We start from the raw sequence: 128,519 nt of genomic DNA on the forward strand, positions 1-128,519 counted from the left end.
GAACATCAGTGTAGCAAACACTTAGAAGCCAAAAAGTAACACCCACACCAGACTGTCCCAGCTGGGTATATCATTGTGGGCTGGAAATCTGGGTGCAACTGGATTTGAAGTGAGATACCAAGAGAATTTTCTGCATTGGATGTGCTTCTCTTGTCCTTTCATGTGATATTCAAGCATCTCACAGTATATTTTCACATATCTTAGCATATTTCCACACTGTATTTTCATACAAGGAATGAATATCAGTGTTATCAATGTTAAAGTGTTAGGAAGAAGAGGCACAAGGCTAAAAAAAATCTCTGGGATCAGTGGTGTGACTAAGGAAGGATTCCTTTCCAGAAGGAAAAACTGCAAGACATCACTTTCAAGTAGCAGTTTACTACCTCAAGGTGTAATATACCTTCAAGGACTTGGATATTTGACCAGGTTTCCCACATTCCAAGGCAATTTTGCCTCCACAAGGAAGCACCCACAGAGAGATCCTGTGCAGAAGTTTGCACCAATGGAGCACTCCCCTGGCACTAACATCTGAAGAGACATCTGACCCTCACTGACATCTGACCCTCCTTGCAGCAAGGAGTAACCTAGAGAGTGACCTTGATGGAGATGGTATATTAAAAAAAAGAAAGAAATATTAACTGAAAAGAATGAGGAACTCTCATTTAATCACTATGTAGGAACATGCATTTAGAGAAAGGAAATCAATATGTGAGAGAGCCAGGGAAAGTTATGGCATTATCTGAAGATTTCTAGTGTTGTAATCCGATACCAGAGGTATAAGGAAGGTCTTTCCTCTTCCCTCCTGTCCCTATCCTATTGGCAGAGAACCAAACATGCCCTCCCTGACCCTTTCCTAGAAAAAGCCAAGATCTGAGATCCTCTTCCACTTTGCCCTGGGACCACCATGAAATAAAGACAGGCAAGGAGCCTCTTTTGAACCTTGTGTTTATCTCCATGCTAAGCCTAGCTCCTTCTTATGGATACATAGGAAGAAGTTACAGTTTATAGCATTCTAGCATAAACATAATCACTGGTATATTATCCTTGACTGGCTTCAGCAATTTATATCTGCCCACATTGGAGTAAACTGGAAGTTAAATGATCTGTAATTCATCTTGAAACACAGGGTTTTGAAAAAGAGCCATCATGGCTAAAGGAAAGGGAACATCTGTCTTCCCCTCTTACCAGAGACCATCTTTGCTATGGATAATCCTTCCAATAAAATGAAAACAGAGATGCTTGCTTTTTGATACCTACCAGGCTGAGGAATCCTGCTCCAACTGTCCCTGCAGTGCCCAGGACCACCTGGCCCTTTATCCTAATTCTTCTTATAGGAGGCTGAGGTGGGGAGGTTTAAAATGTAAAGAGGAACAGGAAATTCCCTTGATTGTTTGGACATACTGGGTTAGAGAGGAGGAATAGAGAAGAAAAAGAAGCCCCAAGAATACTCTTTTCATTTCTTAAAATGGCGATATTTATTTTTAAGATAATTTCAAATAACGAGTAACATAATAGTTTACTTTGAAAAACTTCATCAAAATTAAATGAAACAATGAGCCTGTCCCTTCTGATCATGCTCATTAAGACTCTGCAGCTATGAAAAAAGGAATGAGCTACTATAAAATCATTATTTGTTTCCATCCACTTGCACAAACATTATAAATATGACTTTCCTTATAAAAATCACATAAGATGCTTGTGGCACATTTTGTAAAATGCAACTAGAAAAAGACAAGATACTGATAATAAATAATACATTCAATAACAAAGCAATTTTTGCTATTGAGAGACATCTAGACATTTTGGGGTACAGTCACCATGAAACCACCAGAAAAAGGGACATTCTTCAAAGAAGCACTGCACAGTACTTGAAAAATGAACAAATTCTACTGACATAATCATAGAAAATACATTATTGCAAGGCAAAGAAGGAGATTCCCTTAGTCCTTGTAATGTTGTTGGCTGACAGCAAACATTTGCTACATTGGAGAGTGAATTAGATTGAAGCCCTAATCACAAGACTCAGAACAACACCACGCTTTGGGATGCTTAACACACTCCACACAAGTACCTTTGCCCCTGAGTGTGCCAAAAAAAAAGTGATTTGAGATGTTCACCCAAGTGCTCCTGTCATTTGGACACGACATCCAGCCTGTAAAACTTACACACATCAGAAATGAGACAATAAATATTACACACTGGGCACTGGAGGTAAAACAAATTCATGGAATTATACAATCTCAGAGGCATAGTGGTTTGCTTATCTACTTCAAAATCACCTCATGACATCGAACTACCACATTACCATCACATTTTTTCAGTAAACAGGACAAGAGAATAAGAAATGCAAATAAAAGTACCAGCATTTAACAGCTAACAGCCCACATCACATGGCTCCTTTGGGAATATTGTGTGAGAGAGCAAAAATGGCAAATGTGTCCAGTCCCTAAAAAATCAGGAGAAACCTTGTGTCTATCCTGCCAGGGTTTGCATACCAGAATTCCTGTAAACCAGACTGATCCCAGTGTGTTTTATCCAAACACTGAGCTCCTTCCCAATACCTGTTTAATTTTGGTAGCACCACTCACCCAAGCACCACTTCCTTGAGCACCTTGAACCCCTTCTCACAGCCAGAGTCAGCTACAAAGCAGGAGGTCTGAGATGTGCAGAAGGTAGGTCAGGGAAGATGGCAGCTAGGACCTTGAAACTACAGGGAGAAGCAAACAGAAGCTTTCAAGCAGACACTGCTGGGCTGCTTGCCTTCGGTCAACATAGTTTGTTCCCAAAATAAAACACCAAGGAGTTGGGATAACCCCAGTAATATTCCCTGTCTGGACAGATATTCAGGATGGCTGCAACTCCCACAATTACTGGTGCCCTGTGAAATCACTGACTTCTTGTAAATACTCAGTGAGATAATTTACAAATTAACAATTTTGAAAAACCTTTGCCTGGGCCATTTCTGCTCTGGTCAAGCACACAACTTCTCCAAGTTGTAGCTGTGCCTACAAGAAATGGGTCAAGAAATGGAGGCACAGAATTTTAGTTTTAGTTTGCACTTCAGCTTATATCCATAAGCAGTAAAATGTAACAAACCACAGTCACCTGTCTCCTGGCACAGGCACAGATTACTGGACGCAGAGTGTGGGATGTGGGCAGGAAACACATGGCATGGCATCACCAGTGAGCCTGACTGATCTCCCAGCTAGTGCAGCCCTGTGAGCCCATGCCTGGGAATAAATCAGATATGCTACAAATACAAACAGATTGTCCCTTACAGTGCTGGAAAGAAGCAGATTTGACTTTAGGAACAGAGTAGTTTGTTTATTACTAGCCTAACGGTAAGGGCCATGTTATCAAATCTGAGTCTGAGTAGGAGAAATAGTCAAAAGGGGATGTGGTTCACTGCAAAACCTGCTAGAAGAATCTTCTTTCCATTTCTCTTCCCTTCTCTTTTCAGTATTTTTACACTACAGAGCTCATACTAATAATCCATCTCAGGGACACAACATTCAAATAAAAACACATGCATGTTTTTACATTCATCGTTATCCACATGCTACATTTCACAGTTCATTACCAGAGCAATGTACCACTCTAGAAAAACATCACAGGAAGGCACCTTTCATTTCCTTGGTGTATTTGCTTGCTTTTCTCTGGAGCTTTGACAAATAGCCAGATAGAAACAGCATTAACACAGGTAAAAGCAAAGTGTCTGGTATGCGTTAAGAAATAAAAAAGTTTAGAAGTCCTTATAACTTCCATGAGACATCAAATTAAAATAAAAATACTTGTATTGATGCTGAATTTTTTTATTATTTGGGGTTATGGTTAGGGGTTAGGATTAGCTTTGAGTTCCATTTTGCAGAAGTCCAGAGATCCATCATGTTACCCAGACCAACAGGACTGGACACATCTGCCATCTGTTCCAGTCTGGAGACTGGGTCTATGTTAAATGGTGGGACAGTTACCCTTGCAAACTAAGTGGAGTGGACCATTCAAAGTCCTGACTACTCTCACTCAAGCCATGGTTGCTGGCAGGGAACCCTGAATTCACTGCTCCAAAGTTAAGAGACCTCTCTCCTGAAACAACTGGAAAACATAGACTGATAGAAATCAGGATTATGTGATTTAAATGGTTCTTTCGTGCCTGTTATACGCACAGTTGGTAACTATGGTGCAGATTTGGTCCCAAAATTTGCACATGGTTTTAGTCCAAAATGTATCCAAAAGCTCTTCATAAGAACAACTTATCAGGGTGGTATTGAATATGTGAAAAAAAGGTGTGGTAAGCTTTGCCCATAGATAAAGATCGGGCCTATGCCCATGGGGCTGTAATTCCAAACTTAGTATTTGATCATGGTAAGGATTATTGAACATATTGAAAAGCAAATTTCAGATGCAATTTTGGCCTTAGAAGAAGCAGCCCATGATTTGTCTGGTATAGTTTTACAAAACAGAATGACTCTCAATTCCTACTAGCTGCAAAATCATTAACACTAGTTGTTGCTCTCATGTAGATGAGAGTGAAAGAATTATTAAGGATTTGGCTGAAAACAAACTCAAATTCTACATCAGGTAGCTTTCAAAAGTCCTATTGAACTTTGAATATATCTTTGACACTCTCACCTCATGGTTACGGAACTGGGCGTGGACAAAAGGAACTGTTCATACTACTTGCATCTGTAGCTGTTCTTTAGATAATAGCTGGCTGTATGATACAGTGGTTGTGGTTAAATATGGAGTGGAGACTAGATAAGGTAGAGTTTTGTTAGTTTCTAAAAATGGAGGGAAATGATGCCAAATTGATTTTTGCCTTTTTCCTTTCATATATATACTCTGTATTCTTTACACATCTGTTTGTAGTTCTACAGTCTATTATTGTATTCCAGCTAGCTTCCCCAGTACTCTTCCTTGCCCTGATAGGCAGAAAGACAAAACACATTCTAAGGTCTCTATCCTATCCTATCTCAATTCTCTCTAGGAACCAAGATTGAGATGTATTTTTATAAACAAAGTTTAGTTTCCATCAAAGGGAGGGAGGGCAGGATTCAAAGAAGGTTGAACTAGGGGAAATTGCCTCACCACTTATGTCTCTAATTAGTGATTTTTGTCAATTATGTTAATTTGCCAAAATTATAAATCTGTATTCACCCCATATGGGGGTAAGCATTTTGTGGATATTTTCCATGTCGGCCCCTGGAGGCCTCCAATAAAGCCCAGCCTTTATATTATCTCCTATACTAACATTATCTCAAAAGATAATTTCTTCTTTCTAGGTTCTTTAGGTCTTAGTATCACCATGGCAGTTACAGGCCCCTATTAAGGAGAAAACTCAAATTCTTGGGATTTCATCAATGAAAACATAAGTACTGCTATGATAAGAAAATACAACACAGAAAAAAAAAAGCATAAGACCAACTTTTTAAAGAAAACCATCATTTGAGTTTAGAATAATGCCTTAGATATAAATTGTCATTTAAAAAAACAAGAGATAAGAAAGAAGAATTTCTTTCTTGCAAACACTATCAGAAAAGAATTGCAGTCAAAAATCAGGGGGAAAAGATCACCCCATTCCATCAATAAATTTTATTTATTAAATTTTCATAGGATGAATTCCCTCAGGTTTGAGAACAGAACAGTGAAAGAGAGCAGAGAATATGGTTTATAAATTGAAGGATGTGACAGAGAGGAGAAAACCTTATTTACTCATTAAAAACGCACATCTTTTCCCTTTCCTGCAATCCAGGTGTCCCCTGAATGTAATGTTCCTAACAATAGGGGAGGATTTTAATACAAAAGCATAAATTCACTCAGATAAAAAAGGTAATTCATTTACTTGTTTTCACTGTTCAAAACAGATAACCTTAATAAAATTTCTGTTTGGTTTTTTTCACTTTAATTCCCAAGCATGAGTTAATTAATTCTCACAACATCTGAGCTAAAAGTAATCTTCATTCACCTAACAGAGAAATCAACACAGGAAGAAAGACTTCAAAACTCTGGGATAAGTAGCAGTTTCCACTTTTTCATTTAATCATGATTTTATAGAGTAAGTACTAATAGGAAGATGCAAAATGCTGCACACAAATATTGATAAACTTAAAGTAGTTTTTGTCCCTCTGTTACTTTTCTAGGTTTAGAGCCAGACAGAAGTTCAGTGTAGTACAGAGAAAATTTTAAACAACTTGTGAATACAGCAAGTTTCACCCCAGTACAACAAGCACCAAGGGAAAGAGAAGAATAAAGACCTAACATCTATTAACAACTTTGGGTTCCAAGCATTTAAGCCTATACTTCCATCCCTTTATCTTTACCAGAAATACTGTGTCCCTTTATCTCCTTTCTGATCTTTTTCCACTTCATTGGCCACCACTACTATATGGCAGCACATAAACAGTCACATATTTCAGAAGAGCAGAACCTCTGTCCTGATCCTTGTTTGTTTGTTTGTTTGTTTTTTTGTTTGGGTTTTTTTGGGGGGGGGTTGTTTTTGGTTTTTTTACTACATTTGGAGTATAATTTTTTTAGTCTACGGACACCACACAGGACAATCTAGAATTGGAAGCTTGAAAGAAGTATGGAACTTGAATACAAAGCTAGAAGTGCAGACTAAGTTGGAAAACAGGGGAAATCCACATATCTTTTAACATGTTTTTTTTAAACATGGTTTCTTTAGTTATTAGTGCATTTTATGAGAAAAAAAAATAGATATTTTTCACATGTAAAATTTTTGCAATTTTTTTTTCCTCTAAACGATTTGAATGTAATTCTTCAAGATACTAACCAGCATCTGAGCAATAAACATCAGCCTATTTTGTTTGTATTTACATACCTGTGTGCCTATCTATTATTTAGGGAGTCTCCAGAAACCTCTGAAAAGTGTAAGAGCTCTGATTGACTTTTTGTTCCATTTTCAATGTAAAGTGACACACATGAACAAGAAAAAAAAAATCTGTTTCTGCCTTTACATGGAGCAATTATTGGAAGTGCTTATGGAGTTTCAAGAGCACTGAAAGCCTACCTAATCTAATATTACCTCAATGGGGATTTCATTATTGATAGAAATAAAACCAGAGTGGTTTTTGCACTCTGCAGGACCAGGGAGTCATCTTCCTGCGACCTCCTCCTATATGCAAGTCTCACACTCAGATAAGATGACTTTTGGATACTCAGATAAAATGATTTTCATGTATTTGTTCTGTGAAAGGCCAAACCATGCAGTGACAAATTATAATACACTAAAGGACATAATTTCCAGGCATTTCTATGCTCCTTGTAGTTTTCAGTACAAAGTCCAGGCCTTTAAAACCAGTCAACACATGACTGATCTGTAGGATCAGTCCTCGAAGAGTCCTCACAGAATGAAGACACATCACTCAGTGGGAGACATCAAGCAGGCAGAACTGTGGCTAAAATTATTTTTTTTTTCTGTCACTGCAGCACACTCTATATCATCTGCCCAAACTCTACAGCTCAAGAGGCAGCAGTCAACTTATATGCTCAAAACTCATATACCAGACTACTCCAAACCAGCATTTTCCTGAAAACTGTACATCTTCTGGCAGTTTTACTCTGCATATGATGGATACCCAAAAAGAAACTTGTGTTCCTCAAAAAGCAGTGTTTATTTTCAGCACATGGAAGGCTTATAAAAAAAAAAAATCAAGCATTTCCTATAAAATCACATGCACAAAAGAAAAAAAAAGCAATGGCAATTTTGTAGAACATCAAAATCTTCATTGGAAATACCTGAGTGGAAACTCGAATTGGTGTCTCAGCACTTCAGACTATGCATTTATTTTCAGTGAAGCATTTTCATTTACTATCAAGATAATCACGCAATAGCAAAGCCTCCTGCAGAAGAATGATACCTTAAGTTGTTGATACAATACAATTCTGTAATACAATTCAGTAATTGTTTCCTTTCAATGAACAGAAAATAATGCAACTCATCTCTGCTATGGATCCCATCTGACTGAAACAATTAATTGAATATACAATTAGAAATCAGAAGGTACTGTCCAAATGTACATCAGTGTTATGTTGAGCACCATCTTATTCATAAACCCAGAGAACAATTATTAGTGGCACTGCTTTCAAACTCACTCTGGATTCACTCACAGGAGTTAAACCCAGAATAAAGGGGGGAAAAACAAAGATTTAACCTGGAAGGTGAAGACATCAAATAACACAGTAAATTTCACATGGTTGGAGTGCTAAAGGTTCCCTTGCTTTAGAGGGTTCTAGACAGGATAAATATTCTGCTCAGCAGAAAACCGACCTCCTCCACAGCAGAGGGAGCACACAGTCAATAATTTAAGATGCAGCTTTAATAGACCTTTCTGAGACTTGCTAGGGATTTCAAGTGCTGATAGAAGCAGGCTGGTCTCCAAAGGGATGAGCTACTTACCATCATTTCCAGTAAGCCCAGCACTCCTGACTGTGAAGTAGGACATCATTACCATGCTTTTGGTAACTACTTGGGATCATGAGCTGGTCATGGAGCTGCATCCCCTGGTGCTGAGCCCAATCAGGGTGGCATTGGTGGGCACTGGGCAAAGCCACAGCAATGGCCACAAGAACAATCAGCCTTTTCCACCAGGGAAAAAGCTCCAGCTCCTGTTCTGTCCTTCACAGCTGGATCTCACAGCCACAGCTGGAGTATTTTCACAGTCCTGCAGAGAACTCAGAATGGCCAGAAGTAACTTGGATCTGGCAGTGCCTCTCTCCTGGTTGTACCGAAACCAGCATTTTCAATTAGCAACACTTTTTTTCCCCACAGCATAACAACTGAAAAGCAGAGTGAAATTCATTCTGAATCATGTACATTAAGCTGAAGAGACTGAATACACCAGGGCTCAGCCTGCTGCAATAAAAACTGATGAAAATGAATAATCAAGAAGGAATGAATAGCTGTTTAAGTTCTCACTGCTGCCAAAAAAATATCAGCCAGGGAGGAGAGATTAAGCCTCCTGTTGGCTCTTTGCATTCCACTTACAGAAACAAATAAATCTAAGTCTTTTAGTAATTGCTCTCTTCAGAAACTACAAAAACTTCAAACATAAGATAGATTCCAAGAGATGAAATATGGGAATTCAAAGAAACGGATATTATTTTACAACAATTGCCCTGAAAAACACATCCTCCTTCTATCTTCCTTCTCTTCTCCAGTAAGGGAATTACCAACACCTGGCTGAAGCAGTATTTTTTATTTGGAGCTATTTGAACTCCTGCTGGACATGTCAACAGTTTAAAAGAAAAGCTTGTTCAAACAACAAACACATTAGCTGCCTTATGGCTGGACTTTTAAAAATCACACTTCTATTCACAAAGGGAATGGTCATCTGTAAGAACAGGGAAGAGAGATCCTTTAAGATGATGGTTTGGGGCAGAAATAAAAGTCCACATTAAGAGGAGGCACATTAGAACAGCTACAGTACCCAGAATACCCCTCCAACAATCACAGAGATGGGGAATAGGCCTTTCTGGACAAAGCCTGATGAATTTTGCTTACTTGGAAGAATCAGCTAATGGAAACTCCACCATTTTGAAGGAAGCAATGATTCAAGATAGCAGCTGGTTAGTCTATTTTATATCAGTGTTTTGATGGGAGTGGCAGGAAAGAACAGCTTGTCCTTCCTGTAATCTGGACTTCTTCCAATACTTTGTAATCTATTAAATTGAAGAAGAGTCAAAGAGGCAGCAAATGGTGAGATTGCTGTCACTTCCTTCATTTTCCTCACTTTTAGATCAAAAGTTCCCTTATGCTTTAATTACAGGCAAGGATGAGCCAGATATTAAGCTGGCATTCATGAAGCTGTTTCCAGGAATTTTCCTTAACTACCACATTTCAGGACAGTCTGAGTTTCAAAAAGCAGAAGTTTTGCTTAGTTTCAGCTCTCACAGAGGTGCTAACTTAGCTGCCTAGACAACAACATGAATTTTGAGGAAAATAACAAAAAGGTGAAAGTAGTCAAGTGAAAAAAAACAGCTGATATTTCCATATTCTGTAAAGCATCAGCTGTAACAGAGTCTTAGACCTTTGACTTTCGTAGCTGCCTCACACCAAACTTGCTATCTTCATTCCAGCAAAAATATAAAAATACAACATTCATGAGCGAGAGTTCTTAGCAATGTAACAAAGTCTGTGCCAAAATTAGAGATGTTTTTATTCTCATGAGCACACCTCCCACTCTCTTCTCTAGGACTTTTCTCTGCTGGTTTCAGTTTTGCTTGTGTGATCTAGAAAGAACTCCAAGAGGCTTCCTAATCAACAAGGAGGAAAAGTTTTACATAGTTTTGTCACAAGTTCAAAAATTGGTCTTGATTTCCTCAAGAACACATACAGCCCCGAAAAGATTGTATCAAGAGGGATTTATGTGCATACCTTTCTTGTAAAGGTATTTAATTTATTCTCCTTACAAACATGGGACAATGATTCCTACGCAGGCAGAGCAACATTTCAGCACATCTGTCCCTTGTCAGCTCTATGATAAAATTAAGAACTGTGAATATTAACAAATCATTTGGCCATCCTGACCCAGTTTTTATTGAGGATGAACTGCAGTAGCTTTCAACCTGGCAGATTTGTGCAGCTTTAGCTACACTATCAGGGAATTCATGGACTGGCAGTGGAAACAGAGGTGCTGCAGGAGGGAATTTCACTAACAAATATTGAGATTTCAAGACTTCACTAAAAATACAGCAACATAAGCAATGACGTCCCTCCTGAAGGTGGATGAATTCTTAGGCCCTTCCATGTAATTCCGTTTTTCATATCAGTGATCCTACACATGGACTGCCCTCCTCTGGAGACATCCACAAGGCAAGCTCCACACTCCACATGTATGGAGAGCCTTCACTCCAACATTTCTGTCAGGTAACAGCCACTCTTGCAGCTGCTTAATTTTGTCTTTTTGACTTCTCTTGCCACAAAAGACCTGAAGGGCTCTCCTGCACCCCTTTGTACCTGCTGGCAAAAGGCTGATTGATGGCCAGTGTTTCCACAGACAAGTCAGATAAAACAGATTTTGCCTCTCAAAAGCAGCATGTATTTTTGTTTCTCTCCTTTTGCCAACTGCCAGTTTTCTGGAAGTTATGGAAAACTGTTTGCCCTTGAAGCCATTACTTCCTCACCAGAAGTGGTTGCCTTTGTATTGTGTGTTCCAGCTATACTCACTAAATATAAATGTGAACAGAGCCAGAATTACAGATATCTCCAATATCAGCCACACATCACACACAGCCTGGGTCTCTCCTGCACCTATAATTCCTTGGAAGCTATCTCCTAGCAAACATCAGGACTGCAGACACCAGAAGGGACTCACAAAGGCCTCAGGTTCAATCTTACAGAGGTGTGGAATACAACTCCAGATATCCAGGGCACTGGTTGAACATGAACAAGCCAGACCTTATGAAACACTGGACAGAGTTTTCCTACAAGACCACTTGTACTTCTAATCCAGTTATTTTCCCAACATGTGGCACAAATAATTACCAAGGTGTTGGAGAGCTGTAAGAGAGGTTCAGAAGTGAATTCCTAAGTACTGCTAAAAATACCAAAAGACTGCTGACAAAGAGGGAGTTCCCTCATACTCTCCTTATTCCCCCTTGCTCTCAAGGAAATGCTGGCATCCTGCTGAAGTGCCATTTTTAGCAGATCATATTCCATATGCTGTTTTCACACATCTATAAAGCCTAAAAAACGCAGACTTGATGCACCCAATAAAAATCATACAGACACCTCTTCATCTCTAGGAAAGACAGCTCAGTCAAATTCTGCTATAACAAGCAACAAGGGAAACATTTGACTTTCAAATCCTTCCTCACCAAGTCCCCACATCATAGACAATGCACTAATGAAACTGAGTGAATTATCAAGTGATGTTCCATCAGTGTGCTCTCTTTACTTTTAATGAAAACATGGAAAAGATAACATGGGCTATGAGGTACATTCCGATTCTATCAGAACAAAACTAGAACACTCCAAAATCTCCACATTACCCTTTAGCATTGCCCTGTAATCCTATGAAACAGTGCTCACTTTATGTTTGGAATATCCATATTCCAAAAGAAAATTTTTATTATGAAACATAGGTTTAAAAAGAAAAACACAACTATTTTTTCCCCAGTTTCCTACACAAAGAGTTGAACTATTCATATTTAAAGAAGAGCCATGGATTTAGCTTTTTTAAAAATTATTTTTACCTACAGAACTTGCTGCTGGTAGTCTACAAGGAGAGGCTTTATCAACATTTAAGACACATCCTCCAAAATGCTAGAACTTTGGAACTAGAACAGCACAGTAGGTTGTTGTGGAAAGTTGATGACATTTTTGTTGCTCCAACACCTTGACTAAATTTTCAGCAAAAAGATAATAAGAAAATAAGAAAGAGAACACTGATCTGGATTTTTTAAGTTAATGGTGGGAACATCTTGCAGCTTAAATTGCACTGCAGACTGAGGTGGGATTCTCCTCTTGTCCTCCAGTGCTAAACTAAAGCAAACAAATAAAACAATTTCTCATTTCCATTTCTCATTTCATCTGCTGCCCAAGTAATAACTCAAAATAAAACAGTCCTTCAGGCACTGTACGCACTGATAGAATTCACAACTGCGAGCAGGGCAGACTTACATCAGGCATGCCCTTATCTTTTTTTCCTTTTTCATGCTGCCTGTGCAGCTTTTTGGTGCTCCTAAAGGCTTTTTTATTTCCCAGACTCTCTTTAAGCGGAGACAATCTCGTGTGAGAAGTCAAAGTCTTTAAGGCTAATGTTACAATCCAAGCAGAAGAGCAAGACACACGCAGAGAAACAATTTTTGAAGCTTTGACTAATTTTAAATTACACTTACATTCATTTCTGAAGTTTTCCTGCTATAAACACATGAAAAACCTCATTCTGCATTCCACTGAACCCCTCAAATACCCTCAACAGTCCATGAACATCTGGAGTCCACATGAATACAGAATAAATCCCTAAGGCTGGACAGCAAAACAGGACAGGAACCACCCCTGCTATGAAGGTCACTGTGGAGATCTTGCAGCGGGTCACTGAAATCAGGCTGCGTGTAGCATTTTTTTATTTTCAGACCACTTTGCCTTAACCAGCTCTTGCCCACAATACAGCACCGGCATAGCTCTAAGTACAGTGACCTGAACTATCCTGCTAAAACCTACAACACATAGGTCTGTCCAGCCCCAGTAGCAAGGCATTCCTATGACATTCTAACCAGATTCTCAGCACCTTCACGCTCCCAAGAGTCTTCAGAGGAGCTGATGGTACTCAGCTCCTTGAGCTTTTAAGCCCTTCCTTTTCCTCCTGGGGGAGGGGCTGTCAAAATAAAAAAGAATAAAAGAAACAAAGAGTCAATGACACACATGTGCGGTCCTACATACACACACATACACAAACAGAGGAAAAAAGCAAGGAAAAAGGAAAGTTCTACAGGGTGTTGATCTGGAATGAAATGGAATTTGGAACAGATAGTCATATTTGGCACTGTCAGCAAAAGCTTATGACTGGCCCGGTAACTCTCTGAGCCTTAATGCCCTTTTTACGCTTGTCACTTAAAAACGTCCTTGGAAAGTTCAGCAGTGCTGCTTCTGACATTGTTTTCCCACTGCTGCTGAATAGACTTGATGGAGAGGTACATTTCATCCCCTCCCAGTTCCATAAAGCACTAAACAATAAGGACATTTTCCATTTGGCCTTCAAGCAGCATTTTTATGGTCCATGCAGATCCCTTTAAGAAAAATCAACATAAAACAGAAGTCTCTGTTGGAGAGCATGGAAATTAAAAACTATTGGATCGCCCAAACTGACTCCTATGATCCTCAAGCTAAAGGTTGGATTAGAGGGTCCTCACATGGTTCTAGCTGCATTCTCAGTACACCACTTTTATGAAGAAACCAAAGTTGTAGAAATTCCTCTGGCATGGCATGGAATCCAGAGTCAGGCAGGACATTGTCATAGTAGTGATGGCTGATAAACTTCCCGTGCAGGTCCACCGAGAACGGCCAGAAGCCGTAAATCGTTACTTCCTCACACAGACCAAGGGCAGCGCTGACCAGGAAAAGACCCGTGGAAAGGCGTTTGGCATGAATACCTTTGCTCTTCCAGAACTTGCCAATGTCCCGCAGGAAGTTAGGGTTGGCAAAAAGGACTGTTTGCTTGGCCCCGAAATCCTCCAGGGTGTAGTAGACGCGGAGGGAGGGTCCTGTCCCTGTTTTCATGGAGAAGGCTGGCATGTAAATGTAGCTGTGGTTATAGACCTTCACGCTGTCCACAAAGGCTTTTCGGGACCACAGCAGATTCTGGAACCTGAAAAATCACAAGGGAAGAAGAGTTGGTCACACATAGGTTTTCCCGGATGTTTCATAATCCACCTAAGGGCTGTTCTTCATACCCATATTTACAATTCCCTGTACACCTTTTCCAAGCCCAGAGATAGGCCAGACAAACTTCTGGCTGTCTGACACTGCCTCTAGTTTGAAAACAGACACCTTAATAGACAGGTGAAAACTATCTGTTATCCTGCTAACTCCAAAACCTTTCTGTTTTCACCTTTTTAAAAAAACCCAAACAAACACTGACAACATTCTGTAAGACTCAATCCTTTTCAGCAATATTTTTCATCTCTCTGAAAACCAGGTATGGGAATCTATAAAAGAAATTCTCAAATATGTGTTGCTCTTGTTTCTTAAAGGCAGACTAAAAATAACAACCCAAGTTAGATTAAGAGGGCAAGGTATTTGTACAGAATATTTCTTTAATGTGAAAACAGCACATGAGAATTTGTTTAATTGTCAACAGCTATTTGCTGATGGCTGTTCTATTCCTGATGGTTGACTGACAAACTACTCCACAATCAGTATCACGAACTATAAACTTTCCTTGCCATACATTTCCTCCCTACCTTTATCACTTGACAATATCCAAAACCTTGAGAGTGTGAATCTTACTACACTAAAAACCACTTTTGCACAAGCCTCATTTCATTGTAGCACGCTCATTTCATTGCAGCTAGGCTGCTCCTCTGTGTGTGATCCCATTTTTTTTCCTCAGCTCCATAGGACAAATGCCCATGGTTTCTCTCTCCTCTCCCTGTTTCCTGTATCCAAGGCCCATGTATCATGACTAATTCCCTAACACCAGAAGAGTCAAACTTCCTTCCACAGTAAAGGGGTGTTGAGCAAACAGCTTGATGTTGCACCTGGGCTGAGGAAAGGCCAGAGGCACATTCACCATCACTCCTGAAGCACCATGTCCTTTCCCATTTAGAACTAGTCCACAAATTTTACTTCAGAGGGCAAATAGTTGTGGTTTCTAAACCTACATTTTCCAGCAAATTTATCATTCATAGAAAAGCCCCGTGCAGCTCAGGATGAACACACTGAAATTCCTCTGTGTCAGAGGGCCAGAGCCTGTGTCTGAATATTAATTTGCTATCAATGCCACAACATTTCTTCTGAATAAATCTCCCCAAATGCCTTAAAGTAACAAGAAGTGAACAGCAGTGAGACTGGTGCATGGGAGGGACTCCATGCAGAAGGGACAGCAGCATTTGTCACCCTGCTGCAAACTGTCCCTAAGGAACACCATCACTTCCTGGAAACCTATGCCTCCCTCATTCCAATGACCAGGAATGTACTGGTAGGTATCCTGCCCAGTTCAACAGATGGACATTATACAGGTGGCCAGGAGACCATGGAGAAATTTAAAATATGCTTATGGCTGGGCTGATGGTCTAAGAGCCAAAAAGCTGCAGCCCACCTTGAGTACCTCATGAGGGGACATATTAAAACAAATGAAAATTTCCCTATTTCTAAAAATGGGAGCGCTCTCCAGCATTGTGACACTTCACAGGCTGGATAGAAGCTGAGAAACCTGGAGACAAATGCTGTGCATAAGCAAGTTTCTAGAGATGGTGCTGGAAATTCAAGTGTGTTTTCCTTTAACTTCCAATTCAGACAGGGAGTCCTGCAGGCTTTGAAGGTACCATACCACACCTATCTCAGTAGGCAGCAAGAAGAGCACCCCATGCTTGACAGAGACCAGGAAGGTTTTCCCTTGAAGCTCTGTAGTGGCCACAGGAGCACAACCGTGTTTGTCTCCTGCATGTCCTGGCATTGGCACTGCCAGCCTGGTGCAGCCCTTGCATCCACACAGGCACAAATGTCTTCCCTTGTGCCAATCCTCACCCAGAATGAGGAGCTGCTGGTTCCTGGCTAGTGCTGGCCTCTACTGAGCATTCAGTCCTCTCAGTGGCACAGCCCAGAAGCTGTGCAGCTCCACCACACCCACACAGCTTCCAAAAAAATGCATCAAATGATCTAGTGCTTTGCACAGGAGTGCATCTCAGGCAATGTTATATCCCCAGGGTAGCCTGGAGCAAGAAACGCTGAATTGCTTTCAGGGTCCTCCCCTGACCTTCTGCAGTCAAGCTCACATAAACCTGTGGTGAGTTGCTAGAATTTGGATAAAACTGGAGCTGGAACCTTCCAAGCCCTGAGCAGCACCTGGAGACTCCACAAGCACTTGGGAATTTGCAATTATGTGTTCCAGCAGCTCTGCAGTCCAGGGAGGCACGAGTGACTGTGAATCCTGGTGAAAACAGATCCACACAGCAGGTCCAGCCCAGACACTCCTATTTCCACTTAACTCATCAGTGGACAGTGAGAAACTCAAATCAGCACCACATTTTTCTGTCAGGTTCCTATGAAAGATCAACTTAAAACCAGCAGCTTTCAGCAGCATGTGGAGGCAGAGCAGCAAAGATATCAGAGAAATAACTTCCCTGCTTCCAGCTGGAGAATTCCCTCAAATGTCCTGGTCTACTTTTCAGAGAGAAATATTCATCCAAGAGAAAACTGCCATGGCACATTGTCATCACAGAACAATCAAAGACTTAAGAGCATTAAGTGTTTTGAGTTCTGTTTTTAATCTGTTTTTAATGTTCTTATTGATGTTCTTTAGCAAATATTCAGGGACAGGGCTGCTCACTGGTACTAAGAAAGAGTTTTCAGTAACAATAAGGAATTTGCTGCAGTGACATTGAGCTAACCCTCTTGCAGATAATTATGGCAGCATTCTCTTGCATCTTGGTTTCTTTTTGATCTGCCCAGAGAGTTGCTATCTCATGCCTGTGACAATATCCCAGGCACTGACTCTGTTGGCATCTGCAAAGTCACAAATTCAGCCTTCCAGATTAACTGGGAGTTGACTTATCAGAGGGGAAAAATAAAATTATGTAATGAGAGGAACAGCTCAGATGCCAAATAAATAGTGCATTATTTTAAAAGTGTGACATAGAGCTCAAGGGAATAAAGCAGAAGGTGTAAAGACTTATGTTTGTCATGTCCCTATGACAATCAAGAACCTCACAAAAACTATTTAGATCATTTGATGTCAGCATTAGCCAAGAATGATTTAGCAATTTGCTGCAGCTGTTGGACTCTGCTTGCCTCTGGGATCACAAGAAATCAGCTTGCAAACACACATCTGAGCCTCCTCTGCTGTGACAGAGGGGTTGTACTGCACTCATTTTTTGGAGTGCTTTTCAAACAGCAGTACCCTCCTTAATACTATCCCTGTGCTCTTACACACATCTGACTCTTCTTGATGATGTGCCCCTCTGGGGCTTGTGCAGAAAATCTTACTGACACACAGACTGTGTCTTGATTAACAAATTATTTCCATGTGCTCATTCCACATGTGGGCACTTCTAGCATGCTTTAGGTGCAAGGTAGACTTTCTACTTGTCCACACAGGGAGAGAATATTGAGCACTTAAAACACTATAAATGGACTCCCTTTCTTATTTTATCCCAGCTTTCCCAACTACACAAGCTGCTGTTTACTCACCTTTATTGACCTACCTGACCTACCTATAATAAATTATAATCCCATTAAAGTCAATGGCAAAACCAACTCTGATCCCCAGTGCTCTGTCTAACCTAATTTCAAACACCTTCAGCAGGAGGTATTCTCTCCTGTTCTCACTGTGGGTCCCTCCACAGACACCATGGTCACCCAGCTGAGAGCTCGTGGCATGAATGGAGTGATGCTATTCTGACATTGTCCTTCCCCTTTGACCTTCTTCCCTGCTGGCTCTTTATGGATCAGATGTTCGCTCCTCTCAGGGGGTGACTGACTCCCAAACTCACCACAGCTCATCCCTTCCATGCATCCTGCAGCCTGCTGAGACCTCACACTGCTTCTTCTTTCTTATGGACAGCAGCTTCAAACACCAAAAACCTTGTTCTTCTTCTGTCCTCCCTGACACCAATGATCAAAGACAAATTTGCCTCATTTTCCTTTTCATAAACCTTTTGAATGGTGTTTTCCAATGCAGGGATTTGGGTACTTCCACCATTCATCTTTAAATACCCAAAAGCAGGGAAAAAGCACTCCTGGAAGTGACTTTCTGGGCCAATCTGTTTCTTACTGATACACTGTCCTTCACACATGACCTTCAGAATACTTTGACATATTCAGAAAGTCCAGTGAGACATGGCAGAGGTATGTTTTAATCCCCATGAAGAAGTAGGCTCATTTTCTGCCTGAATTAAGCATTAATTACAGCTTTTTTAAAACCTCCACCCATACTGCTCTGTGGCCCGGAAATACTATATATAGTGCCAAGGGAAAGCCAACTTTTTCAATGGAACACAGAGCTGTCCTGTACAACAAAACAATGAAACATTAAAATCAGTGTTCACTGGTATTTTGGGACTGTGTGTGGTCCTTATTCCGCCAACTCAAAATAAAACGTGCTTTTAATAGCTACTCTTTCCAAAACCAGCAGAGGTAAACATAAATCCTTTCTGTTATCTGAGAGCTTGGACCTTAGCTTTCAGAAGATGAGCTGCTCATTTTAGTCTGACTCCTTGAAAATCGTGGCTACTGTAGTCACACACAAGTGACTACAATAAATAATAAAGAAGGACAGGCAGAACAGCATGGATGGAAATTACCTGCATTGTTAAAATTGCTGCCTGGTATTTCTATGTCTTTTGAATACTTTGAAATTCTTACAGCTGGAAGTCAGGAGGATGGGGAAGTAAGTGAAGCAATGAAATCAGCTAGGAAAAATCCCAAACAACACAGAACTAACTCTGGTATCTTTGGCATGGAGTTTCACGGGACGGTTTGGTAGAGAGAGCTAAGAAGAAACATAGCCAGATCACATATTTCCTCGGGTTTTAATGGAAAAAAATCACAGCAAAACCCAGACAGAGATTTTACATTAAGTTTGGATTAAGACAGTGTCCATAAGACTGTCTGGTGTGTCTTAGTGAGAAAAAATTTCCTAGCAACAAAACAGGAACAGAATTGAGAATCATCTCCTGGATATTTCCCTCAAATACATTCCAGACACAGGCCCCTGTGGATCACTGCCCACAAGATCACTGAAGAAACATAAGGTTTATAACATTACACCATCCTGATTGTGCTGGCCTCCTGTGCTTTGTAACCCAACCAAAATCTACCAAATTATGGCAGTCATGAAAGACCTATTCATAGATAAGAACACTTTAGCTGAGTCTTTGAGTTCTCTCTATAATGTCAGACATCCTTCACACATTAATAATTTGCAAATATCAGTGAAGGTGACATTAAACTACATCCTTCAGATTCTTGGAGCTCGCTCAAAAAAAAAAAACTGGAAAGAGAGAAAAACAGTGATGTTTGAATGTGTATTCTTTCAGAAGGTGCTCTCTGCTACAGAAATTATAGACTGAAGGAAATTATTTAAAACAGTAAATGCTCCATTTACACATTATTATTAGGGATTATGGCAAGAACTGCAACCAGGATGGGCTCTCTTTTGAGTATATAAGCCCCTTTTTAAACTTTAGTACATGAATCACTGGTGTTCTCCCAGATCATACCACAGCTGCAGGATAAACCCCTCCTAAACACTGTCAACTAGAAGCTTGGTAAGAAAATCAGAAGTTTAGAACCCACAGGAATATGTGGTGAATCTAAAATACTTTACATGAGGTAAAATAAATTCACACAACTCTAAAATACATAAAAGAATATCTCTGTATTTTTTCGGTTAGCAGCTCCCACTGGCCAACCTCACCTGCAGTCCTAAGGGGACAAGAATTGCAATTGAGCAATGAACTAGTGGCCACCTGAATATAAACAGAGAAGGTGACAAATTGCTCTGGAGTCAAACATGAGGCTGAAATTACAGAAAAAAGGAGAGAAACAAACAGCCGTTCCAGAGACAAGGAAGTCCCCTCCAGTCCTTGAACGCAAAATCTCAGGCCATTAGCAAAATTCCTGGAAATAAACAAGGAGGATTTAAAACAGCCCATGGACTTTCTTTCGATCTAATATCAATTTACAGCAATCTTGGTGCTGTTCAGTGATGCCTGGAAGGATTAGAGGCTCCTCAAGGCTTCCAGCAGGGTCCAAGGTGTATTGATTGCTGCACATTGGGTCTTGGAAAGAGCCTTCCTTCCCTTCTGCAACTCACACACAGACTCTTAAGGAAGACTAAAACCAAAACCAGTATATTTTCAACTGTACATCCAAGTATTTTCAGCTCAGATTTCCTGATAATTGCGTAGTTTGTCAATGCAGTAACCCCAGTGAATCTTACTTCCAAATATTTGCCTAATCTGTTATGCTCTGCATCCTCCTAACCAATTATTTTACCAGTACTTTCCCTCTTACTTCATGATTGCCTCAATCCCTTCATCCAAAACCTTTTAAAAAAACAAATATACTCTTTCTACTGGGTATCCACATGAACCTATTCAAAGAACCCCCAAAGTTTTACAAAAGCACATACATTTATCCAGGTGTTCACTTATATTATCTTCTACTATAGTCTCCACCAAATCAGCTGGAAGAGATGTCTGCCTTACAAATACATTGAGCTGTTTTTAATTTGGACTGTTTTAAACACTGATCCCATTTCTAACACCTTCCAGTCTTTAAGTACTAAGATAGTTTTCAGTGAGGAAGTACATACACTACTCTTTTTTCATGGGTGAGCCCAGTTCTGCCTAAAAATTCACATCCATCCTGTATCTATACTATAAATTCACTTAAAATTATCTCAGTCTCAGCCTGGTGAGCATCCCCATGGGCACAGGGGATATCTCAGTGTCTTCCACATTGAAGAAAGATGCAAATCTTTCATACAGCCTCATTTTTATACCTGTTTTTTACAGCTGGCCATCAACTAACCATACACACACAGAATATGGAGGTGGGTGTTTTCTGCTTCTTTTTGGCTTCTGTGGTTGCTGGAAAGAGGTTGTAGCACTAGGGTATAATCCCTCTGATTAGTTGTTCTTGAAAACTTTTTCTACTTGCCACAAAGATAAAATATTTAATCAGCCAGAGTTTATTATAAATTCAATTTCCTTTGGTAACAGCTCTATCTTTTGATAGGATGTTTCTCTGTTTCCATTAATCTCCTTTTTCTCTGGCCTTTAGTGATGTCAACTTCCTGTTACCTTTTCTTAAGGCTTGACAGATGCTCCTGGAACTTTGTCCAGTATGATACCGTTAGGAGAGTCCATTATTATGGGTAGATGATCCAGATGAATTTTCTAAGATGCTTCTGGGTGTTTAAGGCTGAGAACGCCACTTAAACTTCTTTTCAACACAATCAAACTGCCAAGGTTTCCCCTCCACTCTTACTACAGCCTGTACTCCATTTAAATTGCCATAGCTACAACAATTTTGACCAAAACAATAGAATAGAATGAAAGTACAGACAGTTGAAATATGCTGGAGCTTTTTTTAATATCTTCAAATACTTTGACATCTGTGCAAGTTCTAGTTCCTACACCTTTTTACCCTTCACTAACTTCATTTAAAGGAGACAGAGTGTAAAAGAAGTAAAAAGCAAACTTTTTTTCTAATGTAGAAAGAAAGGAGTGCTATTTGCTAGGACAAAATGATACTTTTGAAAGCCATTGAGTACTTTAGAGCCCTCTATGTATTGCCTGAAGAAAGTGGAGCAGAACATTCAATTCCCTATTTCTCTTAGTTTCCAAATGCCAGTGAAGGTTTTGTGGCAGAGATATTTACATTATTTAGGAGCAATTTGTTAATTGGCTGTTTCCCTTATTGCACATCTAAAGATGCTATGGCTCTTTATCTATATAATATGCCATGACTCAGATGTGGCCTCACCTTCTCACAGTCTGAAACACCACGCAAAAATACCTTTCCCCCTTTTGCTCTCTACCTCAGGGAATGGTCAATCCCAATGAATTGTCAGAACTGGATGGAGCTTGACTCCAGAAGACAGCATTGACATTCTTTCAGATTCAGCAGCACAAAAATAAGCTCATTTTCTTTAATGCTCAAGGCATTTAATCCTGAATTACAGCAGAAATTCTATCAAAGGGCTTCTGACGATCACATTAATACTAAATAAATTCCACATGCTTTATGTGATTACAATAAACATCAAAGATACAAACACAGATTAAGCCACTATTTTAAAATATTATTTACTAATCAAACAGGAACAAAAGCTACCATTAGTGTATTGGCTGTAATGTAACAGTAACAGTAAGCAGCAGTAACATATTATTCAAAAAAATGTAGATGTGGACCTAAAAACCAGGCTTAGGGTACTTTTCAGGGATGAGGGAGGCCTGGTCTGGGGTCTACAGCACAACTCAGACACAGGAAAAGAGAATACCTTTAAAGGTACCTCTTAGAGAAGGCCAAAGTATTTTTCAAACTAGTCCAAATTTTAGGTTTGAAAGTAGCTATAAATGTCAGCAGCTCCAAAGAACCTGAGGTTGGCCATGAATCACTGGAACAGGCACAGCCATAAACTCCCCCTTGAGGAATCAGTCACACTCCCAGATTTACAGATACCTGAATGATCATTGAGGGATGATGCCTGACCGACCTTTATATCCGCAGCAGCTCAGCACAAATATTCCTAAAGCAGCAACTCAAACAGCACAAGTGATGAAATCCAGCTCCATGTTTTCACAGACTGGGGACAGAATAATTTGTCCAGTGATGTGCAACAATGGGAAGCTCTTGCTGGGGTTTTTATCCACAGGCTTTACCCAGATAATGATTTGGAAAACAAATATAGTTTTTAACAAGTGACATATCGTTATCTGAATTTGTCTCAGGGCCAGAATTTCCCTTCCTTAATCTGCTACTCTAGCAAGTCACAGTGCCCAGTGCTGCTCTGCTTCACCAAGCTAGGCAGTAACCTTACACGCTCCAGTAAATCCAGCACTTTGCTTGGAATACAAGTCCTCTTTAGACTGGTCTTACTTGTTCTAAAAATCAGACCATTTGTTTCTAATTTCCCCCCACATCTGCATTTTTATGTTGAAAATGACCAACCTAAGGAGTGCTGTTGAATATGACAAATCCTCAAATATACTGTGACATGGAGCAAAAAAATCATAAAGATCCTGTCTGGAGTCTTTAAATTGACACCATTCCCCTGGTAACAGTGGATTTACACCAACTTTCATCAAATTAGGATATAGCTCAGTCTTGATATCATATGCCAGATACTTAAAGTTTCAGGGACCACCAGCACATTGTGTACAAACAAGACAATGACATCATCTGGATGCATGAGGCTATGAAGATGATTCATTCAGCATAATCATTTGCATTCCTGAACCAAGTTTAATGTAGCAGGAAAAATGAGGGATGGCAGGAACTATGCTGGAGTATGAAGTGAGAAAAATAAACAGAGCACCAGTGTTCTGGCAAAAAAAGTTCTGTGTGTTGCATCTCAGAAGCCATTCCCAGTTCCATTTCTAGCTTAATGGGCCTAGAAGCATGCAGTGAAAAGCAAAACAATTTGCACAGAAGCATGCTAGTGTGCCTAAGAAATTTTCTTTCTCAAAAGCAGTCTGCAAAAGCACTTCAGCCAATACACACCATCTCCTTCCTGTCTTGTTTTTCCCAGTGCTGTCTCTGCATTCCCAAGAGTTCGAGCACCAGGTACGCATGGAGCAGATGATGACCTAGCTCAGATACATAAACCAGCCTTCTCAGGTCTCCTGGCGAAGCCCAGCAATTGGATCTTTTTCAGTACTATTTAACTCCAGTTGTTTGGGAACAGCTTGTTTGCATGAAGCAACACTTCCAGATTTCCCCAACAGTCAGGGAACAAAGGATCACCTGGATTTAGGGTTTCTGCTAGGGTTGAGTCAGGGACAGATATTCTGGCAGAGCTGAGATGCCATAGGGGAACCCAAGGAGGAACAAAGAATATGCAAAAAGCTCTGGAAATCCTGCAGTGCCAGCAGATGCTGACTTCACAGAAGGGTCTCTATGAGCTTTCAGCAGCCCTGAAATGCTTCGTAATGTCCTGTGACTATCACAAAATCTGAGATTTAAAAAAAAAATCAAATGCTAGACTGTCAAATCCTGGAAAAAAAATAAAATGAGCAGAAGAAATCAGAAATATCACCAGTGTCCTCTTGCCTCTAAACTCTGATGATATTTGCTATATAAAAAGCTCACAGATAACCTTAAGTAGCTATCTGTGGCTATACAGCAAAATCTATGAGTAGATTCACAATTCACACTCTCAACACAGAGAAAAACTTCTTGCTCAGCCCAGATGCAGAGAGCATTTTTCTTTCAAAGTCAGATGTACAGACACAGAGTGCATCCACACCATCTCCACTCCAAACTTTGTTCTAAAAATTCTTTATGAGAGAACAGCAAGAACTTGTGCAAGTTCCCATTTTCAGGACAATGCTTTTGTACAGCCTTCCTGTATAAGGACACAGTGCTGCAATACTGCTGAGAAACTGATTGTCCCCTTTTCATTTAAAAGGACCTCGAAGACAGCAGAAGAGCTGGATTCCCAATTGCTCCAGATACTGCCTGCAGGAAAAAAGCCAGAGTAAGGCCATCCCAGGCTGAAAACAGGGCAGAGCAGGGCTGTACCTAGCTGTCAGCTCAGGGAGGAAGGTCCCAAAGAAGGACAGTAATTCACTGCCTCCCTTTGAAGGATCATAGCAATGTATTCCTCACGCTCACAGGAGGGGATTGGAGTATTGTGCAACACTCTTCACAGCACAACTGTGCACTGTCCACAGTTTTTTACTTTATTTTTACATTTATGTTGACTACAGTGCTATAGGCTTTCACATGCTTTCAATTTCCATATGTGTACAAGTTCCCACTGAAAATATCCTGCTTGTCATCCTCCTGAATTTTACTTCCTTTGGGAAAGTTCCTGCAAGATTCAAGTAGCTGCCTTCTGATTTATTGTTCTGAATTGGGGAAAAAAGCCCTCAACTTTTTCTTCAACATTCTGACACTTGAGAGCATGTCATATTTTCAGATATAATTAGCAGTCCATTCCCTCCACATAAAAACCTCATTAAAAAACTGCCATGTTTAAAAACTAATCATGATAAAGAATAAAATTCTAGGATCACAATATTCAGTCCACATTTTAAAAAGTTATGTTACCAGTTCAGCATTTCTAAATATACAGCAATATTTTAAATAAAGCTCCCAATCAGCTTAAAAACCAATTTGTAATAAAGAGCTCCCTATTTACATTTCTTTAACATTATCCCTTAGCATTCACAGCTAAGCCATAACTTTACAAGAAATCCAGTATGTAAGAATAGTTTATTACAACCATAATGAAAGAAGTTACTTCCTCATTTTCCTTCCACAAATTTTCGGAATTCAATGACATAAAACTTTTTAAGCATCTGCACTGTTCTTTGCATGTTTGATGAAAGATTAGTGATTGTCCTTAGTGAAGTACACATTAGCTAAAAATACATGAAAGTTTTGCCAAGGGTTTTTCACCTAGAAGAATTCTCTGTGTGACCTGCATGTCAGGAATTGGCTACAGAAAGTAAATAAAATCTTTCCAGTCAATTTATATATCTTCATCTATTCTCCAAGTTCCTTGAAATGGTTGTAATTTTTAAACTGCTACTAAAACAAGATGCAGAGATTCAGGTCCTACTTTTTATTCATTCTGGGATAGTTTTTCTGCCATGAGAGCCACACTGTTCTCTGCCCTGTTGAACTGTACCTCCTAACAGCTTGGTTTGCCCCATCCTGCTTTATCTTTCAGCAGTACCATTTGGTTCTCTTTTAGCACGACAGCTTTCATCAAGTTTCTGTTTCCTCTTCCAACAAACTAGCTATTGTGGAAAAAAGATGAAACCAAGATGAAGAATTCCAGTGGATCAGCTTTAACCTACCAAACTGCTCCTCATATCTTGATACATCCTTTCACCATTTACTCTTTCAAATCAGGAATTGAAAAAGCATCATTGCCAGAGGCAAGCCCCACCCACAAAAAAAGAAAAAAAAACAAAAAAAGGAAAACAAAAAACAAATAGAGAGTATAAATTAGCATGGCATATTTATAATTTAATTAACTAATTCTGTAGAAGTTCTTGCCTGTAGTATATTCCAGACTGGATGGCAAAAAGCTGCCCTGAAAACTGATTAAAACAAACTTGCTCAAAAAGAGAGTGGCTGAACTTACTAGGAAAGCACTCTGTGCCATTTACTACCATACCCAAATAAACCAGCCAGAAGTAATTTCAGTTGTTTAACTTTTCACCAAAAACTACAGCCCAGAGAGGGCTCTTACATGTTCTGCAATAAAAAAAAAAGTCACTTGGTGACCTTGGATCTGACTGACACGCTAATTTCTGTGTTTATACATGAACCTATTTTATATTTACTTCTGGACTTTCAGTTATCACCATTACAGAAAAAGTAAATCGCCATTTAGAAAAAATAAAAATCAACTAATATTTTCAATTGAAAAAACATACTATCCTGAGAAGAACTTGTAAACTGCTCTTGAAAATACAAAAATTTGTAAATTTTGTTTTTTCAATTAATATATTATTCTTCTGAATAATGTACCCCAGAACTCAAAACACCTTTAAAAGTGAATTTTGCTGTATTAATACTATGGCTGAGGCAAATAACACCCACATCTGTGATGATCAATTTATAAACAGGGAATGTTAAAGAGCAAACAGTCCTGGTAATCCTTGAACTTCTGAACCCAAATCGAAGCCCACACCGTGCTGATTGTGGCAGAGCACACACAGCCAGATACATCCTCCCAAGTATGTTGTATCTTCAATGAGATTGAGTGAAAAAACATTGTATAAACTCCATGTCTCAGCTCAACTGGAGATCAAAAAAAGCTCTAATGAGAGTAAGGGAAAACAGTCAGAAGCAGTCACTAAAATGCAAGCAGAAATAAACAGCTCAGAGATGGCAAACCATGGAAAATGCCAATGTAGTCTAGAAACAAATGCCATCAAAGAAAAGAGATTTCTTTCAAACAAGAAGGTCTGATCCCACTCTGACAGAACTCCAAAAGAAACTCTTGTTGACTTTAGCATATAGGAATACATAGCACAAATCAAATAGGATAAGAATTTTATGGAAGGGAAGCTGTTATTTGATGACAGAGGACCTACAATCCAGCTGCATCATTATCATAACAAGAACTCACTGGCATGAAGTTACTTACATCTAAGAAAGATTAATTCAGTATCACCCTGATATAGATCCCAGACGCACTTTTGAGATGGTATATATCACCTTAGCCTGAGGGACTGCATTTATCCTTATAAATTCAAAGGATGACAGATGGCTCTATTAGCCATCAGCAGTGCACCCTGAACATGTTATGACAAGTACTCTGCTTCCAAGCAAGGAATAATCCTTTTTCTAATGCTGAATCTTATACTGAATGTGCTGCTTAGACAACAAAATCATTGATAACAAAGATGTCTGCTTTGATTCTGCAAGTGCAAACACTGACCACATCCAAATCCCTGTGCTGTGCCTGAAGTGCTAAGGCTGCACCCCCTGTTGAAAGATGGTGATCATTGGATTTGGTTACACACTCCATTTGGGACTAGGGAAGTGTGTGGCACAGGAACAATGGATGGAACTTGCTGCCCAGGCAATGCTGCTGATGTCATGTCTGTCTACAGTGGAGTCACTCCAGGACTTTCCTCAATTATGGCACAATTATCCCAGAAGCATTTTGAAACACGAAGTCTCAGGGGAAGGAGTAAAGGAAAGGAAAAGGGACTTTTTTCAAGCCTTTTGGAGTCAACAACAGTCCAGCTGAGTCAACCGGCCTTGGCTAAACCCTGTACAAGAAATGAGCCACAACCCCTTAAGGATGACCACTCAAAAAACGTCCTTGGCTTTTAAATGCTGAGGCCTGTAAATAAATAATGAAAGGAAATGTGTGGAAATGTCTATCATGCAGGAGGAAACTAGAATGATGAAAATAATTTCTTCACAGTTCAGGGAAAACACTGCAGCTGCAATAGTGAATAAAAACAATGCCTCATCAGCACAGCATGCAAGTCTGCCTGTACAGCACAAGTGCAGGTAGCCAAAGACCAGGTTTAACAGTGTCTGACCATTTTTTAACTCCCCAAGGCAATGTCTTGCCTAGAGATGCCCCAGCCTTTTGCCTTCTCAGAGTTAACACATTTTTTGAACTGTTTAACTTCCCTCATTCTGAAACAAAAAAGAAAATTACCCTGTGCATAATCGTCTTTACCTTGGAGTACTTTGAGAAAGTTATGAAATGAGGTGGCTGCATGGACCTACATCAGCCAGCAGATCCTAACTATTCACACCATCCATCATGCCTTCGTTGCAAAGCTGGGGTTGCAAGATAGTAAGGCAGAGATGAAAAAAATGCAAAGGCTTCACAGACAACTCAGGAACAGGCTGAGGTTAAAGCCATGCTTTGAGAGGTGCAGTCAATGAACAGAGGGAGATAATTCCCAATAAAATATTTAAAGACAATTACGGGGAAAGAAATATTCAAAGCTATTGATGTGCAAACCACTAGGAAGCCACAGATTGAGTTCAGTTTATGAGAGGGTGAGAAAGACAAAGGGGACCTAAAGTGACACAGGCTTATATAGAAATATAAAACCTTTAATAATACAATAAATAATATATATTATAATATTCATTATTATAAATATATTATTACAATTACATAAATATAACAATATAATTATATTCTATTGTATGATATCTTTTTATAGTAATTATCATAATTATATAAATATAATATTATAATAATTACTATAAATAATATAATCATCCTTTAATGAATATAACCTTTCAAAAATCTCTCTATTGCCTTTTCCAGGCTATGATTCCTGCCCAAAGGAACAGCATTTTCATGCTTTGCTAATATCTGTCAGCAAAATCTTTTCTCTCTCTTCTCAATGAACATTAATCTACACCCCAGAGATCACCACTCTACCTACCAGCCACCTGCTGACCCAGCATGGCACAGTTGCCTCCATCATCCACCTGCCTCCTATTTCCAGGATGCCAGGGATGCTCAGATGAGAGCTTCATTAAGAAAAAGATGAGCTTCCACCATGTCTGGCAGAGCAAATCCCTGATGGTTCTGGAGATGGATATGCTGCTGGCCAAGGCTGGGTCAATTAGAGATAATGGTAATGCCTCTGTGATAAGAGATCTAAGAAAGAAATCAAAACAAAGGGAGCACAGTTTTTCCTTCTAGCCAGAGAAGAGGAGAAATTGAGAACATGTGAGGGAAACAACATGGGGACACCAAGGTCAGGGCAGAAGGAGGGGCAGAAGGTGCTCCAGGGGCCAGAGTTGAGATTCCTCTGCAGGCTGTACTGAGCCCATGGTGAAGCAGCTGTGCCCTGCAGCCATGGGGACACATGGGGGATGCAGAGATTCACCCACAGTCCATGGGGATCCATGGGGGATGCAGAGATTCACCCACAGCCCATGGGCTTCTATGGGGAATGCAGAGATCCACCCACAGCCCATGGGGATCCATGGGGGATGCAGAGATCCACCCACAGCCCATGGAGTTCCATGGAGAATGCAGAGATCCACCCATAGCCTGTGGAGGAGGTGCTCACACCAGAGCAGGTAGATGCCTGGATGAGGCTGTGATCCAGTGGGAGACCCAGTGTAGAGAGGGACCCTGCTTCCAGGCTGGAGCAACCTGTCCTTGAAGGACTGCACCCTGTGGGAAGAGCAACCCACACTGCAACAGTTTTGGGAGGATTGTTTGCCCATTGGAGGAACTCACATCGCAGCAGTTTTGGGAGGACTTCTGCTCATGAGAGTGAAACCACACTGGAGAAATTCACAGAGAACTGTCTCCTGTGGAAGGGACCCCACGGTCTTAAAGGAGAAGGAATCCTCTCCCTGAGCAGTACAAGAAAATCTCAGTGATGAACTGACCAAAACCTCCATGCCTTGTCCCCTGTGCTGTTGGTGGGAAGGAGGGAGAGGCTGGGGGAAGAAAAGGTGTTATAAGGCCTTATTTTACTTCACATTATCCTCATCTGATTTTGTTCATAATAAACTCACTTCATATCTCTAAACCAAGCCTGTTATTCTCCCAGTCCTCATCTCAACTCATGAACCCTTCATTAAATTTTTCTCTCTTCTGCCCAGCTGTGGCAGGCGAGGGTGAGGGAGTGGCTTTTATGAGTGCCTGGTGGTTGGCCAGTGTCTAACCACCACACAAGTACCTATACTTCACAGAAATTCTCCATATATCCTTCCCTCTTAACCTCCTATTGCCTTTCCTCCTCACTTCACAACAGTCACGTAAATTCTCAGAAATCACCACAAAACCATTTTGCAAGACTTCCTTTTCTATTTTTTTACATCCTCCACAGAGAGTAATACACATGTGACATTTACCACAAAAATAATGCACAGTGTTTGCATCAAGTGATTTTACTGCCTGGCTGAAAGCAAGACTTCAACAAAAAACAAGGAACTGCCTTATTCCATCTGAAGCCAAGAGCATTTCTACCTTTGCTTCCCAGGAAACAGTACCTGACAGGAACTAAAATCTATTGTTGTAATTAAGTCCAAACTCAGTGAGGAAAGCTTTAATCATCTTTGGGATTCTGAACCACAGCTTACACTCTCAGATCTCTTGAGCACTCATTTATTTAACTTCTTTCATTTAATTTGTACTGAGACTAAGAGTGAGTACAGAACAGCATGTAAAGGCCAAGCAGTTCTAAGGCTTTTTACCTTCATCATTGAAATGTCACATAAAATATTTCTTTCCTGGAGGTAGATCTACACCAGAAGCAAGGCAGACACACCATCTCTTTCTTTGTGATGCTGCTAAATGTACCAGACTTCTTACTCTGACCTAGGGCTGCGGAAGAAAGGGCTGCTTCTAACAGAGAAGAAAATAAACAAGGACCTTGAGCCCTGTTTCAGTCCTGGAGCACACTGAATTATGTTTGTCTCAGCTTATCAGGGCAAGAAAAAAAATTACATTTTCTTTTTTTTGTGAATGGGAGAACATTTTTGGTTATCTGGAGAGAAAGCTCTTGATACTGAAAACAGCTTTTTCTGATCCATTTTTAGCTGGCATGGCTGTTGTGTATTTCAGGGATCAACTTCCCTCTTTTGCTAATTTTAAAAAAAAGCTTTACTGTAAGCTCTGCCCCTCATTCCATGCCACGGAACTCTTAGAATAATCATATAAGCTTTTGCACTGCTGAGGCAAACAGACTGATGCCACTTTACTTAAAAACTTACCCTCTCTGTGGAGCATTCAAAATTGTAGACTATAATGTTCTATCCAGATATCACAGTGTGGCCTAATACATCTTCACTCACTGAACAACCTATATCATTCTATCATCCTTCTATCACTCTCTAAACAACTTGAAATTCCCTGCATCTGCGGGGTTTTTTTCCCCACAAATCACTGCTGATTTCTCACTTTTAAATGCACTTCAGGGGTGATTTTTTAAAATCCAGGGGTTATGACATTAAGAGACACTGATGCTGCTCACAGAATCACAGCTCCACAAGAACAACCCTCCCAGGTTTGATGGGTGACTGCAAGGACATGAAGAAAGGATGTCTCTCTAAAAGGGGTTACAATTCACAGTGGGAAGCTAAACAGAAACAGTTGGAGGGATTTTCAGAATTGCTAGAGGCTCTGACTCACATTCATTGTTAGATGATTTAAAATGTAATGAGATGTTTTCCCAAGTGTTTGTTCTCACCTCCTTCTAGGCATTACTAACTCCAAGGAAAATCAGGAAAATGAAACTTGTGAAAGTTCATTCTACCCAAAGATCTGCAACTTTGCTAAAGCCACACTTGGAGATTAATTGAGCTATGGAACATACACGAAACTCCACAAATTCCACCTCAAATCAGTAGCAAGCAGCTAGGAATGAGACACTTAAATCCATATACAACACTGGGTAAATAAATACACATATAAGGCATAAGGCCCTAGTGTGTCTACAGAAAGGGGCCACAAATTCAAAGTTTACCTGAAGAATAATCATTCCAAGACATTTCACCAACTAAAAATAAAAAAAAAGTGCAAAAATACTTTTTCTGAGAAAATTATTAATCATGCCTAAATTGATTATCTAAAGTCAGAATTTTTTTAAACATCAGAAGTTAAAAATGTAAAACTTTACTCATTAGCTCAATTTTAAAATGTTTAAATGGTAAATAAACAGGAAAAAGTATTTTTTATTTCAGAGCAGAACTGAAATAACCAGCTGGTGGAGATTAGAGTCTCCTAATGTCCTGCAGAGAGGATATAAATTCTAGTTTCACTTTTGCTAGAACAGGGTGAAAGAATAGGTAGACACTGCTGCCACACGAGTTACCAGCTCTTGGGCTTCACATGTTTGCTCTGTCCAAGCCTACAATTGCCAGGTGCTACTTTCAGTTTTCAGTGCTCAGCTAAAAGATTTCTATTTTTTCCCTCACATTAAGACCAGGTAAAACTGTTCTCACTAACAGCGAAGCTGTGAAACTGCACCCATGCTGGACATTTACATCCAAGGAAAGGTAAAGGAGCTTTTCCTCATACTCAAACTGCTCCAAGTGTCCCCTGGCAAAAGCAAAATAAAGCAGTAGGAAATAAAAAATGGAATAATAGAGTACATTTTTTTATCATATGCTGCTGCTGCTACACATGGTACTGACTGGCTGTTTCCTAGAGAAAGGAACATTAGTTGTTTGGTGACCAAAAGCACACTGCTAGTTTATAGGTAGTCATCATAAAGTCAGGCTGCAAAATACAAGGCAGTCTTCCCTGCTACCCACCATAAAAGTGTCCAATCACACTCTCTAAGGAAATCACATTAATTTTAAGGCATAGGCATTGGAAAATATATAGCAATTGAGAGTGAGAAGCTTTTGGAAACACTAAGGTTTCTATCAATGTTAATCATTACAAAAAGGGCTGTCTCAGTCATTCTGTAGCTCATCATTGATAAAAACAAGAAATTACAATTTCAGCTAATAACCAGTAGCTTCTGGTTCCTATTAAGTTGAGTTTTCCTACAAAACAAACCCAAATTCTGCTTTTAATTACATAATTGCAAATCTAGAGTAACTGATTTGGGAGACAGAATACTGCAATGAGAATAAAAGGCTATCAAGAGTTTGATTCAGAGTTTTCTGCTTGCTGACCTTAAGTGATGGGAATTAGGCAATAGTTTTCATGGGCTCTTCCATTCCAAATGTTGCATATATAGTCAGCAAAGATGCTTTCTGAAGTGCAATGCAGTAGGTGCAAATGTTTACCAGGTAAAGCAGCTTCTCCTGTCTTTGAGAGCCTGGAGAGGATTGGTTTTGGAGGAGAGCTAAGACAGTTCAAACTACTCCTTTTAATACATTTGGCCAAAACCACAAAAAATGCTGGAGTACAGGTTTTTTGTAATAAAAAAATTCCCAAGGACTGGAAAATACACCCATTTCTCTGAAAAATACTCAGAAATTATTGACCTGCGTTTTTAAGAAGTACTGGCTTGTTTATAGAATACACTTCTGTAATAATTTGTATTTGGCTATGTTTGACTGTGGACAGCTGGAAAGCAGACACAAGTGCAAATGATTTAAATGTTAAAGGAAAATGGGAAATCTGTCTCTAATTAAGGGCTATGCTATGAAATGGGCTTATGAATTGCTAATTAAAATAACTGTCCTTAGTTCAGTACTACTTCCATCACAAATGAAGGGTATAGCAAAAAATACAAGTACCTCACATGTGACCTAAATCTGGTCCTCCAGAAGTGCTGCACAAACTGCAGTATTGTGGAAAGGCAAAGGCAGCTCCCAACACTAACACTCACTGATTCAAAACAAAGCCTATTCTTTATAGGGCACTCTGCCTCATTCAGATATCATTTAGTTCTGCTGGAGAAGCACAAAAGGCACAAACATAAGCTTTGGCAGTTGAGAAAAAGTGAACAATTGCAGGAACTGTAGCTGTTCAGATGGTGAGAATTAGTGTTGCTCCCTTGGCTTCCCTAGAATTATATGGATATAATGCACAAACTGAGGATGTTATCCATTATCTGTAACTCCAGCTGTGTCTGCATGGCTAATCCAGACAGATCTTTGAGTCAAGGCATGAAGGCATGAAGTATGTTGCTTGATATAATTTATCAAGAAGAGATTCACAGATAATTTATTCATCAACTCACAACTCAGAGCTAAGTGAATATGGGAGAGCAAATAACCAAGATCAGAGTTATTAGGAAGGCTACTAAGTGATCCAAAGCCCACTGAGTGGTCCGTGTGCACATCAAAAAGTCATTGAAATTATTTAAGTGTTGAAATGCCCCGTGCTGTGCAATTTGAAAGCAGTTTGTTATGAGCACTGAACATTCCATATTCAAGCTGTTCTCATTCAAAGTCCACAGCTGCTGCAAGATGGGAGATAGTTGATGAATTCCTATCTTATAAACAGTTTACTCTTAAAATTCTTTATTCAGCCACCTCCCTTCCCTCCCCCCACACCCCAGCTTGCCCTAGAATTCAGGACAAATTTGCAGCAAATATTCTAAAAAGAAATCTCATCTCTTGTGTATGGAGGGAGGGAAAATCTAGATTTGAACCAATTTTTCTCACCAAGTGAAACAATATGCACAGAAAACCAGTGACTACATATGCCTGGCTCTATTAGTGAGCCACCCTCTGAAAGCTGTCTCTTTATCATGTCCCAGGATGTCCTCTTTCTTGAGGCTGCTGCTGTCAGAGCTTCTGAAAAGCTTGGATTCACTGATCACAATCTATGCATGCAACCCCGTGTCACTTTGCACAGCTCAAAACTCCTGGCAAACTGCACTAAAAGAAATGGCAAAGTATCTTCTGAGCAATTCACAGATGAGTCCTACTGTCAAGAGGCTGCAGAAGGATGTTCATGGCTGGTCTGTCTGCAATAGAGGAAACATGTGCCTTCTTAAGGGCACACATTACATTATCCTGGCCAACTATCCAGCAGCACTGATATAGTTTGGCGTCCCTCTATTCAGATCTGGTGTTAAATCTTCAGTGAAGAAAGGAGAAAACACAGTGCAAGAAGAGGAGAAGCAGATCTAGGGTTTAAATCTTTGTTATCTGCCAATAGCCTCATCTGCTCATTCCCCAGCCCCAAGTACTTCCTGCAGCTAGTCTGTGCCTACCAGTCCACCCAATTCCTTCCTGGTTTCAGCATCAGCAATTTTCACTCTGTTGGGCTGGGAAGGAGTCACTTGGCCACTCAGACTTTGCTGATGGACCAGCTATCCCCATCTCCTCCACTGAAAGTGAGACTGGACAGAAGGATTCAGACCCCATGCACACCCTCAGTTAGATAATGTTTCTTTACACTGAAAAGCCAGAATAAATGGTTGAACCAAGCATAAACCAGAAAATGGGAATTAGAATACCTAATATTCCAGCTCAACTTAGGAATTTCCCCGTTTACAAAGGCAAAACCAGTCCCACTTCATTTCCAAGCAGATGTTATATCATTTGAGTACTAACCAAGATCATCAGAAACTCCACACCTATTCTAAAAACCAACCCCCTCCTTTGCCAGTAACATTATAGCCACTTTCACAAAGAAAAAGATCTTTCCTGACAACTGAAAGTTAGCACCCAATATACACTTTGCTTCTCAGTGTCTCCCCTGACCACTGGAATGTTGCTGTCACTAGGAGCACTGAGTGTCCTTTAGGGAATGAGAAGCCTTTATGAACAGTGCAAGACAAGTAAAATGAATACGGAAAATTCTGCTTCATGGCTTCGGCTCTCATACCTCTGTTATCTAAACATTTCCAGCAGAGCCTCAGTAAAGCCACCTGAATAAAACACAATTTGGAAGCTGTCAAGCATTAATTCCCTTCATGTGAAGAAGGAATTAGTCCCTTAAAGGCAGCTCACTCTATAGGATGGGCATCATTGGCTCCAAGCAAAGTAGAATGCTCAGGGTCCTGCCACTCCATGCCAGAGGAAGATTTCTTGGACAATAAGTTTGTCACCTGATGTGCACTTCTGCATCTGAGGAAGAAACATCAGAGATGAGAGCCAAACACTGCAATAACCTGACAGTGTGTGAACAACAATTAGCAACTCTGTGGACAGAAACAGATTTTCTGGCAGGTCTCATTAATCTCTTTATCCAGATTTAATACTCATGCAATAAACTGTATGAGTGGCCAAGAACATTAAGTCTTCGCTACAGGAGGTGCCTCAGCAAACACCTGTGATCAAAGACTGGGCAAAGAACTAGGGATATGCTGCTCTCGGCTTCACTGACTCACTTCTGGACTGTGATGGCTCCCTTGTGTTTCTGTTATCCTGCCTGAAAGTGAGGGACAGGAGTTTTCGTCCACCTTCCTAAATGCTTATCTGCACCAGTCAGCAAACAGCAGCTTGACTTAAAACTTACCAAAAAATGCATCTTCTAAAGCAGAAGGGAGATCAAATCATGTCCCACAAACCTTTTTGTCCCTGCTCTCCACTACAAAACCAGCAGTCAAGAGCCCTTCCCAAAGGCCAACTGAAACCTCACTTCTTGCTGTCAAACATGCCTTCACCCCAAAAGCTCCACAGCTTTTCTGAAGATTCCCTCCTGCCTGACACAGAAGGATGAGATTCAGTCATCATTCCCTGGGAGGCTGACTGGAACAAGATGGGAATGGACTCCAGCCAGGAGACAACCTGTGAAGGACATGTATTTCAGAACTGCTTCTCGTTTTCCTTAGTGGTATCCAGGCTCCTTCGTGCCAATATGAGCACCTGGATTTATTGTTGTTCTACCTCCACACACTCCTTGGTCCATGCCATGTGTTGGATCCCACAGATGGATGACCTGAGAACAGAAAACAACTAGGACTCCTGGGATGTCCATCTGTTTGGCACATCCAGCTGCACCACTCCAGAGTAAACTGAGATTACCTAATCCTTTTAGGGTTGATGGGAAGAGCCTGAGCAGATAAGAAGCTGTCCATCTCCTGGAATGAACCATATAGAGAACTATGAGCTTTGCTGGCTAACACAGCTGTGCTTTACATCCATGAAAGCACTTGGATCTATACATGCAGCATGATCCTATTTTAGTAAGCACAGCAGCTCCACCTTTGACTCAGATTTACAAGGCTTTCCCCTGACTATTCATCCTTCCTATCTTCCACAAATAACAGGAGCCTACAACAAACCTGGCATTGATGCCAGGTCTTCACTGTATTTAACTGGCAACCTCTGATATGTATCTGAGTAAATTTGTATCCTGTTACAAAGCCCAGGTCTCACAAAATTGATCACTGCAACTGCTATGAAAGAATGGTGCGTTTGGTTACAGGGCTTTTTAAAAATTAGTTTTATAAGCCAATTGCTGTCTTAAAAAATGAAGCTTAACTCTTATTGTTTTCTTCCCATTGCTACTGCTCAACAAGCCCACTGTTAGGCTGCTTCTTGGAATTCCTTATTCCCCAAACATTAGTCTACCTTAATCATAATGGAAGGTAGGACAGATTGGTCAAAAATATCTGAAAAGCAACTCTTTACCAGATCAAGAGCAAGTTTAATTAGTCTAATGAATCTAAGAATCACACCCTTTTACCTCAAAGGGTGTTAAGTAGATCTTTTCAGTTACTGAGCTGACCTTCCTAAAAAGAAAATACAACTAAGTCATGTTTCATCATTTTATCATTTTACTCTATTTTGTTTTTTATTCTTTTCAAAAGTCTTTACTATTGTCATTGGGAGTGAGTAGAAAAGTGCTATGAGTATGTCTACAGACCAGATTTCAAGTTTTTCTAAATATCTCTAAAGGAATGCATAGGCTGCCAGGACTAGCTGGCCTTGCTTGAGCAGAGGATAACCTCCAGAAGTCCCTCACAATTTATGCCATTCCAGAATTTCAAGCTTTAAAAAAATTGCAATCCAAACCTGCCAAGGTGGCAGCTGCTTTCATTGTGTATTTGCAACACTGCCAAGACTTGGATAAATCATCTCAGCATTGCAAATATCCAGAGAGTAAGAAGAATTTTACAAATTAGATGATTAGATGTGGGGATTTAAAAGTCTACCTACAGTGTTAGCAGTCTCTGCCTGGAATGGGGTTGGACAAGGTAACAGTAGATGACTCCCTCTTAGTTGGATACTAAATATAACCATCTGGTGTAAATCTACATTACTGATTTACAGTACTTCATTACTGGATGGTACAAGAGAGCAGAGACTAAAACTGGTAAGAGATCAGAATGAGGAAAGAAATCTTAAGTTATAAATAAGCCACTATCTTTTAAACCACAGGATGAACTTTTGCCATAGAAACAGTGACAGGCTCAGCTCTCTATTCTACACTGAGCCTCATATTAGTATTAATCAATGCCAACCTGCTGCATGAAACAGACAGGGCACTGAAAAAATCAGCTAAGGGTATTCCGAGTACAAATTCACCACTGTTACTAATTAGAAATGCTGCTCTGAGCATAAACCCAGGCAGAAACACTCTCATTTGTATGTAAGGCCTGCCAAGAGTAGCAGAAGTAATAATTATCACACAAGAATCAACACCCTCCCACAATATAACAGAATAAATTAATTAGAAATGTAATAATACATGTATCTTTAGAGAATCAGAGAATGGGTTGGGTTGGAAGGCACCTTAAAGGTCACCTGTTTCCAACCCCACTGCAATGGGCAGGGACACTTTCCACTAGACCAGGTTGTCATTTTCACATGTTTGCTATCCTTGTAGAAAAAGCAAAAAAGTTAGAAAAGTCACAGTGCAACATTCTAGTCTGAAAAATTATTTTATTTTTCCTTCTAAATACAAAGAATTCATACCCCCCCTCCCTGCTAGGCAAGCCAGTTATAGGGGCTGGCACAAATCAAGTTTAAAACAATAGTAAGATTTCCTGTACAAAAATTTCATAAAGTAGCTAAAATTTCTTATTTTAAGACACGATAAATTTCTTGCATATTGTTTCAAAACTCATGTGAAATAGACCCTTAATTTTAGTGTCTAATTTGAATTAAAGAGTCAGAACCTTAAGGGTCTGATTTTAGCACCTGTCCTGCCTCAGTGTGAAGTGTACAAGTGATCCAAATGCATAGATAGCTGCCAAAATCAGCACTGCCAAATCTAACAGCTGTATGGTCACATACTCAAGGGAGAGTGTTAAAATTACTCTATTGGAGATCTTTTATAGTCCCACTTTACAGCTTCATCTTTTATTAGCTGTTAATAACACAGTTCAACATTACAAGCTGTCTACACACTCTGATCTAGCTTTAGATTCTAGTTTTTCTAAATTTAAACTTATGGAAACCTGAGTTTATTTTATGATTATTTATTATTATTTATTTTATGATCTGATGCCCAGATAGTTATGCTTTAATTAATGCAAGTAAATGCACTGAAAACTTTCATCTCACAGAGATGACAAAACTAGCAGGAGGCAAACTTCAAATCAACACACCATCCCTTGGTTCATCCTGTGTGCTAGTGGAATTCATGAGAAGTTTTTGTGGTTCCTCGTAGTCAGAAAACAGAACCAGAAATTGAAATAACTGTCTTCCTTGTTTACAAATAATCACAACAGTCTCTCATATCTTGTCCTAAAATGCAGACTTCTCTGCTGTGTGTTTTCTCCATTTACATTTGGGAGAATTGGAACACACCAGGAGCATCACAGAGTAGGACTTCTTTCTTCACTAAACTGTCTCCCCTGACACCACCTTTTGAGGTCCTCTTGCCCTCTTGCAGAGGAATTCCTGCTATTAAGCTCGCTGGTGGAAGATGCAGATGAACTGATGCCCCTTTAGGCTACACATTACGCTTATTTGAATTTCTCTACACCACAAAATTCCACCTGGGTGTTACCATTAGAGTAACACCCTACAATCACAACTCACTGTCTTGGCTGCTCACAGACCATCTTCAGAAATTCAATTAAGTCAGAAAACAAAAACAAAGATTTTGAGAAAAAAACCTCCAAAACTTGTCTTTTTCTCCCTGTTGTGTCATTTTGAAATGCTGGCTTCCATAAATATTCTACCCATTTTGCCTTTACACAGCTACCTAATTGTTCATTCTGTCAGCCGCATACAAGTGAAACAGACACTTCTATACAATAAAATCAGAACATTTACTCCAGAGACCTCTTAATGAACAGTAATGAGCCTGTGGGTAGAGCTGCTCAACATTTTCTTCTCCCACTTGCTGGCCTCGAAGTTTAAAAAAACATTCTAGAATGATCAGAACTAAGATGTTCACAAGGATTTTTATGGGACATAAATCAATCAGGATCAGCAACTCACAACTTTCTGAGACACATTTGGAAATCTGTCTTTCATATCTTGCACACCTTGGCTTTGAAAATAGGTTTTAATCCCTCCCTCAATGACGATTCCATTTAACTTCTTTGTTACCTCCCAGGAAAGGCCTTCTGAGTATGGAAATATTTCTTCAATGTTTAACATTTCCACTCTCTTTCTATAGACTAAACTAAGCCAGAATAACTGATTTTTTCTGCCCTTAATTTCTTTCACCCCCTACCCTGACAGAATCGTAGAATCATTAAGGTTTGAAAAGACCTCTCAGATAATCAAGTCCAGCCATCAACTACCACCATTTTCACCATTAAATCATGTCCTCAAGTGTCATATCCACGCATTTTTGAACACTTTCAGGAATGGTGACTCCCCATGGGTATCTGTTCCAATGTTTTAAAACCCTTTCAGTGAAAAAAAATCTTTCCTAATGCACTACTTTGCTTTTTTTGCCATCTCCAAAGAAAATGTGGGAAAAAGTCCCAAAAATTCTTCCTTAGTGGTTCTGATATTGTACTGGCTATTTATATATAAACTCCTAAAAACACATTTCTTAAGATCCATCTACCTTCTGGTTTACCTAAAAATCTCTAACATTTGAGAAGCACTACAGTATTCTAAGTGGGAGAATTATTCCCCTAAAGGCATTATGCCCCTAAAGGACTCCACATGAGTGTTTCTCTCTCAGTTTATCCATTCCTTCAGTATCTATTCCAAGTGCTACTGATTCAGCCTTCTCAGGTGGTTATCTCATTCTCAGCAATCCCCAGCTGTTTTAATGAGAAAACAGACCCCAATTTATCCCTCTGCCTCTGACATGTGCGCTTTAACCTAAAGCTTTTGGCCTGCTGTCCATAAGGATCATTTCTACACTCTGTGCCCATCTCCCGAATTTGCAAGTTTTCTTTTAAGTTTATGGGATCACATGGCTGCAGATGCTACAAACTGTGAAAGCTACTTAAGGACAGGAACAAAAGAAAAAGTGGAAATGTCACAATCTGGCACACCAGTAAGAAGTAGCTGTTTTCTGTGTTTATCTGCAGTCATTCAGATTGCAGGATGCGTTGTATCTTCATTTGAAAGAAATATATATATATTTGTCTTCCAATCAGTATCTGAAAATATCCAAGAGATGTAATACTGGTAAAAAAAAATCTAGGTTAACATTAGAGACTGTAAAGAAAGACTGGTTACCTAAACACGGATAGGCACTTAAAAATCTTTGGAGATATTACTCTGAAAAATCCTGGGTTGTCCATACAAGATACTAAAGTATTCCAATTGACTTTGAAGATACTAGTCACATACTTAAATATAAGGCACTTGATTAATTATTCCACATATTGGTAGTAGGATTTAGAAGTTCTCATATCAAGTCCTACTGCAGGATATGAGGATGAAAAAACCTCACCTTAATTAAAAGCATTATTTACTCAAGGGCATATACAGCTTTCCCATTTCACAGACTTAATAATGGAAAATCAGACAGCTGGCTGTCTCTCTGGTAGTGCTGGCAGAGTCTTGGATACAATGGTCTAAAGAAGACACCAGGAGGTGGGAGAGGGCGGAGGAATGAAAAGGAACAGTCTTCCTAACATAGCTTGCCAAGACAGTGAAAACGTGAGACAATGTGTTAATGAGTATGAGCAAGCACTGGTGATTTCAATAAGGCAAAGATTTTGCAATTAAAATGCCATTAACGGTGGAGGCGATGATTATCATCAAAATCCCAGACAAGAAACTTACAAGTGCATGTGTACAGTAATGCATCCTATTCCTCTCCAATCCTACAATAAACACACAGTAGAATTGAAATTTGAGAATATTTCAATCACAGATCTAAATGGATTATTTTAATCCTGGTATCTTCTATCTCTATGACAAGTACTAATAAAACATTTATTTTTAAGAAAAAACATCAAATGATTATTTAATGAGATCTCATTTATAATTTTCCCATTTCATCCCCACATCAATTTGTCCTTTAAATTACAGTAAGATGGAGACTTCTGCAGGTTCTCTGGGAAGTTCTTCCTAATCTCTAATAATGGCTTTTGCTGATGAGGTATCATTCCTAAGCATATCCTCAGAAAACTCTTAGTGTTCTCTGTCTTTCCTTCTCCCTTCTTTTCTCCTACCAGATTAAATAACTTTCCCTCCAAGTTCCTATTTCCCCAACCCAAAATTTCATCCCATTGTTTTTCATCTCAGCAACAGCACCTGACCTTTCTCTCTGAAGCCAATGGTGCATTTTGAGACACCTCTATACCAAACAGTCCTTTCCTTGAGGCTGAGAGCTCCTAGATATCCTTCGTCCTGCTCACTGCTGTATCTTGTGCTTAAGAGGAGGTGGATAAGAGAGTAAAAGCCTCTTATTTAAATGGGGTCAAAGCATGGTTATAATAACAAAATGTTCCAATCACAGCAGGGCTTTTTTTCCAACTCCATTTATTTCTGTTCATCAGCTAAGAAAACACAAAAGCAAACCAGAAATTCTGGTATTTTTCTTTCCTGGCTCTGTCTTTGGCCTAGTGGTTGCACTGGGCCAGTCCCCTCCATCCCCACAGTTTTGCTTACTTTTCTGCTCAAACAAGGACAAAAGCAGATGTTCCACACAAAGAGAAAGTAAGGCAAAATTTATAAAGTTTTATTAAAAGTTTTTTGAATAAACTTTGTATCAGAGGAGGGAAAAAATTATTACCAACAAATGGAGCTTCAAGCAACCTCCATATACAGAAGAGTTTATCAGAGGCTTGCCTCTTAAGAAGTGCTTCCCAGAAATGTTATCCCTTTGCTGTTGGCACAGATGTTCAGAGATTCTTGTAGAAGAACGTAAGATGCTAATTAAAATAATTATTCCTATAACTTTGGACTTCTTATCAATGAAATAATCTGAGATATATTTAGATACTCAGAATGAAAACAGAAACTCTACATGAAGTATTTAAAATCTAGTGACTAATCGACTTTCACAGGGAAAGATCTTCCCATCACTTGACTTGTACAGAAAGCATAAGATAAGCATGACGGGTTTTCCTTCAAGAACATATTTTATCGGTGGTTTCAAACTTTCTTTTTCTGATATTTGCAATTACCAAATAATAATGTAGCTACCTAGGAACAGAATATGTAGTTTTTACATGGAGACACACTGAAGTGTAAGCAACAGGAATAATATTGTACATTTGTTTAATCAAAGATGAAGGAAGCTTTTATCAAATGAAACTATTGTTTCAATTTTATCTTTTCATTCCTAGGAGTCTAAGTCTGTTGGATTCAGAAATGTCTTCATGACTGAATCCAGGAAAGATTATTAGTTACTTCTAAAATGTAGGGGACACTGGAAATTAAATCTAAGCCCACTCAAAATCCATGAGAACTTAATGAACAGCAGTGATATTTAACTGGCATTTCCAACCTGAGAGACAGAATCATTGCATTTGTTAGTCTTTAGTCTCATTCCTTCATGATGATTTAGTGCAAGACATTGGATGCAGCAAAAACTTATCAAATATCACAGAGATCAAAAGTTGAATCAATTTACTGAATGGAAAATGTTTCCATTCAATGATGGAAGTTTGTACTTCCACACAGGCCATAAACACACAGCTCATGGATAAAATACTCACCAAAAAATATCAGCTGGACTAAAATTCCCTGAATGATGGGAAACACCTATTTGGAGTATTATATCTATGCTATTGACAATAAAAGTGCGCATAGGTTAGACAGAAAAGCAGACATGGCACTAGAAGGGAATACTGCTGCAAACAGCATCTGTTTGTAGATTTAGTTAGAAGTTTAGACAAATTATTATTGTATGTCATTTACAAGAGTTGTTGAGGATGACCAGGAATTAATAAAATTTGCTTCTCCTAAACAGCCCAGATGCAGTGACTTTAGAAACAGATCATAATCCACATCCACAAACTCTCTGTATTTCTTAGTTAAACGTCAAAAATCATGACTGCCTCTTAAGCATTATGTTCACTGATTCATCCCTCTCCATCACTGTACACAAGAGTTCAGAATATTAATACAACCTCTGTAAGTGACATAACCTTGTTGATTTTTCCCAGAGTCTTAAGAATGGCTGTAGGCACATCACAGGTCTCACTATGCACTGCCTCCTTCCTGTGAGTGACTTACAGCAGCTACTCTTGGAAAGAAAATGAAACCCAGAACAAATATAAAATAATCTGCCTACAAAGTGCTTCCCTGCAGATGAAGCCAAGCTGAATAAGTTGGAAGGGGAGTGAACTGGAAACATCAAAGATGTGGGGCTGCTGTCCCACAACAATACTCAGGGGTAGAGGGTGGAAGAGGTCACCTTGGCCCCAGGAGCAGTTTTACGCAACATTTCAATCCCAACTGCAGCCTTAACATAGGCTTTGACAGGAAAGTTAAGTTTTGAATGCAAAATGGAAAAAGGAGTTTCATACAGAAGTGAAAGACTGTGAGTTCCAATATTAACTGAAGAGAGATGTCTGTGAAAAATTTTAGACAAGAAAAGAAACTGGAACAGTCAACACACATCCTCTTAGACTGGAAAATTTCTGCAACAGTACATCTATTGTCAGTTCTCCTGTATTATACTAACTTAACTGAAGTTAGGGCAGGACATTCCCAAAACCCAAATGAGCGGGACATTCAAAAAATGGTACATTCAAACCTAAATGAGAATGGAACAAAATATTTCACAAGTGAAAACTGTACTACCTGCACAGCCACATCTCCTGCTGAAAACTTGATCTCCCAAGTTTTGCAAAAAGCAATGTTTAGGAGCTATTTTTAAAGTCAAGGTACTCCAAGATTAAATTGTGACTCTTCCATTCTAAGGTGCTAAATTGATAGAGAAATGGTGGTATCTCTGCAGTAACTACTGCCGACTATTTCATTTTCTAAGGGCACTAATTCTGGTTTTAGAACCACACAGGAAATTGCTTTCACATCCCTGGTATGAAAACTTTGCCCTACTCAACATGTGTCACCACAAATTATCTGGTAAGGGTAGATCTTTTAGATACCATGAATGGTGTTGCAGGACCAATTCACTAAACCTGCCAGAAGACACTTGAGAGATAATTGAGATGTCAAGCCTCATCAATATCAACATACTTCAAGCAAGGACAAGAGGAGGTGAAGAATGACAATGAACAATCCTATTATGTGATGCTAGCTAAATCATAGCTTAGAAACAGATACATCAGTCACAAATCTGAATGTATCTGAATTTCATGAAAGTCTGGATGTACAAGCAATCTTAATTCTTACAGAAGCTTCTTTCCATATGAGTAGTGATAGAGTTGGAGTCTTTTTTTCTGTTTTCACTGTCAAGATATAACCTTTTTTTCCCCTGCTCTAACTTACCACACAGGAGATAAAATAATGACTTTGGGCAGCACATAGGAAACATCAGTCAATTATTTTACAAAATTTAAAAATTAAAACATTTCTGCCTGACCAGGCAGAGGAAGCAAAGCCTCAAAGGAGGTGTCACGGTTTTACTTGGGCTTTGCCGATTTTAATATATTTAATTTCTTTTAGAGATAGGATTTAGGAGGAGAGACAAGTCAGGCTTAAAAGGGTATAAGAAGAAATTTATTAATAACACAAAAAGAATCCAGAATAAGATTTCTAGATTATTCCCTCCTCCCCCTTCATTCCACATTTCTTAACAACAATATACAGAAAACACTTCAGACAGTTATCTACTTAAATAATCATCTCACTTCACTCTTGAGAGAAAAGTTCCTTTTTTCTTTGGTTTAGGCTTAGGGGGTGTCTCACTTTCACAATCTACATCCGCCCGGGAAATATTGCAGTTTATGAGTTCCTCCCATCTCCACAGTCCTTCCAGAGCTGTGCTATGGGTTATGTTACACACTTGGGGTACCACTTTTAAAGGCAGGCTGCTGAAAAACAAAATTATTCTCATTTCTTTTTCTATTAAATGTCTCTGTCCGTATTTCCAGTCCCAAAACAGAGAGCCATTTCCTTGAGGTAAGAGATCCTCCTCTCAAACACCTAACCTCCCCAAGTATATTTCATAGTTTGAAGGAATTTCAGTGTAGTCACCGTCCCCTTTTAGCTCCCAAAAAAAGGTTTTCAGCTACTTAACAGTGGCATCTTTTCAATCTCTTCTCATCTGGAAAACTTAGCTTTCATGTCACTGACTTCAGTAGACTTCTGCTTCATTCCTCTTATTTCAGGGAGCTCGAGAGATCTAGAGTCTTATCCAGGCATCAAAAAGGGTTAAAGTTGCATCCAGGATGTGAAGAAGCTGGGCCAGGCTGTTGCTAAAAAACTCTGAGCCACATGGATAATCTGGGGCCTCTCTTCTCAAAACGGTGGGGGGGAAGGGAGAGCCTTTGATAGCTCCCCATGCCCCCGCTTGCCCATGCCACATGGAGAGGGGAGACAAGCCAAGCCGAGCAGAGCCAGGGGCCACACGGAGCTGGGGACCACCAGGGCCAGGGCCAGGGTCAGGGCTGAGGTGGAGCCCAGAGCCAGGGAGCGAGCCGCAGCCAGGCCAGGGCTCCCCGCAGAGCCGGCCCAGGCTGGGGTAGCAGGCCAGGCCCTGCACAGCCAGGGCTGCGGACCCAGTGTCGGGGCCAGAGCCCCCACAACCTGCTGCTTGTCTCCCCCCCAGAAGACAAAAGAGGGCTAGTTAACTTTATCCATGTGATTTGTGAAAGCCAAATAACTTTCTAATTGGTTTCCCGAGCTGTCCACTACTAAATCAGCTCTCTGATTGGTCCCCGCGGCCCACAGAGGAAGCTCCCAGAGAGGGGACAGCTTTCCTGTTTCCGGCTTCCTGCTGCTTTCCCTCAGGCAGCTCCACCCCTCCCTCCTTCCATGTGAAAGCAGCACAGGAGGCTTCTTCCAATTTTCAGTGCTATGAATTTGTTCCCTGTGTCATTCTCAGCTACTGGTTGTGTATCTCCCCCTAATCAATACACACACACATACATTCCACTATACTCTTTGATCCAAAGTCTTGCATCACAGTTACTGTTCACTCACTTTGAAAGCTGACGTTAATCACAATCCTGTTTCCTTCCTCTCTTTTTTCCCGTTTCCCAACCCCCTCCACTCCTCCTTGTGATATCCACCCCTCACAAAGTAGCGTATCGCTCTCTCCATCTGCTTCTTCAACCGTCTTCTCATTCCATCCTTCCCCTCTTGCTGAACTCCATGGTCTCTCCAGTGTGGCTACAGAGTCTCCTTGAAGCTTCACTAAAACTCTTTTCCTTTTCTGTTCAAAAATAGTAACTACAGTCAGCTTTCTACTCCAGACCTTGATGGAGGGAGGGCACAAAACAAATATGCCTGAGTTAAATAGCCCTCTGTCTTGAAAACTGTAAAACTCTCGTAAGATTGTGTTTCACACTTCTCTTTATTTCATCCCAAATGCCATGGCCAAACTGATCTTCCCTTGACGGGATGTTCTGGCCATTTAATTCCACTTCATAAACCAATTAGCCATCTGTCCTGGTTTGAAAGGACAGGTGTCTGCCAGTAAGGGCAAAGTTTCCCTTTGGAATAGAGACTTTGATCCCACTTCCCCCCCCCCCCCAAGTATTATAATTGTTTGAATCAAGGACTCTGAGGCAGAGATAAGGGGGTGGGAATAACAGCTCTTTTACTAATATATCTAACTGTACAAACAGAAAACAGTAACAGTTAAAATTGCTAACAGAACAAGATAGATAACTCGGTGTCAGTCCCTTTAGATGAAAGCACGCTGTCTCTGTGCTTAGTCCAGAGCCCGGATCTGCCGAAGGGCAGACGGGAACAGAGGCAGGAGGGAGGGGGGAGGGGCGGCAGCGGCCACGCCGGTCTTGGGTGGGAACGGGCTGGAGCGGCGGCTCCTCGTTCACCGTGTGTGTCCGGGTGATCAGCTGTGTCCGCAGAGACAGGAGGCTGGAACGGGGCAGATGCAGGGCAGGTGATCGCAGAGGGTCTGGCTCTCCTGTGCTCCACCGCGTGGCTGAACGATCCCAGGCGTCCTCCTCCGAGCACGCCGGAAATCCGAGTGCCCTCCCGGAAACCTCAGAGGCCCCTCCGGGAGCCGTTCCCACCTACCCCTTTTGTCTGGACCCATCAGAGACCCTGAGTGTAACCCGGCCAGCTCCATTGGCATGATAATGGGAAAAATTCTTTCAATTGACACAGTAACAGAAAAACACTCAACCCCCAACATTATCCACCCCGAAGTTTTTCCATGCCAACATGCTACATCATATTGAAATCTTTAAATTATATACATACATGTAGTTATAGGCACAGTATCATAGATAGTTCACCTTAGAACAAGGTCCCCTTGGGGTATGCATCGGGTCTCTCCATCCTTTTGCATCACCCACCAAGTGCAACCTGGTCCTTGAGCGAAAACCACCCCACGAACAGGATTGTCTTTGCTGGAAGCAGAGTTCACCCAGACAGTTTTCCTTAACATGCCTCTCAGGTGTACCACTGGAACCTTATCTCCATCTGCTGCTCCCAAGGGCTCTGACTGGGCAGGGCCTGCTCGGTTAGTGGAACCTCGGGTATTCACTAACCATGTGGCCTTTGGTAGATTGATCTCCCAGTTCTTGAAAGTCCCCCCACCAAGTGCCTTTAAGGTGGTCTTAAGCAGACCATTGCACCGTTCGAATTTCCCAGCCGCTGGTGCATGGTAGGGAATATGGTACACCCACTCGATGCCATGTTCTTTAGCCCAGGTGTTTATAAGGCTATTTTTGAAATGAGTCCCATTGTCTGACTCAATTCTTTCAGGGGTACCATGTCTCCAGAGGACTTGTTTTTCCAGACCCAGGATGGTGTTCCGGGCAGTGGCGTGGGGCACAGGGTAGGTCTCCAACCATCCAGTGGTGGCTTCTACCATGGTCAGCACGTAGCACTTGCCCTGGCGGGTCTGAGGCAGTGTGATATAGTCAATCTGCCAGGCCTCTCCATACTTATATTTGGACCATCGCCCCCCATACCAGAGGGACTTCACCCGCTTGGCCTGTTTGATGGCAGCGCACATGTTACAGTCATGAATAACCTGAGAGATGCTGTCCATGGTTAGATCCACCCCTCGGTCTCGTGCCCACTTATAGGTGGCGTCTCTGCCCTGATGGCCTGAGGCATCGTGGACCCATCGAGCCAAGAACAGTTCCCCCTTGTGTTCCCAATCTAAGTCTATCTTTGAGACCTCTATCTGTGCAGCCTGATCTACCTGCTTGTTGTGCCTGTGTTCTTCATTAGCCCGACTCTTGGGAACATGGGCATCCACATGACGGACTTTCACGGGGAGCTTCTCTACCCGAGTGGCAATGTCTTTCCACTCATCAGCAGCCCAGATTGGTTTTCCTCTACGTTGCCAGTCAGCCTTTTTCCACCTTTCCAGCCAACCCCACAGAGCATTGGCTACCATCCACGAATCAGTGTAAAGGTAGAGCTTTGGCCATTTCTCTCTCTCAGCAATGTCCAAGGCCAGCTGAACAGCTTTGAGTTCAGCAAGTTGACTTGATCCACCTTCTCCTTCGGTAGCTTGTGCAACCTGTCGTGTGGGGCTCCATACGGCAGCTTTCCACTTCCGGTTCATCCCCACAATGCGGCAGGAACCGTCGTTAAAAAGGGCGTAGCGTGTTTCATCTGCTGGCAGCTGGTTGTACGGTGGAGCTTCTTCAGCCCGGGTCACTTGCTTCTGCTCCTCTTCATCAGCGAGACCAAAATCTTCACCTTCTGGCCAGTTCGTAATTATCTCCAAAATCCCAGGGCGATTCGGGTTGCCAATACGGGCGCGCTGCGTGATGAGGGCAATCCACTTGCTCCATGTGGCGTCGGTGGCGTGGTGGGTAGAGGGAACCTTTCCTTTGAACATTCACCCCAGCACTGGCAGTCGGGGTGCCAGGAGAAGTTGTGCTTCTGTGCCAGTCACCTCTGAGGCAGCTTGAACTCCCTCATAGGCAGCCAAGATTTCCTTCTCTGTGGGAGTGTAGTTGGCTTCAGATCCTTTGTAGCTTCTGCTCCAGAATCCCAAGGGTCGGCCTCGGGTCTCACCAGGCACCTTCTGCCAAAGGCTCCAGGACAGACCATGGTTCCCAGCTGCAGAGTAGAGCACATTCTTTACCTCTGGTCCTGTCCTGACTGGGCCAAGGGCCACTGCATGAGCGATTTCCTCTTTGATCTGGGCGAAGGCTTGCTGTTGTTCAGGGCCCCAATGGAAATCGTTCTTCTTGCGAGTGACCTGGTAGAGAGGGCTCACAATCTGGCTGTACTCAGGTACGTGCATTCTCCAAAAGCCGATAGCACCTAGAAAAGCTTGTGTCTCCTTCTTGCTTGTTGGTGGAGACATTGCAGTGATCTTATTGATGACCTCAGTGGGGATCTGGCGCCGTCCATCCTGCCACTTCACTCCCAGGAACTGGATCTCTTGGGCAGGTCCTTTGACTTTGCTCTTTTTAATGGCGAAACCGGCTCCCAGTAAAATCTGGATGATCTTCTCTCCTTTCTCAAATACCTCCATTGCTGTGTTCCCCCACACAATGATGTCATCGATGTACTGCAAATGTTCTGGAGCCTCACCCTTCTCCAGTGCAGCCTGGATTAGTCCATGGCAGACGGTGGGGCTGTGCTTCCACCCCTGGGGCAGTCAGTTCCAGGTGTACTGCACGCCCCTCCAGGTGAAAGCAAACTGAGGCCTGCACTCTGCTGCCAAAGGAATGGAGAAGAATGCATTTGCAATGTCAATGGTGGCATACCACCTTGCTGCCTTGGACTCCAGCTCATACTGGAGTTCCAGCATGTCTGGCACTGCAGCGCTCAGCGGTGGAGTCACTTCATTCAATGCCCGATAGTCCACAGTCAGTCTCCATTCTCCATCAGATTTCTGCACAGGCCAGATAGGACTGTTGAAGGGTGAGTGGCTCTTGCTGACCACCCCTTGGCTCTCTAGATCACGAATCATTTTGTGGATGGGGATCACAGCATCTTGATTTGTCCGGTACTGCCGGCGGTGCACTGTCATGGTGGCAATTGGCACCTGTTGCTCAGTCACTTTCAGGAGTCCTACTGCAGAGGGGTTTTCTGACAGTCCAGGCAAGGTGTTCAACTGCTTAATGCTCTCTGTCTCTACAGTAGCTATTCCAAAATCCCACCTGAACCCCTTTGGGTCTTTGTAGTAGCCGTTCCTGAGGAAGTCTATGCCTAGAATGCACGGTGCCCCTGGGCCAGTTACAATTGGATGTTTCTGCCACCATTTCCCTGTCAGGCTAATCTCAGCTTCCAGCAAAGTGAATTCCTGTGATCCCCCCGTCACCCCAACAATGGAAACAGGTACCTTCCCCACATGTTCTGATGGTATCAGGGTGCATTGTGAACCAGTATCAACTAACACTTTATGTTTCTGTGGCTTTGACATGCCAGGCCATCGCACCCACACTATCCAATAGATCCTGTCATCCCATGCCTCTCCCTGGCTAGAGGCAGGGCCCCTCTAGCCCTGGTTATTATTTCTTTCCTGGGCATACATAGTGGAGGTTCCTTCCAGGGGATCCTCCTTGCTGTAATACCCTGCACCTTGCTTGTGGGAGGTTGAGGCTACCTTCATTTTAGTGCGGCTCCCTCGGTTAGCATTTCCCTCCCTGAGCTGACGCACCCGTGCTGCCAGGACAGAAGTGGGTTTCCCATCCCATTTTCCCATGTCTTCCCCATGGTCTCGCAGGAAAAACCACAGGTCAGCTCGTGAGGTGTACCCTCTCTCCCTAGCTGGGGGACGTGAAGCTCTGACTTGGGGGCCTGTGACTCGTACTGCTGCTACGCTGATCTTCCTCACCTCCTCAATTCTCTCCATCATCTCCTCCCTCATATCCCTCATCCTATCTTCGACTTGTTGGAGGTCCCTGGCCACGGCAGAGACATTAGCCTGCATTGGGCCATTCATCATGCTCTCGAAATTTCTGAGTTTGTTGGCAACAGAACACACTGTCTCTGGATGGTTATCGGCATTAATCATTGCTATGCAGGTGGTATATTGAGATGGACCCAAGGTTGCCAGATTCCATAACATCTGCCCTGTGCACTTGACCTTGTCAGGGTCATTGTCATGCTGTCCATCCCTCCCAAAGAGTACCTCTAATACTGCTGTCTCTCTCAGCTGCTGGATCCCTTCCTCAAGGGTCTGCCAGCGCATCCTACGGTGGTGCTCCTGCATTCTCTCTCTGTGTAAAAACTTCTCTCTCACACTCATTAAAAGCCGGTCCCAGAGGGAAAGGAGGCCTTGCTCCCTTACGAATATCTGGTCCACACCTGAATCCTGGGCCAAGGATCCCAAATTCCTGGCCTCAGTTCCATCCAGTTGAACACCTGTTCCCGTAAGGTCCCAGACCCGGAGTAACCAAGTTGTAAAAGGCTCACGGCCCCGCCGAGCAATGTCTTTACGCAGGTTACGGAGACTATCGTATGAGAGGGACTCGGTGACAATCTCAACCTCTGGATCCCTTGCTGGTTGTGAGGACCCTCCTTGCTGATCCCCATTATCTAAGTGCCTCGTTTTAATCTTAGATTTCCCAGTTTCCACAGGAGCAACTGCTGCTGGCTGTAGCTGCTCCTGTGATCCAGCTGGAACCTGGACAGATACAACATCTACAGGTTCCACTGCAGCACCATCTGACTCTCCCTCTTTAGGGCAGGGTTTCTCACCAGCTGGAGAAAAATGCTCCTTCATCATCTGGCTGTGCTCCTTAAACATCTGGCTATGTTCCTTCAACATCTGGCTTTGCTCCTTCAACATTTGACCTATATCCTTCACTAGAGCCCCCACCCACTCTGGGTGGCTCATTTCTGCGGTGGGCTGTGGGGCAGGGTTAGGCTCTAAGGCAGCATCCCTAGTCCCTGGGGCAGAAGCAGGTTCTGGGGCAACATCCCTAGTCCCTGGGGCAGAGGCAGGTTCTGGGGCAGCATCCCTAGTCCCTGGGGCAGGTATCAGAGTTGTTGTCCAAGCCAATATTCCCTTGTTTCTGAATGCTAAGTAGAACAAGGCTACCAGCAACACCAGCTACTGTATAATAGCACTGGCAATTAAAACAGATCTGAAATCCTTGAGAACCAGTGGGGTAGCCTCAAAAAACTGGGTGATGGGTTGGGAGAAAATTTCCCTTGCACTCGTTATCTCACAGTAAGTACCATTACTGAAATAACACCAGAAACACGCAGTTAGAGTACGATAGCTCCGGATCCATGCAACCGCTTCCCAGAAAAAATTAAAAACCCATGAATTCCTGACATAATCAATCCACCAAACCAATTGGATAATAGCTACAGTAACTTTGGAGAGGGGGCTTGCAAATGGGAGGGAGACAGCTGTGACCACATGGAACACAAACCGGATTAAACCAGACAACATATTGCCAGTTAAGAGAGCTGTTATTCCTGTCTTAACTCTCAACTCAGTGCCCTCTGCCCCACGTTGGGCGCCAAAATCTGTCCTGGTTTGAAAGGACAGGTGTCTGCCAGTAAGGGCAAAGTTTCCCTTTGGAATAGAGACTTTGATCCCACTTCCCCCCCCCCCCCCAAGTATTATAATTGTTTGAATCAAGGACTCTGAGGCAGAGATAAAGGGGTGGGAATAACAGCTCTTTTACTAATATATCTAACTGTACAAACAGAAAACAATAACAGTTAAAATTGCTAACAGAACAAAATAGATAACTCGGTGTCAGTCCCTTTAGATGAAAGCACGCTGTCTCTGTGCTTAGTCCAGAGCCCGGATCTGCCGAAGGGCAGACGGGAACGGAGGCAGGAGGGAGGGGGGAGGGGCAGCAGCGGCCACGCTGGTCTCGGTGGGAACGGGCTGGAGCGGCGGCTCCTCGCTCACCATGTATGTCCGGGTGATCAGCTGTGTCCGCAGAGGCAGGAGGCTGGAATGGGGCAGATGCAGGGCAGGTGATCACAGAGGGTCTGGCTCTCCTGTGCTCCGCCGCGTGGCTGAAGATCCCGCGCGTCCTCCTCCGAGCACGCCGGAAACCCGAGTGCCCTCCCGGAAACCTCAGAGGCCCCTCCGGGAGCCGTTCCCACCTACCCCTTTTGTCTGGACCCATCAGAGACCCTGAGTGTAACCCGGCCAGCTCCATTGGCATGATAATGGGAAAAATTCTTTCAATTGACACAGTAACAGAAAAACACTCAACCCCCATCACCATCAACATACCACAGGATTTTCAGATTCCTGCCTTCAGATCCACATCCCTGACTAGCTCCCTGGTTTTGCCTGGCACCTGTTACCATCCCCTGCCAATTCTGCTTGGTTTGCTTTGATCTCATCCCACAAGTATTTCTGCACCTTCTCCGACTCAGCACTCTTTGCCAGCAATCAGCTCTTGAAGCTCACCCCTCTGTTCTATTCTGTCAAAGATTGTCATCTCTTTCACACACAAAACTAATGAACCCTTCAACCCCTGAAAGAGAGGAAAAATATTACATTTAAATGCCATCAAACATCCATTTCCAAGCCAGTGCCTTTCTTTTAAAACACCTGGCTTTCTACTATGTATTTCATTTCCCTGCTTTGCTTCCTTTCACAATTGCTTCCCTCATCTTGCAGTACCCACATTACACAATTCTTTATGCCTAATCATTTCCTGTTCATCCCTTTGGTTCACATCTTCTCTCTTGTGTTTTTCAGCGAACGTGGCAGGTTACTACTAGATTTTGTTCTGCCTGAGAATAACCTACCTCAGTACAGATGATAAACAAAAAACATGGCAATTAAAATGCAGGAAGACAAAATCAGAGATAGCACTGACATTTTTTGCCCCCACTCCATCTTCCCCACTCTCATCAGTGACTGACATTTGAAAATTTCAACCAACTCTAATAAACAACACAAATTTGTCCCAGTTTCCTAAGAAAGCAAAGCTTGTATGATCACACCCTGCCAAGCACTTCCATCCTAGCCCCTTTTATACTCTGTAAATTAGTATCAAATAAACAATGCAAAGGCAGTGAGGACTCAGAGGTTATCTCTGCTGAAGCAAAGAGAAACCCAAATTAGCATTCTCATTAACTATGGGATGCAGCAGCCAACTGGCCTGACCACCAGCCTGGGACATCCATCAATATGCACCTCCCTTAGCTTCCCTGTTTACACTGAAAGGATCAGCGGTTTAGCCTTTAATTATTTCACCTAACAACAAACCATTGCCTATTTCACCTTTTCCAGATCCCCTTCCAGGATGACAATATTAAGAACACAACTCTGATGTACTAATTTCTGTAACACAGATGAAGAATTTTTCTTTTCTACCCCCCAACCAGAAAAGGAAAAACCTGCTTTCTACCTTTTCTGAATTATGCTGGGATTTGCAGTCACCAGTTGGGTTTTGGATCCAACATCCTTGCTGTATTCACTGGATAGAGGAGGAAGGTTGCACCTGCACACAAAGACAGTCAAGATTTTAAATAACATTCAGGACTGATAGGTATCAGAAAATGTAAAAATCTTGTATTATTGGACCAGGATACAATTGTTCCCTACTCTAAAACACCTATAAGCATTTTCGTACCAGATTGCGGGGAAATAGAGAAATAAAACCTTTTGCAGAGATGAAATCTGTGTAGCTGCTAAGCAAAATCAAAAGCTGACTTAACATTTCTGACAGGCTGAAAGGCTGTGGAAGAGGCTGTTACTATCTCTAGAAGAAGTTTTTTTTTTTAATCCAAATTCTTTAAAAGTTCTGGGTTTCACTCTGTTTTGTTTTATTTACCAGTATCAGGTTCCAGACTGATAATACCACTTTGTGGTATTACAGTCATTATAATTGGCATTTTAAATGTTACACTGTGGGGTACTATCATCTTATAGAATTTACTGAGAAAACATAGAGAAAAAAAAAGTGGGTGTCTTTTAAAATATATGTCTCTCAGTTCTGCTCACAATCTTGTTCTGGTGGGCAGGATGATGATAGAATAAAGCCAAAGCAATCAAGCAAATTTAATTTGGGAAGCAGAGATTCAAGACTCAAAAAATCCCCAGAATTAGAGGGAAACATCCACACCATGAATAGTCCCAAAAGCTGCCTTGTAAACACCTAGGGGAAGGAGGAAGGTGCAGGAGATAAAGATGAAGATACATTCAAACAGTATCCAAGCCTATGCACTGCCCCAAAAACTAGTCAGGAGAAATCTACTCAACACATAAAAATTACACTAATAACTGTTTTCCAAACATTTTTCATTTCAAATTTCTCCTTTAAAACAAAGACACAAACAGTATTTGGAATGCTTAAAACGCAAAAAAATGAAACCATGATTCTCAAAGACAGCAGAATTTGGAATTTTTTTTCCGAGAAAGGCTTTTAGGTGTTTGTGTTGTTGGGGTTTGGGGCTTTCTCTCTTCAGTGTTTGTTAAGTCATTAAAAAAAAAAACTCCCAACCCAACCAAAACCACTGTGGTGCTGTACCAGCCTCTATCTGCATATAAATAACAGCTCTCAAAACCTGAAATTCTCATCGTCAAGAATTACCAAGGAAAAGGACAGCAATGTCCTACCTACATGGAATATATTTGAATAAAATCACATTCACCAAGAAATACAAAATTTCCTGGAACATTTTCTCCTTTTCATGACTGTTAAGATGTATACAATGTATTGAGATTTCAGTCAGGAAACAGCTTCTAGTTCACTCTGCCACAAATTAAGAGAAGCTAGAAAATTTCAAAAGAAGACTGAAAAAACAATAAAAATAAGAGGTTTTCAGAAACTGCTGTCATTGATGGGGAAGGGAAGGGAAGGGAAGGGAAGGGAAGGGAAGGGAAGGGAAGGGAAGGGAAGGAAGGAAGGGAAGGGAAGGGAAGGGAAGGGAAGGGAAGGGAAGGAAGGGAAGGGAAGGGAAGGGAAGGGAAGGGAAGGGAAGGGAAGGGAAGGGAAGGGAAGGGAAGGGAAGGGAAGGGAAGGGAAGGGAAGGGAAGGGAAGGGAAGGGAAGGGAAGGGAAGGGAAGGGAAGGGAAGGGAAGGGAAGGGAAGGCTAGAAGCATAGGGAAATTTTAACCCTCAGACATAACAAATGATAAAATCTTAACAAGAAAGAGTTCCTTAAAATAAAGTAAAATAAAATGAAAGTGTAACAAATATTTGTGAAGGAAGATTTAGAGCTGATTTGAGTTAGGGTAGAGAAGTGGCATAAATGCCTCTGACAGATCACAATTTAATGCTCCCTGTTTTGAATAAACAAAAGCTCATAAGGCACACTTTTAAGAAAACATTTTTGGTTAAAGTTAATTTAAAAGCACTATGAAGGACTAAGACCTCACCCTAGTTTTTATCATCTCAGCATCTAAATAATCACAATACATGTGTCAGTCACGGATGCATTATTTAAATACATCCAATTCCTTTCATAAGTGATTCCCACCTTACTGTGCAGGAAACATTAAGAAATGGTCAGAGTATCCACAGGAAACTGCAGGAAATCTGTTGCTTGACCTTCCCAATTATTTTCTTGGACAGGTCAGCAGAGTGATTAGTGTTCTGCAGGTGAGGACCACACCAAAGCACAAGATTCATACTAAGAAACCTTATTTTTAATTCTCTTACTGTTATATCTGGTACTGAGAAGTATATGAAAAATAGAGATAAAAACATGGCTTTAGACTACTATCCAACACTCCTCTCTTAAAATAAGCATTAGTTGGTAGGGAGGGAGTAAATAATTTTTTTCCTTAGAAATAAGAATTACAAACTTGAAAATCAGAAGAAGAGCCATTATAACCACAATACCTAAACATATAGACCATTTGCACCTTTCTCATTGCATATGCAGCTTGTTGTGCCTTAGGGGCTGAAAACTGCTGCTCTTTTCATCTCTGTGTTGGAACAACTGGGTTTGTAGAAGATGCTCAGCAACCAGATGAGTTTAAACTCATTAAATAACCTTAGCAATTACAACATATGACTGCAGCCATCTTCTCTCACATGACAAAGCTTATGGAAATATACATAAGCAAATCAAAACCCATGTGAAGGGAATTAACAATTAACAGGACAAAACCTTGCAGGACACTTCACACTGCAGAAATACTTTGAAGATATTACACAAATTTCTTTTCTAAAAAATGAAAAGTGTTATGAAAGTCACCATTGTGCTGTTTCTCAGCTCTCAGACTAAAGAAATGAGATTTAGAAAACATCAACTAAATTTTCCATTAAAATTATTTCATATGACTAATACAATAGAGCCTGCAGACAATGACTGGGATTTTTGCAGGATTCTCCCTATCACTTATTTCTAAAGCAAAAAAGCTCTCTACATATAAAGGTTAGTATATTATGATCAAGCTAAAATAGATGCTGTTTTGTTGGGGGGCTTTTTGTTGTTTTTGTTTTTTGTTTTTTGGTTTTTTTTGTTTTTCAACTTCTATTGTTTTTGTAACAGATTTGGTTCTACAGCATTGTAAATGACTAGAAAATATAACCATAGTATATACACTGCAGTTTCTTGTATTTAGTCTATGGAACACCTAAGGATTCTTGCAGTAATGGCAATCAGAGTGCTGCTCTCCCCCCCTGTGCTTTACATCTTCTCTTCTGTACACATTCTAAGTTGATGCTTGAATTTAATTTGTTCTACTTCTTTACATTAACAAGTATTTAATAATGAAGGCATTTTTGGTCTTTGAGATGCAAAGCAGAAATTATAGTAATTGTTTAGAGAAAATTTGTATGGTTTTATAATAAGCCATCAGGATCTAATAAGGAGATGTGTTATAGTGGGAGCTCATTATGCATCCATTAGAAACCCAAAGAAACTCCAATTCTCAACTGTTTTGGAACATTCCTCCAGTTTCTCCCTGACAATGTTTCTCTTGTTCATGTTTATCAGGGAGGAACTAACTTCTGTCTTTCTTCCTTAAGGATCACAGACCTAGAAAGTGCCAAATTTAATCACAAAAGCAGTAGCTGGTTCAACATCCCTCCTGACAGGTTCTTATAAATTATGGAAGATTGGAGGGAAAGGAAATGTAAAGAATCACAAAAACCTCACATCAACTGAAGAGGTTTGGCCTTTCCTCAGTCAGCCACAGTTCAGTCTTGATGAAAGAAAAACAAAGAAAGATTTTTGTTTTTACCAACTCAAGCTTTGCCCCATAAATCATCCCCTACTCATTCTGAGTTCCACAGGTTGCATACATGGCATTTAGTTTCAGAGGACAGAGCACAGAGCAGGATGTCCCTGCATAAATGATAAAAAAAGCTGCTCCTCAGTACCTCCCTGAGACACTGCACAAGCTGTCACAACTTTACTGACCAGCAGATTGTCCCAACACCCCATATGCCTTTGCCAAAACAAGCCAAAACTCCTTTTTTGCCTCTCCTCACATGTTGACCCAAATTGCTTGTGTAAAGCATCCTGCAAAGGCAGAGCAACAAAGGAAATGATCATTGATTAATCCCAACTGAACAGCTTTGAAAAGTCTGAGGCTTAGCAGGTGGAAGGGGGGACAATGTGTCATTAAGGTTTCTGTCTTACCGCATGACAAAATCTGCTTGATCAATTTGTTTGCCACAGCCACTCCTTTTCAGGATCCCACCGTTTCCCACCACGGAACATTTCTTCAGTGGCAGTTGGAAGGGAGTAGCCTAGCAACACAAAACAAGACCAGTTTTATAGAGAACACAAACATCTTTGTAGCAGCCACTCCTGGAGAACCCAGGGTGCTGTTAGGGCTCAAAGTGACAGAATGAAAAAGGAGAATTAGAAGTGAAAGAAAGCAAAACAAAACAAAACAAAACAAAACAAAACAAAAAGGACAGAAATTAGCTGGTAAGTACATGTTGAACCAAACACTCCCCAAACCAGGATGCAATAAACATGATGATGATTTTCTGCAAAACCAAAACTGCCTGAAGTCCTGATGCAGACACTGACCAAAATCAGACAGTTCACAGCCTTCCAGGCAAGCTGCAAGGACACAGGGGGAAAAAAAAAACAACTAGGAAAACAGGGGAAAAACCCCATGAGAGTGATCTTCCTGAGCTGATATACAAAAGACACCTCTGAGGAAGAAAGGAAGGAACAGGGAATGCTGTAATGACAGAAGCATATTGGGAATCTGGCTTTCTCCATGGTTGTGATGCTGGGACAGGTCAGTCCAGAGCCTTAGGCAAAGATATTTGGAGCTTAACAGCAGTTCCTTAAACAGCCAGCTGCGCAGACACATTACAAATTAGAATTAGCACAAATTAAAATTTGAATGGGACCATTTTAGCTGAGTTCTTGTAGCTGCTTAGCAGGGCATGAAAGTGCAAAGTCAAATGGCCATGGGATCCCATGCACCAAACACAGTAATATATTAGATCTGTATAGTCCTCATTCCAGAGGATCTCAAAACTATGGATAGGACACGTTCCTGCCAGCCACAAGCCTTTTTGTGATCTTGAGGCAGTCATAAGCAGCACACAACATTTCAGAACAGCCCAGCATATGAAAAAAAGAGGTGGTAAAGAGACATGTGAATTTAAAGCAGTTTGGTTTAGTTACAGAATATGATTTGTCTACAGTACAAAAGTTTATATTCTCTTCAAGCAAAAGAATTGTTCAGGGATTTTTATTTATCAAACTTGCAAAATCCTGACTTTGCAGCAGAGACAGGAGTTACTGCACAGGTCTCAGAGACTACAGATGACAGGGAGAGATGATGCAGCATCACAGAACAATTCTCTCTGGGTGGCCTCACTTGCACGTACAGAGCAACATCTGACATTGCATCATATATTCACCAGGCACTGTAATACAGGACATGGACCAGCAAACAGACCCAGTATTACAGCACAGATTCTGCATTTTTTAGAACTTATTCCTGTTGTCTTATACCTTTCTTCACAAACTAGACTGTTCAGCTTCTGTAAAGTCACAATCTGTTTTTTAATGAAAAAAGTAACTCTAGATTAAGACATGCTTAAGCAGAAAAGTAAATTTTAGTTTCCTGAGACCCAGCAATTGTTAGGAATGTGTTGATAGCACAGCAGAGCCGCACTGAATATGCAGCTGAATTCTTGTCCTGCATCTGCCTTCTTAAGAACATTTTTTAACTTACAGTTTTTGAACCAGAAGAATATCTTGAGATTTAAAGGACGTCTCATCTCTGAGGTGATCCTGATCAGATGAGAATTCACATTCTCCATAAAGGGGTGGGGTGGGAAGCAGAGGAAATGGAGACTAGATATGTTCTATACATAACAGTACCTTTCTTGAAGATGCATCAAAGCTCCTTTCAAGACAGCTGGTTATACAAAGGCTGTGCCAAACTACAAAGGCAGCAGACATCAACTCCTGCTTTTAAGAGTAGTGGGCACTGTTGCAAAAATTCTGTGCCTTTAGACCCCTCAAATAGACATTTCATAGTTACTAAATGCTTCCAAATTCTATGAGTTGCAAACATCTTTTAATATTGCTTGAGATTGCTTCAAGAGAGACTTCTTTCCTGTTCTGCTCAGAGATGATAATACCAGTTCTTGTTTGCATACGTATTTTGGTTTCCAAAAGCTGATGAAGTTTTGAAACTCTTGTCCTTCTGTTATCCCAATCACAGGCTTGCTACCTGGTGTGTACAGACAAATCCCACACCAAGATGAGGTAGTTATATATTTTATTTTAGTTTGTGCAAAGTAGGGAACATGCTGGGAACCCACAATTTGTGTAAATACACTCAATTTCTACATTTTAACAAACAATGGCATCAACATATATTGGTTCCAAATTAGACTCATTTTTCGCTACTTAAACCCTTACTTGCTATCTATATCTCTTGCTTATCATTCTAATTCTTCTTGCCCCCATTTACTGCTTAGTCCTGTTGACTAAGCTGGAGGCTTAGTCCTGTTTACTTCTGGTGGCTCTTGTCCAAACAGCCTATTCATTTCAGAATAGCATGTCCTTTCCCTTAAAACAAAGGATTACCCAAGACTATAAATTTCCACAAGTTTCACAATGCAACACTTAATCACACCTGCCAAGCTATAGCTGCTGAACAACAGAATAATTCCCAAGTTTGTATCACACAAGTCTGGACTAGGTATCACTTCAGGGAGTCTAAAAAGCAAAAGAAGATCAGGGCTGACAAGATGATGTGAAGAAGCCAAAGGAAAGTAGAAGGGACAGATTATATCACCATGGTGGTTGTTTCTCTGCCTAATCTATGAAGATCCACTTCTATGGACACAGGAGGAAAACCAGGCTGAACACAGCTGTTTGTGGAAAGCCACCATGCCCACAGACACTTCTGCTTCCCCCAGTGAAGTACTGAAGATTCAGGACATGGCACAGACATCAGAGTCTACACATCATACTCATACTTTAGCTTAAAATGTACAATGGCCTATTTTCCAGAAGAGCACACTTTTAAACCTTCTACATACATTAGTCAAAAGACATAATTCCAGTGCCATTACCAGCGTGTAGGCAGTTACAAAGTCCAAAGGATTAACTGTCTCTGTTGCTTAGTGGTATTTCTGGTGCTTTGAGCTTAATGAAGAGCAATTACTTAGGATGACCTGGGAGAAATCTGCATTTGTTATCTTTTCAGATATTTTTTCACACATTACAGATCTGTGTTATTGCTGAGATTGCAGGGACATTCCAGGAACTCTTTGTCCAAACAAACATAAAAGTGTCAGGTCACACAAAACTTACACAAGTCCTAGACTCAAGTGTTGCCCATTAGCAACTATGAAATACATGTCTTTTTTTCTCTCTCTGCAAAACCTTCTAATGCTTTCCTTCTTTACTTTCCACATCACAACACTTTGCTAGGCAGATTATCAGCACATAGTTGACAGTGTGAAGAGACCCAACTGTCATTTATGCTGAATGATCACAAAAGGCTCAACTGCTTTTCTCCTTAGAATTCTAAGCTACCCTAACAAATGCTGGCTTTAGGCAGCATAGCAGTAACAAAAGCATTTCCACTAGTATTAGCTTCTTGTTATTTTGATTGTTAACACATATGTTATTTCCTTCATTCATGAAATTTTTATGGATGGCCAGAGTCTTGTGGGTGGACTGGAAAAAAACAGCCTCAGTTTATTTCGTCTGATAGAGAAAATGTACCAGGAAACCACCAATTTATCCCCATTATTAAGCCATAATTACCATAGAATTTACAAATACTTTTAAATAGTAACACCTTGCATATTGGAAATAAGCAGGATGAATTTCCATGTAAACGTAAGTCAAGTAATTTATTAAATGAATTGTGTAAGGCATTTTTTTACAATGTATCTCCCAACAAAGCAAAAGACAGGAAGGCCCCATTGTCTCATTTTCCCCTTTTTAAACAATGAAACTCTACTGACAATCAGTGAAGGTGTTCTAGTTCATATTCATGTAAACAAAAGAAGAACCTGCACGTTCCCCTGCAAATTCAATGACAAATAAGCACATAGAGCAATAGATTAAAGATTCCCAATTGAATATAGGACTAATTTAACAAAGCATCTCTCAAGCAGTTCACTGATTAGTTTCATCATTCATCTAAGTAGAAATAAATCATTGTTGTCAGTTAAAAGAACATTACACATACTAACAAAAAGTAATTTTAGATAATGCTACTCTAAATCACTTTGATTTCATTGCCTAAGTTGTTAATGCACTAATTTTTTGCCCACTCATTGACAAAGACTTTAATCAGAAACCAAGTCCTTACTAGAAAAACTACAGTATTCAGCCTCTGAGTAAATGCTGAAGACACAAAAATCATTGAAAACACTGAGAACATAAATTAGAATAATTTATCTTTTAAATAAGCATTTTGAATCTGAAAGAGATGCTGTGATTTTGCTATCCCTTTTGAGAAGGCAGCATCCTGATAGGAAGAGTGAAATTCTACTGAATTTCTCTGAGGAGCCAGCAAACCCCTGAGAGGTCACGGTGGGTTTTCACACTGTCAGATGCTGCAGGGTGGCACAAGCTCCTTGTTCATTGTTTACAAATCATGCTCGGTCTGATGAGCCCCTTTGTTCCGCCTACAGAGCTGTGAAGACATGACAGCTTGAGGACAAAAACCCATCAGCGTCAAGAAGGCATATTCTCAACAGGGAGGGGGGGTTGTGGTTCTTTTCATTTCATTCACTCCTCTCCAGCCAGTTACCAATTACATCCTAACCAGGTGCAGGAGTCGAGAGCAAGGAGTGACCCAGTGACAGCAAGGTAATAGACATAGAATGGTTTGGATTGGGAGGGACCTTAGAGATCATCTTGTTCCAACACCTCTGGGCAGGGACACCGTCCACTAGACCAGGTTCTTCAGAACACCATACAAACCTATCTGGCCTTGAACACTTCCAGGGATGGGGCACCCACAACTTCTCTGGGCAACCTGTTCCACTGCCTCACCACCCTCAGAGAAATAAATCTCAAATTCCACATATCTAGTCTAAACCTACTCTCTCTCACTGGAACAGGTGGGAGTCTGATTAAAATGTAATTATTACAAGAATAAATGGTGGCAGTGATTATGAAAGTAGATTAGGAAGAGATCCCACATTGGACCTCCAGCTACCTTCTTCAGTTTATTCTGGCACTGCCAGCTAGTACATGTTGAAACCTGAAGCTCACTGTTTGTTCCAGGTGGGACAAGCTCCTCTGTAGGTAAACACGTCTCAGCCACAACAGCAGTGTTTTTATTCAGCCCTGAAGTGGAATTCAACATTCAAGCTCATGCAAACTTTGTGCTCTTCACAGATACGTGCTTTAGGCAGTACTGTTTTTCATGAGATTAGAACCTCAGGAGCTATTTACACAGGGACACAGCGCTACCAAAAGACCACCTGTAAGACTGAATGCATTGCTGTGCTGCTGCAGGAAAAGCTCTGCTATCCAAAAGGATCCCCGAGCTGTAGGGCAGCCACACACTAATTGGAGAACACTTTGAAATATTATTCACATAAACCACAGAGTAGCAGTGACTAAGCTGGCAGTCACTTTTAGCTGCAACTGTACTTTAGGTAGGAGCTTCAAAATAGTGCAATTTTAACAGCTTCCTACCCACGATAATGTCACTGCAAGGTAGCACTTGCTCGGAATTAAAAGCAAATTTCAAATTGCTGATGTGGTATTTAATTCAATAGAGTCAGCTTCCATATAGCCAAGGACAGCACAGTGTGGGGACTGTGGAAAAAAATAAACAAAAGAACCCATCTTTGTAGTTTGGAACAGACTATTGACTGTATATTATAGACAGTATTTTAAACAATAAATGCTCTGGGTATTATCACTGACCAGACAAAAAGAATAAATAGGTGAGAAATTCCAAAGATCTGCAAGATTTCTGGATCCAAACTTCATGACCTGCAGTGCATTAGAACCCCAAATTTTGAACTAAAACCTATAAAACAAAAATATCATTTGGTGATATTGTGGGGCTGGAGAGGGTGTCTCATTCCGGGAGATGTTACAGTTTCCAACATTTCCACAATTGGGAAGCCTCAAGAAAAACTTACATTGCCTCCTAAATAGCTGCATTTATGTGTTCTGTGGAGTCACTCAGTCACATGTAAATGGTAGAAAATTGAAAAATAGTGTACAAATTCCTTGAGGGCCAGCATGACCAGTATCCATAAACAACTGCCTCTGTTGACTTCCCTTATCACTTCCTCTTGAGTGATTCCTTTCATTTCTTCTTTTTAAATCCTGTGTGACAAGGCTAAACATTGAGCCATAGGACAAAGCACTAAACTCTTCCAACATGCACAGAAACAATCATCAAATCCTTCCTTTTCCCAGATCTCCTCACTACACCAGATGCCATGAGGCCCAGAGGACACCACCATCCTCTGTGTGGGATTGTCAGCCCTGCTCTGCTTTGCCAGTATCTTTGAAGGCAGGTACACAACAGCCTCCCTCCCACATTTCCGCTGACTCAGGTTAAACGTGGGCACTGTCCAGTATTCACACAACCTCCCAGATCATGAGCACTAGGTGGCAGAAAGGCACATAGGAACAGCAGGTATTCCAGCACTTATTTCCCTGTTTCTTAATCTGCTCTAAGTCTGAGCAGAAGAGAAAAAGCTGTGTATCAACCTGTAAAGACTGTGGTTGCCTTAATAAAATGGTCTAAGCTTAAGCCAAAAAAAGTGCACCAAAACATTTTCAGGTTTTTCATGACAACAAGAATGAACACAAATCATCACTATTGGGCAGAAAACTACTTTTTTAATGTCATGGAAATCTACAAAACAACACAAGTAGCTATATATATGACAATTTAACAAGTTTTTCTGCAGGTCTGGGAAAATGCAGTATAAACTTCAAGGCAGTTATCTCCTGCCTTGCAGTGCACAATATCCTGGCTGAGAAAGTTCCGTAGGCACACACTCTCATGTACAAAAGCCTTTGTTAAAGTAAATAACTGTTACATTCCACGTAGAGAAACAAACACAAAAACAAATAATATGACTGCCAAGTGACAAAGTCCTCCAACTCTGCCTGTACTTCCTCCCTCCATGATTTCAAGACGCACAGTTTGAAGAGCAAGCAGAAACCAAAAGGGAATAGAGAAAATTGCAGGGTATCTGCTTACTTATGTCTGGTGTAGGAATACGTAAGGAATGTTGAATTGTTCTCTTGTGGCAGTATGGGACAACACATAGCACGAAATATATCTGGAAATTTTGCAAGACCAACTATTGCTCAGCAAGTGGTACTGTTTACCTTTTCTGGTTTTACAAAGGGTTTATCAACAATTTCATGTTCTTCAAAATCTTATTAGCAAGACACAGTATATGCAAGATAAAGGGCTAGTTTCAGCTCATAAAAATAAAAAGAATTTCCAATTCTACTTGTAGAAAGGAAAATAACACTTAGAGAAAGGAATAGATCCCTGAATTCCTGATCCTATGGATATGAATAAGCAGGTGTATTAAAGGTAATTATCAAATTATATGGGCATCAAAATATGGATTTAGTTATCATGGGAGATATCATAGTAGCAACACACTTCCATTTCGACAGTACCTCAGACAATTAACCTCTACGAAGAAAAGATCCTCTCATCAACAAGTGATCCTTGCTTTTCTGTTACCTCTGAATAGTTCACATGAATCACTGACATCTTTTGAGATTCACTGGTTAAAAAGACATCAAAGACAAGTAGCAAGGATTGAGCTGTCCAGGAAATTTGCAATTAGAGTTTGAGCAGAGTTTAAACACTGAGACTGGTTTCTCAGCAGCATGAAAAGACTGCTTATGTTAATACTTGCACACTTCCATTTTTTTCTTCTTTATTAATGAGAAAAATCAAGCCTTATAAGAAAATTTCTCCTTATAGATAAGGAGGCAAAACATAAATTTCAGACTTCAAAAACTCCAAATTTTTGTCTATCCTTCATGCAGAAAACTATATGGCACATCTGGCTCATGTAACTAACAAAGCCATAAAAAGCTGACCCATGAGACTTGAAAAGCAAGTAACAGCACACAAAGAAAATAACAAAAAGAATTTCAAGGACTGCACATTAAGCAATGGTATAGGTCTACATTTAGAACACTTTCTTCAGGGACAGTCTTTCTGCAAAGAAGTAGAGCCAAGTTAAAAGCCCTTGCTGGAAAGTCAGAAAGGAGGTAAGCATCATCAAAGGATCTACATATAATGAGAGAATACCAATGTGTTTAAAAAGCCATGTTTACCAAATAAGGAAGCAACTAGAGGGAAGTGAAGTGCCACGTCATGTCATGTCTAAAGGCTATAAAAACAGAAGTTTAGAAGGCCAAGGAGGTAAAGGAGAATAACTGCTGCATTTACAGAACCAATGAAGTAGCCATTAGCTATTTATTTTTTCTGGTAATGAAAACAAAACACCTTAAAACCTATTTTCACATAGAGACATAAGAATAATTAATTAATAACTTATCATGCCTTATTTTGTTATAAATTACTCATCAAAATCATGTAATTTAATCAATAAGGCAATTTATTAATTCGTTGATAAGGAACAAGCAATGTAGTGCTGCGGATGTGGGGAGTCCGCGCTCCAACAAGACACCTGTCCCACCTTTGGTTACTGCCCCTTTTATAGGCAGTTTCTTGGTGAGCTGTGACATGCCACAAGTCAGAGCAAGCCCGAACATGCTGGCAAGGAGTTAAGCAGCAGTGGCCACAAGCCCCCATCAGGTCTGGACAAGGCTCAAACATGTCGTCACACTCCCAGCAAGCAGAGAACAGCAGTGACAAGCCTGCTCATGTCCACAGGAGCTTGCATTTTCCTTATACATAAAAGTGGATACAATTCATAATTATAGTAACAAAATAATAAAAATACATAAAAACAAAAAAACCCCAACAATTTACAGCAGAGTGATTGAAACAAATGAAATCATTAGATCTTCCTGTGTCTCATGTCCAATGCTTTACTTCAGATTCAGAATTCTTGTTTATATTGATTTCATGGAGTATTTTCATAATGACGTATTTTCATAATTACACGAATCACTATGTAACATCTCACAATTTGAATACACAACAGTCACTTCCAAATAAATAGTAAAACCCTTAGTAACATAAGATTAAAATTAGAAAACATGACATTTCATTTTATAAGGGTGTAGCTTCCCTAAAAAGAAATCAGAAAATGTAACTTGTTGCAAGCTTTCATGAAGCCTTGCCCAGAGAAGAGAAACGATGTTGGGAAAGGGTCTGGAGCACATGTCCTGTGAGGAACAGCTGAGGGAGCTGGGGGTGTTTAGCGTGGAGAAAAGAAGACTCAGGGGGCAGACCTTACCATTCTCACAAGTACCTGAAAAACATGATGCAGCCAGGTGGGGGTTGGGCTCTTCTCCCAGGTAATAAGCAAGAGGACAAGAGGAAGTGGGATCCAGCTGTGCTAGGGAAGGTTCAAGTTGGACATCAGGATGAATTTCTTCACTGAAGGGTTTGTCAGGCACTAGGATGGGCTGCCCAGGCAAGTGGTGGAGTCATCATTCTTAGAAGCATTCAAGAAACACCTGAAGTGGCACTCAGTACTCTGGTCTAGTTGGCAAGGTAGAAATCATACAAAGATTGGAGTTGATGCCCCTGGAGGTCTTTCCCAACCTAAATGATTCTGTGAAAGTACTTTTGGGGCTCACTCCTCTACTAAAAATACTGCCAAACAGGGGGGCCAGGGCTCAGGGACCCAACTCAACCTAAGACCAAGATAGCACAGTTCTGCATTAGAATCTGAAAACCAATTTCATACAAAGGCTTTTCCTTACTGACTCGATGCTTCTCTTGCTTTTAGCATCACAGAATTCACATAATCGAGTTCACCTCCTGCTCCAGCCAGAGCCATCTGGCCACTCACTATATACTGTTTCTTACATGTCAGAACCCTGGACAGCTCTGGATACCACTAGGGCCCCCAGCTTTCCCTGTCATCCTTTGCTAGGTGTAATTCCCTGAGGAAAGAGGCTGAAACAAATGATGTGCTACCCTCTGTTCGAGGCTGCAATTTGGAGAAGACAATGACAAGTTTCAATAAACTGCAACTCTCTTCTGGCAGCTGAACAAACAACCATGGAAATGAAGTTTCAGAAAGAATTTCTCCATGAAGAGGTGGTTAAGCATTGTAATGGACTGCCCAGCGAGGTGGTGGATTCACCATCTCTGGAGGAGTTTAAGAAATAACTGAACATTGCACCCAGTGCTATACTTTAATTGACAAGGTGCTGATTGGCCAAAGATTGGACTTGATGACTTGGAAGGTTTTTCTAACCCTAATGATTCTATGGTTCTATGAAATCACAGTAGATACTAGGACATAATATTATTTTGTTATTTTTAAGATACTGTCAGGCCCAGCAAGTAGATTTTGAGTTTCCTATCAAACTGAAACCAATTTTATTATTCACTTAAAGCAATTCCCAAACCTAATGCAAATCCAGGGTAAACTAATGAATGTCCAGAGCAGCAGGAAGCTGTTAACACAATGGGAATGCACTGGATTGAATACTCCCTGAGTAATAAGCAGTACACAACGGCAAGCTACTTGAGCCTGGAACCTTTCTCTCCACTTTGTTTTTGGGGCCTATTTCAGCCCCAGTTTAATGGCTAGGCTGAGGAGGGACAGTTTCCTATCAGCAAACATTTGAGCCTTGTGACCTGGAAGAGGATTGGGCAAAAGAGCAAACAACTTGGAGTGTACCAGTAGGGAATATCTGAGTCTCCAGCAGGGATGAGAAGTCATTAATTAGTCTCATGCTGAACCCACTCTCAGTATGTGCTAACATATATAACAGTAACACTCAAACATGATGACTACACTTTCCATGCAGCATTTCCAAAGACATATCCTTGGGCCAGACTTGTTTCTCTGGATGCGAAAATTACTCCATTCTGCCTCTTTTACTCACTCTGCTGCTTTAGTTTTCATCCTTCTACCAAGACACAAAAATTGTCATGATCACCTTTTTGAAAACTGAATCGTCTGATTTTGATAGTCCCCAAAATTAAGCTTCTAAATTTTCCTTTAGCTTTTTTAATTCACATGATGAATCTTATGGAAGACAATATAGGTTGGCTGTTGGCTTTTGATAAGAGATATATAAAATTATGGAATGGCCTAGGCTGGAAGAGACCTTACAGGTCATCTTGTTTCAACACCTTTTATCAGATCAGGTTGCTCCAAGGCCCAATCAACCTGGCTTTGAACACTTCCAGATGGAGCATGCGGAGTGTCTCCAAGCAACCTGTGCCAGTGCGTTTCCACCCTCCCAGTGAAGACTTTCCTCCTAATGTCCAATGCAGACCTACTCTCTGCTAGTTTGAAGCCATTCCCTCCTGCCCTGTCACTACATATAACTGTGCCCTCTTGTTGAGAATTGGTTAGAAAGCCATGGACACAACTGTGGATATGGCTCAGCTGAGGCCTTGTTGCAGGAGAGCAGCTCCTGCTAAGTAGTAGCTAAGCCTTGCTCTTAAGCAGATTTTGCTGAATAGCAGTGTTTGCTTTTAAGAGACTTTTGCAAAAGCAATACAGCTAGCATAATTTGCAGAGTTAGTTTATAAGTAATACATATGTCCATTGTTCAATCAAGGCCTTAATTTCCAGGGAAGCACATAGCAAGCGAGGTATAACCCTGGGATGGATACTATATAGCAATAAGTATAAGAATAAGGGAAGTAGCAGCCAAGACTAGCAGCGAGGTAGCAGGTACGCTTTTTGGCTAGAAATTCAGTAGGCGTGATTATCTCACACCTGCAATAACCAATAATAAGAGAAGGCATACATAGTAAAAACCAGTAAGATCATACTAATATGAATAATGCTGATTTATGCTATTTTGGGCTATAAAACTGTCTGATGCTCTCAATAAAGTCGGATTATGCTTTATCAATCACACTGATTGTCTGGCTAATCCTCTCGCCATTCCTCCACAAGCGGCTCCGCACCCCCGCACCCTCTGGTTTCATCTTCCCACAGTATCTCTATATTTTCTAGAGCTCTCTAAATCAATTAAAGAGAGATATTCAAGTGTTGTTGCTCTCCACACATCTAGACAGCCTTTAAAGTGTGGAGAAAAATGATTGCAAAATTACTTTTTGAATGTTGTACAACATTCTTTCGCAACTGTGTCTAGCCAAAGAAAGTCATACTTAGAGGAAATGTTTTTTCCCCTAGGCATATAATGTTATAATATGACCTGTGATTAGAAAGTCAGATTAGGTTATTTTTCTCTTTTTTGTATCACTAATAAAGATTCTACACAAGTAGATCACCAGACCTTCCATTTTTGTCTTGATCCTCTGACAATGCCATTCATGACACCTGGAAGCAGTAGATATTAGACCATCCCACCACTAACAACCAAGTAGCAACAATATTGTGCCATTTTTTTCCCAGTAAATAAGATTTAAGTGACTCTAGAATACGCAGAGAACAAGTAGATTAAACAGATTCCTTTTAACAGCATTTCTCTTGTAGTCTTAAATTTCCATACCTTTCAACATAGATCTGTACTCTTTCCACTACAAACAAATATGACTCTGTCCTGGATTGTGAGAGCCTACATATCCTCTTTGTTTTCATTTAGCTTCTCTTTTTTTCAGCAAAGCAATGTCACATTTGTGTGTTTCATTTCAGAGTTAAATCCCAAAGAGAAACCTTACCAGAACTACTGAGTTTAATTGAGCTTTTGTATGAAAATTTTGGAGTCCTGTGAAGTTTGTAATCTTTCATAAATCAAATCAAGATTCAACTAAGAAATTTATAGCTATTAATAAATTAATGGCCTGCATTTTTCATTAATTAAATAGTTTGGTGGGAAAGCTTCCACTTAAGCAGTGAGAATTTTCACCAAGGTTTCATTAAGCCTGAAGAGTACACTTTTAGATACAACTGACTGGCAGACTACACTCCAAATATTCCAGTGAAGAGGAGGTTGTTTTACAACACTTTGCTAAAGATAAATTAGCAATGATTCTACATCAGAATTCAAAATGGGCAAGTCTTTCACAGTGAGTTTGGCAAGTGGTGGGTCACAGGCTACACTGTTTTGTTTAAATCACTTCTCCCACTCCCACTTAAAATTCAGACATCCAAATTTAATACACGAAAGAAATGCAAGAGCTCCACTGAACTTGCAGTAATTCATATGTAACAGGACTTCACACAGAGCTCATTCCTCTACAGAGCAAGCACAAATCCCACATGTTTAAGAGCAGAAGCTCTGCTCTGTCAGGTCAGCCAAGGGTAGAGATTAAACATTCTCTCAAGGTCTCTCAAGCCTCAGATATTATGAATGCCACTCATCCCAGGTAGTGGTCCAGGGAATAGTTTCATACAGCTTCATATATTGGGTGAGTAAAAGGTGAAAAAATCCCCTTTCCAAGAGCACTGCAAAGGAGGATGCAAGATTTCAGGCAGCCAGCATTCAGGCATTCTCCATTTCTCCCAGTTGCAACACACAATAATGTATTCCAAAAAATGAAGGCACACAGACAAAGAAAAAGGTGGGGTTTTTTGTCTGTCTGCCTGTGACAGAACTGGTTGCTATGAAAAACAGAACTCCAAGGCAAAAGCTCACACCATAGTCAGATAAACCCCCCCTGTAATTGCTAATATGAAACGTGGTCACATGAAGAAATATCAAGCCCTAACCTGGAGAGTTTTTAACAGAGATTTCTTTGGTAGATAGACAATTTTCAGCTACTTCCAAAGTGCTGAATTATGTAATTGTATATTGTTATGCATCACACACATCTCCAAAGAGAGACTACAGCAATAAAAATGCAATTAGAGACCATGACATCTGGGAATAAGCAATAAACAGAGAAAACAAATGGCATACATGAACGAAAAAAATACTGCCATGATTTTGTAATGAACATGTGAGAAGAGCAAGTGCTCTGTGCTGACCCAGCAGATGAGGTAATAGCCTACACAGCTGATTGGAAAATCCCGAATTCATTTTCTCTAAATGTTATTGTAATTTATATCCATTTTCACAGCCACAGTGGTGGCTTAAAAAACCTAAAGCAGAAAAGTAAATTCAATTCATTCAATTAACAGCACAAGCAGCTGTGAGGATAGAAATTGAAGCTATTTTCTCCATAAAAATCTGTAATTTCTACAGTGAATTGTAAATTTGAGATATTCTATATATGAATTTTAGAGGATAATTTAGCTAGCATTTCTCAGCATTCTGATTGCAACCTGGATGTGTGGTATGTTTAATTTCTGTTTTGATTGTTCACAGGTTTCCAGGATGTGGCTTGGGATCTCATCTCCCAGCAATCTTTCCATGGTATTCTAAGCACAGAATTCCAAACCCCAGAGAACCTACAGGCTGCAACACAGCCTGTACTGGACCTGCTTTGTTTTCTGTTCCTTACTTCAAATGAAAGTTTCTTTCCTCCATCCAAACGAAACTACTGCAATACCCAAAAGAGTGACAAGAATATCAAAGTACAGTGTAAACTGCTCTTGCACACCAGCAAAGTGAAAAATAATTTTCAATCAGCTCATCATTTTTGCAGAGACAATGTTTTTATCCCTCAAAAAAGTAGTTAGACATCCAGTGAAGGCAAAACATAAAGACATGGCAATCAAAAGACAAATTTTAAAGTGAAATCTGTGTTTTTTAAATTTACTCTTTCTGACAGGAATTTGAAGTGCACTGCCAATAAGTGGTAGTTAGGTGTATGTTAATGAAAGGAAAAATACTCTGAAAGCATAATTTCAGAGAAAATGCTTTTTGAAAGACCATGAATTCTGATGGAAAGGCTATTAATCAAAGCCAAATGTACACCTTCCACATTTTTGCAAGTTGTACTGTATTTAGCTTCTTTGAAAGTACAACAGGATATTAACATATTTGCCATAAGATGACAGAAACTTCTTAAATTTACAGGCTATGAAGTGACTGACTTGGATTGCTACCAAATGAGGAATCCTGCGCAACTTACATTATCCATATTTACTTAGGTTTTAAGGAGATTTCAAAAATGAACTATGCCTGACCCACTAATGAGATATTTAACAAAGTAATTTTATATGGTTTCTAAAACCCTGATCTGCAGAGCATGAAAATAACATCAAATTAACTTGAAAATTCCACAGACAAATGTCATCACAACATGCTAATTGAGAATGGAACCAGGGTATTTTTGTGATCTGAAAAGATTAAAATAGCACACAGAAACAAATCGAGAGAGCAAAGGGAAAACATCATCATAGAATCATTTAGGATCTAAAAGACCTCCAAGGTCATCCAGAGCAACCTTTGAGCCATCGCGAGTTTGCCACCTAACTCAGGGCACTGAGTGCCACATCCAGTTGTTTCTTGAACACCGCCAGGGGTAGTAACTCCACCACGCTCTTCACCATCTGAGGTTCTCTTTCACCACTAAATTTTACTAGATAAGATTAGAAGCAACTGTGGCTTAGATCAGGCAAATCCAGAATATACAAAAAGCTCATACAGGCATTTAAAACCTCAAAGAATTGTGAACTTTTTCCTTCAGATATGGCAAACCAAACATATAATGAGTATCATATAACTTAATTCCACTGTAGTTCTGCTCTAGGTTACAGATTCACAGTCTGGTTGAAGTAAGAACAGCCCACAGTGGGGTCATGTAGTCCCACCTCCCAGCTCAAGCAGGACCATCCCCGAGCACATTGGCACAGGATTGTGTTCCGATGGTTCTGGGATATTACCACTCAGGGAGACTCCACACCTCCTCTGGACAATCTTAGTCACTGCACAGGGAAGAAGTTATTCCTTATATTCATGTAGAACTTCCTGGGCATTAGTTCCTGCCCATTCCTCTTCCCATTGCTGGGCCCTGCTCTGAGCCATCCCTGCAGACAGGGAGAGATAGGGATGAGGGCCGCTCTAAATGTCTTCTCTCAAGGCTGAACAGCCCCAGCTCCCTCAGCCATTCCTCATCAGAGAGATGCTCCAGGCCCTAAATCATCTTTATTGCACTCCAGCAGCTCCATGTCTCTTCTGTCTAGAGGAGCCCAGAACTGGATGCAGCACTCCAGGTGATCCGCACCAGGGCTGAGCAGAGGGGCAGCATCACCTCCTGACCTGCTGGCACTGCTCTTTCCAATGCACTCCAGCACACCATTGGTTTTCTTATCCTCCAAGGCACTGCTGGCTCATGCACAGCCTGTTGTCCACCAAGACCCATTGGTCCTACTCTGCAGAGCTGCTTCCCAGCAGGTTAGCCTTCAGTCTGTGCTGGGGTTGCTCCTCCTCAGGTGCATGACCCAGCATTTGCCTTTGTTGAATTTTAGATAGTTGTTCTCTGCCCATGTATCCAGCCTGTCATGGTCCTTCTGAAGAGCTCAGGACCAGCCACTTCTTCCAGTTTTGTGTCACCAGTGAACTTGTCAAGTAAGTAAACTCAGATTCTGCTAATCCCTCAGGTAACTGCTCGCTACACCAGCCAAGTGAAAGCTGTCTTGTGGAATCTGCAGAGAAGGTGTGCCCTGCAAGAGCCAAGCATACCTTGCTTTTATAAAATATACTTCCTCTCTTGACAAGGTTTGTTTTATCTGTGTTCTTATACCTTCAAAGCCACAACAAAGCTATCAGAATAACATGAGAACATTATTACACAGTGTTACTACAGGGAGAAAAAAGCCATCTAGACAACAAAAGAACAGGCAGCAGCAAAACAACTACATCTCCTACCTGCCACCAGTGATGAGCAAAACACTTTACATTTTGAATTTCATTCCAGGTGTGCAGATTACTCCAGTATTGGACTAATGGAGTAGTACTTCCATGGAAGGGGGCTGTCTCAGCTTTTTGCAGGATTCATATGCCCACAGCAGGAAAAAACAGAGATGCCAGAAGCATTGCACTGTAGGAAACAGGTGCAAAATGGATTTGTGCTTCTTGCCTGCATCCCTGCAATGACTCTCTGCCTCTGAGGTCTGTGCTAAGCTGCATGGACTCCACACAGCTTGACAGCAGCAAAGAAAGCATTAGTGGGGTGTCAACTGATCAACTGTGATTAAAAGGCCAGCTAGGAAGAGATACTAATAAAGACTGAGGAATAGCAGCAGTAGGTGGGGAGACCTGGGGGCTACCTCGGAGCAAATGCAGAGACAAAAAGACGGTGAGAAAAATAGGATAAAGAACTGAAGCAACAGATCAGACAGCTGTCATCATTCTCCATCAGGGAAGGGAACAATGACCTGAAGGGACACTGTGGGTAGCAGATGTCTTTGACAAAAGCCAGCACAAAAGTATAGTGGAATGAGAGAGTTTTGAAAACTCTCACCCTCTTACCTGTAACAGAATTAACCACAAATACACCTTTAGTAGAATGTACATGCTAGTTCACCTTATTTCTGTATTACCAAAATACAGGAGAATCAACAAAAAGTGTAATTACTGTTGTTTTACAGTTTTTTCCCCTCTCATTCAGCTCGAAGTTCAGCTCGGGCATAGAAAGATCCTGTTCCGACTGACAAGCCAGAGTTTTGCTCTTACAGATTTAAAGACAAAGTGCGCATTATGAGAACTTCTGAAATAAAGACTTCTGGGAGGTCTCTTGGCAAATCGGGTTTGATTTTGATCTGTCTTGTACACTGTCATCTCCACGGAGAAGTAAGGGTAGCAGAGTCATGGAGACCATTAGCTCTCAACAAATGTATGTCAAAGAACCAATTAGGCTGGTGACACTATTTAGGAGCAGGGTAACTTATAGCCCAACCTGTTTTTCTGTAGCTGGAGATGCTCTGAAGGAATGAAAACGTAGTTCATCAGTGGGAAGATAAAACTAAGTGGGATGTGAAAGAAACAGTTCTGCTGAATAAAAAAAAAGGTACCATTTTTGCAAGCTCACATATCTGTAAATATCTATGCGTTGCATGACTTGACAGAGCTGTTACAGCAGATCTCCTTCACTGCAGCTCCCCTCAGAACCACTAATCCAGAGTGGGTACCATCAGCCATCACATTAACGGCCCTGCCAGGTCAAGTTGGCCTTTCAGGCCACCTTAACCTGGGCAAATATTAGCCTCAGCTAGAGCTGGCCGAGAGAATCAAGTGCAGTGTTCCATAAAGCAGAGAGCCAGCAGTACTCACAGGTAGGGAAAGAAAAGAGAAAATATAGCAGTGACATAGTCATTAGCATGCATTTTAGAAAACAAATGAGTGTGAAAATCAAGTTGACATGGTTAGCAAGTGTAATATTGCATGAAGGTAACCGGCATACCAAACTTCAGACCAAAAGCTTATATTTAGAAGAATAAAACCATGATTTATATATTGCATAGCTAATTACTGTGAATGACGAGTTCCTTGCAAGATCAAAATGCTAATAATGAAGCAAGCAGGAAGCATCCAATTTAGACTGGAGTAGAACCACACTGAACACTTTCTAACTTTGCATCTACGTTTTTCATCCCTGATGAACAAAGACCCTTTGAAAGCACAAAAAGAAAGTTCTTGGTCTACTTGGAAACATTATTTCTTTTGTAGGCTTCATATAACAGCAGCTTTCAGAAAAGTCCTCAGCCTTACAGGTGCTCAGTGGGAGAAGATATCAAATTTAGAGAGAAAACAACATTGTTAATTATCACTATATAGGTTTTCTCTACAACTTCCTTATCTCTGGAAGATAGATGGCCTATTCTCAAACAAACAGATATTCAATATGAAATTCACAAAATATAGGGACTACCTAGGCACCATGACAACAATCTGGAACAAGAGCATACCTGAACAGGGTAGTATCTGATCGCAAGAAAATGTTGCAGAAAATAGCGCAGAATCAGAGAATAGTTTGGGTTGGGAAGGATCTTAAAGATTAGAGCTCCAACCCCACTGCCATGGGCAGGGACACCATCCACTTGACCAGGTTGCTCAGAGCTCTATCCTTAAATAGTTCCAGGGATGGGATATGCAGAACTTCTCTGTTTCAGTACCTCATCACCCTCATGGTAAAGAATTTTTTCCTAATATCCAATCTAAACTTACTGTCTGTCAATGTGAAGCCATTCCCCCTTGTTCTATCACTCCAGGCCCTTGTAAATTGTCTCTCTCCACCCTTCCTAGGGGCTCCCTTTAGGCACTGGAAGGCCACCATGAGGTCACCCCAAAGCCTTCTCTTCTCCAGACTGAGCAATCCCAATTCTCCCAGCCTTTCCTCACAGCAGAGCTGCTCCAACCCTGTAATCAACTTTGGTGTTTCTCCTCTGGACTCACTCTAAGAGGTCCATGTCCTTGCCACGAAGGAATCCTCCTTCAGTCAGACTAGACAAAGAGAACTCACTCGTTCACTACAAATAACAATGGCCAATTGTTGGGGGTTGAGTGTTTTTTCCATTACTGTGTCAATTGAAAGAATTTTTCCCATTATCATGCCAATGGAGCTGGCCCACAGGATCTCTGATGACTGTAGACAAAAGGTGTCAATTGCAGTGGCTTCCGGAGGGGTCTCTGAGGCTTCTGGAGGGGACTCATGTTTCCGGTGAGCTCGGAGGAGGATGCCCGGATCTTCAGCCACGCGGCCGGAGCACAGGAGAGCCAGACCCTCTGCGATCACCTGCCCTGCATCTGCCCCATTCCAGCCTCCTGCCTCTGCGGACACAGCTGATCCCCCGGACACACACGGTGAGCGAGGAGCCGCCGCTCCCGCCCGTTTCCCGCCCGACACCGGCGTGGCCGCTGCCGCCCCCTCCCGCCTGCGCCCCCCGCCTGCCCTCTGCAGCTGCAGGACTGGGACCAAGCACAGAGACAGCGTGCTTTCATCTAAAGGGACTGACACCAAGTTATCTATTCTGTTCTGTTAGCAATTTTAACAACTGCTGTTGTTTTCTGCTTGCACGGTTAGATATGTTAGTAAAAGAGCTGTTACTCCTACCCCCTTCTCTCTGCCTCAGAGTCCTTGATTCAAACAATTATAATATTTGGGGGGAGTGGAACTAAAGTCTCTATTTCAAAGGGAAACTTCTGCCTTTACTGGCAGACACCTGTCCTTTCAAACCAGGACACTAATAAAGGCTGAGAAACTGGGGAAAGGAAAAAAAATAATTATTTGTTATCCAAGAAGCCACAATACCAAAATTATGAGTGCTATGAGAACTGCATTTAGCAAAAGGGTTGGTTAAATCCTGGCTGTGCTGAAGTCAGCTGGAACACTTCTGTTACTTAAAAGTAACCAGGCTTTACTACCCCTATTTTACCACATTCTTTGTTACTCATTTCCACAACAGGGTATTTCCTGTATTCATATACTGGCCTGAGTATCACAGTGGCTCTCTAAGTCTCACTCTCTCTTTTTTTCTTTTTCTTCCCTTTGTGCGAAGGAAAACAAATAGTGTTCCAGCATCTCTATCAGTTGACAGTGTGGTAATAAGGGATTTTGCAATACTTCTTCATCACAAACTCAAACCTGAAGAAACCCCAATTTTCATTTTTTCCAGAGGTCTCCAGGCAGAGATTTACCTGTGCAATAACAGCACACACTGAATTTGAACGACCATAAAGTGCCCAATGGAATTGTTATAAAGAGCATCATTCTCACACAATAATTATTTCTCTTTGGCTTTCGCATTTTGACTGCTATAATATTGGATCACAGAACAGATCTGTGTAGCCTTTGCATTTATTATCTTTTTCCACCTAAACTGTCTCCTATTGAGGCCAGCCTCAACACTTAAATTTGCAGCATTGCTCCACAGTACCAAGCTACACTGTGCCTCGAATAATCAGCTGCAGATGATTATTCTAGCCCTAACAGTTACAATCAGCAACACGAAATACAAGCTTGTTCAAGCAGAAAGGTGATATTCAATCCTGCTTTGTATTTGGTATTTGGTATTGATGTGTTGTACCATTCCAAAGCATAAATCTGAGAATATATTTCTGAGAGCACCACAAAGTTAATTGGAATATATTTTCCTTACACACCATTAAAAAACCAAAAATATTTGTGAGTTAAAAAAAAAAAAACAAAAAAACAACTATTCGAGTAAAAGACTTGTGGTTGCTCAGCCTAGAGAAAAAGACTGTGAAGAGACTTGATAGCAGTCATATGTGGAAAAGACAAGAAAAAAATCAACTCTAACTTATAGCCAGGGGAATTTCAAGTTAGATGTCAGGAAATATATTCTCTGCATAAGGGCAGCAATTTACTAGATTGGACAGCCTACTGGGTTGTGGAATTTCCATTAGGAAGCTGTAAAAATTATTAGATAAATGTTTCTGAAAAACCTGAAAGATGGTAGACTTAGATTAATGTTAAAAAGAAGTACTTGCTATGAACATGGTGAGATGCAAGAACAGGATACTCAGAGAAACTGTGGATGCCCCATCCTTGGAAGTTTTCAAAGCCAGGCCGGATGGGGTTCTGAACAACCAGGTCTGGTGAAGGCAAGAGGGCAGCAACCTCTAAGAATCCCCTCCAGAAAACAATTTGGCACAGGTTTCACAGATCTCACCACGAACTGATGGTGCCTTGTGTTTTGGGGTAGCGCTGCTTCATTTTTGTGGTTTGACACTCACAAAAGCCACTTGCTCACCCTCCCCTGCCACAGCTGGGCAGAAGAAAGAAAATATATTAATGAAGAGTTCATGAGTTGAGATAAGGACCAGGAGAAAAACACCCCCAGGGCAAAACAGGTTCATCTTAGAGATACAAACTGAGTTTACTACTAAAAATCAGAGGAGGATAATGAGAAGTAAAATAAGGTCTTATAACACCTTTTCTTTCCCCCAGGCCCTCCCTCCTTCCCACCAACAGCACAGGGGACAGGGCGTGGGGGTTTTGGTCAATTCATCACTGAGATTTTCTCGCACTGCTGAGGAGGAGGAGTTCTTCCCCTGTGAGACCATGAGGTCCCTTCCCACAGGAGACAGTTCTCTGTGAATTTCTCCAGTGTGGTTTCACTCTCATGAGCAGCAGGACTCCCAAAACTGCTGCAATGTGAGTCCCTCCAATGGGCAAACAATCCTCCCAAAACTGCTGCAGTGTGGGTCGCTCTTCCCACAGGGTGCAGTCCTTCAAGGACAGGCTGTTCCAGCCTGGAAGCAGGGCCCCTCTCTACACTGGGTCTCCCACTGGATCACAGCCTCATCCAGGCATCTACCTGCTCTGGTGTGAGCACCTCCTCCATAGGCTGTGGGTGGATCTCTGCATTCCCCATGGATTCCCATGGGCTGTGGGTGGATCTCTGCATCCCCCATGGATCACCATGGGCTGTGGGTGAATCTCTGCATCCCACATGTGTCCCCATGGCTGCAGGGCACAGCTGCTTCACCATGGGCTCAGCACAGCCTGCAGAGGAATCTTGGCTCTGGCCTCTGGAGCACCTACTGCCCCTCCTTCTGCCCTGACCTTGGTGCCCCATGTTGTTTCCCTCGTATGTTCTCACCACCTTGGAAGCTCCAAAAAACTATTTCAGGTTTCAGAGCTAATGTTAGGGATAGAATTTGGGTCATTTCCTCCAGAAAAAAATTGTCATCCAGATCCAGCATCCTTCATCCAAACCTTATGAAACTAGACATTAGACCAGTATGTTTTACACTGAGGAGAATGCAGCCATTGGAGACTGCTTCCATGAGGCAATATTAAAACAGCTCTATACTGCAGCCACCAAACAAGCGGGCAGAATCTCTAACCTCTGCTGTAACCCCACTAACAGCATTTCATAACTGATTTTCAGCTTATAGGTCAAGGGCTCACCTAGGAAAGTGTGCAGAATTGTGCAAGCAATAATGTACTCTACAGGAAAATATCCTGTGAATGCCTCCAGCAGTCTCTCTGTGACTGATGGATTGGCCTAAAATCAGTGATCTTAAGCCATGATCTTGGACTCAAGTATTCTTTCTTCAAACCATCTGCAAAGCCAGATATGTTTTAATCAAAATTGCTCTTCTCCACAATGTACCCAGACTGGCACTGCCAGCTGCCCCCAGCTCCAAATGCCCATGGTTGGCAGAAATCTCTAGGCCAGTCTTTGAAAAAGAAATTACAGAAGAAGAAGAAAAAAAAAGAAGACACCATTTCTGCACTGAAAAGAACTATTTATTTCAGCACCTGGGATTCACAATTATATTACACAAGTCAGAATTCACTAGGCCATTAAATGTCATATGTTGGCTCAATTCACACCCGTATTTTCAGTTTCCTTGCCTTTGCCTGCCACCACAGACATTGGCCACTGCATTCCAAAGTCACCTCAGGTTGGTAGTTACTGGCCAGTAGACAGCCTGCAGCACTGATTTAATTGCCTTAAGTTCTCCTTAAAGACCCCAAAAGAGTATAAGCTTTGTAGATAAAGAAGGAGAAAGCAACCTGGATTCTTGGTCTGAGCATCCTGTACAGCAGGATTTATCCAGTGCATCCTGACAGAAGAAAACCACTACTGTGTTATTTTCCGACTGTGTTACTTTCCTTATGTCCAAGATGCCAGTGCCTGACACGTGGAAATCATTCAGGTGATAAAAGCAGTTCAGGAGAGAATCCCAGTCCTTCCCCTCCATGTCATATCAGGTTATAAGGACTCTAAATCAATAATGCCTGGCTATGTTAAGTCTATTTCTGAACTGTAACGCAGCAGAGCTCTCATTACATGTACAGCTGGGATTACACTCCCCCCTGAGCAAGAAGACATAAGGGAATCTCTTGAAAGTCACTATATAATCTTCCTACAAGATCGGTAACTTTGTTACTCCTTCTTAACAGCTTCAGCAGTGGCATAACCTTCCCTGACTTTGTCCAAGCCTGCAGACTCCACTCCATCTGTGTTTAGGAATATGTGGGAGAAGAGCGGGACTGCATCTCTGCTACACAATAAATACCTTCTGAACATAATCTGGTATCCTGCTATATTCCAGTAAAATTTACATAAACCATATTAAGGACCAAATAATAACAACACAGAAAAACAGAAGTATGTAGCATTCCATAAATTCCTACTCACTCTTCTGCTGCCAGGTGGTAAGAACCGGGTACGAAACGGACTCAAACCTAAGCCTCAAACAAGCCAGTAGAGGTACTAAGCCTATTTTAAGTATCTTACAAAAAAAGCCAACTACCACAGAGAGAAGATTAATGTAATGTGCTGATCATTGAATAATTCAAACATATAGTCAAATATACAGTAAAACATCTTTAAACTGAACAAGAAAAATTTTAATAACAAAATTCATAAATAAAATGAAAGGATATAAGCCTATAAAGAATAAAGCTTTCTCAAGAATCAGAGGTTTCACTGCACCTGTGGGAGTCTTTGTATATAAACAAACAAGTTCACTGCAAGAAAAACCTCTGCAATCTCCTTTTAGTATCTTATCAGTCATATAAAACTACAATAAAACAAACAAAGTAAACCTAACTGTGTTGCCTTTGGGCAGACTAGAACCACCTTTATTTCTATTCTGACACCCCCAGCCAGGCAGCTCATATGCCCTGAAGTCACTTACAGCCACCACAAGTTTTATGTCTGGTAGCTTCTCATCTATGCCCACTTCCTTTGATTATTTTTTTGCTTGCTCTTGCTTCTAAAGCAGCAAGTTTTTATCACCATAAAACAGATGAACATTGACAAAAAGGTCCATAAAATTCCCAGGACCTCTCTGTCCCTTTTTGCTTGCGGTTCCCACCTCCTGTTTGAGTTCAGCCTTTTAGGTCTGTACTTTGCAAACCCACAGCAGAACGTTTGTAGTTGTGACCTGTAGGTAAAGATGATACTTCAGGAAGGACATTTCAGTTGTGCAGCCAATGAACAGAAACATGAGCTCTTGTGTTACCTAGGAAAGAGAGTGATGGATGCTCAGTCACTTTGGATTTGAAACACAAAGGCTGAGTAAGGACATCTTCTCTCTGCCTGTTGTGGGCCAAACTGACACCTGGCAGCCAGATCCAGTCCTTCCCTTTCTCTCTGTTACATTTGGAAAGGTCAGCATCTCTTTATGTGTTTGCACCCTCTGAGACAAAGCCCATTCAGCATCTGCATTATTGCAGATAAAACCCACAAAAATCAGGCTCATCCAAGACAGCCTGGATGAGCTGCTTGGCTGGATACATTCAGCAAGCCCAGGTTGACCAAAGCCACATCAACAGGGGACAGAAAGCAACTCCTTGGTCTCACTCAACTCACTTAAAAAAATCCTTAACAAACTAAACACATTCCAGCTCAAATTGTTTAGCATTAATTCGATTTTCACCATCAGGTATGTTTGCATTTTGTTTCTACGGAGCAGTTTCAGAAACACTGTGGCTCTTGCTTAATGGACCAGCCAGAGTAGAGGATGCTCTATTAGAGCTTTCCTAACACACCACACAAACTGTCCAATTACACAGCTCTTAATTATGCAGGATGGAACCATAGTAAAGGTAAGGGTTTCTCTTAACTAAATATTAAGCCACATTTTTGTTTTGATCACCCTGATGACAATGGCTAGAAATTATCCACGAATGAAGGTGATGTTGTAAATTTTAGCTTTCATATTTTCCAGATTCCATACTGCATTAGTATATAACTCTGAACTTCACATTGAGTGTTTGCAAGTTCTCCTCACAGTTTAGGCAGACAAAAACAATCCTTTGCCAGCCCAAAAATCAAGGACACCATTGCAGCTTCAGGCCAAAAAAAGTGCAAACACCACCAAATTGAGGAAAGCAAACTGAGAGGATGGGTCTTCATAACCTGAAGCTGTAATTGGAAAATTAACCCCAATATGTAAATAGCTCAAAACTTACAGAAGTGTGAAAACTCGTGACTGGTCATCCATCTTGGGTGTAGCCATGGCCAGGCTCTTGTACTGCCCATGGTGCATCCCTTGAAGACCTTTTTAATAAATACCTACTTTAACACTGTCAAGCCTCTGTTCTAGGTAGCCTCTCAAGGCATCAAAGTGAAGACTCATGCTCCAAAAGAGCACAGTTTGTCAGGTCTCTACAGACAGTATTCATCTTCCAATTTATGAAAAGTACTGTGTGACACAATTGCTTGAATAATAAAAAATACATTACTTGCTTTCCACAGCTTTTATTAAATAATATTTAAATACCTCTTCACCTTTTAGTATACAATGTTTTTCACTTTTCCAATAACTAATGTTTATCACACTTTCATTTTTAGTCAATACATGCAGCCCCAATCAAGAACAGAGTTTGCATATTAAAGTAGACAAAGGAAAACAAATTAAGGAAGAAAAAAAAAAAAAAGGACCAAAAGGGAAAGCACCGAGAAATTTCCCAAATCCTAACTAAATACAACTCAAAGGCAGACAAGAAGGTACTATTCAGACAGCAGAATTAGTGGAAGTAGAAATAAAAGCTTCTTAATAGAATGTCTGCAGACTTAGAATATCCAAGACATCTAGAAAAAAACCACCATAAATGACAGGCAATATTCCACTGTATTTCTCCAAGCAGTTATTCATTACAGAGCATTACTGAGAAGAGAGTACTCTGCTAGCAAAAATTTACCAGAGCACATCCAAAATCAACAGCAAGGGCAGTAATTCCTGCCTCCTGGCAACACTGCAGCCCATCCATCAGATCCTAACCCACATTGCTTTGGGCGGTTTCCCATTTTACACACAATTTTTGGATCACCTGGTCTAAAAATCAATCCAACACAACAGAGCAATTGCCCTAAGGAAGTTAACATTGTCCTCTTAAAGGGGTTGACCTTCTTTACACAGCTTTAGCTTCACATTCCACCCTGGATATGCACAGCAGCTGGATCCCATCTAATCTTTCCCAGAAGCCGCTGCTCCTACACCTCACCTTTTGCTAGAACCAAAGTGCCATTTCCTTCCTCAGGATGTTGTTCCTGTTATTCTCAGCGTGCAGTTAAAGAAAAAGCTTGCAGACTCTACACCAAACTCCCAACCTGATTTTTTTTTCCTGAAATAATTACAAATTATTCTACTTGCTGAAGGCTATAAACTGTAAGAGCAGGGAATTTGCTTTGAAACAGCACCAGCAGGATGACACAAAATCTCTGGCTAAATGAAAGATGTTGTGAGCAGCCAAGAAATACCAAATAAGCTCCCAAAATTTAACAGGTACCCTGAACAGAAAGCACAAATCACACAGCACAATCATCAAATAATTCACTGTTACCCAATACTCTACTCAAAAACTTCAGAAAATGTCAGACAATGTCTCCATTTTCAATTTACAATTCGAGCGACTTTCCCCCTGCCTTTATACTAATGGCAGGAATTTAAACTTCAAACAAACATTTATATTATATGTGTGATTTGGAAAATATAATCTTTCTCCTGATCACAAAGTATCCAGAAACAGATGCCATACTTCCCAATTTCGTTTTTGTGGCAGGCGGTTATTTCCTTTGGATTTCTCTAACATCATTTGTGATGGGCACTCTTGTAACTGACAGCATCTGCAAGTGAAACTTTACAAGGGATTTGAGCAGCTGAGGAACTGTATTTTAGTAATTCAAAATTATTTACTGGTATTAAAAAAGTGTCTAACTGCTTCAAGATAAATACAATAAAGCTATATTTTTTTTTCAATTAATAATTTTATTTTGCCAGATTGAAAAGCTGAAGTTTAGCATTTTAAATGTCTTTTGAACTGTATTCATTCCTCTACCCTCTAAAATATTACATGGCAGAGTGAAAAGTTACATTTGATTTAACTGGGGTTTTTAACCTCTTGGAGGATGAAGAAGGATGACCTCAGAAATTTGCCTCAGTTCCTTCTTGCTATAGACTTTTGCCAACAAGCACTAAATAACAGATATTTACACAAAACAAACTATTGGGGCAAACAGTTTGTTCCTCTCTAATACTAAAGATAGTTTCAAAAACAAATTTCACACAAAGGAAAAAAAGACAGCAAGGAGTGAAAAATTATTAAAAAAAAAAAATTTCAAACTGAGGCTTGATGCATTCTCTACGTCCAAAGCAGTTTTGGGTTACATTCTAGTCACTCATGTGGTTACATCCCGATTACTCAGAGCAGCTAAAAATGACTGCAGGAATATATGGAAGCCTGGTTTTTCCCATCCCAGTCAGGTGGTGCAGGATGGGAAATGCCAGCCATGCCTGATGTCGCATCTCAGTGCAATGCTGCAGGACCAGAGCTGATGGCTGAACGTCCAGACTGTGGGAAGTGTGTGTCTCTGTCTCATCAGGGACAGCACTCCTGGGCACTCACCAACAAACAGTTCTGTGCTCTGTTTAACAGAGGTCCACAATGGTGACAAGATACATTTACAAGTTGCCCATGACCTTTGGTGGCCAGTCTGACTCCTCCTGACTGCTGAGTATTGACCAGGCTCTCCACAGGAGGGGAAAGATGGTGCAGTCAGTGCAATATCTCATTTCTGCTTCCAAAAATTTTAATTCTCAAAATCAAGTGGTAAAATAACACAGAGGGATAGACTAAGAGGAGTTGCTTTCAGTATCTGGAATTACTGATTCATGCAAAACTCTGCAAACATCAAATTTTCTCCTTATAAAATGAAATGGAGCACTAAATGACTGTTTCGACATAAAAGCTTTTCCCTATTACAAATTTCTCTCTTGGTGGGTCAGAAACTTGAAAAAAATAAAAGGAGTAATATAATCACTCAAAGTCTGAAGAAAAAAGAGGCAGCCACAGAGCTGATAAAAAAAACCCAACAGCAGAAGTACTACATTAAAAAAAGGTTAAAAAGAAATTTCATAACACCACCAAAATCTTTCAACCTTTTCACTTCAAAGAAAAATTGAGAAACTAGTGAACTGATACTAAATTTATATTTTCATGAAATAGCATTTTTAGTGGAAAAGCACTCTGTCAGAAAATGTTGACCCAGCTGTAAGAAGTTTATCTACAGACAGCTCAGAAGAAAAACTATTCTATTTCATATTGCTCACATTCAGAAATAAGTAACTTTTTACATGCTAATTTTGGACATATTTATTTTTGTATAACATTAAATACAGCAAGTTCCTTATTTAGTTTTGAGTTACATTATCCTCTAAGTTAGTCACTGGTTCAGGACTGATAAATCTTCTGCAATCACCAAACTGCTCAAGCCCAACAATGTGGATGGAGTAATTTCTATTTATTCCAGAGGAAATATTTTTTTATTATATCAACACAGCTGGGGCCCTTTACATTCCTGTTACATCCCCTTGGCACTTCAGAGTATTAACCATATTTTGTGAATTGTTTTAAGCTTTAGGATACTTTTGAAAGGAATATTCATCTTCAGGAAAATTACTTGCAAGCTAATAGCAGACACCATTCTTCAAAGGAGAAGCCTGAAAAATTTAGGCAAGTACTTCTCTTGAAGCAAAGAGAGATGCAGAAAAATGTATTAAAAAAATTACTGCAAATAAATCCTCCTTAGCTTCTAAGTCTTCCAGGATTTCGTTTAATAAAGGCCTACAAAATTCCTCTGGGCAAAATGCATAGAAATAAAACACATCAAATCAGAGGCAGTGGTACTTGCCAGGAAAGAAGGAGCAGTAGCACTTGTCTGAAACAAACTGCCTATCACCTCATTAAAGGGATAGCAGTTCTGGGTTGGAACATTCCAGGCTGGAACATGATGAAAATTCCCCTTTTCCAGCACCAACCCTCCAGCAGTACCTACCCACCCTTTTTGCAGCCTGACAAGCCTAAGAACACTGAAGTCCCAGTGAAACACGGGATTTAAGGGTTAAATAGAATGAAGAGTAGAACATATGGTATCAGTTACTGTGTGCTTATAAGGAAAGGAATGCACGATAAGAGCCCCCTGATTTATAGATTTTGCTGGGCTTGCAAAAATGAAGGGGGTCCCTCTTCGTAAAAGTGCAGAGTCTGCAAAATATCACAACCGAGAGACTACAGCGCATGCGTAGAAAGACAAGGTGAGAAGTTCAACAGCGAGGAAGATTGCTGTTCTTCATCATTTCCAGCCCACCGACTCATCTAGAGACCACCGACCCAATAAACTACGCAGCCGCAATGAATATGCAGCTAATTTGCATACAGAGCGGGGAACAGGCGGGGCAGATAATCAATATGTTAGGCGATTTAGAATATGCGTGAACTTCCTAGATAAACAGAAGATTAGAAATCATGTAAGGTACGCAGGATTTGGGAAGATGCTCTCCTCCTGCGTCCAGCGCTGAATAAAATACGTACCTACTCCACAACTTTATAAGTTGTGAAGTTTATTTCCGTGCTTCACCAGCTGCTTAGCTCATGCTGTCCCCCAGGAGCTTCTCTCTTCTGGCCTACCCAGATATTTACTCTTGATCTGGCCAGCTGACAAACTTTAAGGACAGGTGTTAGGATCCTGGGAACCAGTGGAGTTGCAAAGACTATTATTTCTCTCTAACCTCTACAAAGGAACCCATCCAGTAAGCAGCTCTGTGCTGTAAAAGGAGGTAGGACACCACTGTGGCCAAGCAGAGTGCTAGGTTTTAATCCAAAAAAAACCCCAAATTTGAAATTCCAAATCCATCACAAAACAGTGACCTTCCTCTGCCAGCCCAGGTGGGGCTTTCCTGAAACCTTGGAAAGGACACACACTTTGAACACACTGCCATTATCTTTGTGGTAGAAAGTTCACAGCTCTGCCAAGGATGCTGGTTTTCTTCAATATAGGAGCAACAAATCACACTAACCATCATAAACAAAACTTACAGCCACTTCTCTGCAACACATCAAAAACTTTCTATCAGGCTCCAGAAGTTCAGTCCAGCTAGGAAACCCCTTCCCTGCTATACTGCAGGAAAAATCCACTTGCCAGGCAGGTTTCAGCATCTACTTGTTTGCTGAGCTTTTTGGGACACAAAAGCTAGGAGCAGGCTGAGGGAGGCAGAGATCCATCATCCAGCTCATGCCAACAAGGACAAATGACAAGGTAGAGGACCTGGCATCCTGAGCAAGACACAGCTGTAACAGAGCTCCTCCGGATCATGTCAACATAGACAGCAGCTGCATCCATCTCCTCTCCCACACAGGGCAGCTTTCCCTCACTCCTTCTCCATTAAAATAAACTCACTCAAAGTAGTAACTCTGGGGTTTTTTAGATCTAAAAGCTACTCTAAAAAAAAAAAAAAAAAAACAAACCTGAAACTTCTTTGATGCTTTATTTGCAGGACGAAGTTAACAAGTAAGAACTCTGCTATGCATTTAACTGAAACAGCAACAAATAAGAAGCCCTGTGTGAATGACTCAACACTGAGTGGCTGAATAAATGCCTATATCTTGAATTTGACAGATTAAAGAAGCAGATAAATCAATTAATACAGCCAGAAGTTTGGCTTTCTTTAAGTGTGTAGCCACATAAAATACTCGTACTCAATATAACAAATTCACTATTTAGTATCAGTTCCTGCATTAATTAAAAATACAAGAAACAGCCTAGATCAGTATTACAAATTGTCAGCTCTCAAAACCCCTGCACTTAATCATGCACCTTTAATAGATATTAACAACCAATCGCTTCCAACATTCAAAAAGACAGCAAGAATCAACGAAGTCAAGCTGCTGCTTCTCTTACTGGGCCTTATGTCGTTTGCCATCAATAAACTTCCTTAACTCGGAAGTAACTTGGGACACCTCCACACAAAGCACTATCTCAGCTTGACTACACAGATCTGAACAAAAGGAATTAATAAACAGGTGAAGGATTAGGCTCACAGTCACTGTGATCCCTGACTAAAATGCAGAAATCGCTCTCTTAAAATAGCCAGAACCAAACATTTTACAAGACAGGTGACCCAATTTCATCCCTTGTGTACATCCCAAAAAACAGCCAGGGAAGTATTAACATTCATACAACCAAAATTTTCAGGATGTGGAAGTAAAAAAGCAGTTTTGTTGTTTGGTATTGAAAAATGAAGATACAATTTCTTGATGACCCTTCAGCCTATTTATATTCATTTGTATAATGTTATCATTTAGTATTTTAATACTTAAAGTGAAAATGAAACATGGTTACTGACCTGTGGTAAGAGAGAGTAAGTCGCATTGTCAATTGTGACAGAATATAAAAATTCCCCGTCAAACCAGAGGTTCTTTCCCATAGGGGAATTCATCTTTGTCATAGCAAAGAGTTGCCCAGGGTCACAGCATTCTTCCAGCAGTTTCCTAGAGAAGGGAACAAAAGAGTAATTGGTATTAACTGGAGACTTGTCACACTTTCATTAATCATCACCCCCCAAATCCGTGTTCCTGCTATACTCAGGTGCTCCACAGCCACACTTCCCAGCCAGCAGATGAATCATAGGACTCTTTTTTATTTACAGAAGAGCCAGAAAACCTGCTGTTATTTCAGAAAATCATAGAAATAGACAGGAAAAAATATAGATCTCATTTTTCATTCAGACTGACACATAAACAAAACCAAGATTCAACAAAAGAAACTGCATCCTATACAGCCCGTTTTAATAGACAAAAAACTGGTCTCCAACACATACAGAAATCAGATACGTTCCTTAGAAAATTTAATCTCAGGTACATAAATATTCAGTACCAAACATTATTTATGAAGACCAGTCCTCCTAAAATCCCACAGTTACAAACTTATGTATGGAAATTTTGGCACCTCTCTTCAATTACTGAATGTCCTTGTGCTACATTCCTAGCAGTATTAGAGCCTGCTTCCTAACTGAAGGGCAGCTTGAGTCATCCCAGTATGATGGATATATATATAGAATGACTAAACTTGTTAGTACCCTGCTGAAACTCCATATCCCCTTACTGCGTCGTTTCCCAAAAATACTATTCAGCCTGAGTAGAAATTTGAGCTGGTGAGGTGGTTGAAGGTTATCCTGAAAATTCTGTACCACAGCAAATTCAGCAATTAAAATCCTAAAATACAGAATGATGAAAAGCTCTAAAGGTTCAGAACACCCTATCTTTCCAAAGCCTACACAGCACTAGGAAGGGTAACACTCACAGATGTATGTAAAACACACATTGCAGAATTCCACCATTTCAATAGAATATTATATTATCATATACATTCCTCATATATTTGAAAGGCAATCCCAAAGAGACTGGAACCATTTCCAGTGGCTGCACAGGAGCTGTAAGCAGAAAAACATCAATTATTCATTACTACTAAAATGCTTGATATAGCTGTTCTCCTCTGCAAAAGAGGAGATTGTATTCAAAACCATCAAGCTATTCACAGAAATTTGAATTTTACCATTTTTTAAAGTTTTACTGCTATTCTTCATATCTAAAATCTGGTATTTGAAAAAACATTATTTTTTCCTATCAAAAACTGATTTTGCCAAAAGTTCGTAATTCTCTGCAAATACATGAGTATTATTTTTCAGACACACCTCAACTGAAGTAACAATAAGTTCCCAGCAACAACTTCTCTAAGAATGTGGTCAAGTCCACAAGGCTGGAGATCTTCAAGACACAACAGGACAAGCTGTTGCACATTCTCATCTCTCCCGCAAAAGACTGGAATAAGTGATCATCTGAGGCCCCTTCCCACCTTGGTTGGTCTGCAGTTCTGGAACTGTTGCAGAGCTGGTTTATCTCCCTCTGAACAGGACACAGCAATATGTCAGCCAGAGCTGCCATTCCCATTCCAAGAACATACATGGCTTTATTTACAACCATCAAGGAAAGGCTTCACATCACCCTCCTGCTGACCCTCAAATAATGCCTTCAATATAGATGAGATGTATATCCCTACTCTTTCCTATCCCCTAAAACTTCTTTCAGTTCTCACTGAATCCTTCATTAATAAACCTATTACGAAAAGCACAGGGGTCTCCTGGAAGCTCCACAAATAGGCAGGCCACTCATTCAAGTATGAAGTTGTGTGTATGAACACAAAAATCCTGTGCACTTGTGTGTGTTGTCAGAAAAGAATAATTATTAGAAGTGTCACTTTCTGATCCAAATCTCAAAGTTACCAAGCAAGAAAAGCTTCATAGGAAAATGTCAGCAAATGCCACTGAACAAGGGCACTTATTCAATCATTGCAAAAAATGTTAACGAGACATTGTTTCACTACAGTATGACTTTAATGGAGCATTAAAATAATGACTGAGGCTCACATCCAGGTTTGAGATAAAAATAATTTATGAAATGAATTGCTTTAATCAGACTCTGCTCAGCTGCCTGGATTTAGGTGGCATCACGCTAACCTTGATCTAATAATGACTGCAAAACAGAGCCAGCATGGCAGCTCCCATTCACCTCAACTTTCCTTGTTTTGCTTTGGGATCAAATGAAACTGAAGGCCCAGGAAAAAAAAAAAAAAAAAAAGTATCTAGCTTTGGAGTTTCAGTTGGTGTCAAGACAAAATCATCAGACCTTCGCTCACAACCAGGGTTTTGCAGAGCTGCTGGAATCCACAGCACAGGTGGTCACTTTTGGAAGGTTTGTACAGATCCATTTCTCTGCAATTTGTTAATTGCTTCCATCAACATTCCCCCAGCAGAGGCAGGAAGACCTACCAAGAGCCTTGTGGAGTCCTCAACTACATCAACACCTATTTCTCAGCATGCACATCCCCTACCGGAAATACTTCAGGGATTAAGATCAATAGTGGCTCTGAAACACATCTGGCTTGACACTCTCTTACAGTCTCAAAACCTAATAATGAAATTCTCCTCATTATGTCTTTGATGTAATATTTCCATAAAAATAACACATCCCCATGTTTTTGTAAGAAGTTTTGGTGGCAGGGGAGAAACCAAAATCACTGCTTAATAATATATTGTCTTTATTAACTCTCTTCGGAGTCTGGTTTTTGGCACTTCAGGTTGTTGGCTGATTTTTAAATTATTTCTCCTCCCTCCTTTAAGAGATTCCTAGAGGAGGCTGCTGACATTTCAACCTTCCCTAAGAAAAAGGTTGGAGTCTCCCAAATTTCTTGCTATGGACCAAGCTTTTACTTTTTCCATAATTCCTGTGACTATTCTCTCTTTTTCAAGATCCACCCCTAAATATTTCATTCTAAATAAAGCCTGAAAACAGTATTTCTAGGGTAGCTACCCCTTGACAACTACAGGGACAAAGTGACCTCTCATTACTCATGCATTCCATGCCATCCAAGAACAGACAAAAAGTCTAGGCTCATATCCCATCTCCCAGAATAGGCAGCAGCCAATGCCTGCAGCTGTAAGAGAGCCCTCTCAAACACCACATAATGGCTCTACTTGTAGCCATTTTTTGCTCCAAACTGGCAATCTGGGAATTTTATGGGCCTACAGAATTCTACAAAACCATTCAAAAACAGTAAAATCACTGGTTCTACTACTATTGGTGAGCTTGGAGCTGCAGTGGGCATTTGGTTTCTGAATATTCTGTGAAAACATTGTTGGGTTTGGGCACACAAATTTAATTCTCTTTCATAAAATTCTCTTTTACTAAAAAGCTCAATCTAATACTTGTAACTGAGGGATTAGCCTGAAGAATTCACTGAGACTTTGAGGTGTACATGGTGTTTAAAGCACCTTACCAGGCATACCACCACACTCAAGATTAAATTGAAAATTTTCTTCAGCACAACTGTTTGGGAATATGATCTTAAAACCTCCCTCCTAAGATCACCTGGACAAGTATCAAATTGTTGGAGAAGATGAAATGGTGAAACCTTACAAATATGAATATATAGATTCTGAGAGTGAGGTTGAATTGAAAGCCACTTTTCAGACACCAAGCCTCAGTTACTAAATAACTAGAAGACAATAGGATAGCTAGCTGAAAGTAATCCCCTCTTGATGAAACAATGATTCCTACTGGAAGCAGGTCCAAAGGGCAAGAGAAGATCTTGATAGAGTCCAAAGGGTAGTTTCTAGAGTTTAAATTATAACACACTATGCTAATATAAAGATTTTTATAGGCTGTATGTAAATGTTATAGAATTTGTATCCTGTATTAGACTGGCTAGTAGAATTTAGAATATTCATCATAGAAGATTTATTGTACTTAAACGGGAAATCACTCTCTTGCCTTCTTCCTCTCTTCCTCCTCGCTTGCCTGGTTGCTTTCTCTCTCTCTCTCTTTCCCCTGTCCTGCTCCGAGCTGCTGCTGGCGGCTCTAAGCAGGACTTACTACACCCACACCCTCACAACAAAATTGTAACTATAACAGACAGCCTTTGAGGAGCTCCTGAGTTTGTCCTGGAAAAAACCATCCACCACGACACAGAGAATCTCACAGCATGGCACCCATGACACAGAGAATCTCACACCAAATGAATAAGAGAATGGCCAGTGAAAATGCCCTTGATATCCACAAAAGCATACCAAACTGGGATTTTGGGACAACAGTCAACAGGTAAAATTAACTGCCAAATAAATCTAAATCCAGAATACACTGCTGTGCCTAGGTTCACTTCTGAAAATATCCAGTTACCCAAGCTTGCAGAATAGGTCTAAATGCAATGAAAAAGAAATACGAAAAGAGTGGATACCACAGAGTAGGACAGAGATAATCTGATTTACTCCCCAGTCAAGATCTCTGCAATATGGTAAGATTTTATGAAGACTAAAGTCATGACCATTTTCCTCCTCATGTTTATTATTATAATGTTTCTTGATGTGAAACTTTTGGCCTATTTCAATGCCACCTGCAGCAATTTCTGGTGTCTGGACTTCATAAGGATCACGTATTGTTTCCCCAACCTTCTCAAGAGAAGAAAGTTATCAGGACAACAAAAAGGTTGCAGTCAATAAATCATGCCTGGTACAGCACCCTGCATGGAAGAAAAGAGGTTGCGCTGCAGAGACCACAGAATAAGAACAATTCTGAAAACCACCTTCATTAGTTCAGCAACAGAGCTGCTGTGAGTTCTTAAAGTAAGAATTTAAACTATAAATTAATGATAATTTGCTACAAATTGCCAAATTAATAGTTGAGGAGGAAACTATGAAATCAAGAACTTGCACCTTTTCTGCTTCATCAGTATCTTTTTAGAATTTTCTTCCAGACTTTTTTCAGATGCCCTGAGGGAAACAAAGTATTTTATTTAACCTGAGAATCTAGTTTTCACTACCTACTTTGATTTATCCAGAGAATATTTGGGTTTTTATTACCTATTTTAAAATCACTGATCTGCTGCCACCCATGCAGTAGAGTTCCCAGTTCTGTTTCCAGATTGCAAAAGAAATATAAAACGGTTTTTTCATCCTGTGGGATGATATGGCTACCCTATCCTTGCTGCCTTGGCCTTGAACAAACAAACCCTGCTGCATTCTAGAAGGTAAAATCTGAGCTGTCATTCATCAAAGCACCTCATCCCTAGTCTCTGACTGATTTTGTTTAACTTTTTTTTTTTCCATGTACAAGTGATACATTTTTCTTCCAGACACATTCAAAGTGTCAGAGAAAACGGGAGATTTGATTTTGATTGTACATTTAGTCGCATTTAGATTGAAGAAATACAGATGAGGCTAAAATTTGCTAGGGACTACTGTTTTGATTGAACAATGTTTGTGAACTAGAAGAAACCAGGATATAAAGCTGAGAGAATTGGGATTTTTAAGCCTGGAGAAAAGAAGCTTTGGGGTGACCTAATTATAGCCTTCTGTTGCCTGAAGAGAGGTGGGAATGATGAAGATAGACTATTTCCAAGGGCCTGGAGTGACAGGACAAGGGGGAATGGCTTCAAACTGACAGGTTTAGATTGGATATCAGGAAGAATTTGTTCCCTGTGAGAGTGGAGATGCCCTGGCATCCCTGCAAGTGTCCAAGGCCAGGTTGCATGGCCTTCTGAGCAACCTGGGATAGTGCCAGGGGAGTAGAATGAGATAATCTTTAAGGTTTGTTTCAAACCAGGTCATTCCATGATTCTGCAACTGAGTGAATAAACACCTACCAGATCACCTGACAAGCTTTTAGTCTATCTTTCCTCCTGTCATTTTTTTTTTACTTAAATATGGATCAGCTTTGATCTGAAAAGCTACTGCAACACAGAATTGCTCACTTCCTTTCAGAGAAACACATTTTGATTCATGCAAACTTGTCTCAAATTCCTATGCTCAAACCCTGCTTGCAAGCTTTGAAATACAAATTATATATGAATTACAGAGTATGAATTCTAGGACTTGGTCAGATGAAAGTTTTCTAAGACTCTCATACCAGAAGTATAAAAGAGCTGTATTATAAGGAAACCACCACAAACTGTGACTAGCAGTAGCAAAGATATCCAAATTATTCATGCAGTAAAATCTACTGGAATGCAGGATGTCTCTGAGCTATCTGTACTTTCCCAGCCATATCCAGGAGAGACAGCAGCACTGACTTGAAATCCCACCTGGGAACTGCAATGAACAGCTACATCACCCAGAGAAGTGAGGAACCTGATCATGAGCCCAAATGATGGTTTCTGGGTGGCAGACAGAAACTTCACACAATGCTAAAATCCAGCCTATGCTTTGCTAACACTGCCACCACCACCATTCCCTAATTACAACTGTGTCAGAGAAGACACAGGGTTCATCTCATTTACAGTATTGAAATGCAAACTGAGGTCACTTCAAGCCTTCCTCGTGGAGACCACACCTTTTAGGGTGGCCTTCATCTCAGACTAAACACCAACCTCCTCTCTAATGACCATAAAGGAACATCTACATTTGACAGCTTCATTCCAATCCATGAAGCCAGGTTTTCTGCTCCAGATCCTAGGAAGTCAATGAAGGCTTCTGCAGCAAAGGTGAGTTGTGAGAAAGGGATTGTAGCTCTTCTGCTTCTCTACAGCATCCCATGGAAGGATCCTGTTTGCCAGCAGCCCCATCTGATGGATTTTCATCTCTGCTTACACATCCTTCACAGTGTCAGGAAGATGAACTGGAATAGCTATACTGACAGGTGATATTGTCACAGAGAATTCAGAGGCAAAGGGGAGCAGGGCAGGGGAGGAGATTAACTGCCACATGTGCTAGCTCCACCTGGCAGGAGGAGAGCAGTTTTCACAGATATGAGGTGAAATTAATGAACACCTGTCTTGCAAAACAGCAAAACCATCAACTGAGACATGAAGTTACACTACACGAGTTGCTGCTGCAGGAGGGAATAGTTATTCTCATCACTTCCCTCCTGTCTTCCAGTGGAATTGCTGCTTGCTTTGTGCCATCACATACACACAAATATCTGGCCTCATCAAGGGCAAAGGGTAGCTGTTTTTGTTTTCAGGAGATTCACTAAAAATTAATTGAGCAGCTCCAATCTTACATTTAAGCTTGTGCTATCCAAAGTGTAGACAGGTCCCACCTGGATCTAAGCAGTCAATTATCACACCTCAGTGACTTCTCCAATTCAGATAAAAGCCCTCTAAGTAATGTTCCTTGCAAAAGTGCCCCTATCCAAAAAAGTCCATAGAGTGCTTTTCACTAATTTGATCAATTCACTCACGCCCCTTGATAGAAGGAAAATGAGACAGAAAGAAAAAAAAAAAATCCTTCATTACACAGGTTTCCTAAAAGCTGAGGCAACAGAAATAAAGAGGAAAGGAATACTCTCGCACTTGCCACTCCAGGCGGTTTTTGATGCAAAAACTGTAGGTGACCCAGCAGCCATGGCCTATACATGTGACAGACACAAGAATATGTGAAAGTATCACAGGAAAAGGCATGAAAAAAACCAATATATTTTCAAAGGCATATGAAGGTGCACATCTGAATAGAAGTTTCAACCCATCAAAGGTGAATGAATAAATCTGAAAGAACAGACTGAAGGAAGCCCAGTTTTGAAGAGAAACTTGCTCCTTTCATTTCTCAGAAACTGCTTCCCACATCTCATAACTATCAATTGTTTAGGAGGTGGATTGAGTTTTACCTGGTTGGGAAGCATCCATCTGATGCCTACCAGCCAGCAGGATGAGCTAATCAGCCAAATAGGAAGCCAAACAAAATAGGAAACCTTGGGCTTGACCTCTCTCTTTTCTCCAGTTTTTCATTAAACTGACAGTGAGTTTCTACTGTCTGTAAGCATTCTATTATTCCATTTAATTTGGATGAAATCTGCCAGTGAGAGAAATTTCTTAGAGTGGATTATGATTTGAGATTCCAGTTACATCACATTTCCTACAGACTGAAAAAGGAAAAATAATCCATAAATGCCAAATAATGCCTTGCTTTAGCTTCCTTGAAATGGACACTGACAAAACAGTGTGCTCTTTGTTGCTTCTGTACACCCAGAATTATACACCAGTTAAGCTGTAATAGTCTGATTTTGGATGAAAGCCAGGATTTAATGCATCACCGAGCACTGACAGTCACTTACAACCCTAGCTGCTTCAGCCACCACCATCACTTCTGTAAACAGCAGACCATCGGTTGGCCGAGGATCCAGAAATATTTCTGAACTGAGTTCAGTGGTCCTTCTGTGTGCTGACAGATGGCTTCTAACAGATAAACAAGAATGGCAAAATTATCACAGATTAAAACAGAGCCATTTATCTGAAACACACCTTCAATTTGCAATTCCTCTGTTTGCAGGTAAAAGCTTAATTTTAGAGATGTTGCTAATGTGTTTTAAACCTGGCCCAAGTGCTAGGTGCTATAGAATCAGCTTTACTGATGCAAACACTTTGCTAAAGGCATTAAGTAGATTAAAATAAAGACATATACAAATTAGAATCTCTTTTCATTAGAAATTCCAATTCCTAGATTTTTTAAGTCTCTTTTGCTGAAGCTAATGAAAAAAAGTTAAATGGTAGTCATCTTGCACTCATATTGAACTCCATTATAGTGTAATTCTTTTACCTCTTCACAGACTTACTGAAATAAGATCTCACCAGCTCTGGGTTGAAATGAGTCTGTTCTTACAGGGAAGATCAGCTGAGATGCTCTCACAAATCCCCTTCAGACACCAGTTCCAAGAACAAGAGGCCATATGCCCTGCTTGTCTTCACACCTTTCTCTCTTGTAGGCCCAGTGAAACCCAAAAATCAAGTTTATTGATGATCATCAGGGACTCTGTTTACGATGAAATAAAAGTGGAAGCCAATGCTGGATCACAGAATTTCTTTTTGCTACTCTCCTACTTCCATTCCCAGTGGCTGAGTGACAGCTGTGGTGATCAATTGTATCAATTGATTTGAGATGGTCAAAGCTCCATTTTGCAGCAGCAAATCACTCTGGAAGGTGATTTTTTTTCTTGTCTTTCTGAACATATCACAGTAACAAACACTGCTAGCACCACATTAGAAAGGACAAAATACAGATGCAGAAGTAGCCTTTTGCTATTTGGTCTCAACAAGGCTGCCAACTTACTAACAACTCTGTAAAATGCCTCTTGTGATTGCTTAAAGCATTCTCAAACCTCCTCTCTATCTAACAGTCACTATGGCAAAGAAACCTCAGGAGTCTCTAACAGGAGGTGGGAAACAGCCCAGAAGATATTTCCTGAGTTTCCTCCCACATCATCTCATTTCTGAGTCACTCCACTCCTTCACTGGCAATCTAACCAGAGACAAGTCTCTCTGGACAGAGTCACAGCACCAATCCACTACTCACCACAAACATCCACTTGGAATTCAGGGTGTATGAAACACAGGGAATTCCCTGGGTCAGACTTACGCAGTGGGGACCTAAGCACTCCTTGTTTCATCTAAAACCTGTAATCTGCATTTCTATTTTTTAACAGCTGCTTCCAAAGGACATGCAGAGGCTCATCATCTGAGCTGTTCCAGACCCTAAAAAGAGCTGGCAGAACTTCCCCCAACCCACAAGAATTTTCCAATGTAATCAAGGAACATAAACCTGGCTTCCACTACAAATATTCACATGGCGCTGAAAACAGTGTTTCCAAAACTCACTTCCAAAGCTTCCAGAAGTTCACAGGCACCACTACAGCTTGTCCAGGTGCTGAAACAGTCCTTATAGATTATATAACCCAAACAGCTCCAGCCATCAAAGTCATCATATATTCACAACTTCCATCCCATTGCATGCCGCTTTGCCATTATCATTTAGGAAATTGTATTTGGCAGCACTCAGTACAAACGGAGCTTCACAACATGCCACAATGTTTATGGTTCTGGGGTGGGGAGGTTTCCTGTGCAGGCACAGAAGAAGAAGCAGAAGTAGAAAACAGAGAGCAGGCAGTGAAAAAGAAGTGAGGACAGACAGGAAGCATGTTTGAGTCTATACTAATCTAAGCAGTTTGCTGTGCTATGCTCTGTGCTGCTGGGAATAAATCAGGAATGCACAAACCCTGTTACCCAGAGCAATCAAACAGCTTCCTAGGGGATAAACATGATTTATGTACTAAGCTCTTATAGGCCTGAAGCCCTGGCAGAAAATGTAATTTATCCAACTTTTCCCTCTGCCCAATCTGGTGGCCTTTAACAAGCTAACACTCCATGTGAGATTAGAATTCTTAAAAGCCTGTCAAACACAAACCACAGGCATTATTACATGCTATGACTCCCACCCACCTTGCCAAGATGTTTTCTTTTCCATCCACATCTCCTGCCTCTGCCATCTGACAGACATGCCCCCAGCTATACAATCGCATCTCCTCTGCACAGCCATGAGTGGGTGGGTCTGGGAAACCCTGGGCTTCCGAGTGCTGCAGAACAGGTACAGGAAATGTTCCTGGCAGAAATCAAGTCTGGAATTTTACTTTCACCTCTTCTTTCTGAGTTTCCCATCCTTTAAGACTTCTTTATTCTGTGAGAACCCAGTTACAAGATCCATTAGAGTAAAGGTAGTAAACAGGAGACCAGTTGCTGTTTTGGGAGCTGCCTAGCATACTACAACAAAGCAAAACGCACCACGTTGAAACCCTGCAAGAGTTTTATATACTGCACCACTATGAAATTCTAAATAAAAGTCAAGTCTGAAGAGTTTGACATATACAGCCACACATCACGGGAAACTATTCTGGGTTGAAGTACTGTCGAATTCCTAAGTTTAATTAGCTGCCATGCTCCATTTTTCACAGACTACCCATAATCCAAAGAAATCTATATATTAAAAATACTTGAGCTGGGTTCTGAAAAGATCTGAGGATGGAATTTATAAACCAGCTCTTTCAAACAAGACAAGACATTAAACTCACAGACATGCAGGCTCTCAGGCTCATGTATCCAACCTGAGTATACTTTTACCCAGGAATCTGCATCTCTATTCCCAAAGAATGAGGCACAGTGCTGGGAACAGAAACCTCCTTTAAAATAGTCAAGGAAATCCCTGGATCACAAACTCTGGGTCCATTAGGAGACTTGTATACATCTCCCTGACACACACAAGAAGGACAACACAGAGTGATGCAAGCAACCTGAGAGATTTCTGGAATGTGTCAGGGATAAATTTTGGTACAGGTATTGATGAATCTGCTTACAGCTGGATCTACCATTCACTAATAAGAAAGCCCTGATTTGGGATATATAACCAATAAAACCACTGGCCCATGAAACAATGCAATTCAGGATCCTGAGGGGAGTGAGTAAGGAAGGTGGCAGATTCTCTCATTTATTGATCCTGAACTCCTCAGTTTGGATTGGAAGTAGCTCATAATCCTTTGGGAACACTGTGGAAAACACATGCGAGAAACAAGAATCCCACAGTCTCCGGCCCCAAGCACCCAGGGCATTCTTTCTTTCTGACTGCTTTGTCCCCAGCTTCTTGGGGCAGCACTACACTTACTTCATAACAAAACTGACTGAATCTGTGGTTTTCCTTCCTGCTACTGTGTAAAAATAAAAAATGTGCCCTATCAGGCAAATAAATGTCAGCATCTTGACCTGCATGAGAAGACTCCCACGTTCATACCTACAGGATACGTACTACACAAAAGTTAACCCAACACACTTTTTCCTTTGACTAAGCCTCAGCTCCCAGGCCTGATACAGATGATTTGAGAGCATCCATCAACTGTGTAGTCCAACTGCTACCTTTTTAGGACTCAAATTCATCTTTCAAATTCACCTTACAGCTCAAGAATGCATGACACGTTACAGAGCTCTACTGAATCGTGGCCAATTGGTCTATGCTACTCATTTCAAGAAACTTAACCAGTGAATTATTTAGAAGAAAAAAAAAAAAAAAAAAAAAAAAAGGATCAGTTCAGAAGCAACAACTGAACAATTTTAGAGAGCAATAATTCAGTTTCTACAATAATCAAACTGCTTACTACAGAGCTGAAGATGAGCTATTTAGCTCTCAACAGCATGGTGACATTTTGTCTTCTAGTACAATGTCACAATATAAAAATCAACAAGATAAAAAAGCAAATTAGTATAAAAAGGGTGTATAAGCCAAAGAGGAAACACATTTCTTTTAAACTAATTAAGCAGCAATCTAAGAGTAAGACAAATATATTTAAGAACTAACCATTCCAAGAACACCTGCACTTCCTTAATTAAGCATAATGAAGGTTAAGATGGAATTGACTGCTTATGTAAGCACCAAGAACACAAAAGCTTGTTCTAAGTAACAACAGGTATTAAACTAACTTAGTGAAGGCTAAATGAAGTCTCAAAATGTTAGGAAACTGAGACATTTATTTATTTGGGAGATCATACTACTACTACTACATTTATTGCATAACTTTCTCTGCAGTGTTTGGTGCTAGGCCTTGACAGAGATAGGAAACTAAACCAATAGGACCTGATAGAGTAAGTAGTCCTGCTAGAGACTTCTTTGTGCAATAGAAGTCCATTATCAGCTGATTTATGCTGCACACATCTCACAAATCTCCTGGAAATCCCCACAGTATTCCTATAACTACTAGGAAGTAGGCATATTTGGGGCAGAAGCTACACAATGGAAATGCTGAAGAAGAGAGAGAAAGACAACATCCAAGACGCAGAATTTCACTGCTTTGCACCCTGCCTCCCACACAGAAAGATCACTCTGGAGAAGATGCTGGCATTTGACACCCAGAAGTATAGAAGCTCCATGTCTGCCCCAACAAATCCCTCACCTTCCCAGAGTTGCTCCAAAGCTTGGAACCAAAGTTGGCCAAGTGCACGGAGTTTTGAAGCAGCTGAATAACCCCAAAACAGTGAAGCTTGGAGTTCTTTCTAAATACACATTATGTATGCATCTATTTAATGCCAACAATGTGTATGATCCTACTAAACATACAGTGAGAAGTCATCTCATCAGAAATGCAATGGATGGCATCCAGACAGAACAAAGCATGCCTTTGTTTTAGCATCTCACCCCAAAACCATAGTAACCAACCCCTGTTTGAGATATGAGAAGACAAAGAATTGCTTGCTGTAATTCATGATCCCTCAGCCTGAGCTGCTGCAAAGGGCAATCTAACCCTAAGCAAACAAAGTTCACTAGATGTCAAGCCTGTGGACTGTCTATTTGGCAAAATGCAATTAGAAAATGAAAAAAATAGAGCAACAAATGTTGTTTTCCTGTCTTTTCACTAACCATATGGACATCTTCCCTACCACAGCTCTTAAGTAGGACAGGTACCAGAGATAGCTGCAGTGAGTGGGCTGTACTCCACATATTTCATCACTCCACTTCCAAATCTCACCACTTCAACAGTCATCTCTTGAGCAAAATGATTCTCCTATCCTTGTAGCATGAAAATGCCCTCTCCTATTATAGTTTCACAGCCTCTCTTGTACCTCTGCCCATTGAAACTGGACCCTCAATTTACTCAAGTGATCTGCTTCCATCCGGTACTTGAGCTGCTTCACTGAAATTATAATTTGCCTCACACTGTTTTAATTAATTGTTACTTCCCTGGGTTATCTTGCTTAACCAACTGAGCAGCCCTTAAACTGTCCACAGAATGTTTTACCTTTAATTGATTGCTTTCCCAATTTAGCCACATACTTGTTCTCAAATTTCCTAACCATGGTCTTTCTCTGTTATTCTGCTTCACATAAATGCTTCTTTATTTTATTCTCTGGTTTTTATGTTCCTTCTTCTACAGTGCCCCTGCTGCTACAAACTCCTTGTCTCTATTGTGTTAAGCCCTAGCAATCTTCCACCTCCCTCCCAAGCTCCCAAGACTTCTCCATCTCACCACCTTCCCTCTTACCCTCCAAGAGCATTTTCTTTCTTTCTGGAGCACTCCATTCAACAACCCTTCCCTTTCAGGCAGCAAGAGGGTTCTGACACTTTTCCCAAGAGAGTTTTCCAACTCAGCATTTATGTAAGAATATGAATATATAAAGGAAGGCACCCTGTTCCTGAGAACAGCCAGCAACCAGGACAAGACCAAATGCTGTCAGAGCTGTGCTCCCTGCCCTGCCCAAGCTGGACACTGGAGCAGCACCTGCTGCCTCTCACTCTACAGTCCTGTCACCAGGGACAAAAGAAGCAGAGTGATCTGGCACACAGCCAGAGCCTAATTTGCACCAGTAATTATAGAACATACTACTCTGAAGTGGGAAGAGTTGCTGGTGACAGCTAAGGTAGTTCTGGAAATCATCCAAAACATTATGCCAATCCTTTTCCAAAACACCAGGGAACAGGTTATTCTGGAGCCGGCATGCCTATGATGTCACCTGTAAATTCCCAAGGGACAGCAGGCACAGCCAATACCTCCAGACTGGGAGGGATGCAAGAGCAGGACCAGAAAAAGAAGGGAAGAAATGCCAAGGATGCCTCCTCTCTCCTCTTTTCAGAGGAGGTATATCAGCTTGATAAAGGAAAGCATAAGCCCAGAGGACCCAAAGTGCTTTTCACTGTAAATTAAATTTCTGAAGGTTTATGGTCTTTTACAGTATCAACATTTAAAAGCAGCTGCTAAAAAGAGCAAGCAAAAATCCTAAACATCCTTCAAGAAATTTATCCAAGATATCTACTCAGTATGAGGATAAAAGCAAAAATTCTCTAAACATAATTCACTAAAAAAAATTCACTAAAAGTAAAAATTCACTAAATAAATAATTCAACCTACTTAGCCCTGCAAGTAGGCATCTTAAGACAGGAATATTACCTGAATGTAGGTTTAAATATTTTTAAAATCATGTTTATGTGCTCAATCACTCGTCCAGTGTGTTTTGGGAGATCTTCCTCTGCAATACATTCAGTCCATTCACTTTAGACCCAAAAAGGTGATGATGAAATGACAATGCCTGGCTATTTCTTCCTTAAACTTATTTAAAGCTAATCTGTTCTTAACAGTAATCCAGGTATTTGAGAAATACCTGTACACTGGCAGCAATTCATGAGTGAAACCGACTTACTCCTCAGGACTTTGAGATGCCTTTTCAATTTCTCCAAGGCAAAACAAATTATTGATCTTAAATGGAAAGGAGTAAGAGTCTCACCAGACAGACTGCAGAGCCACATGAGACACCACGTAAAACCAAATGATTAAGCTAAAAGTTCTTTGGGAAAGAACTGATTAAGCTCTAAAGTGCTGAGCAAGCTCATATTAATCTAGGTTGATCCCTGATTTCAAGTGACAGCACACTGCACACATTCTCCTGGTAACGCTACAGAGAAGAGTGCCCACATCCACTGGAATCCCAGCAGCCCATTTCCCTTCACACCAGCAGAGGGAACTTGGCTTTTCTCTGTGATGCAGATCTGCTGTTCTGCAGCCCATGAGAAAACAGAACTTGTACTAAATTTGTAAAACCAACTCAACATTTTCCCACAGGTTAGGTGAGGAAAAACAACAAACTCAACACTCTTAGACTTTCAGTAGCAATGGCCTATTAGACAAGCGAAGCACAAAACAGTTTGTTCGGTTTTTTTGAATGAGAGAAAGCATCAAAGATCCAAGGCAAAAATAAACATGTTCTCAGATGCTGGACCCATTAACACTTACTGAACTACACTAAAGATGTGTTTTCCACTTGTTCTGTTGTCTAAACAGATCTATCAAAACACATGATTTCTCTATTGATAGGCTAACTTCTTTGTTATTGTTACTATTTGTGGATCAGAAAGCTTGAAGAGCACACTGCCATTCCCTTCCCGATACATTTAAAGGCAATGGCTTAAACAGGATAGAAAGAATAAGTATCTCGTGCATTTTTACTGCTTCATCCAGCTGGGCATACATCAACCTGGAGATGTTCAGCATTTGTCCATAAGGCTCAGCAAGTGTGTTCGTGCTAGATGTTTGCTGGCTGCAAAGACAAAATGTTCAATAATATACCTATGAAGGAATGCCCGGATTGGTTTTGTTTCTCCTATTCCTTTCACTGTTGCAGTTTCCTTAATTAAAATTGCATCTAATTATAGGCTGATATGTAATTCTCACAATAGCAATCCCTAGCACTTAAGAACGGTGAGTCAGGCCCCCAAAATGATGATTAAGCACAGAAATTAGGCATCTGAATTACAACAACCCACACTAGATTTTTACTTGCCTTTTGGGGGCCAAGCCACTATTCACGTTTACAAGCACTTCACTGCAACATTCTGTTTCATATCTATCCCATGAAAGCAAGACTGTCACAAATTCACTTGATTGCATGAGCTGGCACAGCTATTACAAGGGTGGGCATTCTCCAAGTCATATTAAATGCCCCCTAGCCACAAAATGTGTAGTTTGGCATCCTTTCCTGCTTTCCTCTGAGAGAGGAGTAAGCATTACCAAGCCAGGTGGAATTTTGCAGGGGGATATTCTCTGGCCTGCTGAGCCTCAGAGCTCCAGAACCTGAAAACCACTGGACTTCTGGTCCTTGGCGAGAGGTGTCCTCCTCATACTCCTAAATTAAGACCATCACAATGATAAATCTTTAACTCCTCTACACATAACTGAGGAATAGTGGTAGCTATATAAACTTTCTGACTTACTTAAACTTACACGTGAGCTATATGCTTTACAGATTTATGTAGACAGACTAAAGTTTCTCAACCCATTTATTAAATATATAATAAAAATTATAGAGATCTAAAAGCACATAAAATTAAATACAGCATGCATTTATCACTAATTTATTTTTCAAATCAATCTTTAAGCAAGATGTAGACAGAGTGCTCACTTCATCATTCCCATTCTCCTCTGATCCAACAGCATTCCTCTGCTCCTGCCTCACAAATTTTGCATCTCCTTTCTATCCCATGTTACAGCCACACTCTATATGGATTTATTCTCATGTTCTCTACATTGCCGTTAAGCACTAAATGGCACAACACAGGAGACTGCAAAGAGTCTGAACCTCTCTGAGACAAATAAGAAGGCAATGTTGCCTGACTGGATGGCAGCAAATCATCCATAATGAGCAAGAATCATCTAAAGACTACATTCCATTTAGGAATGTCTGCTGCAGCACTCGCTACTGTTGTCTAGTGACAGAACTCACGGATGAAGCAGAAGGAGAAGATTTTAATTTCACCAGTAGCTGGCAATTCATTCTTATAGTAAGTAACTGTTACTGAGTTACTACCCAGGAACAGGAATTCATATCCCTAGTGAATTCTACATATGGAATGAAGAGCTCTTCTATTCTCTTTGAAATAGATAAATGCTTCAATGGAAGTCACAGAAAGAAGAAAACAACTAAAACAAATGCATTGCACACTTCACAAGGGGTAAGCTGGTACTCCAAGTTCTAGCAGCAGAAAGAGCCAGCACCCACCAAACCTTCAGCACAAGTACTAGATCACTTCTCCAGGGAACATTTCCACAGCCTGTCACTTGCCCAGGTATTCCTTCACATTAAAAACTGCATTAACAGATGGAAAACCCATCCCACTAATCAAAATTCCTAATCTGCATAGCCAGGATCTCAGCACACACTCTTGAATGGAAAATCCTTCAGAGCACAGAATGTCTCCCTGCAAGCCTATGGTACTTCAGAAATAGTAATTTCTGGACAGTGGCAATTACTCACAGAATTCCCAACTGATGCTAGTGGTGACCTAGACCTGAAGTTCAGTTACAAGAGATAACCATGTCATGTACATAGTTTCCATAATTCCCTTTATAACTCTACTTCCTTTGCTGTATATTAGTAAATGGGGAACCAAAATCCAGTGTCCTCTGGCAGTTAAAAGCAGGAGGAGTTGAGACGAGACATGAGTAACCTCATAGTCTTCATCCCATTTGCCTTACTGATCCACTGAGAAAGGCAAGCATCAATCAGACTGCTTTGGGTTCAGCATCAGCAGTTCACTGCACATTTCCAGCCTTTTGGACTAGTTTCCTCAACTCTTTTGGCATTTCTGAGTACTACCTACAACAGCAGGTCCCTTATCAACCCACCCTAGGGTACCACCAGACCACAGGACCAACAGCATCAGCAAAACAAGGGAATATCCAAACACTGAGATAGATGAAATAGAATCCCAGAACTGATATCTGGCCAAGATGAACCATACAGGAAAACATGAAAATTGTTTCACTGGAGAAAAAAATATGTTTTGTTTGTCTTCCATCTCTGACAGGAAATATAAAGCTGTTATTTCTCTATTACATCAACAGCCATTTCTTGCATTCTAGAAATATGAAGAGCAAGTTTTTTCCACAAGAAATCAAGAAAAATAGCTGATGATCTGTTTTCCCAGCATCCCTTAAAATATAGGATAACTCTATAGGAATATTTAAATTAAAGCTGGTGTTGCTTCCTCAGAGCAGAGGCAACCTGATAACTAGAGATTTATTTTGCTAATACATGAATGCAAAGTCTGCAATTTACCTGGAAAGCCTGACAGCCAACAACTGGAACATGAAGGATGCAAAACAACAGATGCCCTGATCATCAGTGGGAGTTGCAAGACTCTGGAGAAGAGTATTGTTAGTTCAGATGGGGAAGAAGATAAAGGAGCAAATAATTTCACACAAGTTCTTTGTATCACTACTGTGAATGTTAATTGGATAATTTCAAAAGGAGACACTTATCGTCTGGGGCTCCCCTTAAAGCTGATGAGGTCCTCAAGCAACTTAAGATGGCAATAGGCTGAAGAAGACATGGAGAGGACAAAAGAAGTAATATAAATACAATGATTGTTCAAGAAATGTTCAGTATACTCTCAGCAATCATGAAAGACATAGATTCCAGCAGCTTTAGAAGCTTCACTGTAGCCACATCTCCATCTGAAAAGGGCATCTCTAAACTAAGAAATTAAGGAGGGCATTTTCCAGCAAATGGAACAGAAATCAAAATAAAAATCTGTTGATTTAATGCAATAACAACAAAACCCCCACACACCATTCTGCTAGCCATAAAATATTTTATAACAATCTAATTTCACAACCTTCACCTTTATCCTAAATAGAGCAGTGGGAAAGTGACCTCCAGAATCCTGGTGAAAACCAGGATTTAGTTCTTCACAATATGATTCACCTTGTTAAAAATTTCAAATATCACTAAGGTCAAGGCAATAGGCACAGTTTCTTCATGAAGTTCAGATCTTCTGTAGCAAATACTTTACAGAAAAAAATGCTTTGCCAGGGTCCAGGAACTTATCAGTGCCTCATCCCAGCCCATCTGCTGTTTATCTCATCAGGTTAAATTCCAAGACATGGGAGAAGAATCTCTGATCTTCTGTATGTAAAAACTGTGACATGACAAAACCCAAATCTACACTGAAGTTTACAAATACTACTTAGCTTGGATTAATGTGCTTCAGTCTGAATTTAACTGTATGTAGCTACATTAAAATGATTTAGTATTAGGAGCAATTTCCTTGCATTTTGAGAACCTCATGCAGCATATGGAAGACTAATGTACATACAGGGATTTAAAATTTAAGTATTTTTTGGTGCTCAGAAAACTGGAACAACGGAAGACTGAAGTCCAAGCAGCTTCCTTATTTCAGTGAGGTTCATCCACACTGGAGAAAGACAAATTCTAAAGGGTGAAAGACAATTCATTTTCCATGCATTTAGCTACCAGGAACTAGCCTCAAAAATAGCAATTTTCATATATGTCATTGAACATACGTCAAATGGGAACAACACTCTCGGCTGCTCTGAAGATGAAAATTACAACTAGAGGAATAAATCACTCATTGCTACATTGTGTAGATGATTCAGTGCCCATTCCATCCATTACACAGCAAAGAAAGGGAAAACATAAATGGTAAAACACATACATTCAGCAGTGTCAGGGTATGTACATAAAAGATTATCGGGGCCCCAGCTGTACCCTAAATTCCAAAAAGTCTCTGTTCCTCCTGCTCCCCAGTGCCTCTGGCTGTGGGCCTTTGGCTGCTCCCAGCTAACAGGAAAAGAATCTAAGGGAGCTGGCTACATCCTCTCATATACACTGGGGTTTTTACAAGTCCAGATATGGACTTGTAGATATGGATAGACTTGAAGATATGTAGCCAAGCCTCTCTACAGCTTGCTTTCTGTATCACAGCCTCCAAATAATGACATGCAGTAAGAACCATTCTTTCCTCTCACCTTTAACCTGCTTTTAAAAATTGTACCTCTTCAACAAAATTTCTCATCCCAGCTGGAAACCACAAATTACAAATACTCCATTTATCAGCAATCAAGCAAATACCACTGCAGAAACAACAAAACCAAGTAAAATGTTGATGAAAACACAGCCAGGCAGTAGCAACACCTACAGAAAAATGAACTGGATTTGGCTCAACATCTAGGCATATCCATTAGTTTCAGGGCAGGGCTTCTCAGGCCATACAGGCAGAACTAATCTAATTTAGCATCTCCCAGGTCTACTCCTAACTTTGACCTTCACATGCATCTAGAGAAAAGCAGGAATAGTTGTGTATCTGATGAAGCTGTTTAAGAAGGGCCAAACTCTTATCTAAAGTTAACCTGAGCAATGCAAAGTTTAATCTCAGATTTGCCTTGAAATAGCCCAGTGAAGATTCCAACACACATGTAATTTGCAGTGCTGACATAAAAAGAGAAGAGAAAAAAAAGCCATCTGAACTAAGGAAAACCTTGCTGATTCAGCAATAGCATCTGTCATATCCAGCTGGAGAAATGACCTGGAATTCTAGTTCTGTGTTAATGAACAGTGATGTGCATGGGGGATGCTCCTCGCGTGATTGCACTCCAGGTACAGACATGAACAGCCAGCAGAGAGCAGCTGATAAGAGGAAGTTACAGTGGGGAAAGTCCCTCTGGCACATTGGGAACAGAGCAGGATTTTTGCAAGGCAAAGCAAAAAAGGAAAGCCAACAGGAGAAGAGGCTCCACAGTCTATTCACATTCATACTGCTAACACCAGAGCATGGATATTCTGTCCAATTTAGCCACTGACTGTTGTGTGTTTTCAGGGCAGTAGCTTCTCTGCTCTGTCCATGGAAAATGGACAAAGAGGATAAATCTGGTGGAAAGGAGTGGAGAAGCCACCAGCCAAGGTGAGCATATACAGTTTGGCCATGTCAGATGGGACATCCCTGGAGAGCAGAGACAAATTGTAGCAGATGCTCTGGACTGAAGTCACATCATGAACAGTGAGTTCAGAGAGAACAACTGCCACCAAGTCACCCCGAGAATAATCCCAGGTGACCTTACAGAATCACAAAAAACTGAAGTAGCAGAAGCAAGAACACAAGCTAAATCTCAAAGGAAGCCTTTCTGCTGTCTTGCAGGGACTGTCCCATCTCTTCCCGAAGAACCCTTAGGACACTAACCATCATCCAACCTGTTCAATGGGACTCCTGACAACCCAAAATCCACTGTCCCCCATGAGCATATTCACTCCCTAGAGAAAGTTCACCCTCTACAAACAAATGAAAGAAGTGTCATATAAACAGTGCTTGAGATTCATGGTTGTATGGAGCTCGTAAGGCAGATAAAAAGATCCAGTTCTGCATTTAATGAATTGCAGTATTTTAAATAACACCATCCTAAAGGTATTACTGTATGTAATTTACCCTAGCAAATAACAGAGGAGTAAATAATCCCAGCGGCACGACACCCTAAAAGAACCCCTAAGCAATCCATAAAAACATTTAGGGCTCAATATCATTAACCACCTGAGGATGACAAGCCATTATATTGTAGGCAGATTAGACACATTAGCTCTTAGTGGCTCTAATGATGGTCTTACTCCTATTTTGACCACTTTGCAGTTCTACCATCTGACAGACAGAATATTCAGCATTTATCAGACAGGAGATATTTTCACAGTATGACTACCCTGAACCTCCAGCATCTTGAAATTCAAAGGCATCCATGGCTAATTATATAGGTATTTATATCTGAAAACCAGTTCTGGAAATTCATTCAAACATAAAACCACCATTGAATCATTCCACAAGAACCAGGCCAGTCTGGGTCCTTGCATAAGCAAGGGTAAACAGGGATCAGCTCTTTCCATAAGGTTTCTGGCTGTACGGAGAAGAGGGAAGCAGCAGTGGAGATTGAAGAGCTACCAGCTTGGGTTGCTAGGGCTCAACTCAAACTACCCTAAATTACCCAGATGGTTTTGTTGAACTCACTAAGTCACTTGGTGAAGTTGCTCTTGATACAGAAGGCAAAGGGAGAATAGTGTTTCTGAGGTTTGAAAAGTATGATTTCATCAAGTTAATTACCCAACATCTACTTCAGCAATAGAAGTCCAGTGAGTTTATACGAGGACAAAGTTCCAAACCTATCAGGTGTTTGCTATGTGTAGCAAGAACCTGGCTATACAATACCACAAATGCCACTGTATCACACAAAACAGTACTATGAATATTTGCTATGGATTTTTAACCCAGATTAACTCAAATTCATGCTTCAAACTGAGCAAAGCCAAAATTGTTTGTTAACCAGAACATGGCAGGACTGCTAGGGAGAACAGCAATTAACACTGCTCTTAAATAATAGTCTAATATTAAATGTGTTTTAATAATAAAATATTACAGAAAACCGTATTACTTGAAAGTTCACATGCAGGTTTTCTGTGAAGCTCTATCCCTCCTTTCCCATTCAAACAGAGGCTGACATTCTCTGGAATTTTCCAGCAGAAAGTTAAATTTGGAGTTTTTACAGCTGGCTTGCTTAGGGACAGCAGGACCAGAGCAAAGAGTTTCTGTTAACCTCGAATATACAGCAGCTTGCCTGACATGGGCTTCAACTTCAAAATCTTCTGTCATGAACAGAAGCAAATTTAAGCAGCAAAGACAGAGTTCTACTTCACAACTATTGGAATAATACAGTTACTATACTCACTACATATCTCCAGCATACAACTACTCTGAAAAACTACTTTTAAAGCAGACTGATTTAAAGTTCATTGCATTTAGTGCTGCACCAACTCATCAAGAGACTCAGACAAGAAAACAAGCTCCTTATATTGCATAAGACTCTCTTCAATAGCATCTCTGAGATAATCACTATGCTTAGAGAGCAGAAAAACATATGGACAAGCAGAATAGCTGAAAAGACAGTTTTTGTTACTAAAGCATGTGGTGGAAGGGGTATAAAACTATTTTGTAAACTGAAACTGCAGCAGTACTACCAATCTTGAAACAACATTTGGTTTACTAACATGACAACTAATAGACTAAACTCTTTCCTACATAACCTATAGGGCAATTTTTTAAAAAGTCTGAATTAATCTACCCCCAAAAGGGGGGTCTTTGGTGCACAGGATCAAGATTAATTAATATTCAAGAAGATTAACATAGTTTCTACTGCTAGTTAAGTTAGTTAAGAGCTGCATCTGTACCTTATTGCTAGTTCAGTATTAAAGTGAGGACTTCTTCCAGGCCTGCCTAATGAAATAGTATTAACATATACCTGCTTATCACCTATCATTGCTCAGATTTCCTGCAGGCTTTGGGGATTAACAACAAATGTGCCTTTCAAGAACTTTAAAGTTTGTTATCCCAGCAGACAACATATTAAGCAACCACATCAGTTCCAGTTCATGACAAAGGTGACTATATTCAGAAAATACTGAAGAATTTAAAATAAAACTGTATGCCACTTTAAAACAAACAAAAATATTTTCAAAAGGGAAAACAAGTCCCTTGAATTTTGGCTCTGATTCATTTTACTAAAGAGGATTTTTCTGGAGGCAATTTGATTACCACTCACTCTGCTCTTTAATTTGCTACTTGGAGGACAGGGAGAAAAAAACCAGCTTCCCTCCGGGAAAGGAAGGGAAATCTGTCTCTCTTCCAAATGTCTGTATTTTACCCAAACATGTGGGAAATCTCCGCTGCACACGCTTTTAAAGCAGAGTGATTAAAAAAATCCTCCCCACCGCAGGAACCCACTCGGTTTTCCACCGCTCTCTGCTGTGGTAGCTTGGTTGCAACATTCGTCCTCTCCTGTGCAGCTGGGCAAGGTGAAACGGGCCCTAAGGATTATCGCCATTTCCCAACCACGTCAAAAGCAAAGAGGAGAAAAAAGGTACCTTTTCACGTGGCTTCTACAATAAACCACATAGAGTCAAGGAGCAGCGCGGAGCTTCCCAAGCGCTGCTCAGAGCGGGCATGCTGACACGAATGCACATTCACGCAAACCTTGCCTTGCCCATCCCGGGGAGCTCCACAAGCTGGGCTTTCTCCTGGCAGCAGGCTGGCAGTCCCCAGTACCGAGGGAAGCCGGGCTGGCAGCCCTGAGCTTTGTTAGCAGCCACGGGGGCTGCCAGTGCCACTGATATCCGACAAGCATCCCATTGTGCAGGCAACCACCTCAATCTCCGGGAACCTCACCCCCCTTGCAAAGGTATCCCTGCGAGCAAAAGCCTCTATTCCTCGCGCCAAGCCCCGTCTCCTCCCTGCAGCGAAACGGAGCCACCCCAAAAAAAAGTTTTGCCGGGCAGAAAGGGCCCTGCCTGCCTGCCTGCCGCCCGCTGTGAAAAAAAACAAAAGCTCGGGGAAGAAAGCATGAAGTTTGGGGTTCGGCAGGGTAGGGAGGGCGCCCGGGTGGGCTCTGGGCCGCGGATTCGCGCGGCTACCCGTCCCCGCTGCCCTTGGGCCGCGCACGGCGGTACCTGAACAGGGCGACCGCAGTCTGGTTCCTCCTCCACGCCTTGCCCTGCTGCAGCAGCACGCCCTGCACGATTTCCTTCTCGTCGGGCAGCCTGTACACGGGGAACACGTAAAGCCAGCAGAGAACGAAGACGCCCAGGGCGCTGGCGCCTACGGGCAGGCGGGTACGCGGCCACTTCCACGCCAGCCCCGCCATCCTCCTCCTGCTCCCGCAGCGCCGCCGCGGCACCGGGCCGCGCTCCGACATCAGGCCCGCGCCATGAGGCTCGGCACGGCTCAGCCCGGCTCAGCTCAGCCCAGCCCCGCCGCCGCCATCGCCGCCGGGGGGAGCGGGGCTGCTGCTGCCGCTGCGCCGCGGCTCGCTCCTCTCTCGGTGGCGGCTCCCGCCCTTCCTCACAGTCATTTGGTCCCTCGCGTTCCCCGCCAGATGATGCTCCGCCGCTCCCCGCCCTCCCTCCGCCTCCTGCCGAGCCCCTCGCTCGCAGCCTCGCTGAACACCGACCCGGTAAATTTCCACCCCGCCCAGGCCGCGGGGTGCTCTGGCCTCGCCGCCCGGCCCGCAGCCGCCGGGGGAGGGAGAGAGCTGAGACCCAGCTGCTACGGGGCTCCGCTCCGGCGCCACGCCCGCTCCCGCCTCACCGTGGGCGCCGAGCGGAGCGCAGCGCAGGGAGGAAGAGAGGGAGGGAGGTCCCGCTCCGGATGTCGCCGCCGGCACCCACCGACCCACCCTCCCTCTCTTTCTCCTTCCCTCCCGGCGCCTGGCTCTCTTCCCGGCAGAGGCCGCACCAGCCTCCCATGCGCCCTGGTGGGCACCGACCCCTGCCCGACGGTGTCGTCGACGCCGACCCGCTCTGTCCCGTCCTTCTTCCCTGCGGGCCGCCCCGAACTCTGCAGATCTGCCCCGGGCTCAAGCCAGGAGCCACGGAGGCGCCGTCACCGCGCCCGCCCATTCAGAGTGTATCCTGCACAAATTGCATCCTACAAAAAGTACACAGAAAAATCTGCGGGTTAAGATATTCCTGGGAGAATGTAGCAAATCGGGGGCACGGCAAACCCAAAAGCAGAGCGTGCCCCTGCCAGCAGCGCCAATTCTGAAGCAGCAGCTCTTATAAGGAGCGGCTGAGGGCACTTGCTCTCTTCAGCCTGCCGGAGATGGAGGGGACACCTCGCAGCTATTCTGCAGCTTCCTTGTGAGGGGAAGCAGAGGGGAAAACACTGATCTTATCTCCGTGGTGACCCCTGAGAAGATCTGAGGGAATGACATGAAGCTTTGTCAGGAGGGGCTTGGGTTGGATAGTAGGAAAAGGTTCTTCACCCAGATAGTGGTGGGCACTGTAACAGGCTCCCCAGGGAAGTGCTTATAGTATCAAACCTGACAAGGTTTAAGAAGCATTTGGACAACATTCCTGAGAGTAGACACGGTGGATTCTTGGGGTTGTACTGTGCAGGAGCAGGAGTTAAATTTTGATGATCCTTTTGTGTTTCTTCCAGTTCAGGATATTCTGTGATTTTCTGTGTCCAGTAGCATGGTTGGGTCTTTGAAGAGAACATAGTGAGGGTTACACCCCCGATTGGAGTGTGGGTGGTTGATGGGTGCTCCAGCCATCTGGGATTGTTTTTGCAGTGCTCAGGGTGAGGGAGAGTTGGTAGAAAAGCCACCTACAAACCACGGAGCAGCAGTGTGAACCTTGCACACCTATGGCAGTGCCCAGCTCAGGCTTCCCATTGGGAATTCATCTGTGCGCCTGGATGAGGGTGCCACATGAACAGCCCTCAGCCCTCCTAAATCATCAGTGTCATTATTTTATGCCAACAGATTGACTCCAACAGTAGAAAGCACCTCTCTGTGATAATCAGGTAGGCTGAAACATGCGATACACATTCAAGTCCTCTCAGTATCTCAGTGGCAGATCCTAGTTTCAGAACCCAGTCCCTAGCGGATGCAGCCAGGCTGGTACTACCTATTTGTGTTGACCATCTCCAGACACACCTCTCAGACCCACTGAGAAACACTACAGATTATCACATAACCTTCCAAAGAGTTTTATATGAGTTAGTAGCCAGCTGCTTTCCAGACTTTCAGCACATGGAGACCTGGCTATTTTGGGGCGACTTTCAGGGCTGAGTAGTAATTAAGGGTATTAAGGGGTAATTGGGTGAAGGAAGGATATCAAGAAGAAAGTTTGATACGGTTAATTCAGTATCTTCTGGCCCTAAAGCAGCAATAAAATAAATACCAGCTGGGTGTTTCAACAGTGTTTTCAGCTAGAGATCCCAACATACTTAGTTCTCAGTGAAAAAATTAATCTGGAAATCTCAATACACTTTCATTGCTTGAGAGAAATAATAACATTCTCATTCACAGCATGTTGTTGTGTAGAAATATACACTGACAAAGAGAACATTTACTTCATGATGTGTAATGAACATAAACATGCAATTGCATAAGAAATATATTATTTTCATTCATATTTGATATGCTAGAGCTCTTTGGAGTGTTATAACTGTTTCCTCTGGACAAAAATTGGAAAAGAAATTGAGCAAGGCATTTTGGTTAACCTCTAGAAAAAAATATTTAGAGTCAGATAGATATTTTTGTTTTGGTGAGGAAACTACTTACCAACAGCAGAATAAACCAGGATCTGTTCAGTCACATTTATTAAAAACAAACAGAACCATTCACTGTCTGAATACTAATTCAAAACATAGTTAGCTAGAGCTATTAAAAGAGGTTCAGAAGAGACAAACTAGAGGCTCTGTATTGCTTTGGAAATGAGCAAGTGGAAAAGAACAAGAGAAAGTAGGAATGACTTATTCTTTCAATATTTAAAATGCTTGCAATGAATTAAATTAAAGTACACCCAACATACACAAGATTTTGGGATATATTTTATTTATGATCCTGTGAGATATTCCTAAGCATTTCCTTCTTTATTTTCTAAATCTATTTAAGCAGGAAGCCCCCAGGCTGTTCACTGATTTCATAGCAGTCCAGGGGTTGTCTGGCACCAGGGCAGTAACTCCATCACTGTATCCTGCCTGCTGCCCTCAAGGAGCCACATGGACCAAGTCAGACAAGAGGCAGAGCTTGTTATGTTGCCACTGACTTGCCATGGGGAACTGAAAATGCCTGGCCTCGATCTTCTCTTGCACAGGTGGGAATTACAGACACACCAAGATGAGATCAAAACCAGGTCTGTTACTCTGGCATCAAATCTGTTTCTGTGCAGTGTTATCAGTTGCTGTCTGTTTCCTCCATCAGTGAGCCCTGAAGAACAGCACACCACTCCTTTCTGCTGGGAATACCAGCTGCAGGTGGAGAGTAAACAGGAGGTAAGAATACACTGCCAAAAATGAATCTTGCTTACAAGCAAATAGCCTGAATTACTTCAGTGACACTTTGCAATTGTTGAGAAGATGTAGACATGTCGTGATCAACAATCCATATCTTTAAATCGAAGCAGAAAATTGATATTCAAGCATGATTCTGCTCTGTTGAATTCCCGTTTAATGAGAATTGATGGTGAGTTTAACCTTACCTCCACTACTTGGTTCCAAGTAAGGATCCCAGCCAGAAGGGCCAGGTATCCTGGGCAGGGTCTGTCCACTGCAGAAAAAAAAAAAAAAAAAAAATATATAGTTCCTGAGAGATGCTTTTTAAAAGCAGCACAGATAAAAGCAAGGAGTGACAGCATGGAATAAAATGCCTTTTAAACTTTCAGGTGAAACAGCGTGACTATTCAGGGATCGGAAGGAAAACGCCGTGCTGTGATTTTCCCGTCTTCCCTCCAAACTGCCCCAGAAGGATCCCCTACGTTCCCTATTGCATTCCTCCGCTGCCCCTGCGGGTGGAGCTGGCACTCTGCTCAGTTAACACCTTTCCGCAGCGACAGAATCCAGGTTTTCTTGTATCCCTTGCTCCCAGCCAAAACACTCACATAGATTAGAACTACATCCTTTAAAATATCCAACCTTTTCCTGCTTTCATTTGAACTATCATGTACTCCTACAGCCATCCCCTTGTACCTTGTCTTTGGACTCTTTCAGCTCTCTCACTTCCAAAATAACAGGGAATTTCCCTCCACTTCAGCATCCCACACACTTTCTGTTCTGCAGAATTTAGCAGAGGAGTTGCACCAGAATCCGTTTTCAGGGCATGGCATCCTTTTAGTTGATGAAAATGTTACCATGCCATATACCTGGCAAATCCATTATCTTCCCAATGCACTCAGTTACCACCTGACTAAAATTCCTTGCTCTACTCTGGGCCCTCTGTTCTGCACCTATTTCATGTTACATTACTAGAGTCTATATGAAAATTGGATTTTATTTTCCAAGGAAAAATGAAGTTGAAAGAAAAGTAAGCATTCTGTGTGGAATCCTGGCCCTTATTCTCCACTGCCATAAGTAACCGACACTCCTTTGATACTTTTTTTTTTTTTTTTTGACCCAATGTTCAACACAAAAATATTCGGAAATCATCACCTGTCTGAACTATAATTGTAGGCCAGCTTTTGTGTGGTGTCATCTGTGAACAGGCTGATTTCTCTGAATTCCTTCTGTTCACACAGATCTGAAAACTGGCATCTGAATCTCCTTCTGTAACAAACACTGTAAACTGTATGAATGGATGCACAGTCACCCTGATGGCAAATTCCCATTATATTATACCTCTCTCTATCAGAATTTACTCTGCAGCTCTGTTGAAACCACCCACAAATGTATATTCTCACTGATAAAGCATTTTAAGCCCCTAATTTGACAGACAGTTCCTATTAAAGAGGAGAATTGTGACTACAATATCAAATTAAATTCTGCAAAGTCATGGTGTCCAAAAACTAATCAGTTTTTACCTGGCTTGACCTAGTTATTCTCTGAAAAAAATAATATTAATTTTGCCCCATGTTTTTCCCCTCAGCTGTCATGTTGTAATAGTAACATGACTGTGACAACATCTACAGTCATCCTTCCAGTTCCAGAGAGGAGTTAGAATGCACAAGAATGGAGCATAAAATGGAGGGAAATTATTTACTGATGAAAGACAGAGCTCATTCTCTAAAACAGAGAACCTCTTTAATGAGCAGTGTTTAAAGGACTTCTAAAACATCTTTTTATGCAAACAGTGATGTTGGCTGGTGAAATGGTGGAACAAGAATGAGTGAAAACATGCAGGAGTAAGTGACAAGGAATGTATCAAGGCATTAGCCACAGGCACTTCACTTTTTGGTTTTGCATGGAAAAGTTTTCACATAAAATGGAGGAACAGGCAGTTTTTGACAACCTTACCATCACTGCTGTACATAATTACAGTATCTCTAGGGAAGCCATAAAAACCAAACTCCTGTTCTACAGCACTGGCTTCAAGATGGTTCTTTAGTGTCATTTAATGCATGTAAAGATCCCCATGTAATACATGGATGGGCAGGAGCACCAGTAAGGTAAAGATAAGTAAATACAGTGAAATTCCTATCTCTGCAGCTCTATGAATTTGTCCTTACTGTTAACAGGAGCAAGCTGTGCTGAAGATAATGGGTTTACTCACAAATACAGCTTCAGAAGGGTAAGGGACTTCCTGGATTAGTATCAATTAAGTTCTATTCAGTCTAGAGAAGAGAAGGTTGCATAAAGAGCTCATGGCAGCCTTCCTTTATGTGAAAAGGCCCAAAAGGAAGCTGAAGAAGGACTCTTCATCAGGAAGTGGTGGGAAAAGTGGAAATGGGTTCAGACTGAAAGAGAAGGAAAATTAGATTTACAGATGAAATTCTTTACTAAGAGGATGATGAGGCCCTGGCACAGGTTGCCCTGAGAGGCTGTGGTTGCCCCATCCCTGGAAGTTCAAGGCCAGGTTGGATGGGGCTCTGAGCTAGCTCTGGTCTAGTGGAAGGTGACCCTGTCCATGGCAGGGGGTTGGAACTGGATGATCTTTTAGGCTCTTCCAACCCAAACCATTCTGTGACTTTATGTATTAGAACTGACATGCCAAAGGTATTGTGGCGGGAAGGTCCTATTGTATAATGCACAATTTATGAATCAAATAAAATGCATATTAAAGGCACAATAGTACATGCATACCCACATGCACAGAGACTACAAGCACATATCTGAAGCAAACCGGTTCTTCCTTTGTAAGTCCAATTCCTTTTCCTTGGGGACTCAGATTCTGACCTCTTATCTGACATTTGCTGAAGTTTCAATTTGAGCAGGTGCTGTCAGGATGCCATCATTCATAATTTAGTTTCGGTTAAGAATCATATTCATGAGAATGTTGTGTCTGATATGGAGGGGGACGTAATAAATTTGGTCTCACAATAAGAAATCCCTCTAGACCAGGATGAAGTGGATAGAAGAAAAACAGAAGAGAGGAAAAAGCTTGTTAATGTTGTTGCTGTATCTTTTTCTTCTTTTCACAAATGATTTTTAGTTCTGGCTAGGGAGAAACATAAATTTCTGTGAGGCATCAGGAGACCTCTCCATTGCTGAGAATTAACAGCAGATCTAGATTATGTGATTTGTTCAGCTGTCTACCCTGGAAAAGGTGAAAGAGAAAAGGATGAATCAAGAAGAGAGGATGCAGGAGTGTGTCTAAAGACAACTTTCACCAAGTGTGGCTGAAATCCTCAAATCCTGGACAGACAAGAGTCTAAAAAGAGGCCTCACAAACACTCTGGCTGTCAGTGGCCTTCTCTGACAAACACTCAGACTCTGAGTATAAGCTACTGCTCTGAAGGGTGCAGGATCATGGGCAAAGCCAGATCCAGCATCCACAGTGAAAATGGAAATCCAACTTAAAATTGAGTAAAAAGCCAAGGCTTCAGTGATGGGAAATGAAACAGCCTAGCCAGATGGAAACTTCAGGCACAGAACCAGTGCAGAGTGCTGAGTTCTGTGCAGAGCTTGGGTTGACTGTCAGGTTTGCATTAGTCAGATTTTCCATTAATCCATACATCAAAGGCCAAATTTACATACTGGCTTCATAACAGTCTTTCCAAATATATTCATTGACATATAGTTGTGTGCACCAGCAATATGCATACAGTGACACTGGTATAATGGAATCAGAACTAGGATCTCCTTGCATTTTTAAGTACGCCTCAGAAGAGATTTAATTTTTTTCTGGAAAAGAAGTTGTTATTACCCTTATTTCCATTTCACAGAGAAAACAGAGACAGAGACTTGAAAATATTTGGCTGATGACTGAGACAGATTTGTAACAGAGACTTCTTCGAGCCTAGTGCAGTGCTGTGGGTCACACATTCCAGAGAAATGCAGCTGTGATTCAAACTGGTGGGCACACCAACAGCTAATATTAGTGAAGTGCTTCAAGACTATAATGATTTTTTATGGCCTCCAAATTTAAGTTTTTTAATTAGCATCATTTCATTGGGACCCAGGCAGAAAATTTTAAGTTTGGTTTATGGGCAAACAACAGTGAAAATTTATTCTTTCTTTTCACAAATATAATTAAGACAAAAGCAAGGCTCGGCACAGAAATTGTCCACCAAAGGACAGAGATGAAATTGAAAACAGCTGGAGTATTATTTTTCATGCTGGGTGACAATACAAATTGCTAGTGAAGGAAAAGAGAAATATTCCATAACTGAGTGTGGTTTCTAAGGGAGAGCAGCCTCCCACAGGGATTTACAATTATTGCATAAAGACAACATCAACACCATGACTAAAACCTCAAGAAGTGCAAGACCAGGAACCAACTTGCACATTCCTCTACTGAACTTCAGCAATACTTTGCATCCCAGATCACAACAGCTCTTTCACAGCTGTCAAATAATGTGATCCCACCATGGACTCTAGACACACAAACATCTTTACTTCTAGAACTTTGTCCTTCTTATTTTTCTCAAGTTACTTATTCAAATGTGAATCTCTTTGAAAATATTTGAGGGTCTGTGCTTTCACTCTGTTTTGAGATTAGTCCTATAAACCATTTGAAAGGCAGGGAAAGAAGTTTTCTCTCTTGAGAAGAGACCCAGGAGATGGATGGCTTTGTCTTAAAAAATGATGTCATATCTATGATGCTTGTCATGTTAGCATGGAAGTTTCACAAGGCATTAATTCAGCCAGTTGGTGGAAGAAAGTCTAATAGATAACATAAACTGGTTGGGAAGATAAATACCGACAAAACCCTTTTATTTGGAGACTCAACATATTTTTCAAATTGCCTATTCACTTTGTGGGAAATATGAGATCATACATTTATTACATTTTAACATTGTTACACAGAGAATATTTTTTTAGAGAGGGTAACAGAAAATTGCCAGTGTATCAGAAATTGAGCAAGGAACAAAATCTTTGATGTGCAAATAATCAGTCACCTGGTAGCAGCTGTAATTCTACCATCATTAACATGATTTCTGCTGAGCTGGAAGGGTCAAAATATAGGTTGCTGTGTATAATACACAGCCTGAATTGAGATAACACATTATTGAGTGCCATTCAAAAATCAGTTATTCAAATAAAGTCCTTACTTGCATGGTATGATGACTTTTGAAGATTCAAACAAGACATGATAGTCCTGAAAAAAATTACTGGGAAAAACACATAGTGAAGTGCCATGCAGTGCTTTGAAATAGCTTTGAAATGTAAGCCATTTAACCAAACTACATGAAACCACCAAGCTCCTTCATGTCAGGACATGAAGAAGCTGTAAATTGTGGTAAAAGCTATTATTATAGTTACTGTAATCACAAATTGAGAGAAAAAGAAAGACATGAATATCTCTTTCTAGAGTTGTCTTCAGCGAGGGAAACAGAAATAAAAAGATTATTTGTGAATCCTCATACTGAAGCTGCCTGGACTCCGCAGATTATAAAAGAGAAGGAGCCTGTCACTCCAAGTGAACAGAGAGCCCATGATTTGCAAGACAGAGGGTGGATTACTCTAAGCTGACCCTGTGTTCTTCAGATGCTTGCCTTCAACTTCTAGATTTGAACTGGGTTTAGATTTGCCTACTGTTTCTAGGTCTTGAGTGTAAACAGGAGGTCTCACACATTCCACAATGATGGTGGTGTGATGCCTGAGTGGGATGTCAGCCTACATCGTCACCTATTTTCTCTTCCCAAAGAAGAGGGGGAAGTCTGTCATAGAGGTTTCATTGCAACATGATGGGCTGCTAGGGTGCTCTCCCCATTCCAGGGGTCATGATTTATAGCAACTGGTACCAGAAATGGGTGGAATATGCCTCTGGAAAGGCTGAAGGCAAGCTCAATGTCTACGTCCAAAGCAATGGAAGGGTGTGAGGGAGGCTTGCTGGCTCCACACTCAGAGTCAGATTTATCTTACAGTCCCAGCTGTCAAAGCTTTGTGACAAAAAGCTGTAATTGACATTGTGGTGTCCCACCAGGGGCAGAGGAAGCATTTCCAGAGGGTGATACTACTATGCACCAATGTGGATGTCAGCTTCCCTCCCTTGGAAGTGATGGAGGGTGTAAGGAGGTATTTTAGTAGGAAAATGTCCTCACATGCCTGGGATTTATGGCAAACTTGAAAGTCTCTCTTCCGCAGCAAAAAGAAAACACAGCTCTGCCCACATGTAGTTCCACACTGTGGATTGAGCTGTCAAAATACTTCCCTCAGCTGAGACATGGAGCACAGGCAAACACTCTGTTGCTGCTGATACCTATTACTGGAACAAATAGTGTGTTATATTTTGCATTTACAATAATTACAAATATCAAACATCTTGCAAACATATTTCATTTCTTTTCCTTACACAAATTTTTGACACCGTGAATGCTGAATAAGCAGATAAATCCTCGGATGGAAATTTGGGACCTTTGTTGCATCTGTAGTTTTTCAAAGATAAGTTTGTTAATGGAGGCTGAAGAGGAAATTAATGTGGAAGGACAGCTGGGTAAATCTGCAAGTGATCATTTTCATCAGCACAGAACAGATGTAAAGATGTAACAAAGGATGTTCTGTCATTTGGGTCAGAGTGTTTATGAATGTTAGGTTTGGAGCATGGATAAAAGCTACAGTCAGGCAAAATTTCAGCCTTAGGATTTAGCTAAAGCTATTGCTGTTTTTCCTTGGGTGCCATGTAGATTAATTGGAAAATTGTGTTTTTTCCTGCATGACACAGATCACAGCAGCAGATTCTTTTGGTTTTCAGTCAGTGTATGACTAAACAGTGTCTCCAAATTTTTGGATGATCAGTTCAAAATATTCTCATGCCTAATTCTAGTGATTCATTTTGTGATTATTCAACAAGAAATGCCGTCAGGTGTCAGATTTCCAGAGGGGTTAAATACTCTCAACTCAAATGATTCAGTAGCTCTAAAATACTGTTATAAAACCATAGGAAGATCATATTAAAACTAGAGAAATTCAGCAAGACATTTCTGAGCTAACTACCCATCATCACTTCTAATAAAGAAGGGATCTTTTAGACCAACTTCTACTAAGTGCATTACCTAATTTCATATTTGTCACAATGTGGAAAAAAATGGGGAGCTTTTAGAATTTAATTTTATTTTCAGTGTCTGTTAATATTTTCTTTCTCCTGATTGTTGACTTAGGAGCACATGAGCAATGTACAGCAGCGTCCTAACCAATTCACTTAACTCCATCCCCTCATAGGATAGGAATCAACACAAGCATAAGTTTAAATATTTCAAACATAAAATAATTATCATTATATCGGTGACTTGTTGTGTTACCTCTGTGTCAGACCAGAGTTTGGTTTCCAATGTTTTCAGTTCTGTAATGTAATTGTAATTTCCAATGTCTTCAATTCTGTTTTCAGAAGCAACGGGTTTTGTCCTTGTTTCTCCACAAACCACCCAGTTATGCCTCTCAACTTTTTGCTGGTTTACCTCCACACATTAATTAGAATTCCCCAACAGTTAAAACCCTGTTAAATCAGATGCACGTTTCCATCTTTAGGTAGGAATTTCCACAGAACAAATACGTTTGCACTGCTCATTTATATTTGTGATTATGTACATCCAGAAATAGCACAAATGTATTTGATAGAATCACAGAATGGCTTGGGCTGGAAGAGACCTTTAGCATCATCCAGTTCCACCCACTGCCATGGGCAGGGACATTTTCCACCAGACCAGGATGCTCAGACCCCCATCCAACTTGGCCTTGAACTTCCAGGCATGGGGCAGCCACAGCTTCTCTGAACAACCTGTGCCAGCACCTCACCTTCCCTTAAAGAGAAGAATTTCTTCCCAATATCCAATCTAAATCTGCTCTCTGTCAGTTTGAATCCATTCCCCCTTGTCCTGTCACTCTAGGCCCTTGTCAATAGTCCCTCTCCATCTTGTACACTCCCTTCAGGTAGGTACTAGAAGGTCACAGTTAGGTCATCCCAGAGCTTCCTCTTCTCCAGGCTGAGCAATCCCATTTCTCACAGCAGAGCTGTTCCATCCCTTTGATCATCTTGGTGTCCATCCTCTGCACTTGGGCCAGTTCCAGGTCCTTCCTGTGCTGGGACTTCAGGGCTGGATGCAGCACTGCATGTGAGGTTTTACCAGAGGGGAGCAGAGGAGCAGAATCCCCTCCCTTGATAAATTGGAAAGCTAAAGATGCAGATAGATTTTGTGAACATTTTACTGCCTCATCCATCTAAGACTAAGAGTTAATTTTCAGAAGTTTCCTTAATCCACAAATGAAAATTTTCCAGTCTGTTCTAGATGTTTGAAGATTTACAGCTCAGATGTCACTACTCAGAAGTTGTATC

General features: G+C 41.1%; 1 protein-coding gene across 2 annotated transcripts; it reads right to left on the minus strand.

Moving 5' to 3' along the window:
* Window positions 1–6,487: 6,487 nt before the first annotated feature.
* ST8SIA1 (ST8 alpha-N-acetyl-neuraminide alpha-2,8-sialyltransferase 1) lies at window positions 6,488–117,553 on the minus strand. Of its 2 annotated transcripts, none has more exons than XM_079304095.1 (5): window positions 117,318–117,553; window positions 92,045–92,189; window positions 60,158–60,267; window positions 55,969–56,061; window positions 6,488–14,324 (listed from the first exon to the last, which is right to left on the minus strand). In XM_079304095.1, the coding sequence occupies exons 2-5, from the start codon at window positions 92,144–92,146 to the stop codon at window positions 13,838–13,840; spliced, it is 792 nt and encodes a 263-aa protein (XP_079160221.1). In that variant the 5' UTR covers window positions 92,147–92,189; window positions 117,318–117,553; the 3' UTR covers window positions 6,488–13,837. The 2 variants fall into 2 exon arrangements, with proteins under 2 accessions (XP_079160221.1, XP_079160220.1); XM_079304094.1 differs by having other exon boundaries at window positions 116,818–117,552.
* Between the last annotated feature and the right edge of the window lie 10,966 nt (window positions 117,554–128,519).

This window comes from Erithacus rubecula (genome assembly GCF_903797595.1).
Source record: "Erithacus rubecula genome assembly, chromosome: 4".
NCBI lineage: Eukaryota > Metazoa > Chordata > Aves > Passeriformes > Muscicapidae > Erithacus > Erithacus rubecula.

Bases quoted from the DNA above. Each gene is read 5' to 3' on its own strand.
- ST8SIA1 (XM_079304094.1), bottom strand. From the start codon at position 117,062: ATGTCGGAGCGCGGCCCGGTGCCGCGGCGGCGCTGCGGGAGCAGGAGG. The intron at 60,268-92,044 runs GTCAGTAACCAT...TTGTGTTGCTAG, and splicing joins CTTACTCTCTCTTACCACAG to GCTACTCCCTTCCAACTGCC. The intron at 56,062-60,157 runs GTAAGACAGAAA...CTTTGTGTGCAG, and splicing joins CAAGCAGATTTTGTCATGCG to GTGCAACCTTCCTCCTCTAT.